This window comes from Neopelma chrysocephalum, unplaced genomic scaffold (genome assembly GCF_003984885.1).
Source record: "Neopelma chrysocephalum unplaced genomic scaffold, ASM398488v2 Primary Assembly neopelma1_26, whole genome shotgun sequence".
In the NCBI taxonomy this organism is placed as follows: Eukaryota; Metazoa; Chordata; class Aves; order Passeriformes; family Pipridae; genus Neopelma; species Neopelma chrysocephalum.
Window position 1 is genome coordinate 14,547,204 of NW_020897695.1, and position 139,808 is coordinate 14,687,011.

At 40.1% G+C, this 139,808-nt stretch overlaps 1 protein-coding gene across 2 annotated transcripts; it reads left to right on the forward strand.

The window, feature by feature from the left end:
- Positions 1 to 60,149: 60,149 nt before the first annotated feature.
- On the forward strand, positions 60,150 to 120,090 carry NPSR1 (neuropeptide S receptor 1). Of its 2 annotated transcripts, XM_027675661.1 has the most exons (9): positions 60,150 to 60,396; positions 73,095 to 73,227; positions 100,398 to 100,501; positions 100,851 to 100,944; positions 105,493 to 105,694; positions 114,628 to 114,704; positions 115,387 to 115,476; positions 117,525 to 117,705; positions 117,827 to 120,090. In XM_027675661.1, the coding sequence occupies exons 1-9, from the start codon at positions 60,250 to 60,252 to the stop codon at positions 117,918 to 117,920; spliced, it is 1,122 nt and encodes a 373-aa protein (XP_027531462.1). In that variant the 5' UTR covers positions 60,150 to 60,249; the 3' UTR covers positions 117,921 to 120,090. The 2 variants fall into 2 exon arrangements, with proteins under 2 accessions (XP_027531462.1, XP_027531463.1); XM_027675662.1 differs by lacking the exon at positions 117,525 to 117,705.
- The last annotated feature ends 19,718 nt before the right edge of the window (positions 120,091 to 139,808 follow it).

The following is a 139,808-nucleotide window of genomic DNA, read 5'->3' on the forward strand; positions in this document are numbered from 1 at the left end:
GAAAGGGTTTTGTCTGTAGCACCAGCATGTCTGACTCAAGATCACCCTTTGCGAGGACTTGCACTGAGCGCAAGTCTATTAGCACTGAGAGCATAAGAAAACACGATTGAATTGTGCTGCCCAACACTGCCCCCTGCTCATACATTTAGTTTATGAGGAATAAAGTGGCAGCAAAACCAGATTCAGTTACCTTGGAGGAGTTTGCTGACAGTACATAGGGCTAGATCAGCTTATGCCAGATGTTGAGAGTATGTATTTTGTTGTTCTGGTAGGACTGCACTGGCTCATCACAGGAGCAGAGCGAGCTCAATCCTATAAGGTTGTTAATGAGCTCAGATTAAGAGGGGATGGAAAATAAAAACTTTTGATTTGTGTAGTTTTAGATGTTAGGTGCAGAGGTATTCTGGAGGCTGTCCAGAAGACTGAGTGGCTTTCCAGGAACTTAATAGACTGCTTACAGTTAAACTAGGGTATTGCCATGTACTGATTGGAAACATAAAAATCCTGTCTGTGTTCACTAAAGTCATCCATTATTGTCATATTGCCATGATAGTGTCTTGAATAAATGAAATCACTATCAAAGGAGGGAAAAAAAAGATTACAGCACTGCATGCCCTGTTTTTTGTTAGACACATTTGAGGTGTGAAAGATGTTAACACTTTGGTAGATCAGGGGATGGTTAATTTTAACATGGACCTTTGGCAAGTAAAGGAGTGACATATCTCCTTTCATATAGAAGGTGAAGACATTCCCCAGACTTACTACCCTCTCCCCTGTGAAATTGGGGGTCCCATTAAATGTCTGTTAAATATCATGTGTCCTGCTGTATGGGAACATAGATGTTTCTTCCCTATGTAGAAAACTGGAAGGGAAGCAGAGAGCTCTGCTGGATGTGGAAGGAGAGCTTTCAATGTGAGAGCTATCTATTATTCAACAGCTTTGTAGCTCCTAACATCTGAGATTTCTATTAGGAAGGATTAATGATATTGCGATGGGGAATTTTAAAGGTGCTTACAGGTTGCATGTGCCCCCTCACCATCTGAATGATTAGCTCAACACAGCCATCAAGCCACAGGAGAACCCTTCTCCAGAGCAAGGTATCAATTTCCTATCAACTCATCTGATCCCTTATTAACAAAACAAATCTGAAAAACTGCTCTAAGGAGAGGGACTGGAACTTCATCTCTGTTACTAAATCTTACTGAAAAAAAAATGGTAAAGTCTATTTTATAAAACACTGATAAAATGCCCACAGAAGACTTTTTACCTTATATACAAAATATCATGGAAGGGAATTTTGGAGACATAAATTAACTGAAAGAGATCTGAAGTGTTAGCTGTGGTAGAGTCCATATTAGTACTTCTAAAATGGCTGGTCATCTCTTATAATGCAGAAGTTGCAGATTTATTTCATAATCTTACACTGATTACTCAGGAAAGAGGATGGTTGGCAGTGCGTAGTGCCAGGGATTAGTTTTGGGCACTGTAGATTGACTGTGGTACTGCTAAATTCTTAGGAAGGCCTTTGACAGCTATGATGGCAAGTAGAGCTCTCCTAAACAATTCCCGAGCAAGGGCCAGAAGCTAGCTTTGGCCAGGGGCCACTCTCAGCAGGCAATTTAGATGGGGCTGTCTTGCTTTGGAGGGTAAGAAAGATCAAGAGTATAAATGCAGTCTGCTTTGCATTACTTGACCTTATTGACAGAGAGTGCTCCTGTGCATATTTGGCCTAATAATATTTGAAAATCAGCTGACTTTCTTCCAGTTTTCCTTGTGAAACACCACAGGCTTCACTGAATTTTGCAGATTTTGTGGGAAGAAACAAGTGTCTCTTCTGAGAATATGTTGGAACCAAGTGGATGTTCACTTTTATCTTGGATAATATTAGTACTAACATTAACACTAATAATTACAATTAATATTATTATTATTATTGTTGTTGTTGTTATTGTTATTATGCAATATGAATAAACCATAATGTAAGTTTCCATTACATTATAATTCATCTGTTATTTCTCTTACATATAAGAAATGCTTCAAGAAATGCTGTTTCTGACCACAAACCAGTCCAAGTTCTTTTGTTCATTTCTTTGTTCTAGCATTATACCGGCACTGCAATCTTTAGGGAATTCCTTCCTCCCCTCAAGCAGCTTTTTGAAATGCTGTGTTGTGGCTTCCAAAATATTGCAGTATTTGGGTAAAACAGTAAATATTTTCAGGAAATAGTTTTGCTACCAGCGAGTTGCAGGGGCTTGTTGCCGTGTTGCCTGGCAGCTGGCTTCACAGGGTTAAAGATTAACATTTCTCTGCATGAAAAAATGTTGCATTTTTTATTTGTTGACAGAGACTGTGCACGTGATTTGAAACATAAAAATTCTGAAGTGAAGAATTTGACTGCTTTTGCCCTTTTCTCTGTGTTTTTGTTCTTGATTTTGGCATCAAGGCTGTATTCAGTGCTTCTGCAGACAAGAGATGTCAATGACAGGCCCTTCTTGTTCCTTCTGAATCATTGTAGTATACACTTTTTTTTTCCTTGTTTTCATTCACCAGGTAAAAGATTTATTGAAAAGGGAAATCTAAGTCTTTTGAAATACTGATCAGTCTAAGCATCTCTCAGTTCTCTAGCTGTTAAAAGATTCTGTGTTTTGTTAAAATTTCCCTAGCTCCACTGTCTGTAATGTACCAATTTTCATATCCGGAAATCAATTTAAGAGAGGGCACATATAAAAAATATTGTTTGGATTTCCTTCTGACTTTCGACTGAATTTTTTATTCTTCCAGAAATTATTCTTCAAGCAATTTTGGTTTTTTTTGTTTTATCTTTTCTGGTATTTGTGAGTATTAAACGGATTGTAGAATGTCTTCATGATGAAAAAAATCAAGCAGATTATTATTAATTGGCACTTAAGATGGTGGTAACTTCTAGTCTGCCTGTCTGGACTAGTATGCCTGATTGATGAAATTTGGACCAAAGTACAATGAGAAGTTTTTTTACATAATTTCTATGTCTTTTTGCTTTTGTGCAACCTGAAAGTTACCTGAGAGACAGAAAGAAATAACAACAATATCCAGGCAAAAAGAATATATGTGTCGAATGCATTTTTTAGGTGAGAAAATACCGCTCATCAACATTTTTACAACAAGAGCATTTTTACCTTATTGTGAGAACTTTCTATAAAATTCCTATTCCTGACAGTTCCTCACATCCATAATCTCAGCTAAATTCTCATGCCATCACAAAAAAATACATACATTCCTTCCTCTGCTGGTTCTGGGATGTAGAAATGAGATCTCTGTCATACCTGAAGTGCTACATGCCAAAGGTACAACACAGGATACTGAAAAGGTACCACGCCACAGGTGATGAGCAAGGTCATTTCACTGTGTGTCCACGACTGCATGAGGCCATTCAGTGTAGATGAAATAGGCAGCTGCCTCACAGCATCCCCTGCACTGGGGGAGCAGCAAGCCCAACAGCATCTGGCTTATACAGAAGCGATATCCTTCAATCAGGCTACTTGAGTGTTTCATATTACTATCTATGAAGTAGGTGATCAGCACATATAAACATATAATCTGAGAAGCAAAACTGTAAGGATAATTATTGCTTTCATAGATCTGTGATTTCTGTAATTGGATATTTAATCTGAAATATAAGAAACCCAAAACTGTAGAAAGTCTGTGTCTATTGGAGACACAGGCATTGAGAGAGGGGGAGGGATGCTGTAGCTGTTGAACTACATGTCTTTCCATTCCATTCACTGCTACCGTAGTTTGGATTTTTCTTTTAAATGTAATTTTAAATAGAAAAAAAGCATTTATATTGGGTGGATTTTTCACAACTGACAACAGAAATTTGGCAGTTGACAACATGCTGGCATTTTTAATCGATCTTCTAGCACCAGGTGCACAGCCTCCAGTTGACAAGTTTAATGGTTGCCAAGAAATACAGCTGGATGGTACCTGGTGTTGCAGTGCTGCATGTGCAAAACCAGATGGGGACATGTGCTTTCGGAAACGAGTGTCTCTGAGCCCATTCATTTACTGTTAGCCATTACAGCCAACTTCTGGGTGGCATCTTGCTGTTTCCAAGTCTGACTACTGCCAATTTCACTTTTTTATTCTCTGTGGCAGTATCTTGATTGTCTATTTCCCATCAAATGGGAGATGAGTTAAGCTAACCCTTTTTAAGACTCAGGTTCTTGTCAGAATGGGGCAGTTCTGAGAGAGGAAATGTCATCTGTCTATGCTTTGCTACTATTTGACTTTTCAGAAAGCCCCAAGGCATGTTTGCTTATCACCTGCAAAATATTAATTATAAGGCTTTTGATAGTCCGCAACTATTCTAACAGTGCACACATTCACCAAACGTTTAATTAAAACTGTTTTAGTGCAAATCCTTTGCTCATAGAAGGAATTCTAATGATCCTTGTCAAATTAAAAAGAAAAACCTATTACACAGTGCAAATATGGCAACATGATTGAAGTCCCTTCTGGAAATGCAAGAGGGAAAGCCCCTGTGTGTTTTATTATGCTATGTACATTTTAACAGATATTATTGTTTTAACATTAAATTTTTACTTGAGAAAATTTTCATAACATGCAGTTTTGCAGCATATTGATTTTTTATGCTACAAAGCTTTGAAAACAATTACACGAAGTACAAGTTTATATCTTTCCATTTCACTAATCTCAGAACACATCCAAAATCATTTTAGATTAGAGTAATGTATGCAAAAGTTGATTAACTGCTGCAGTCTACTGTGCATTTTACTGTCAATATTGCCTTACTCATATTTACAATGTTAAAGTGCCTGACATGCTAAACTGAGATTTTTGGGGAATGGCTGAAGAAACTCCTTGATCTCCATGAAACTGCTATATGGTGCTATCATTAAACAACACAAAATGATGCTATGCAGCCATTAGATAAGTAGATCTGGGTTTGTGTAAGTCAGCATTTTTTTTATTTGATCTGGGTATACTGGTTTGCTTGACCTTCTGTTCCATTTCATGTAGTTATACCATTATAATTGCCTTAATCATCCAGTACAATATTCTGGACAGAAGCTTGCATTGGATCTGTGTCTTGCATAAGTTTGACAAAGCTTGAACTTGACACAGAACCATTTTTGATCAAACATGAGCAAACTTTAATCAATCTTTTGTATTAGCTTTTTGTATTAGCTTCAACTTGGAAACCCACAGAAAAAAAGGAGGCAGCTGAAGGTGTTGATGACCAAATAGTTGATTATCCATGATTCAAATTTTTACGAAGACTCAGAATTAATTTACAAACATTACAGGTTCAGGTCAATTTGTTATAGAAATATATCTATCTGTGAAGCCTGTGTATAAGAGTGTGTACGGGTGCAGGTATTTCAGTACCTTGTCCTGATGAAAACTTTTGTATCCTACTATGGTACTGTGAACCAAGTGTATGCTTCTCCATGCCTACCTAGTGTGGGTGCTTCAGATAACATGGTGTCCCATAGGAATGTCCCACAGAGAGGATCTTCTAAAATCATAAACCCACAAAACAATGTTTAACATACCGGACAAAAAGACAGGTGGAAGCAAGGCTGATTTTCTCACCTACCTCTTATAGGGCTGTGTAATAGCCACTTCCATTTGCACTCCAGATGGGAAAAGCAGTAAAATCCATGGGCTCCTGCTTTACCTCTTGCTTACCCACCAACAGCTCTCTCCTTTGGTTAGTGTTGTTTTTCTTTGGGATTAACCACCTTCAAAACAGATACGTGTGAGGAAGGCTTGCATGGTGCACGGGGCTGAGATACCCATTTAGTTTTGAAGACAGAAAGGTCTGGTACAGGTCTAATACCTTTCTGCTGCAGTTTCCCATCCAAAAAAAAAAAAAAAAAGACTTGCCTTTGCTCTTTTATTATTTACTTGGTTTAGAGGGAATTATATGTCCTTAAGGAATTATGTGTTTGGTTTTTATTATTTGAGAAACAGATAGCTAGCTCCTGCATGAAGTAGAGTTATAAGACTCATAAGAAGTCCCTGAAGTCCCAGTTTTGCTCTTCCATGGTTGCATTACATACACCTCACTGCCTTCACTGATAGGGGACTTCCGACTGCATGAAAAATGACCCCAGAATTTCCTGTGCTTTCTATTAGGCTTCTGCAAGGCACATGGTAAGCATCCAATCTGGGATGAAAGGAAACCTGCCACATATTTTCTCCTGTGTTTTCCCAAACAGGGGCTGTGCAGTCCTGCAAGGTGCAGAGCACATTCTTTTCTTTGCGAGGCTGATGGAAGCTCTGAGCACTTGAGAGTACTGAGACATGCCTGGCAGCAAGCCAGATCAACTTCATGAAGTGTATGAGAAAGAGACCAGCCCATCACTGCCTCTGTTCACATAATATTCAGCTTTGATTGCTACAGATGCAGATCTGTTTTTTTTCATTTAATTTCACTACTTTCCAATTTCCATTGAAAATCAGTGCTTCAGGAGAAGCTCCAAGTTTCTCATGCCTTTGGCATTGATGGAAGAAATTGGCATAGGCTCTGAATCCTGTGAAGAGTCTCAGAGGAAATTCTAGACTGACAAACAAGCAGAGAACGTAGGGACTGCCAGTCTGTGGACATAATTCTTGCACAGCAAGTATCAAAATGACACTGTTCAGAAATCGGATGGGGAAGTCATTACCAGGTACTGTGACAATCATACTCCCTCTGGTAGTTTTCATCTAAGCTTTTAAACTAGTGTGAAATCAGCAGCAACCCTACTACACCGTTGGTGATGTTTAAAATACTGCCTTCATCTGCAGTCCTTGCCTGAGCCTGGTTTCTTCAGCATTTTAGTTTGCACAATGACATATGGGACTGGAATCCTGGGTTTGCAACATTTGCCAGTGAAAATCCAGCTGCCATCATTACCTGTAGTGATACCCCCTGTCAGTCGCTCCTTGCTGTTCTGTTGTCTTTGGTGTTAATTGCAGAATACTCCATCAGGTACTCACCGGCACAGAAAAGGTGTTAAAATGATCACCACTGTTTGCAGTCAGACTGGTATGTTCCATGTGCTGTACTGTTGTGAAGCTATACTGCTGTAAAGGGATAGATTTTCTGCTGAAAGGACCTGAAGAGTGACAGAGCTGAAGGTGGGGAGGAAGGGGGACGATATGGGTAGGAACAGGAAGTGATGAGCCAGAGCACAGTAATGGGGATGTTCTCTTTTGGCAGCAGGGAGTCCCTGGCTCTTCTGCCTGCTGAGCCTGGAGGGCTTGCAACAAGTGTCTGAGGCCCTGCAAGGCAGACAGGATGGCTGTGTGACCCAAGTGGTAAGGAAAGGCCCTTTGGAGCAGCAGTGAGTATCAAACGGTCTTGATTCATTCAGCTGGTGGTCTTGAACTTCCCCCAAATTCTCCCTAGGCTCAGATTGTGTCTTTATCTTAAGTGAAACAGATCTACAACAACTCTGAGCTCAACTCCAGTGAGCAGCTCTCTCTGTTTTCTGTGGCAGGAAATCTATGTCCCTGCTTCCTAATATGTGTATGTACATAGCATAGACATCTATCAACTGCATATTCATTATCTGGCTGCATCACATCTGTCAGGCAGATTCAATTAGGTGAACACGCTTCCGTTTCCAGCGAGACTTTCTGTGCATGCAAAATGCATCAATGCCAAATGCGGCTTTGGTAATCAGAAAAACGAGCAGAATGAACTAAGGGAAAAATGAGAGGTAAACAGTGTTTGTTAGTGTTTCCAGGTTTGATGCCCAAAGGGCTGTGTCTCCAGGTTTTTTGGAGTGTTTGCAAATACTGGATTGTACAATGTCATGCAAAGAGAGGATGCTGGAGACAAGTCAAACAGTTGGAAACATTTAACTATTTATTATCTGTCATTCCCTTCTTTTGTTAATTTTTTAAAAGAAAAAAGAAATACATTTTAATCTTAGAAGCTTCCTCTATTAATGACTAAGTCCTCTCTGTCTTTTTGAAGCCTGAAGTGCAGCCATGATTCTGCTTGCATGTGTATTTGATTTTTATACCTCACAGTTCAGGGTTCTTACAAATGATTGTTAATGTATGAGGTTGTGATTAACCTCCAGAAGCCTTTTCCAGATGACATGAAAGTGAAAACAGCCTTTGCTACCTCACAAGGCAATACGTTACAGGAATGAGGCCCTCTACTCTTGAGTCACCTTCAGCTGAAAACGAGGTATGAGAAACTTTAGCATCTGAGCAAGCAATAATCCACCCATGGAGTGTGATGAAGACATACCAGCAAGCGCAAGTTGCATGTGCTGAGCAGCAATGCAGAAATGGCTCTCAACACCTTCAACAGGCTCCCTGCTGCTAGGGCTGGCCAGTGGCGCTTGCCCCGATGCAAGTCGGAGCAGCTTGGGATCACCCTAGTTTGCAGCAGGTAGGTAATGTGATGCCTTGATTTCTTACTAAACTGACTTCTGCCTTGAATGCTGAAAAGAAGGAAATGCATCCCTGAATGTTTGAAGAAGCAAAAAAACTAACTCAGCTCCCGGGTGGATTTTATGTGATTTTTATGCCTACCTGTACTCAAGCATTATCTCTTTGGACCTTGAATCCTTGTCGTAAAGAAATTCAGGGTAGCAGTCCCTGATTAGGAGTGACCCAGACCTGCAGAGAATAGGAAGGCAGACTTTTTGAATTAGGAGCTTCTGGAAAGGAATTTGCATTATCAAGTCAGAGACTAATTTGACTCTGCTGAAGTCCAACGGTTTGCATAAATGCGATAACATAATGGGAAAGATCAGTCCTAAACTGCCTTGTATTCAGGCTGATTTTAAATACTTTCTCTGGCTTGGCTTCTATATGAACAAGAAAAAGGTGCCACATTTCATTAATTTTTACATTAAATTTATTTGAAAAGCAAGTTTTGTGTGCTTAACAGTCTAATTCAAATATAGATGTTTTTAAATTTTGTGAAACTAATTTTAAAATCTAAAACTGCTAGGAGTATTTTGTAGCATGTCATTATAATGCAATCTTAATGGCCTTTTTGGACTACATAACAATTCAAAGCTGGGCACAGGAACTTAATTAAACAGTTTTTCCCAGTGGATCAGTCATGAAAAGGTTGCTAATATCCAGCAAAAACATTTCTTTTGAAGAGGAAACTTCATCTAGTGCATTCTTACCAAGAAAATTCTCTACTCAGCCAGGACTGGGGACTGAAGAGCAGAGGAGTCTCCAGACACAGTAGCAGTGCTGCATTGGGAACCCCATCACTGTAGCCTATGGTGAACTGTCTTGGGTTGTCGTGGGGTACCTGTCGTGAGGTCTTGGTCCGAGGGGAAAAGAAGGACACACAAGACACACGAGGATGGCGAGACAAAGAGATGTCTGCCTGCTCAGCGCAGCAGGCAGCCTTTATTGAGTTTGCCAACTTCACACACAACACAAACATATTCCCACAACAACACCCAGGAATCCAGCACCTGCACATTATCAAACCGTCTTAACCTTGTACTCCCTGCAACCCAAGGCCGTGTCCATGGAAACCATCTAACCAGCTCCACTGCTTCCATGGAACACGGCCTAACTTTTGCACTACCTCAAACTTTAATTGTGGGGCTTCCCCCCACAAATCCCCCTTTTCTGTAGCTGTGGAGCAAAGACTGCCCGTATCGTATCCTGCAGGGCCCTTTTGCAGGAACGACACTAAACAAGGCAGCATCAGCACCACAGCCACAATCACCAATCTTCCAGAAGTACAAGGTCCCTCCTATTGGCTGTGCAAGGATTCCTGGCCAGATTCTAATTTCTACAAAGGAGTTCTAAGTTGCTATTACAAATTAACAACATATGTAAAATTAGTAATCACATTTAAAGGCTGATTAGGAAATAACTGAAAAGCAAGAGTTACAGCTCGAAGTTCCACAGATTGAGGAGAATCCTCTTGATGAACCTAACCAAAACCTCACCAGGTTCCATAAGAGTGGAATTACTTATAGTGGGAATTTGAAGAGTTCATATACCATCCAGAATAAGTACTCACTATGATTCAACAGAATCATGTTACACACTTTTTTTTTTTTTTTTTTTTTTTTTAAATCTTGACACTTACCAAAAGTATTTGTAAGTCTGCATTTCCACACAGTTTCTCTCTCTCACACAGTCTTTTTCCCAGCATACATAGGTGGCCACCTCAGTCATCCGTCACTCACACACACATTTTAAGTATTTATTAGCTGTGTACTTCTTATCAGTCTCATTACTCGTGAGGGGAATGTACGCCACATTTGGTAACATTAAATTAGAAATCTTGTACAACTTTCCATGCAAAAGACAAGTACAAAAGGAAAGGCCAGGATACCATCCTGGGAAGTTTCAAACCATTTCATAGAACAAGGACACCCTTATTTCATCACAAAAATTCCAGTTTCCACTCAGGGTATGTACGCCTTTCCAAAAAGAACCAGGATCTCTAGGCGACTTCTGCAGGGGGCAGGACTACCCCCTTTTGTCTTCCCTTCTTCACCTTTTCCCGCTCTTTGACCCCGCCCTGCATCTCCTGTGGAGAGGGAGGGAGGGAGGGGGAGGAGGGGGAATAGAGGTCGGGTTTATTCGGAGAAAAATCAAGAAGAGGAGTTAAATTGCCTTTGCTCTCCTCATGTCGCAACTTTAGCTATGTGGTTTGCAGAAAAAGAATGATACATAGGAGGAGAGGAACAGCTGCAGATGGACACGTTCTGGGGAGGGGGAGAGGGGGAGAAGGTGGTGGTGTAAAACAGGGGAGAAGACAGACAAGTACCCCCACTGCACCGCCTAACTCTGCGGCCGCCGCTGCCAGCCCACCGCCCCCCCCCGGGGTCAGCGCTGCTGCAAGCACGCTGCCTGAAGAAGGGGGAGGGATCCCCCCCTTCATACCGCTCGGGACCATGGCTGTCAGCCGCGCGGGGGAAACAGACCCCCCCGCCGTCCGCTGCGCTGGCCCTCGGGGCCGCGGCCGCGCCACCCGTATCCAGCGCCGCACAGGGCACAGCGCTGCGGCGCCGGGCACGGAGTTGTCTCTGCACACGGAGTTGCCGCCGGTGCGTGCGTGGGCGCGCCGCTCGGAGCCGGGGCTGCCGCAGCGATCCCGCCGGCCCCCGGCTCTGCAGCCCGCGGCAGTGCGCCGGCCGGGGCCACGCAGGGCACCGCAGCCGCGCACGGAGCTGCTGCCGATGTCGCCGGCCCCGTCGCCCCCCGCGCCGTGGCCGGGGTCGGGGCCGGGGCCGCTCCGCCCGGAGCCGGCCCCTGGGACCGCAGCTGGTATCAGTCCGCCGGCACCCAGGGCCACGGCCGGTGCTGCCGGAGCCGCGCGGGCACAGATGGACTCGGCAGCGCCGAGTCTGGACCTGGTGCCACTTTACAAACACTTGGAGCAGGCGGACCCAGCACAGCTGCACAGCCCGGCGCCGGGAACACAGCCGCAACCGGGCTGCACAGTCCCGTAGCACAGCTCGGACGAGAAGCAGGAAGCTTCTTAAGGTGGAAATCAGTCACAGCGTTCATAAGATCGTTTCTCGGTCCATCAGTAGCACATTCATGCCGTAGCTGTCCTCGATTATCTTGGACAAGTACTGCCGAATCGTTGGTACCGCGCCCATCCCGCTGGGGCTGCTCGGCTGCCCCCGGCCCCGCTCCGCGACCTCCGATCCTGCTTCGGCTCCCGTCGGCTCCGCTCGGCCCCTCTTCTTTAGCACTCTAATGTCCTCCCAGGTAAAGCAGCCTCTCTCCCATTCCGAAGACACAACAGTAACAAGCGACGAAACTTAGCTTGATCGCGTCTAACACCAAGATGCCGTAACAAAGCTTTTCAGGCGATAAAAACACGCCTTTCGTTTGCACTCATGGTCTGCCCCCATAGTGACTAGGAAAAAAAAAATCTCAGGAGCTCACCTGTGCCTTACCAAGTGCCAAATGCACTTGGGCTCTCCAGACAACTTATGCCTTCAAAGTGTGGCAGAAACACTTTCGCTCAGGTGTGAAAAGAACAATCGGACCCGGATCCTGCAGCGCCCCGCTGCTAAACAGCTCCTGAGCACCAAGACCTCGCTGCGCCTCGCCCCGCAGCCTGATTGCCTCCAGTCGTGATACCCCAGACGACACAAGGGCAATATTCAATATTCGACAGTCTTTTTCTGGTTCCTCACACGGGGCACCATTGTCGTGGGGTACCTGTCGTGAGGTCTTGGTCCGAGGGGAAAAGAAGGACACACAAGACACACGAGGATGGTGAGACAAAGAGATGTCTGCCTGCTCAGCGCAGCAGGCAGCCTTTATTGAGTTTGCCAACTTAACACACAACACAAACATATTCCCACAACAACACCCAGGAATCCAGCACCTGCACATTATCAAACCGTCTTAACCTTGTACTCCCTGCAACCCAAGGCCGTGTCCATGGAAACCATCTAACCAGCTCCACTGCTTCCATGGAACACGGCCTAACTTTTGCACTACCTCAAACTTTAATTGTGGGGCTTCCCCCCACATTGGGTCTCTTCTTAAAAATCTTTAGTCTTGTGGTATTGGTGTAGTATTTCTTGGTGTTATTTATAAAGTTCTACTGGCTGAATTAATGTTATTATTTGAAAATCATAATCACAGATGAAGTAAAATACCTATTTTTAAAATTACGATAAAATTTGAAGTTTGAAAATGACACCAAGACCTAAAATCACTACCCAAACTAGAGACTAACTACTGGACTCCTTTCCTAGATTTTATAGTTTTCAAATGTTTCCACTTTCCAGAGCTCTGTTAAATTTTATGAAAAAAAAAATCATGCTAAGTCTTAAAAAGAATGAGAGTTTAGCAGTTCTACCAATTTTTTATCACCCAAATCACAGTGGGCAGAGTTCTGGCTCCTGAACGTATGTAGGGTTATGTTCCCCACTCCTGCCTTTTTTGCCTTAACCTCCAAAGGAAAACAAAATTGTGGAAAAAACCTGTCCCTGGCCTAGCTGTGTCATGGATCCTGGGAACTCTTGTCCTGTTTTTGTCTCTTCCTGCCACAAGGCTCTTCTGAAAGTTCACAAGAGCTGATAAAAATAGTTCAGTGCCCTTGAGTGGTTCCATGTTCATCAGGAAATGACCCATCTTCAGCTGTGATTTTTAAGTATGCAATGTATCATTAGGTAATTTCAGAACAAACAACAGACACTTTAAAACAATTTAAGTAGCTGCAACAATTTGAGCCATATAAGGTGTTTTGACATTGCTCTCTGTTTCTTCTGTGTCTTCATGAAGTTCAAAGGCTTAAAATAAGAAAGCCAAGTGTTTGTTTGTTGTAGGAAAATGCTCGTGTTATATATACACTCAATTCTTTTATCTTTGCAGCTGCAGCCCTATGTAAATTGCTGTTTCTTGAAGTCTCCCATTTTGTTCATGGTGGTAGATTACACATTTCCTTTCTGGAAGGCTAATTAAAATCATCCAAACTCTAAACTGTTAATTTCTAGGTAATCTCGAGACAGCTGCCACATCTATAACCAAAGACACACTCTTTACTTGAATAAATGGCCCGTATGCTCTTTGGTATTTTATCAAACTGACTTGGGAAAGGCAGATGTTTAACACTCAAATACTGCTCTCGTGAATGGGGTTCATCTGGTTCCTGCTGAAATCAAAAGGATTCTGCTTAATTTGCCAAAATGTGAGATTGAAATCACAGGAGGAGGTAAGCAAGCCAGTCGATTCAATATTTATTTTTGGCAGAGCTCTTCTCTGGTGGAAGTTGTTCTTGCTGTATGCATGGGGAAAAAGGAGTGCTGTCAGAGCAGTTCAGGGATGCTGACAGCCTTTGTATCTGGGCTTAGGATTTGAATATCTCTGGTGGCTTCAAACTAGGGAAGCATACCTGTAATCAGAGACTTCAGCTAGACATCAGCTCTTTTTCTTTCTGATTTAAAACATACCTTTTGGGAGAGGTTTTCCACAGCCTGTTTCCTTTGGTAGATGATTTGCTTCAGTGGAACAGCTGCACCTTTGCAAGTGAAAGAAAGATTAACAGAAATATGTGCATGTTTAACATTTAGATTTAGTAAAGCTTTTTAAATGGGTATTTTTTATAAATCCTGCTTGCATGTTGTCTCTCTTCAGAATCCTGTCTTCATTTCAGCACTCTCTCTCTTTATTTCATTCTCTCCTTCTGACAACAGTGAAATACCTGCTCTTTCTCTGGTTTTTTTTTTCCCTATCAGTATTACCACAGAATAAACAGGAAACAGCCAAGTTGTCAAGTGGCCTTCCTTCCAGAAGATAGTTCCACTCCTGTTTTTTCAACCACTGCAGCTGAGAGTAACTAAGTAGCTAATTCCTTTCTTTACCTGTCCTGGCAGGAATGAGTTGCTGTGAGTCCAAGGAATGGACTAATCTTCCTCAGCTTAGCATTTATAAGCTAGGTGTTCAGTTTAAGTTGTCATCTCTCCTTGGCTAGGTAAAGAAAAAGCAATTTCAAAAGTGAGCCAACATAATATAGAAGAGGGGGAATAATTTTCTATAAAACTTTCTCTTTCCTGAAAACCAGCTTAATGACTGGTTTTCTTAGTCTGGAGGTTTTGTTTCCTATCAGGCTAGAATTAAGCAGGATGAATGTTTATTCTTCTCAAGAGCCTGCATCTCCTAGAAATGGAAATGTTCAGTTCCTTCAGTCCTCGAAAAAAGCCTTGTTAGGCTAGATCTGTCATAGCAGAAAGAAAAAGAGAAACAAGTGAAACTACTATGTTTACCTCAATAGTGGAAAAATAAGCCCTACATCAGAGTGATGTAATAAAGAAATATTTTAGATTTTTGGTTCAGGTTTCCCCTGAACTTGTACCACTACTTTAATCAGTGCAATAAAAGTAGAATGAACTGATGAGCAAGAGCATCACAAAAATATCTGTATCTCAGTGCTCTTCAGCCTTTCCCTCTCCTTATCTTAATGGAGATAATAGTATTCAATTATTATCATATATTTTGGCATTGATACACTTCAACAATACTTGTAGTTTCAAACCCAGACTATCAGAGATGATAAATCTGCTGGGCAAGATTTTAGTTTTTTCCAGAATTTTTCTTACTGTACGATGGAAACAATTCCAGGCGATATTGATATGTTAAAGAGCTACTTTAATGCAGTGTGAGGATAGGATTTCCTGATTGGGATACCTGCAAAAAAGGAGATAGACTGATGCTGAGAAAATATTAAACAATGATGCATAAATGACAGGCAGTTTTACAGATCTCTGGAGATAATTGCTTGTCAATATACAAGCATCTTGTCTGTGAAGGCACAAAAAGTATTTCAGTTAAATCAGAAGATCTCTACTTGATGAGGCAGGGCTATGAGATAGGAAAATGAATGGATTTAAAATAAAGAACTGATGTGTAAAGAGTGCTTATTCAGCCCTCATCTCTCTGGCAGGTAAGTGGTTCTCACTCCATGTGCATTCATGGTGGAGGTTTGGGATCAGGTCACCTCAGAGGTGAAGGTACAAATGCTGAGTTACCTTCAGACTTATTTTGTTTCTGCAGTTCACTTTTTGGACCTCAGTATTTGGTTTCAGCTCAAGCTTTTTCTCCCGGTAGAAGACACTGTAGTGACTAGTGATTGCACTGCAGTCATGAAGGTCTTAAGAAAAGGTTTTGTGAACAGGTGAAGAGAAAAAACAGGTGGAAAGGACTTTTGGGTACACAAACCCTTCTTTCATTCTCAAAGCCACATAGTTAAAGCTAAACTATTATAGGAAAAATTGCCTTAGGAATAATTTACTTGTAGCAGGAGCACTGCAGGCATACCTGGCACTGGTAAATCAAGAGTGTTAGCTGAGGAATGGGTCAAGTTTTGAGACCCATGGGGTAAACGAAGACACTGAGAGTTTTTACGTATAGATCAGCTGGAAATCTGTACAAGCAGAGGTGCAGATGTGTAATGAGTAGTAGCATACCACTCTCAGTTTCCTGATATGCTGCAGGGCTCAAGTGTGTGGCACAAGGTTACTTAATCTGTCTATATGATGGTCTCTGACTTGTGAATGGGAGATTGTTTATACATCCCTCCAAGAAGTGTGAATTTGGACTCGCTAAAGGCTGTGAGCTATGTGCACTGGAATGTCTTGGATGGATTGTTTTTAAAAGCCAAGGTAAACGTAGAAGTAGTCAAGTAAAGTGCTAAGTCTCTGAAAGGAAACATGTTCATTTTATGTATTTGGAGTTTTTTTCTGAATATAGTGAATTTATGCTTTGTTTTGAATTGCAGCTTACACTATGACATATGCTTTACTGACTACAGCAAATTAGCCTGCAAAACCTAACAGGTGAAAGATGTTCACAGCAAAGATGAGAAAACTGGAATGAAGGGATAGATACCCAGGTTAGTTTTAAATATGTCTCACTGCAAGATTAAGTTGACTGAGAAATTCAGAGAACAAATCTGAACAAATCCAAAGATTGAGATGAATTTTAAGAGTTCAGTCGCAAAGCTTTATTTAAGGTAGTAGAGCTACGCAAATATTGGAGGCACTTAATGCTTCTAGACAGGACTCAGTGGAGTGATTCTTTACCTATTAGACTATCCTCAACAATTCTTCAGTGAGAAGACTTTAATCTGGATATGTGCACTGAACCACCTCAGCAGTGTATTTTTGGTTACTGTTCTGAAGAAAGAATAGTGTGACCATTTATATCAGCTGTACTTGGATTTGCTGAGTTTTTTGAGTCATGTGGAAATGTTTGGCGCTGAACTGTTTGCTTATGAAAAGTGGTAGCGTTCTTTTGATGTCAGGGGTGAGGAAGAGAGGGATGGCTTTTTGGCAATAGCTCAGGAAGCTAAGCTGATGTTTTTCCCTGAAAAATTACAGTGCCTATAGGTCATTATGGCATAGCTGGAAGTACTGTGCAGAGGCAGTAAAGTGTGTTCTCAGAACAGTAGCTACCATGGGCAGCAAACATCTGCCAGCTGAGCTCTCAGCTCCTTCTTAAGAAAGATTAAAACTTCTCTTTCCTTTCTAAGCAGTGTGATTAACCTATTAGCATCAAACAACAAAAATTAGCATTTTTTTTTCTCATAATGAATTTTTACTCAGGGTCTTTTAAATAAGGTAATACAAGCATTGTGCACTACTTGCATATTTCTGGGTCAGCCTAGAAAGATGAGTCTCTAGAAATCAATATAGCCCTGGTGACAAGGTGTATTACCAACACTGATGTGTTACAAGCAACCCCACTGAAACTTTCTGGCAGCAAGATGTTTCTTGTTAGTTAGAAAAAAATACAATTCTGTCCACCGACAAAGATTTTCCTCTTTCTTTGTCAAGGCTGTATATGCTGATATAATTGAACAAAGGCAAATTAGAAGTAAACTATCTTTCTGAAGTCATCTGTCTGTGGTTTGATCCAAAAACCTGAAGGTATGAGTCAGTGCTGATATTTAGACACACAGGTACAATTAATAAGACTGTCAGTGGAGTACAGGCAATTTGTTCCATGTCAGACATTAGAAATAGACCACTAGCATGTTATAAAGCTCTGGACCATGGGTTAGGGTTTAGATGACACCCTGGAATATTACAGGGCTATGTCAAGCAGGGAAAGGTCTGAGATCTGTGCCTTCTTTGCTGATTGCTGCATGCCCCAAAAGCATTGGAATGGGATAAACTTTCATTAAGCAAGTTATTGGTGCTGCTCCATCCCACCTTCAAAACACTAATTTAGAACTTGCTGTATCTGGCATTTGGTCACTGAAAGGGCCAATGGGATCAACAGAAATAACATTGTTTTAATTGAATAATAAAAATGGTGCTTGGCAGGAAATGCAGATTACTTATATTCTCTTCAACCCAGAGTTTAAAGGTATTTAGATGCTTAAAGATAGAGGTAGGTACTTGGAAGATTTTTCTGAAGTAGCTATATGCTCAGCTCCAATTATTTTTAATTAGGCTTTTGTGCCTCTTTATTTCAAAGATGCCTGATAGGAACATATGTAAGGGCTAAAACACTAGAGGGCCTTTACAAATCTGCTATGATGTCCCTATTGAAAATGAGACTTCATTATTTAAGCATTACAAGACTGATTTGCCATTAAAATGATCTGCAAACTGCCTTGATGCCTTTAACATTTTTTTGGGCTTATGGCATTCAACATTGAGTAGCCAAACTGGAAAAAATAGTATTTTCTAGCTCATCAGAAGAGTAATTTTATGTTGCAGACAAGTGCTGAAATTATGCAACTGCAAAAGTGTGACAGAGGAGGAAGGGATGTGTATATCGTAAAACATGAGAGTTTGTTCTGAGACCACTGCAGAACAAACTCTTTTGTTTGTTCTTTTGTGCTACTGTCAGACAAGTGGACCTCAAGTTTGAAGAGTCTCCTTTCAGTTACCTGAAGGTAACACTGGGAAACATGTGGTCCAGCATGTGGGGCGTGGGCTTGGTACTAGGGGAAGCAGGCTTCTGCCCAATTGCAGGTACCCGATTCTACTTGGCTGGTTCAACATCACCTCTCTTGGAAGGTGTTTTGAGATCTCCCAGTGCATGAAACTTCTAGTCAAGAGTCACGTTCACATGGCAAAAATAGTAAGGGGGAATAGGCACATCGTCAACCAAAGAGGCCAGAAAGGTCTGGATGTCCCTGTAACCAGGGACTGTGAGAAGTTTGCCTGTGCCATATTCATGGTTCATTTTACACTCAGACACACACACAGAGATACGCACACATCCTTTTCTCTTCCTGAGATATCCCCTTGCATATTTACCAGTGTTAATATGAATTTCAATGATAGAAAAAAAGCTGTGATGATAATGATGCCAGTAAATACTAGGTTGCTTAAAAGCATGTTTTTTTTCAAATGATAAGCAGTGATGGGGTTGGGGAGTAAAAAGGTAGTTAAAAAGGTAGTTAATAGCAAAATGTACTGATAGAACATTAAAGCATGTGCATACACAGAAAATGGTGTGCATTGATTTGGTTTTAACTCTTTTGGAAGAAGGGAATACTGAAAGAGAAAGTACTGAAATCTGAAACTGATACAAACATTAACACGCAGCTGAATAATTACAGAAATGGTTACAAAGAGCATGTTGAGAATGGTAATTAATGTGATCATAACTGTGATGGTGATGATTTCTTTCATTACCTACTTTGTTCTGAAGTGACTCTGAAGCCCCCTGCAACGTTTTGACCTCAAAAACCTTCTTTTCCCATAAAATACAGAGTGACTGTAATATTGTATCACTGTAGTTAATTGCTTAATCACTATGTTGCCATGGGTGCAAGATGTGCTCCCAAACAGGTGGCAAGGTCTGTGGTATTAGTGTATTAGCACTGCATGTGCTGTATGTGTGTTTGGTGAAAATTTTGGGAAAAATAGCCTTTTGGTTTTAAAAGAAGTGTAAAGTGTATTTTCAGGCTAGCTGAAAGAATTTGTGCAGAAGTCAATGGATAGTTTTAGCCATAAGCAAAAAGAAAAATGAAAGCAAAAGAACTGAGGGTCTATTTAAGTAAAAGCATTGTGATACTTGTTTCAAAATTACATTTTTCAAACGTAATTCTTTCAAGTATCCTAGTGTGCACTTGAAAAATAGTGCTGAAACATTTGAATTTTATATAAAACAAATTATGAGTAATATTATTTTTTACAATTTTCTGTCTTGACCTAAGCACAAAGATTGTGGCTCTATGTGCCAGTGTGTGTGTATGCAATAACTGAATTAAACCAAGTTAATAAAAAGTAGCAGTTTTGAAAGGGAAGATAGCAAGACTAGAAGCTCATGATGGTTTAGCTGATACCTTTTGTGTTTTAATACCTTTTTGACATTTACTACCGACCAAACCTAGCAATTAGCTATTCCTGGTTTGCTCTTTTTGTCTGTTATCTCACGAGGCCTGTCAATATACCTCTTTGAAATACTACAGTGCAGAAAATAATTTTATACTTTTTCAGCCTGCTTTTTGTTTTCATATAATTGGCATTTACAAAAAGTGAAAAACATTTCCATAACAACAGTCCGGTGCCTCTCTTTAATTTCAAGCTCAAGGACAGATCTCTTTCCATTTCCATAGGAACACTGCAATAAATCATTAGTGAAAGGCTGGGGTTTTTTATATATATTCTTAAGCAGTAGTTAGTAGGTTTCCATATGGTTAAAAACAGAGAATGTGGGCATTTGAAAATAAGTAGGACATTGGAGATGAGCTAATCTTCAAACAGTATTATTTGAATGCACTGGGAGATAGTGCAGATCACTGATCTGGTAGGTACTGACATTACTGGGAGGTTGGTCTAAAATATAACAGATATGTGGTAGTTTATAAAGAAGGGCATTTGCATGTTCCCAGGATAGTAATGTCATTCCCAAAGACAGTAATCTGCTGCTTGGCAAGCTGGAGCAATAAACTGTGTAACAAGGGATGTGTATTCAAAATTGGAGCTGAGCCTATGAATATATTTATCTGTGTGCCAAAGAAGGGGGCAGGCAATGACTTTTGAGATGTGAAAAGTTCTGTCTAATGCCGCTGCTTTAAATGTCCTTAACACTCAACCAGTCGGGATACAAACCCACCACCCCTCCATTGTGAGAACAGAAAGTTCACTTTCTTGTGCATGGGGATGAATGGTCCCTCATGGCCTTTACTGACTTTGGGATTTGATGCAGTCCTTATGGAACTGGGAGGGACTTCATGGTGGTCGTCCAGCACTGCAGGCAGTGATGTCTAGCAGTTTGCTCTAGCAAATTATTGAATTTCACCTAAAATATATGTCTCTGGGGTTCTGCTGGAAACTAGTTCCACATTTCCAATTCTCTGATGATTATAAACCCCTTGTTTTTCCATACTCTGTTTACTCACTGCCATTTTGTGTTCTTTTGCTCTGGTTCCAATGTCATCTTTTACTTTAAAAGCTCTTCTTTCTGGCGGAGAATTAATTGCTCTTTTCCTCTAATATGATTACTGAAAGTAATCTTATTCCCTCCCAGCTGTGCCCCCACAGTCTTCAAATGCTTGAAATCAGGTGTGATTTTTCTATATAAAGCACAACCAATAGTCAGTGCAATAAATGACAAGAAAAAAAGTTGGACAGCTCAGTAGAAGAAAAGATATATAGTACCATTATGACCTGTTTGATTAGTTCTTCAGTTCTTGGCAGAAATATTTTCAAGTTGGCCAGAGTTCTGAGTGGATTCCTCTATTCTGGCCTCTCTCTCCTCCACCCGTCACACTGTGTATCATGGACTAAAGCTGCATTTTGGTAGCATCAATTAAGCACTGAGGGTGCACTTAGATTAATGTTTTTGTTTGGATCAGAGTGAAGGTTTTAAGTGAACCTCCTCGTTTCTCACACTTACTGCACTTAATTTTGTACCCTGGAGTGGTTTCAGAGCTCATGATTTGTGTTGTTTCAAGAGAAAATGGAGGTCAAATATGTGCTGGAATGCAGCACTTCGGCCACAGATGGACATGCTGACCAGGAGGCCAGGGTAGAAATAGCTGAAAGTAAAAACAAGCACAGCATAGTCTGGAAATCAGGTCCTCAGCACCAGAGCATTTCACTCTACAGGCCCACCCCCATGGTTCACATTACTTGCTATTCCAGACGTAGGCTTAGTCATCTGCCCCTGTTTCCTGGCTCTCTGAGGGGGTGGTATAGGTAGATCATACCTGCATGAAACTTTCCTTTGCCCTTATAATGTCTTTACATCTATCTTTATTACGTTTTATCTGCTACAGAGTGTTTGTCCTACCTTTAGACAAGCAGACAAAACTAGCAGAGGAGTGCAAACTGGCTGTTCCTCCCATGTATGAATGCAGAAGCACATCACTGGTAATCAAGATTAGGATCCAACAACGTATTCACCTCCTTGAAACAGATTCCTTTGGACGGTATCCCTTGGTAACATACTGACTCATAAATAGCAATTTGGGGATAAAGAAGACAATTGTACTAGTAAAATGTACACTGAGTTGGATTAATATTTGAAGGCTTGAGTTAACATGACAGATTTAAACCCTGCATTTGCATATATTGACTTTTCTTTCCTTGGTGCTGAAAGCATAAAGATCTGTCTTTAAGTCTTGCTTATTAGCATAAAAATGCTGCCTTTTACCGGGAAGAATAACAAACTGGTTATCTCCCTTCTAGTCAGGTACATTTGCCATAACAAGGACTAGGAACAGGTAATCCTTTTGATGGTTTTTCATCTCATTCAAGGTGAGCTGTGCTTGCAGTCCCTACATTTGGAGAGGTGCAGAACAGGACTTGTCTGACTGCAGTGCTCAGGACCTGATCCTGCATTACTGTATTTGAGGTGCTCTGACTTGAGAAAGAAGCACTACATAATGAAGGAATATTTGAAAGACAGAATACTTTAATATTAACAGATAATTAATTAATCTAACACAACCCATGGCCTGTGCCTTTAGTCCTCCAAGTTTATCAACTGCTTTTCCTCAGCCGGTTCGAAGGATTTGCTAGACAGTTTAAATGGAGATTTGAGATCTCGGTGTGTGGGCATGAGTTGGTGTTCCTGTGGCAGTAATGATGCAATTGTTCCTGGTGTTAATACAACAGTGAAGACAAGCCTGAAGCACTAACATTTTATATTTTGCTTAATATGACTTCATTATGGAATGACCGCCACTTCCAATGAAAATGAATCCTAAGTACAGTACATTGTTGGTTGACTGCAAAATTGTCTCATGCTACACCAATCCTTCTTTCCTTCAGTTTATTAAGTTTATGGGCTTGTTTATGAGAGGGGTATGAGTGCTTATGGAAAATATGAACAAGTAAGTTGTGTGCCTCCCTGTTCATGTAACTTCTGCAAGCATAATTCATCCTGGCATGCAAAGAACATAAGCTGGCTGATTGCGTGTCTTTCTATAAAATACCTTAGTTATGAATATTGCCCAAGGTAACATCCCATTTAAATTTTAGACTTTTATACAACTCTGTTCTTGAACAGAATATGTTGTGTTTAGCACACTAAATCTTTGAAGATTTCATTTCATTGTTAATAACACTTTGTATAGGAAGAGGAAATACTCTCACTCTCGCCATGTTCATTGCAAAGGCTTGTGATGAAGACTGAAATACATATTTTTAAGAGCTCCCCTCAAAATCAGTTTAAAAATAATGAATCAAACACAGAAAATCTGATTGTTAATCCCTGAAAAACTATTTCTTTTCACTACTTGATCCAAAGCTTAGATATGGAATATGTAAAATCCTGCCTTGAATGAGTGATTTCACCTTCCGTAAACCTGAATTATTTGCAAGATCTGACGTGAATGTGAACTCACTGAATGCCATAGGGACAGTGTTCTTCTTGCTCGGTTGACGTACTCCTTCACAAGTATCAATTTGCACACCTTGTGGACACTCAGAGTCCACAGGAGGGGCCCCATAGGAAGGGCAGTGCTGTCTGGCACTGTGTTTTGGGAGCCTCTCACCTCCTATAGCTCCGGAGTAAGAGAGCATCAGTACTCACTCACTTCCAAAGGAAAGGCAAGGGAAGAGGGCACTGCTGTGACCCTGTTCCCTCCTCATCCCATGGGCAGGAGGGGCCAGGCTGGTGGGGGCTGTGCAGGTCTCTGCACTCTCATGGATTGACTTTGAGGTTGGACAGGGATGAGAAGGGATGTGGGAAAAGAATCTTTGCTCCAGTCATCTTTACCTGGTCCTTATCCAGTTGGGAATGGTTTCACAGGAGCTGCAGTGAAGGGGGAAGGGTCTTGAGGGGAAGCCATTTGAGGAGGTGCTGAGGTCACTTGTTCACCCCAGAGAAGAGGAGACTGAGGGAAGACCTCATGAGGGGAAGAGCAGGAGCAGACACTGATCTCTTCTCTGTGATGACCAGTGACAGAACCTGAGGGTCAGGGGAGGTTTAGGTTAGATATTAGAAAACTCTTCACCCAGAGCACTGGAACAGGCTCCTCAGGGAAGTGGTCACACCCAGCCTGACAAAGTGTTCAAGAAGCATTTAGACAATGCTGTCAGGTACATGATGTGAGTCTTGGGGATGGTCCTGTGCAGGGCCAGAAGTTGGACTTTGATGATCCTTGTGCATCCCTTCCAACTCAGAATATTCTGTGATTCTTCACTGCATGGGGTTGTTAAAACAGTTCTGGCTTAAGCTAACTTTCTTTATTGCATGCTTTTTAGTGCAGATATTATTAATTTGGAGACAACTCTTTCATAAAATATTTCTCCTCTTTCCATTTAAAGACTCCTTTCCAGCTACTGTGATCCTGCTGGCTGGCAGTTCAAATGAGAGCTTATTTTCTTGCCTTCTGAAAAGGCTGATGCATATATCCTTTGGGGAAACTGCTAGGAACCTGAGATGAGCAGGAGAAGAGAAGTGGTTGTGGAAGAGACAGCCAAGTGGCATGTCAAAGGTGGTGTCTTCCAACAGATACTAGCTTTCCATGGGCATTTGGCTACCTCCGCACCAAGTTCGCAGACTTGGCATGGTAAAAGTCCTCTTGTTTCTTTCACTGCTGCTTTGATACTCAGCTGTTTAGAAATGTCTTCTCGTAAAGACCTACCTACAATATTTTTTTACCCGATTGCATATGCTAATTGTGTATGCAGAATTGTGAAGAACATTGGCTAAATTTTAATTTTGGAAGAGAATTAAATACAACTCCCAGTTGAGCTTAGATTCCCAAAAAATCTTCTGATGTGTTCATCTGTTTCACCACTTGCCGTACTGGACAATTTTATCCTAAGCTATATGTTTTCCTTGAGTTCATCCTACTGCAGACTTTGTAGAAAGCTTTGCTTTGTCATGAAGCTTATGTGCAGCATTCTGGCAGACATGCCTTTTATTTAAAATAAATACAAATGGACAACCTTTACTGAACCACCATTTTAGTAACCTTACTCAGTGTCTCTGCCTGTGTCTCACCAAGTCCTTGCCACTCTCATGTTATTAGTTAAAAAAAGATTAGCCATCCATAAAAAAAAAGTCACTAAATTAATGGTTCTGCCAGTCAGAGGTTAACTTTGCTTGTGTACTCTATGTGTTACTGTTCTTAAGTTCACAGATGAAAGTCAGGATTTTCACAACTGACAGGTGCTTTCTGAGTGATGTGGGTTGCATTCAGGATGACATTTTAAAAGGAATTAATTCTTAATGTTTGGCAGAGCTTCTTGGAAAGTTAGACTATTCCCAGGTAGCTCAGGCTGAACAGACAAAACAGAAGTATCCACTTGCCTACAGGTTTCTCAGACTAACATCCAAATTTTATTTGTGGAAAGCTTTCCTCTCTCCTTTGTTCTTATGCAGTGGCTTCTGAGATGTGAAAAAGACATATTTTTTTTTTCATTTTTTAGATGCTTATTGTCAGCTGGATGATATTTCAATCAACCCAAGGCCTTGACTTTTCCTTGTTATGTTTTCCTTTGCATTTTCAATGTTTTGTAAATAAATCTGTTCACTTATTCTTAGTGAAACTATTTTCAGAAGGTTCATCACATGCTGCACAAAGGGATACATGGCCCTGCTGTGCAAGTAATCTTGCAAAGATGCATTTAACAAATGCAAACAATTAACAAATGCATTTATAGCAGTGGTATTCATGAAGAACCCTGCAAGAGAGCAAAAGTCATCTATATGAACCACCTGGAGTGAGTCTCTCACTGTGAGTGACAAGTGCTGGATGCAGTAGTGGTCCCAGTGTGCTACTAGGACAGCTGCTCACTGGGACTGGGACGTCATGGGGGGTCAAGCCTGTGGTATCGGGCACCTCCATGAAGTTTGGGATGGGCTGAGCCCAGGTTAGGACATCAGCCCAGGGATGGGGGACAGGATTAGCAGGTCCTATAGCCAGGTAGGCCAGGGCTGTGGGGAGATGAAGACTGGCATTGCTATACACTGGGACATGGGATAAAATGGGGTCCTGGGCTATAGGCAGAGGTAGGGGTGTCATCGGAAGAGGTCAGGGAGGGACACAAAGGGCTATTCATACTCTCAAGGCCCTGGCAGCAGCTCTAATGTTATCAAGACTCACAAAACCATCAGTAGTTTGGGATTTATGGATGTTTGTAGATGACATACTGGCAGCAAATGAGGTTGAAATTTGCTGAAAAAGTTGGTCACTATTAATAACTTTGCTTGATCAAATTAATGCATGTCAGGATGATAGCACATAGTAATCTCTCCTTGGAGACTGTTCTTGGCAGGGGATAGATGCATGTGGCTCTAGTCTCTGTGTGTGTGACAGGACAGGATGAAATAATAGTGGTGAGATGCTTATATGTGGTTATATTTGTATTCCCTTGCTTAAATGAATAAGCCCTTCTGCTTTGAGTTTGGCATATTGGTGGTATTAAAAGTGCCTTATAGTGCTGCCTTTCTGAGTCTTTCTTGTAAGCATTATCAGGCTGCATGGCTTGCGCCCAGCTGCTGCTTTTTGCTGTACACTTCTAAGCTGCTGTACTGCTTCACCCCAGAAACTGCTTCTCATTGATCTCTGATAAAAGTGTCCTTACGATGGTGTTGCACCCACCGGAATGTACATTCATCCCTCTGAGCCTTGTGGTCAAAAAACTAACACTCCACAAGCAAATGGATGCTCAGAGATGCTCATAAGGGAATTGGCTGACTTAAATATACACAGTCTTCAGGCTGATCTTAAGCAGTTCATGGCCATATATTTTTCAGATGGTGCTAGAACATGGGCAGGCTTATACATCTCCAACTTCACTGTGTGTTATGATTTATGCTAACCAAACAGACACGTTTCAGTTGATTGAGGGATATTAGTTATTTCTAGTTTATTGATTTGTGTTTATTCCTTTTCCTCACTGGATTCCAGCCAGGTGTGGAAGAAGAATTGCTCAAACTTCAGAATAGTCTGCCTTATGTTACCTCCAGCAGAAACACCATATTTCTGGCAAGTGGATAAATACATACAATATTTTTAGACCCGTTATGCTGCCTAAAGAGGCACAGATGCACTTGAAAAAATATCCAAATATTCTGAGGCATAACTGAATTCCAGCCCCGAAATTTCTGAAAGTTCACAGCAATGAAGCTAAGTGGTAGAAGGAAGTGCCTGAGGAGCATGACATCTGGGTTGATCTGGGCTGTCTGCCTGCATCAGTAAGTGCAGTGGAGTAGTAGGAGTGGATCTGTAGAGCAAAACAGCTGACACTGAAAACCCAACATGCCAAGATACGCACATTTCGGGAGGATATACTTTAGATTAGTCTAGTCCTGTAAACTTCATGTCTTGTCAGTGACCGGAGTGCCTTATGGGTAGTCTCAGAAAGTTTCTAAGTTTTATTATGAACACATTCAGTTTGTGTTCTCCAGTACTGCTCAGCTGTGTGAACCAAAATATGGAAAGTGGGAACAATTGAGAGGTTCATTTCAGAAGGGCACTCTTGATCTAAACTAAAGGGCTCACATAGATGCACCTATAATCTTTCCCAGTCTGTCATGGATTTCTAGTAAGCAGTGTAGGAAACTGCTGCACAAATCTCAAAGCTCTAGAGATCTCACATTTATTTCTTATCACAGTGCTGACAAAGGTAATATTTTTCCAAGCCAAATGTCCAGTTATTGATCAAGTACTTTATTTAATTGGTGATAAAACCCACCCTGTGTCTTGGGGTTTTTAGAAAGGCCAATTTGCTGCAGTCTAGCAGCCCACACAGACTGTTTGCTTGAGAGCCAAATTACTGTTTTTATTCAAGTGTCATTAAGGGCACATAAAAACTGAAGGAATTTCTTAAGACACAGGAGGAAGTGAATCTGCATTTAATGAAATTTGCCAAAGGAACAAAATTCTGGTTTATGTTTTCTGTGGCAATGTTCCTGCAATGAAATTGCCAAGGGGCTTCTATGGAACTGTGATCCAGAAGCAAATAGATCAGCTTTAATTGTGTTTTCCTGTGGAGCAGAAGCACAAGCTCAAACACCTACCAGCATTTCTTGACTAAAGCTTTCATCTGTTTTATACTGTGGGCTTTTTCACCACATGAAGGTGAACAGATTTGAAGGACAGTCTTTCAAACGTAAGAGCTGAGGGAGGTGAATGGGATACAAGGACGAATTAGTATTTACGCGCTGAACTTGCTGGAGTTTCATGCATGATTACAGAAGCTTATTCTTTGTGTGTCATGGTCTGGGTGGTGGGAGGAAGCTGAAGCCTCTGATCAGAATTCAGAATGTGAAATCATTTCCCTGCTGTAAGATCAGCAGGGTTTTACTAATGACCTCTGAAAGCCAAGATCTCATGTGGAAAATTTAGATGGTTCAGCCATTCCATGGTGACTTTAAAAAGGTGAAGTTATCTGGGGGAAAAAAAAGCAACTGAGATAATTAATCTTGTTTCAGAGGCAGCTTTTCAAAAAAGACAGAGAAGGAGTTTGGATTATGGAACAAGACACTGTAAGATTTTATCTGAACAACTGTGTAAACTTGCAGTCTTTTCTCTTGAAAGACAAAGTCAGACTGAGACAGTTACAGAAGGGTCGACAAGTGGGACAGGGAGCTTGATGTCAATGTAGGAGAAATAAAAGAGCATGGTTTCTCTAGCCAGATGAAATAAAAACATGGTGGAAGGTGAGCATGTAAACACTTGAAAGTGCTAACTTCCCAGTCAGGACAAATCTAAACAAAGTGACAACAGAAGCACATGAAAAAATGGTTATTAAAAAGCCATGAATAAACCTAAGAGGCAAATTAAATTTCCAACCACCAGAAGTGGGAGGTTCTGAACCACCTTTCTGACACTAGTGAGGGCAAAAATTCCTAAGACTGAGCTGGATAATACTTTATGAAAGGAATAGTATGAGGTTGCACCTGCAAGAGGACAGGACAGGATAAAATGACCCTTCAGATGCCCCTTCAAGTTCTGTGTTCTGATATAGAGCTGTTAGAACACACTAAAGAAAACAAGGGGAAAATTCAATTCATGTAAAAGCAGATATTTTTATAAACAAATAATTTAATAAATGTGGTTCCTTAGGATCATATTGTAAATGTGAAATGCCATCAAAGTAAATGCAGTGTTGTTATCTTTACTGAATACAAGTACATTATCCAATACAGAGGTCAAATGATTATTGTATTCTTGCTTGTGCATTAGGTTTGGATATATTCTGGTTTTGCTTGCCTGCATTTTGCTACGCATGTCTGTAAACAGGAAGGCTAATTATTACAGCAATATGGATGAGGTAATGGAGTGTGACTGTCAGGAGTGCAACTGGTGAACAGGTAGGTAACAGGCTAATGACTGAGGTTTTGTAGGCTGTCAAAAAAACAAGAGTTCTGTGCAAGATGCCTGCAGTATTGTGCACTGGGGATATGAAGGCTGGAAATGGCCAAATACAGCAAGTGAAGACACATGGTTTAAGCTGAAGACATGCTTAGGCTCAACTGTGTGCTTAATGAAATGAAGCATTTTAACTAATGGGAAAGTACATGATGCAGTGTTTGAAGATTTGATTAAATATATGCAGAGAGGAGCTATGGTCTGGCTGCTCTCTTGGCTAGCTATATCGGGACCCTCCTACATGCTGTATGTTCAAACAAATATAGAGTCATAGAATCATAGAATCATAGAATTGTTTTGGTTGGAAGGAACCTTAAAGACCGACTAGTTTCAGGATTCCTGTCATGGACAGGGACACCTTCCACTAGACCAGGTTGCTCGAAGCCCCATCCAGCCTGGCCTTGAACGCTGTCAGGGATGGGGCATCCACAGCTTCTCTGGATAACCTGTTCCAGTGTGTCATCACCCTCATAGTAAAAAATTTCTTCCTAATATCTAATCTAAACATACCCTCTGTCAGTTTAAAGCCCTTGCCCCTTGTTTTGTCACTATATGCCCTTGTAAAAAGTCTCTCTCCAGCTCTCTTGTACCCTCCTTTAGGTAGTGGAAGGCTGCTGTAAGATCTCCCTGGAATCTTCTCTTCTCCAGACTGAACAATCCCAACTCTCTCAGACTGTCCTCATAGGATAGGTGCTCCAGCCCCTGGATCACCTTCATGGCCCTCCTCTGGACTCGCTCCAACAGGTCCACGTCCTTCCTGTATATGGAGCTCCAGTGCTGGCCACAGTGCTCCAGGTGGAGTCTCACTAGAACAGAGTAGAGGGGAAGGACCACCTCCCTTGACCTGTTGGTCACATGCTAGATGTTGTCCAGACAAGGTCTTACAGGTGAATATGGTCTTGAGGGAAGACTGTGGTTAAATAGGACTGAGGATGTAGGATCTTTTGTCAGTGAGAGGTAGACAGATAATTGGTCTACTAATTGTGGGTAAGCATTTGTGGGTTAGTGGGTAAGCATTTGCAGAACAACCACTGTTACGCAGCTTCTGTGTCTCCAAAGATTCCAGACTACCAAGAGAGGTTGTGGAAGAGACATATGCATTAAAAAGGAGAACTTGATGCGCATTTGGTTTAATAAGATTAGATTACTCTAAAAGATGGCTTTTGTTGTCCTTCAGGATATCTGCAGTGTCTTGCACTCTCCATGTCTTGAGGGAAGACTAATTCAAAACACATGTGGAGAGCAGAGAAGGTTGTGCAATATTAATCTATATTGAAGAGGTCTTTCTATGATCAGTACTGTGGAAAGAGTTAAGAAATAACCGTTTAAAGCAGGATAATGGCCATTAACTTTGACACTAGAGGAAATACAGACTAGCATGTTACATTGCTCACAGATTGGATTCTAATGATTGAAGCACAACACAAATCAACTCAGTAAACTTGTTAATGAAAGCACTTCTTTATTTAAAATTGCTCAGTAAAGTGGTCATGTGGAAATTTTAATGGGCAGCATGGCTTGTAAAAAGTAAACAAAAAAATGCAAAACTTTTGTCCAATATTGGTTTCAGATGAGTATAGGTATAGTGCAGTACTTCAACAGATACAAGTTTGAATGTGGCAGCATTGTCTCAGTAGGGCCAATGCAACAGTTGGACTTTGACAGTATTACTGTTATTATTATTATATTGCAGTGCTCTTGAGTATGGAGCATGTCCCCTGAAGTAGGTGAGCACAAGTTCCCTGAGGGAGGTTATTCCCAGAGGGTTGCTGGAGGAGCCAGAGACAGGATTGATCAGCTGGAGAAAAATTCGAGGGGACCTTAAAGGCCATCTAATTCCAGCACCTGTTCTATGGACCTTCCACTAGACCAAGTTGCTCAAAGCCCCATCCAGCACCATCCTATATCGCAGCACAGCTGTCAAGTGAACTGCCTGAGGAGGCTTCTGCAGGATGCCCCAACCAGAGAGGGCATGTAGGCTTACTATGGATAGGGGAACAGATGAGGGCGAGTGTTTGTGGGTTCTCATTAGGGCAAAAGTGGAGTCCTCCCTCTCTTTACATCTTTGGACTCTGTTTTGGGGTCCCATTGTGAAATTGCTGTGCTGTGAGCAGGCTGTGGAACAAGTCCAGGCTGCCCATTGAGGAAAGTGAAAACAAGGGCTGTTTAGGCAGCAGACCTGGGTATATACTACCAGTGCAGCAGGTAGGATGCTGCCTGGCTTACTAAGTGGTGAGTTTGGAGTGCTGCGGTTTAATGTGGCACTGAACCAATTGCCTGGGGGGCCCCCACGTGGCTGGGGAGGAGGCATGTGCTCACCTGAGACAGCCTCAGAAAGACTGCTGAAATCAAAGATCAACCCTTTTTCCAGAGTTCAGTGAGTCGTGGCATTTGAAGTGGTTATCAAATGCTCCTGAGCTTACTGTTCAGCAAAGAGTTAAAGTAGAAAGTCAGTGGGGATGAATGCTTTCATTTAGACCACAGCAGTTCTACCAAACCCAAACCAGAAAGTGTGTATGTGTGTGTGTGTGTGTGTGTGTGTGTGTGTGTGTGTGTAAGGAATAACCTCTCAGATGTATTAAAAAAAAACATAATCAAAACTATCTTATGTTTGAAAGCATGTTTTAGTAAGTCTTCTGTGGTTTGGGTTTGGGTTTTTTGGTCTGGGGTTGTTTTTCTTTTTTCTTTTTTTCTTTTTTTCTTTTTTCTTAGTAGCATCTAGTAAATACTGCTTTCTTGAGCTATACTTGGAGTGACAGATGGAATAGGGGTGACACAGAAAAGCAGATGCTGATCCATTTGGCATTTGTGGGGCAGTGGGGAGGTCATTTTTCACTCAATCCACTCCCTTGGCCATGTAAGGGTAGGAGAAATCTTGTGTAGAGCACTCGGTTTTGAAGTCAAAGGACCATCTATGGATCAATATCACTGTGTAGCACCTCAGACCGCTTCCTGTTATTTTTCAAAAAACACATTGCTATCCTTAATTCCATTCTGTGAACATGTAAGCAGACATCTCTCCTGCCTTTAGTTAACTCATAAAATTATGTTTGCAGTGTATGTTACTGCAGCAGTTGAGCTGGGGCCAGGGAAAGAATGGCAAAAAAAGAATGTTCTTAAAGGTATAATAGTGCTGAGGTAAAAAGGCCAATTCAGTGATTAAATGAGGGAACCAGTCTGTGAAGACTTGCTCAAATACACCATCCTGAGAAAACTGCTGCATTTGGTTTTCCTTCAAATACTAAGCAACATCTTCCTTCAACAACATATTCTCAGTTAAACCCATATTGAAGAAGGGTACTGCAACACAAGCTTTTTATTTCATGGTCACTTCTTTGTATTTCATGGTCACTACTACAAAAAGCGCAGCAAACTGCTTCCTGTGTCCTGTCCTCAATTCAGTCTCTCTAAGTGTTTACAAATCACCATCCTGCAAAATAATTGATTCAGTGATGTTAGTACTTGAAACTTTGAACAAATGCTGAAATTATGAACACTTCAGATGTATAAGAACAGTGACAATGGTCATTACCATCAACAAAAATTAAGGGAAGATGGATTTTACTGATTGAGCATTCTGTCTCAAGACTAGAAGAAATAAATGTGTTGTTGCAGGACAGAATGTTCTCTGGGCATTAAAAATGATGCATTTTAAATAAGAGGGAGGTGGTTTTCCTTTATCTTTCAAAGTTAAAGTTAGTGCAATCTGTCCTATAATTCTTAAAGCATGATATGTATGTCTCCTTAAAAAAATAGTTGTGAAATGCCATATTGTATTCACTACACTATTCTTTTATATTCCCTTCTGTCTTTGGCTGGGCAGAAGCAACCATGTGCAATAGATAGTTCATGCAGTTTGGTGGTTTGGTGTACCATACATTTTGGTGGCTTCTGTGTGTGCACGCCTGTGTATATATTTTGGGTGGCCTCTTGTTGCCCAGGAACATGGAAAACCATTCCAGAAGAAAAAAAACATTCTCCTTTGTCGGACCTCTGTAGAGACACCAGTGCTTTCTATGGCTGTTGTTCATGAAGTTGTAACATATTTATATCTTGGACACGTCCAGCACTCTGCCATATGTGGGAAGCTGCCAGTGGACTAAAAAGTTAAGAACTGGAAAGATGTACAGTGTGATTACACAGGTTTTGGTTTTTAGAATAGTAAGCTAAAACCCCTCTTAGTTTGTCCTACTGAGTAACATTAAAGTATGTTTAAGCAATATTTTGAACCCGTGGACTTCTTCCACCTTGTAAAACACCTGACTGCCACATAAAATGACCTGAAGTACATACCCTGAAAAGGAATGAGCATGGGATACCACTGAAGGAATTATAGATAGTGCTGAGGCCTGCTAAGACAAGAGCAAAGACTGTCTGATGTGAGAGTCTATGTGCTATGGGGAACCTCATGGTAATTTATTAAAAGATCAGCTATAGCCTTTGGGGATTTTCTTCTTCTGAAGCTTTATAAATGTCATTGAAGAAAAGATAAAGAGCAGACAGTCTATGAACATATGCATTTCATCGGATATGTATAGTGGTCACTTATAGTCCTCAAATTTGACCAATGGTAGCACAAAGTTTTGTCTAATATACACATAAATGAAGAGAAATATCTTTTGTTCAGAAAAAAAAAATGGCATCACAGAGTCAAACACACCTGACCTTGAAAGTACAGACAAAGAACTTGAATTTCTTTCTTCCAGTTTTAAGGTTTCATTAACTGTATACAGAGATCTGGATGGAGGAATGCTCTGAAAAAGAATCTGACCAATGCATTGCAGATGAACCAAGTCTCAACAAGCAAGAAGCTACACTAAGTCTCTGAGGCCATCACTAAAATGATGTGATTGCCTCTATCAACTAGCAAAAATTGTTCTGTGTAGTCCAGCTATTTAAGTACGAATTGCTGGCACCCAGTGTTGCCAGTCTTTTTGTGGGATAAAAAAACTGAGCAAATAAAAATTATGTTGTATCAGGTTCCTTATTTCATTTATGAATTTCTCAAGTATGCAAAAGTCTCATAGTTAGTGAAATTTGAAAATAGTCAAATAGTGAAATTTAAAAATATTTTAAAGTTTCAAGTCCTAAGAGTATTGAGTAAATTATTTTGCAGGATAATGATTTGTAAACACTGAGTAAACATTTTAAGTTCCATCTCTGTTGGTTGAATAGGACTGAACCTGAATCCATAAATATGAATTAACTAAAGCCTGAGTTAAACCCAAATAAATGATTGAACTCTTTCCTCCATGCTGAAAGGCTGAGCCTAATTTTATAACCCCAGCCTCTGGATATCCTGGCTCAAGACATCCTGGCATCTGTTGCTGTCCAATAGAAAGAGTTTGTGTCACTGACTTCAGTAGCTGTAAGATGTCCCCTGTGGCCTGCACTTACATAGTGTCACCATACAAAGCTCTCAGAGCATTTAACTAACTTTGCATAACTTTCAAAAAGGCCTTGCCCTGTCAAGGTGCATAAACATGTCTTTACATTTTCGTTGAAGTCAATGGGGCTTTGTGTATTTTGAGATTCCATACATGTAAGTTCTTTGCTTGATCATGTCCAAAGGGCATGTGTTTTGTGATTTAACCCCAACCAGCAACCAACCCCCCCTCCCAGCCGCTCCTCAGTGCCCCACTAGCAGGATCGGGGAGAGAATCCTAATGGTAAAAGCTGGAAAATTCATGGATTGAGATAAAGGCAGTTTAATAGGGAAAGCAAAAATTCTGCATGCATGCAAAGCAAAACAATGAATTCATTCATTGCTTCCCATGGTCAGCCATCTCCAGGAGAGCAGGGGCCCATCACACATAACAGTGAGTTGAGAAGACAAATGCATCACTCCATTCCACTTCCTCCTTCTTCTCCACACTTTGTATACTGAGGATGATGTCATATGGTCTGGAATATCCCTTTGGTCAATTTCGGTCACCTGTCCCGACTGTGTCTCCTCCCAGCCTTCCATGCACTCCCAACTTCCTTGCCATAATGGTAGCACAAAAAGCAGAAGAGGCCTTGGCTCTGTGTAAGCACTGCTCAGCAATAATGGGAAAATTGCTGTATTATCAACACTGTGTTCAGCAAAAATCCAAAACACAGCCCCATACTAGGCAATGTAAACAAAATTAACTCTACCCCAGCCAAAATCAGCACAGTCAGAAAGGATTTTGGGTTTCCATTTTCTTCATTATTTTTTTTTTTTAAATCTGGGCTTGCTTATGAACCTTAGGTTGAAAAGCTGCAGATCTTTGCATACTAGGAGGACATCTTGTCCTCCTGCTTCCATCTTAATTGTGCACTGGGGACTGTAGAGATGTTTTCTCTCTGACCACCTGAGACTCAAAGCTTGCACTGCCTTGGATCCTGTGAGGACAACCAGTTTGGTAGACTGTAGCAGGAGAAGGAAGGAAACTCTTTGAAGTCCAGACTCCAGGTTCAACCAGCTAATTAGGAAGCAGTATGCCAAAACATTGGACTGAGAGGAGTAACTGTTGATTTGAAATGATGACAGACCACAATTTCTTGTTAAAGAAATTATGACAAACAGCAAATATTTTTGCCATAGTATGGTGGGAAAAGAAAGAAATATAGGAAAATAGGATGGATAAAACTGTACTCCATTGCAGACAAATGATGAAAAGGTTATGTTTGCATCTTAGCAACTCATTTCAAGATTGATGGCTAGCTGGCGGGGAGCTGTTGACTTATGGCAGTATTTGACTGTTGCACTGAATTTATGTCACTTGGCAACAGTAACACATATTAAGTAAGAATGCACCACACCTCCTGGCTGGTCCAGCTTGCATCCATTCAATCATGCAGGCCAGTATGTGAGACAGAGGTCATATCTGTGGCTTCTACCAAATGTAAAATTTAGGTGCAGATTCTTCTCACAAAATTAAAGATTATTTTAACTATCTTTCTTTTCCAAAAATACTTGTCATAACACAGGGAGGACCCTTCCTTTTCTTTCAAGGACATGAAGTGCTTAGCATATCTGGGCTTATAATGTCTCTCTGCAGAGAGACACTCAAGGCACTGAGTTACACAAATTCTCTCAGGGTGGAACTGATGTTTGATGTGCTTTTGTAGCCTTACAGGAACTTGTCCTTTCTAGAGCAGGTGGGGAGGCTAATGTTTCTCTTGGTGTTAAGAGACACTTGTAGGTGTATAAAGAAAGTTACAAAACCAGAAAAAATAAAGAACACTAATTAGGAATAGCTGATCTTTACCAGTTTGTTCAAAAGGTTTGTTCAATGAATTTTCCCTTTTTTATTTCAGATTAATTTGCTTAGATTGTATATTTTTTAATTCATTGCCTAAAGAAATGAACAGCAAGCAAGCTCAAGCAAGCTAAGTTTTAAAAGACTCACCATTACCAGCGACTGCTCAGAGCAAAAAGGAGAAAAGGAGTTCCATGCATCTGCAGAGGAAAGCAGGTGAAGCAGGATCCCTTCACCAACCCTTCACTCCTCTCTCTACCTGTGGTGGGTTGACCTTGTCTGGCTGTCAGTTGCCCATCAAGCTGCCCACTTATTCCCCACCCTCAGCAGAAGGAGAAAATATGATGAAAAACTTATGGGTTGAGATAAGGACAAGGAGATCACTTACCAATCATTGTCCCAGGTAGAACAGACTCAATTTGGGGAATTGTAATTTACTTTATTGCCAATTAATAACAGAGAAGAATAATGAGAAATTAAATACAACCACCTTCCCCCCACTCCCCACCTCACTCTTCTCAATCTCAACTTCACTCCTGACTCTTCCACCACCTCCCCTGCTCCCCAGTTGTCACATGGAGATGGGGAATGGGGGTTGTGGTCTGTTGATAGCCCTTCTTTCCACTTCTTCTTCCTCCTCACACATTTCCCCTACTTCATCTAGGATTCCACCTATAGGAGACAGACCGTCATCAATGTGGGTCCTTCCCACGGGCTGCAGAGCTTCAAGAAATGCTCCATCATGGATCTTTTCCAGAGGGTCCTGTTCTTCAGGAATAAACTGCTTCAGCTTGGTGGGTCTCCCGTGGGCCACAAGTCCTGTCAGAATAGTCTCTGAGCAGACTGTTTAGAAATAGTCCCAGGAAAGACGTTGCAATGATGTGCCCTTCTGCCTCTCTGCCCTTGGTGGGAAAGGACTTCTTGAAAGGACAAGTAAGTTGCATCAGACACCTCAGATTTGTTCAGTGTGGCATTTAGGGCTGTGTTAAAAACACGTCCCCTTAAATAGAAGAGGAGATAAAATTCAGGAACTTTAAGCAGTGACAATTAGAGTAGTTGAGGGTGTCCATGACAGAAGTTCAAGATGAGTGCACAGAGAAAATAAACACCCAAAAAGCTTCCACACAAGAAAGAGAAGTGACATCTTGCCTCTCAAACAATCCCTCTTTGAAAACATTTGAAAAATATTTCATAGAATTGCAATTTGAAAGAGGAGGAGAACTGCCGTTGAAACACAGCAAGGAGTGCAGAGCATTAGCTTTTCTCTCTTGTGCCATTGCATGAGCAAACATATAAAGAAGATACATATGGACAGATTATCTTATAGCAGTGGATTTGGAGGAAATGGAAAAGGAGAGAATCATGACAAAACATTTATTTTGCATTTGCTTTGCAAAATGAGACTATGTAGCAGTTTAATAAAACATTGTTCCATTATAATTAACTAAGCTAAATTTGCATTACAATACAGTGCAACTTGAATGCTCTGCATATATCTTAAACATTTCATAAGAAGACCAACTTTTAATCAGCCAAGGTCTAGAGCTCTACAATTACACTGAGCCAAAGTTACAATGCCAAGGCTACTCAGTTGAAGCTTTCTGAATGTCATTCCTATTACTCATTCAAGAAAACTTACTGCCTTTTGTTAGAAGAAGGACTGAGCAAACCACTTAAGAAAACAGAAATCTCATGATTCAATCTGAGGGACAGAAGAATCAGAGTTTTCCAAGTTTTGCTTGCTTTACCCATAGGGAAGTTGAGTATGTCAGTTTAACTTAGAAAATCAACTCCTTTTTTTTTTTTCCTCCAAACAGAGAATGAATATTTGTTGTTAAATTCTGGGTGCTTGAGTTTATGAAGATGCTCTGTAAATAAAATAATAGGAACAAGATAATTGCTGTGAAACATTAGTTAAAAAAACCTTCCCCCCCCAAGTGAATCAGGTATACAGTGAGAAAGAGAAAAGAATGGGAAAACAAAATGCCTCCAAAACTAGTATAACAGTAAGAACCTGACAGTGAAAGGTGCTTCTTAGGTGCTTCTTGAATATGTTCTTAACCTAAGACAGCTGTTGAAACAAACCTCTGTTTGAAAATATTGAAAATATCATGTAATTAGACAGAATCCATATGGGTATTTTTTGCTTCTTTGCTGCAGAAAAGTATTGCTATATAGGTTTACCTTAAAATTGCTTTCCTGTTCTAAACTTCTAAAGAAAGAGACTGATTAGGAAAATTACTGGAAAGATGATGCTTTATGATGTTAGAATTAGATTAAATTTTAAAGTTATGACTAGATAGCTTTTGAATTATTGGGAAAAATGCCATTCTATTTTTAAAATACAGTGCCTTTTTCTGACAATACTGTTTTCACTGTGCTCTTTCTTACTCTCTGCCGGACTTCTCAGGAAGGAAAAGAGAACAAAATAGGAAAATGGAAGCTGAATAACAGTACATCTTGTTCTTTGGGAAAGGTAAGTGTGAACAGTTCTACACTAACTACAAAGATAGGCTGAGAAAAATTGTCAGGAATGTGCAAAAATCTATTGTGAAATAAAAACAACTTAAACAGTGTTATAAAAATACTCAAATGTTTTTCTTTTTCCTTTTTTTTTAATTTCTCATATATGATAGTTCGTAATTGGATGATGACTTATTATGATGGCAAGTGCACACCACCAAAAAGTTACACAATATGCTGATGATGTAAAAACAGTGTTATTCTGTTATTGTTTGTGGCAAATAAAAGATCTTTGATGAAGAGGTCTGCTGCTTGTAAAATTGATGTCAGTTCTGGAAAATGAAAATACTACCTAAGTTGTCTTTCCCTCATCAAAAAACTGTATCTGCCTACTTGTAGTGTTCTTGTGGAAAACTCTCTTTGGCCACTAGCAACTGTATAACAATGACAATATGGCAGGGCAAAGGGTTAAGAGTTAGGACTTTCTGATGTACATGCCAAGATATTTCAGTGTGGGCTGTACTCATGGCTAGGCTTCATGAATGAAGATTTGAGGAGGGATCTACCCACGTTTGTTACAAGCGCGCTGGTGGCTAAAGAAGATGTCGCTACAGGGCTTTGCAAATGTGGGTAAGGCCTTCAGGCCTGCGCAATGGATTTTTTAGGTGAGACACAGTATGCGCGGAACTGAACCCACCCTTTAATCCTAAGGTTCATCTGCCAGGGCTGAGCAAGCTTGGACGGTGGCAGCGAGGTCCTCACGCTAAGGATAATGGATGCCAATGCTCCAGCATATAAAAGTCTTTAAGGAGCTCCAGAACATATGATCACCCTTACAAAAAGGAAGTGAAGTAGCAGCTCAGTTAATAAGGATGCTTTTCACATCTGTCCAAGTACAGAAAGAAGGGATTCCCTGTATCAACAAAGAAAGTGTTATGTCAGTAATGCGCAGTAATTGTACTAGGTGGGGGTAGGAGAAGGAAGTTGTGACACACACAGTTGTTTCTGTAAACAGTACATTAACTAGTATTAAATGGTGCTTCCAAATATTTTAGTGGTGGGTTTTGTTTCGTTTATTGCATGGTAAATTAATATTTTTCTGACCAGAGTCTATTACTGGTTTAAATTCAAATAGTATGTACATGGAGACATGAAGAAGGATATACATGTCTAAATCCTACTGAAAAAAAGGTATCCATATGTGTCTAAAACCATATCCATGAGCCAGCACCAGAAAATACACTGTTTTTTTAAGAATGAAATTGTCATCTTACTGAATTTGGTGGGAAGTTTTCCATATGTTTCAGAAGGCCCTTTATTTTTTTTGTTGTTGTTAGAAGATAATTCATGTTTTTATTCTAGATCTCCTACAAGATATAGATAAAAAAGAGCAAACAGAAACATATTCAATCCCTACCCATGAAAAGACCCAGAAGACGGATGAGGCAGTTTACTTAAAAAGACCTAGATGGTGCAATGGATTAAAATATCTTGTTTTAGAAGGAGGAAAGGAAGTGGTTATGAAAATGATTTGCTGCAGCATAAAACATGTTGAAAGATGGAGGCTTTGAGAATAGAATTTACAGTTTGGATATGAACCTGGACGTTTGTTCTGTTTAGATTTTGACAATACATGAACGGAAAAACTCTAAGTTGCGTAAATTTGAAGTGAATCGCTAAAGAGGGAAGAGGGGTTAGGAAAGCGCGTCCCTTTCAGTGCAAGACAGAGAAATTCAATAAATAGGGACTAGTAGCTCGTATTTTTGCTATCAACAATATTCCCTCTGAAAATTAAATAGTTCTATGATGATCTCTAATATTTCTGTGCTGCTTCTGGATGAAAGCTGTCAAATGTGTACATAGTTGTGACATTTAAATAAAATGGCACCATATTTAAAATGTATCCTGAGATATAGCTGAGGAAAATTGTTGTAACATTTTTCTTACTGGAAAAATAGAACACTATTTTTTAAATTAAAATCCAATGCATCAGGTGTGTCCCACTTGCAGGAAGGTCAACTGCTAAGACCAGTGTCAATTCACCTAGATAATTTCAATCCAGTCAGAACTGTCAAACACAGATAATTTTTACAGCTTGGCATAAATAATAAATGGGTGGTTAAAAGCCCCAGAGGAGGATACAGCAAATCTCATTGTCTTCTCTTTGCAGTGTGTTGTTTTGTGCAGCTGTTCAGAGCATGTAAAAGCAGCTACCGTGTGGTCCTGGCTGTGTTTTACATCACTTTTGTAGCATCAGTGTAATGGACTGATCAAAGCACCAACTGGTGGAGAGGTAATGTTTGTTAGTTGAAGTGTGGACCTTTCTGCTCATTGCAAAAGCTCTTTTGAATGCTCTGTTGGATTCTTTCCAGGGTTGCAGACAAGGCTGGAGAATTTGGTGGCCAAAGTCCTACAGATTTGCACACTGAATTAAGCAAACTTTACTGAAATAATTTTAACATTGGGCTAATTGTAATTGCAGCTGGAATAAATTGACTTAAGAAGTTCCTACCATAGACCAGATGTGCAAAATTGCCCAGAATTTATCGGTCGTTAGCTAATTGTTCATAGACAAGTGAAAACATGATAAACCTGCAATTATTGGTCTTTATTCCTCGTTAATATCAGTATCAATATCACTGACATCAGCTGATATTGGAATAGCAGCCTAAAAGCCTTCTGAAATTAATTTAGTATGAAGAAATTGGAAAAGCTGCCAACAGAAACCTTATCTGGAGCCTAATTCTGCTCTGAAATACTCATGTTCTTGTATCCTTAGGTATCATGTCTTTGAGGGGAAAAGGTTGTTAATTTTAGATTACTTACGCAAAGCTGGGTGCTCTTTCCTTAATTGCAATGAATTGCAAGGTAAATGCAAACATTTTCAGGCAGGCTTGTGAAGAACATAATTTTTATTCCCTTTTAAACTTTATTGGATTCAGGGATTTCACATATGCCTGTGTTCTTCAACTTCTAAGGGATTGGTGGGAGTACTAAGCAAAGCAAAGCTATCAGCAGTGGCTTAAATTCACTGAAGACAGTACACAGCTTCACTGGAAAATTTTTATGTGGTCTTCAAACTGAAAAAGACCAGTGAAACATCAAAGACTAGAAAACATTTTCTACTTCTGGCTATTTCTCATTTAATTCATAGAGTTCTGCCTTATTTTTGTGCAAAGGAGGCTATATGCTCAGATTCATTACATAGCTGAGTTTGAAACTCATTTTATGACTCATATTTCGATGCTGACCTCTGCAGCTCTTGGGATTCTCAGTATTTAAAGAGAGAGTATGAGTCAAATGGCTTTCACTGCTAAGACGCTGTCACATTTTTATAGACTCAGGATGAAACTAATTTAATGAATGAGGATACTCTCTATATCAAAGATTGCTTCCCACAGTCAGATATATTACCTTACATCACCAAAGACCAACAGCAAGACCTAGTTTTGCTAAGCTAAAGCGTGTATTTATATGAAAATGGCAATGGAATTTAAGGTCTTTCTTGAGCAGAGAGCAAACTTCCACTAAGAGAGAGGAGGTGCATTTGCATTTATCTTAATAAATGGAAATTACCTATTGACTGCAGACATTTGTCAAGTTATCTGTGGGAAATGCCTCAGACAGTGCCAGCCCTGTGGGGTGGTTTATAGACTTCAGGGCATCTGGGCAGCTGATTCCTACCGCTGAGGTGATAAAAATGTGAGCAAATTGAAGAGCCACAACCATATAAGAACAATGTAGCATCTGTCTCTTCAGTCTGGCAAAGAGAAACTATGATTTCTCTTCTGTTCTCCTTTCTCTAATACTTTCTACTTAACTTTTATAATGGAATTAGAAAAAATCCCACAAAGAACAGATGAAAAGCATGTCAAGAGATCTGTCTACTACCCTTGTGGCAAGATAAATTTATTCCTAAAACCTTCTTCATGGGTGTTTCACTAACCAAACTAGAAAACCCCCTGGGATAGGCTTACATTACATCTCCAGGCAACCTATCCCAGGGATTTCCATTGCCTTGTAACGAGAGAACTTTTTTTGCTCCTAATGTCCACCTTAAAATCCTTGCTGCAATTTATGTCCATCATGTCTCGTCCCATCCCATGCTGATGAATTTGAAGACTGGTTCCATGTCTTTCTTCATTCATTTTCTCTGCAGATTAAACTGTTCTTTCATGTAATAGGCTGCATGCCCTAAACTTTTAATCATTTTTACTATTACAGGTTTTTATTTTAAAACAGTGAAAAAGTAATTCTTTGTATTAAATAATTGTGCTAGAAATTGTAAAGACTCTATCCCAGTGGCTTGATGAACAGAACTTTTCAAATAAAAGTGATGATTATGGAGAATTCTTTAGAAAAATGTTTAAAGTGTTATTTAAGTTAATACATATGCATGCACAAACACAAATATACACAAATTAAAGAATTCCACACATATGAAAACCACAGGCAATCTGCAAAGGTAGAGACCAAGGATATAAATTCAATGTTTCATACCTGACTGTTTTGAATTGTTGCCCTAGAAAGGTATGAAAATGACGGGTAAAGAAGAAAGGTTTATCTGTAACAGCTCTTAGATATATTTAAGTCTCCTAAAGCAGTTTTTCATGAGCAAAAGCACTTTGGTGGAAGGTGAAAAATGAATTCTTACAGGAACACCACTTATGCAATCTGAAAAGAATGCTAATAGAGTTTATTTTGTCAGTGATATTTGTTGTTATCAACTGAGATGTGCCAATGTGTTTGATGGCTTTATGAATTTCCCTGAAAACATTGTTTATCCTGTAGACTTGGATGGAAATACCATAAATGTCATCCTCCTTTAGATCCTGATTTTGCAGAGCAGTTAAGAACATATTTAATTCTGAATAAAAGCTTTGATTTCACTGCTTCACTAAGAAACAAATATGTACATTAAGCACATTTTAAAGGACTTTTGCTAAATCACAATGTTATTTTCAGATAGCTTCCTTTTCTTTAGCATTCAGTGATTCAGTGCTGCCTGATTTATTGCTTGTTACAATACATCTTTCATCTCTACCTTTTCCTCTCCTTTGTTGTTCAGATGTGCACTGCTGCTATAAATAATGCTGTTGTGTGAGGATGAAAAAAGAGTTGCCTCCAGGAAATATCATTGTATGTTGTCACTATGTTTGTGAAGGTTAAAGATTAATTCTTAAATAAGGTACTTAATAATGTTCATATTATATATCATATATCTTCTGTTCACTAGCATTATTTTTTCCTCTTTTGCTAAGGCAAGAGGTGTTATTGAATAATGATGGTTGCAATAGCTCTTTGAAAACACTGAAGAGGGCAGTTGTTTTAGAGTTGCAAATGCTTTTAAAGTAAAAAAAAAAAACAAAACACAAAACTTTGAAAGTTTGGACAGTTTACTGAAGAGATGGTGGGCTTGTCTTGCTTTGCTCCTGACTATTACATTTCTGGATGGAGAACTCATCTTACTGTATGTTAATGCTGTGATGCCTACTTACACCTAGAGGAGCAGCTGTAAATTTTAAGTTTCTTGCAGCTGAGAATACTTAATTTGTAAACAGAGCTGGGGTTTAAGCAGTGCTCTATTTCCTCTTAATTAGCTCAAGTGTTCTGTCATTCTACTTGTTGATTTTTAAGATATTTGCTCTAAGCACCTATCTCTTCTGGCACAATATATATGGAACTTACATTCCAAAATCAGCACTATCTGCTCTGCTAGCTGGGTGTCAAATAGGGTGATGGAGAATAGCAGTGCAAAGCCTACGTTCTCTTCTGAGTTCATAATCACATCAACAAAGTTGGTTTAAGACTGTACTGAGTAGGAGCTATAGATGAGCAGATGTTGGCATCAAACCCCTGATTAAGGAGACACTGCCTTTTATGGCATTGACATCTTATGGACGGTAAAAAGGATCATCACTCATGGACAGGCAGAACTTAAAACAGCTGCTGGTAAAGGAGGAGGTAGGATTCTCTTTTATCAAAAGGCACTGATTTATTTGAAGTGTTGGATATCACTCATATCAGGCTTAGTGTGTGTTTTCTGAATCCCAGGTAGTTCCTGCAGAACCATACCAGACCTTATAGTGTCTGTTTGAGTTTAGGAAATCGAAAGCTCATTAACTTTTTGCTCTGAACAGACAGCTGCTCAGTGAAGAGCCCTTCAGACCTTTGGCTTGTCAATTTGTACAAGGTTTGAAAACATGAAGTGGAAGAATAGGGACTTTGGGAGTGAAGGGAAGAAACTTTTCATGAGCTAGAAATCCTGCTTTTTATCTTCCTCCGTGTCAGGGTAGGATAATGAAATGTGCCTATGCAGCAGCTGGGAATACTTGAAGGTGTAGGTATGCCCATGAATATGAGACAGTGTAAAATTCAATGATATGGAAGAACTAGCTGTGCAGTAGTGTGACTAATACTGTGGTGAGCTTTATGTAATTTGTCACCTGTGTCCTTCCTCCAACTTTCTGCTGGAACTGTGTGGGCAAGACTTGAGAAATCCATCCTGCTGCCTTCTGCATCTGTAGGGAATTTTCTTCTAAGTTCCAATGGGCAGCACATAGGGCTCCTGGTGGAGGTGCTGGGGTCTGACTATATGAGTGCTGTTGCTGAATTTTAAACATCAGCATAGTTAGTTTTCATTTGTCTTTTTCACAGGTTCTTGAAGTAAAACTCATGGAGTACCTGCTCTTCCTGCTGTCACTGATGCTCTGTCAAGCCTCTATTAACTTTTCAAGGCAACTTATAAAAGTTTAGCTAATTTTTGTATGCTGGCTTTGTCCTCAAACTTTCACCTGAGTTTGGAAACAAGTATGATGCCTCACACAGAGGCAGCATCTGATTTCTGCCTTTTAAAGTCTGTACTGTGTGCTTTATTTTCAGAGAATAAGTGGAGTTGAAGTCGTTTTTGGAAAACTATTTGGAGGTAAAAAAAGCATCACAATGCTGCAAAATGCTAGAATCTGATCAGCTTCTTGCAAGCTGCCGTATCTAAGGTTTCTTTTACCTGATTGAGGCAATGGGCTTCTGGGAAAGTCACTGGTTTTAGTAGCATCGATGTACTTTACAATAAAGGCAGGCCACAGAACAACTGTGGCTATTGATTTTTTTTAATATAATTATGGGAGAATTGAAATTTAATCTTGTCTTTTCAAGTTGGGGATCAAACTGAGCTTTCACTGTGAGATGGGGAAAAAAATTCAAATTTGCTTTGGTTTCTAGGAGAAAGGTGGGTGTCAAGAGGTGTGATGATTTGTTTTAAAGTCACACTAGTCACGTACAGCCATTTTCCCCACTGCACAGATGTACAGGATGTACCAGGGCAAGCTTGGCAATTCACCTTCATGAGTGGATTTGGTTTGCTCGGACCCACAAGCAAGTTCCCTGTTCCCAGAGAGTCCGCCCTGCTGCAGCTGAAACTCTGCCATCAGCAATCAAAAGCAAATGTGTTCATTAATGAGGTGTCATTATGGAGTTAAGTACATCACCAGGACATGGCCACTCTGGCAGTGCAGTCACTTCATAACCTGGCTCCACTAGCAAAGTATTGCCTTAGGTGGCTTTCATGGTTCTTCATGCTGTGAAATTAACTGTTGCTCACCTCTTTCATTTTAATTGCTGGTGTTAAATTGTCGGGTTCGCTCTTCCATTTTAAAGGCAGCAGTGAAGGCACAGAAACCACTGACATCTGAAGTCGTTATTTATCCACTTTATAGCATTCAGGAGGGACATTCTGTGGCTAATGGTCTGTGCTATAAAAAAACACTTGAAAACTCAGGCACTATGTTGATGCTGCAGGTGGTGGTCAAAAACCTTAACCTGTCTGCCACTAGAACTATGTCCCTAACCTTGCATGACTGTGCTCCTGGAAAACTTGAACCTGTTAGATAACACCCAGGACTTGAGGTAAGCCCTTTTACTCTGTGAGCAAAGGAGCTGAGCAGAGGTGAGAAAGGCAGGAGGATGCTCCCCTCTATGTTATTCAGCTCTTCTTACCCATCAGCTTGGCTGATACCAGGAACAGAGGAGAGGAGGAAAAATATTCTACTTCTGACCTGAGCTGAAGGGTGCTGCTCCTAAGCAATGCCACACAGTGAAGATCTGAGTTCAACTGCAGGCAAACCACTAGGAACCAGTAAGAGGCCAATGTGGTAAAAACTTAACAGCTTTTTGCTTTCACAAGTAGCCTTCAACTTAGCAAAGAGTTGCAGCTAAAATAAATGGTCAGAGAAATTACAACTTCAGCACTTTCCTGTGGAATATTTAATTTTCTTCATTTTGCAAGTCTTGAAACAGTATAGTTTCATCTACATTTAATTAAACTAAAAAAAACACCTGAGCAACAAAGCTCAAATTTTCAATTTTCAGTTTCATTTCACTGCATGAGTGAGCTCACACCTCCTCTCCTCATAGCTCATTAACATAATTTCAAAAAGTAGCATAGGAGAAAAGGTATAGAAGGTGATACCCCATCTTAGCTAGGCTAAGCTCTGGATATGCTATGATGTGATACAAGCTCATATGAAATTTTGGAAGGTACCACAAAGATTTCACTATAACTTATTTAATGTAATTACTGACCTAAGACTGAATATCTAGAGGGTCTGGGATGAATTAATAAAACATACATTCTTTTATTTTTTTTCCAATTACAAAAATGAAATGAGAAATTGTACATATATATTATACCTATGTATAATTTACTGTTCAGTCTTTGAACTCTAATTTATTTGACAGCCTGGAACAGTGATTTTAAATTCACCTGTGCCTAATTATTTGATCTTCTCCCTTGACTATCTTAACCTTCTTCAAACAGAAGAGATTTATCTTCAGAGCATGTTGGGATTTGAATAGAACAAGTTAGATGCTGACATGACTCTTTTTAAGTATAATTAAAATGCAGGACTAAGTCACACTTCCATACCTTTAAAAAAGCATTTTATTACATTAAATATTTAATCCAGGACAGTTAATCCATATTTATCTTACAGGACCATGCAGTGACTGTAAAATTGCAGGCCATCGATCCTTTCTTGAGCTCCTTGGAAGAGATCTATAATAAACATATGGGCTAAGATTGCCTTATGAGGTTCAGGCAAAAATAGTCCTTGAAGTTGAGCCATGTTTAAATAGTAGACCAGATCATTCAATACTGTACTCTACTCCATCCAAGAGATGCTGTTCCCTGGTGTACTAAGTATTTGGTGATTACTCAAGTGTGCTCACCAGAAGGAATATCACTTGCTTCTTTTGATCATACCCATGCTGTACTGCAGGACAGAGATCTTGTCCACCTGAGCAAGGGACAGAAGTGCTCATTGAAAAGGGTAGCAGAATTTGTCAAGCCTTTAAACATCTTGCATTTTGAAACTGAAGAAATGAGACAAATATAAAGCGAAAAATCCACTTGGGGTTCCAGGCTTTAATAGGCGGAAGCTGTACATGAACGTTTGTGAAGTTCTCCAGTAGAGCCTTTGTTCTTGATTGCTTCTTTAGATCCTAATCTCAGATTGCCATTCATTGCTTCTTCCCTTCCTACCCTTCTACTTTCCTCTATCCATTCACTGTGTGTCATTTTCAGAGCGGTAAGCTCTGAAATTTGGCCTGAGCCATTTAAATTTCTACTGATTCTATATATGTATGTAAGTATGTATAAATTTATGTGTAAAACTTGCCAGATATTTCATTAGAAAAGTGGCACAGTTTAAGGATTTCTGGCGTTGAACTCCTCATAAATGGGAAGGTGTTACAAGAGTAGTAAAAAAGAATTATAATTACAAGCATAATAAAAAATTATTCTTATAACATGATCTTCACAAAAATGCTTGTTTGTTTTGAGTAAAATTACTTACTTTGGGGTCAAATAGTTTTGACAAAAAGGTTAACCATAATTTTTTTTGTGTTGATGGCTTAAAATGAACATTTTTAGTCTTTTTTAAAATTACATTTGTTCAGTGAAATATCTATTTCTTTCATATCAGTATTGGAGGGAACTCAGACATGTTGGCTGGCATTTCTATCACAAAACAAATATTGGATGATTTTTAAATTCTTTTTTTTTCTGCAACTGTCACGGATTGCCGCTTTGTAGAGAGAAAGCGAACGGAGGGGGCCAGGCACCAGCAGGTTTTCTGTGAGATGCTCTAACTTGTGTCATTCCTTAGAGAAGGTGGTGAAAGACATTTCCAGACTTTCACCCCCTGAGGCAGGGCCAGATTAGTTGGATTTAGAGTTCTCTAAAACACCAGCTGCTAAGGTCTGCAAATAAATAAAAAACAATTGCTTGTGTGGACTCTTCAGCTTTTTGATGACAATCAAATTTCACGGAAAGAATAGTAAAACTTTTCACAAGATGATCACTGAAATGAAAAATGCTATTAGGTCTACCACTAGCCAGTCGACTTCCTAACCAATTTCTGACCTAATTCACTTAAGCATGGGGAAAAAATGTAATGAAAAGACAGATTCTTAGTGATGTTTAAGCAGTATTTCCTCAGCTCCTAGCAGTAGATTATCAGTTTTCTAAAGGAGACTCCCATGATTCCTTTTTTTTTTTGACATTTGAAAGCATGTTAAAACCCCTTCAGCAACTCCTATGAATAAAAATTTAAAATTATCCCTATTTGTGAAGAGAAGTATGTGAAATGAGAAATCATCAAATACATTTTATTTCTGTAGAGAAATAAATCAAAAGTTCTATATGCATATGATATTATTCTGCTCATCACTTTCCCAAAGAAGACAGTCTTTAATTAATCCTTTCTCTGAGAAAGATATTAAATCCTCATCTAATCCCCAAGGAGCAGTACATATAGTCTCGAATTTTTTGCTTGTTCATAACCACAGAAAACATTATTTCTTCCTGAAGCAAATTGTGCTACAAAAGCTCTGAATGCTTCAAGTGTGGAGATGTTTTCCTTTTCTTTCATTTAATCTCTCACTGGCTTGATATATGTGGATGCATAACAATATTTTTTTTTCTCTTCAAATTTTCTTTCTGTTCCAAAGAGAAAATTGAAGGAACACTTCAACAATTTTGATCTTTATAAAAGTTCTGAAGACTTAGCTCTGGGCGGCAGGCACAACAAATGTCTCCCACACTGATTTCTGGCTTGTTTCTAATGACTTTAACAAATTAGTTATTGTATTTGCTGTTTCATATATTCCGCCCACACCACTGTTAGAAACACTTGAAACTTTTCGTACTCCTGCTTCCTAGATGATATTTATTATTTTATCCTTTATAGCTTTATTACAAGAACAATATTACCTGCTCCAGAAGTATGTTTGGACAAGGACTAGAAATTTCTCGCCTAACTAAAGGAGATGTTGTTTTGTCTGTATAGGCAGTAAATCACCTCTGCTTACACATATAAGCATATAATCACTAATGTGAAAAAAATTGATAGCTTACTCCCAAATGTAGTCAGCAAGCCAGCTCAACAGCCCACATGCATGGGCACAGTATTTATCTCCATGAAAATCTGGCGCTGCTGGTCCATAACTTACTGCAAATGGAGCAGTTGTCCCTGGCCAGCTCGTGAGGGTTGCCTGAGTGTAATGCAATCATGAGGGTAATTATACCCCTTCTGAAAACAACAATCTATTACACATTTCTCTGATTTGTATCATTATACTCACACTTACAATGGTGAGCAAAGAATCATTAGTGTAAGATATCCACATCGTTGTGTACACCTTATTGAAATGCTGATGATCCAAGAGACACAACAGTCCATTAAAATGTGGGGACATAAAAATACTGGACTGATTAATTGCCTAGTTGCAATTTGCTGCCTGCTTGGTCACTAGGGGATGTGAATACTCATGTCAACTGTATCCACAACCTTAAGTTGGTTGCTAAATTTTGCATTTTTCCTTGGATAGTCTTTTCTACTTTCAAGTCAGCATGTCAGTCGGTCCTATTTCACTCCTTCTTCATTGGACTGGAACAGTAATCAAATGGTTTTATTTGTACAGAAATGGAAATGATAGCAGTCCGTTTCCACATTTTTACTGAAGATACATTTCATAATGTGATCAGAAACATCAATGCACTGCTAAAGAACTCCAGATAATATCCAAAGAAGTATGCCTAAAAAATATATTAGCAAAAGACTATGGCATTTTAGAAACGAAGTTTTGAATCACACCAGACTAATTTACATCTGTATTCTAGTCTAAAAAGAGCTGGCCTGCAGAAGACTATTTTTTTGTATAAAAAATATATTTAATACATATTTTATATATATATTTTGCTCCTGGAGGATCTTCTTAAATTATTTTTCTAACACTAAAAAAAAGAAGAAAAAATATGTTTTATGGCATACCAGATGCGATTTGTTGTTTTGGCCAACATATGTTATTAAACACCCTGCTTGTGCTAATATGCAGTGGTACAGATCAGCATGAACAAAGGTATAAAAACTTTATCCTAACTTTATGTTAGGATAAACTTTATGTTATATCCTAACTTTATGTTAGCTCTCTGATGAAGCTCAGGCAGTTTCTTTAGTGAGTATTTCTTCCTTTCTCTCTGGCCCCTTTTACTTTCTGCTGCCTTGCAGTCCAGTGAATTCAAAGTGCTGACACAAAGCTGCTGGTGTTTGAATAACTCATCCCTTTTGCTGCCTGAAAAAATATATGTATGCAAAATCCTCCTTAATGGAGATGACCTGGGACACAATTGCATATTATAGCAAATGTTATCTTATTCTTCTCCCTGCACATACCAGTTCTGACCTGGGACATATTTCACGGGGGTTCTTTTCTGTCTGTACACAGGTTTTCTATGAGAGAGCAGTGTGTAATGTGTATCTTTTTCTGGAGATCCTAAAAAATGGAGCTTCAATAATTGAGGAAGTTACACTGTTCAAACTGTTCTTCAGATGCAGTAATGATAGCAGCACAGTACATTTATTTTACTCTACCTTAGGCTTTTTTAAAAGTAAATGGGGTGTAACTTGTTCCCCTTCCATACACTGACTTTTTTTATTTCTGTGTGTGTGTATCCATGTGAAGGCAGCATAAGCATGCCTGCTACTGCAAAGGACTTTTAGTCTAGCTCTGTGTAATTTCTTCAGCCTTTTTATAAGTGGAATTAAGCCTAAGAGTTGGAATTCAACTGGCTGCTTCTATATTTAATAAATAATAACCCTGCCATGAAATTGTAATTGGCAATAAAAAGTCCTGCAATTCATCTACCTGCTTTCCACCTCCATTGTAAATCTGTAATTCCACTCTGCTGCTCATCGCCACAAGACAGAGTGTATTCATTATTTCAGGTACAACTTCTTCCACAGAAAGGAGAACTGGGATGCAGGCATTTAAAATTCTTTCTTCCCACACTTTGGTTTATTCTCCTACCTTCCTGTGGACACAGAGTTCTTCTATTTCTTGGACCTACACTGTGGTTTGTGCTTTTTTTTTTGCCCAAGCTTTTTGTGTTGATGGATTAGACTAATTCATCTTATCACCATCTTCTCTCACTATAGCATCTGTAGTACTATTTCACTGGAGTTTAAAGCTGGCAATATAGTCTTAGAATATGTTCTTATTTATTGTCTTTTTGCCATGTTTTGAACTTTGATTCTTTGATTTTAAACTTTACCTAGAATTATATTTTTTTGAAACCTTCTGCCCAATGGAAATTCATAGCAAAAGTTCAGTTTGCTGTGAAACGAACAGCTCACTTATTGTGTGGCTTTACCTAGCCCTGCTTTGCAAAGGAGGCTCAGCACAGTCTTAGATCAGTGCAGATTTAATTGGTTCAGATTTAGTGTGCAAGGACCATGGTGCTGCAAGGGTGCACCTTTCTTTAAATAGAGAATTAGGTCCCTGTGTATAGAGGGTCTGTCAAAAATTACAGTTGAACACTCAGTTGGATACTCCAAGTGCTCTGTGTGCCCAGAGATAACTATGCAGACAGCAGCATCCAGGTGAATGAGGAATGACATCCAGAAGGGTCAGACTTGGAGTTTGTGTCACACTTTCAGAGGTTTCTTGGCCATGATCTGAATGGGAAAGTGCAGAGGAGCAAGGAATTTAATATCTTCCCTGAATTCCAGCCTGTGTCTTAGCCATTGGATTATTCTTTATTCACTGCAGAGGAAGATAGGTTTATCAAATTTAGGAATCCTCTTCACTCTGATGGGGGAGCAACTCATAAATCGGTAAGTCTTGAATAGAATTGACATCTTGTGTGCAAACACCAGAGGTAGCAGACAGGGAGGTAAGGAGTGGGAGGAGAGTATCTCCCAGAACAGATACATGTGATTATCCATAAAGTGTAGCTTAAGGTGAACTAAGAATTAGTATAGAATGGACCAGAATAGATTAGACTAGTTGGAAGGGACTTCCAGTTGGAAGGGACCTACAATGAACATCTAGTCCAACAGCCTGTTAAGTTGGTTTCAGTTCAACTAAACATGGGCAAAGGGAAGAAAAATGCTTTTAAGCAACAATATGAAAACTGAACTGAAAAGGATTCCCACTTATATATGTAAAAGGCATTATGTGCCAGTAGTAGCTGCTTGAAACACTGCAAGAAGTTTGGCTTGTGGGAACCTTGAAGCCAATTTGTCTCCAGTGGCCTTCCTGTACTACGTGAAACAGAGCTCTGTCACTGCTGAGGCTCTGGCTTGTAGCTCAGTAGACTGTACAACGAGCTGCTGATGCCAGCTGTAGACAAAATGGGAACTAGTATCTGTGTCTGCACAGCCTCTTTGCCCCCTCTCTCAATGTACATTAGTGTTCATTGTAGTTAACTGGGACCTTAAGCAGAGGCAAGAGCAGGACAGGACAAGCATATGGCTGGTGTTTTGTTCTCTGTAGTTTCCTTGTTAATAAGCATATGGTCTGCCGGGGGATGCAGTCAGGCAGGCTGACTGCATGCCTGCCGGGTGTGCTGGGAGCTGGCCAGGGCTTACCTGAAGCCACCTTTCCCTTTTGGCAGCTCAGCTTATTTCTGTGCTCTTTTCCCATTCCTGCTGCAGTGCTTTGAGAAGTGCAGACAGTGTCTTGGCAATCGGAAGTGAAAGATTTTGAGGGAAAAATCTTTCTGGTGGTGATGTGAGCTGTGAATTTATCCTACCTACTTACTGGTATCTCTACACATAACTACATGCCAGCACCTGATGGATGCCGTGCATTTTGGCCACCTGCTCAGCTCCTTAAAAGTTAGAGTATTCCAAGTGACTATGTTGACTGCTTCAATATTTTATTGGAATGCACATTTATCAGTCATCTGTTTCAGTTCATGGTGCTTGGTTCTTTTTTCGTGGAAGCTACTTGCAATTCCAGTCACAGAACGGGAAGCAATCTCAAGGTGTCTGGCAGTTCCACTAACACAATGTTCATATTTAATGGCACTCCTCTTCATCTCCTTGCTTCTTTTAAAAGGTAATTCCGTAAGGACTGCTTATTCTTCCTCAAAAGTTTCTTAGCAAAAACAGAGCAATGGCTGTGTATCCTTTTTGTAAAATGAACCAATCCAGATTAAGACTACAAAGAGTAATAGAGATGGGGAAAAAAATCTCCTTTTAAAATTTGTTTAAGTTCTATATAGAAGAGAAATGACATGCTCATATTTTATCATTTATTATTAAAACGTTCTGTGATTTCTACTACTCCAGTACTTCACTATGGGTAAAATCTAGACATTTACAAAAGATCTGATTCAAAGCTTAAATTAAGAGGAAAATTCTACTTGCTGTCAGTTTGGGGATCTCATTCAAAGCTAGATATATATTTGATAGGTTAGAGATCAGGCTGGAGCCCAGCAGAGAGCAGTTATCTCATTCTGTGATACTACTAATATTTCAAAATTATGTTTGTTCAGATTCTGGATGAAAATCAAATGAAATTTTCTCCATAAAAGAGAAAGGCTCTTCAGCTCTAACTGCTAGTCTCTCTAACTCTAGAACCCAGAAATTTGAGGATGCAGTGGATGCAGTGGGCTCTTGGCCCCCATGGCCCAAGGTGATCCATGCAGCACAGATAGGATGGAGTCACAACCTCAGGGTCTCTGCAGAGTGTAGCTGAAATTCACACACTCACCAAGAGCAGCCTGGGAATGGCTAAGATTGGCAGTGTTGGCATGCTGCTGTCAGACCTCCAGGCAGCATGTCTTGGTCCTGCCCTTGGGATATAGATCCTGAAATAAAATACTTGGGATTGAATTTGAAAGTCTTTGAAGATTTAGAAACTTGATGTCATCTCCACCTGGAGGAGCTAAAAAAATTGTATAAATGTGAATGCAAATGTGCTGGGAAAATAGTTACATCCTAAGTAAGGCATATATGGAGCCCTTTGCTTCACACACAGCATGACCTCCAAGAGTCCAGAAACAAGGGCTTCCCCTCTGAGCCACAGCCCAGAATCTGGGACCACATGCAGGTTTGGTTGTTGCTTTGAGGGCAACAATCCAGCCTGTTTGGGTATTGCCTACCTATGCTACACAGATCTGCACCCCTCTGGAGGCACAATGCCAAAGGAAATCAATGTACCTGCTAAGCATCTTGTAAATTTAAGGAAAATGAGCTTACATGAGACAAGACTTGTGTCATTAATGTGTCATTTCTTCTCTCCTGTGCAGTGGGAATGAGGGAACACAGCTCTACAGTCATCCTACACTGTCTGAGTCACCAGCTGAGTCCATTTGCATTATCCCATATGTTCAGCTTTTGGGGAGAAGAGCTGTGCATTGGTAAGAGCAGACTAACCTTCCTCTTCCAAAGCTGGCATATGAGGATTTGGATAAGCATGTTTTTTTACTGAAAAGTAATTAACTTGCCACTCTTCTAGAAGCAAAAGATATCTTATTCTTTTTCTTCCTGCAGTCTGATAGCATTATTTGTTCTTTGCATTTAATATGATTATGCCCAACTACTCCAGGGTGCACGAAGCTCCAAAGAGCAGCAAATTGAATATTTTTTTCAAATTACTCCCAATGTTGCCTAAATGCAGCAGAGAAATGTACTATAAAGTACCAGTAAAAAATAATATATACTTGAGCAGAACTTTTTTCTGCCCATTTCAGAGGTGCCTAATCTTTTAAACAATTAGACACATCAGAACATTTAGATTGGCTTACTTTTGGCAAGTTATCAACTTCATGCTCAACAAATACTGCCACACAATAGTTTCTGTCAGTGAAGACAAAATGTGGAAATGGATAGCATAGGAGGAACCATATATTCCTGCATCATTCTTCCTCCTCCTACTGCTGAATTTTGGAATGTAACATCCACCATTGCTGCGATGGCTCCTCTGCCTGCCATAGAGCATTCACACTGTGGTGTACTAAATGACCCATGTCCACCTATAGTGTTTCACAGCTGTTGTGAAGGAAAGACCAGACTCCCTGCATGAGGACTTTCTAGCTCGAATAATCAAAATCACTAATTTTTGTCTGATCTTTAAAAACTTTGATTCATTGTTTCTCTTTTTTTTCTTTTCTCCTCTCCAGAGTTACCTACCTTCACCTACTGCATCATGTCACAGAATCACAGAATCTTCTGAGTTGGAAGAGACTCAGAAGGATCATAAGTGCAACTCTTAAGTGAATGGCCCACACAGGTGTGTTATTAGCTCCAGGCTCTAACAAACTGAGCTAGTCTATCAATCTCCTGATTTTACCTCTTGCAGTTATACATGGTTTCTTCTTCTTGCCAGTCAGGAACACCACGCCGCTATGGGGAGATACAATATAGACATTGCAGGTTTCCCTTCATGTGTCTCCACACTGGTTTTGCTGCACACAGCAGCCATGGCAACTTCACCTTTCACTGGAACCGTTTATGCTCTTAGGTTTTCTGGTCCTTTGTTTCAAAGTTTTATTTAAGAAAATTAAATTTGAATAGCTTCTGAGACCAAGATAAAGGGAAAGACAAATGAAGAGGACTCTAAAGCAAGTTCTCTCTATTCTTCTTCCAAATAATCCATTCTTTTAGTTTTGAAATCATTTTCAATATCTTTGCTACTGTGCTGGTTTAAAAGTTAACCAGCAAGGCAAAATTAACTCAATTCAAAAGAGAGATTTATAAGTCAGAATAACAATTTATTAAAATAATGCAATAAGTACAATTATACAGACAGACAATTGGTTTTAATCCACAAAACCCAAATGTACAAACCCAGCACCCTGGGGTATGAACAAAAGTGGTGTACCTTGGCCCACCCCCCGAGTCCAAAGCAAAGGGAGAGGGAATAAACCTGCTGGTGGGAGAGAGCTGCTGCAGTCTGGTCAGAAGTGGTGATTGCAGTCCAGTCGAGGGTGGTGGTCTCAGCCTGGTTGGGAGCAGCGGTGGTCTGCTGTCTTCCTCTGGGTCCCACGAGAGAGAGCCCCAAGGCTCTGAAACTCCCAGTTATATACTCTCCAGTTCAGGCGGGAGTGCTCAGTCCCTCCCTCAGAGTAGGGAATTCCATAAAAGGGCATGTGGATGCTCAGTCCCTCTTATCAGAGCGGGGAATTCCATATAAGGATATCAGAGCGGGGAATTCCATAAAAGGGTACAGGAACATCTTCCCACCTTGCAGGCCTCTACTGACAGCAGTTTTTGGGAAATGGCATGGAGGCTATAGAATACACAGTTTTGGGTTACACCCATCCAGGGATGAATTGGTCCCAGCCGTTCTAACCAGGACAGCTACTTATGAAGCATGCTGTGGTGCAGTACGACAGTATGACTTAAAAAAAAAGCCATTCAAAATGTTAAGAAAGAAGAAGAATGTTTTATCATATATTAGATAAAAAATTGTCTTACAATAATAATATGAGAGCATTTCATATTAAAGTACAGAGAAGACTCAATTTCTTTCTCTGTAAAAAAGTCTCTTAAATCACTGAAAGTTCTCAAAAACTTTTCAAGGTCCCAACTAAGGAAAACAACAAAGTCAGTTACAGGAATCAATCAGCTATTCCTTCACCACAGAGGAATTGCTAGGATTTGATCTTGCCTTTTTTTTTTTTTTAAGCTTTTGAGATTCAATCATAGAAGTATTTTATTTCATCATTCATTTCAGAGTTTGTTTATTCTCAGCATGGGCAGTGGGGTGGGGAACTAACAATCAACACCAAATTTCAGAGAGATGGCATGACTTTGTAGAGGTTTTAAAGTGTTGTGTTCTGGAGAATTACCTTAATTCTAGATGTGGTACCACAGACAGCCCATGGCTTCAAAATCTGTGGCTAAACAGCATTTCAGCAAAACCAAATGTCAACAAACCATGGCAGTGACAGTGACTGAGAAATACTCAAGGGTAGAAAAGCTAATAGTGATGGAAAACCTGAATTAGCCCTGTGTAGACTGGAGAGTACTGGAGCAGGGCCCGGTATAGCCTTTTGCAGCACCATAAGCACTACTTAGATCAAGTAGCTGGCAAAGCCACAAGAGAAGTCACTCTTGGTTAGTCCTGAAAGCTGCACATGATCTGGCGTATGATGTAGTTACTGAAAAGCCTCTTAGTGCCAATAATACGCTTGAGCTTAAAAGCTCAAGGAATGGGAGCACAAAAAAACACCAAACCCAAAAGTTCAGTGTAAAAAATTTTAACCGTAGCAAAGAGAAATCTGTAAGTATAAGAAAGCAAGGTAAGAAGAAGGAAGAAGAGGAAAAAAAAAGGTTACTGTGTTTTCAAGAAGCTTGGACACTACCTAAATAATTCTTATCAGAGTTTCAAAATTAACCTGTACAGTCAGTCAGAAAAAACTTCAAAAAAATTTCCCCCTCTCTTTCATATAATATATAAATGAGCACTTTCACAGTGGTTTTAAGCAAAACATGGTGGTTCTACAACATTTCTTTTTATCTGATCACATTCCAACCTATGAATCATTCACTGCTGTTAAATATTGAGCAATGGTGCATATGGATCCCTTCTTATCGTGACTGGTACTGATTATCTGTATTGGTCTAGACCAATTCCCTCCTCTGAATGACTCCAACATCTTCTGGAGAGGTCTGAATATTGCTCAGACACTCAGAGGTTTCTCCAGTCCCTAGAACAGCCTGGTCCAAAGCTCCGGGTCTAGACATGTCCCAACTTGGGAGGGTTCAGATTCAAAACTTAGACCTTGGAATTTCACTGCTTGTGCCCCCGTGCCCTGCTGTTACTGGCCCTGGCAGCTGGAGGGCCCTTTTTTAGTGACCCGTCTCTTGTTGCTTATGTAGATGGGGCACAGTCCCACCTGGATCAAGAGCATGGATGCTATGTGGAGACTCCTGCTCCAGCAGCTGGAGAGAGGGTGTGCTGTGCTGGCGAGAGAGAGGAGTTTAAAGATTCCTGATCTTTGCTTACATAAGCACAGGACTGGGTTTTGCCAAGAGCAGATAAGAGGAAATTGAGCTGGTGAAGTATGGCTGTGAAATGCATCACGTTCTGCTTAGGATTGCACTGTCATTAAGGCAGAGAATCTTCACAAAGCTGAACAAATTCTGGATTTACAGGTGACTCTCATCTGCCATCTTGGTGTAAATCTGGGGTAACGTCAGTAGAGATAGGTAAAAACATCTGAATAAACAGAGGGTAGGTGAGATCAGAGCCCAGAAAATTTATGAGTAGAAAGATAATTGATTACCTTGTTCTGAAGAGTCCTTGAGCCTCTAAGTGAGCAGTCTGTAGGAGCCATGCCTTTCCAGACAGGCTCTCCATATGGTGAAGAAAGCCCTGCCTTTCCTGGGTGTGGAGCACACTCAAGCTCTTTGCAAAGGTGAGTGAGAGGCCTATTTATGAAGTCAGGAAGACATTGACATGGAAGTTGTGATAGCTTAAGCCTACAAACTTAATAGGGTTTTGCTAATACAGGAGAGTGTGTTGGTGCTTGTGTATGGATATGTTGTAATACTGCAGGTAATCAAAATCATAGTGAGCTGAGCCAGGGTAAGTAAGCAAATCTGCTGAGTGGAATACCCAGCTCCTGGGCTTAATGCAGGGAGCAGGTCCATGCTTTTACAGGTGTGCCTGACTCCAGAGCTAACAACTTGGTGTGTAAGGCAATCCAGAGTCGACAAAGCACGTGGCTGGGATCGTGTGTGCTGGCTTTTGTACTGGCTGCTGCTACTGGAAAGAGTATGTGGATAGCTGTCGTCAGAGTTGTACCAAAGGAAAGCTCAAAGGGATGATGCCAGCTTGGCTTTGTTTTTTTTCTATCACTCAGCTGCACTGAAGCCTGACGCCTCTGGTAGCCAGTAGTGGAGCAGTGAGAAGCTGGTTTTGTGCTGCGCTTTTACGGGAGAAGCCTGGCTGCATTAACTCTTACTAAAACAAGCACCTAGACAACTCGCACAAAATCCAGTGATGGAGGTCAGCTCCACAGAAGCCAGCAGCAGCTCCCAGGGAGGCACCGGCTGGCTGGATCTTACCCTTGTCACCTGTACTGAAACGGTGACTTTCACTGAAGTGGTGAGAGAAGAGGAGTGGGGATCCTTTTACTATTCCTTTAAGGTATTCTTTTAAGGCGTGCATTACTTTTCTCACATGCTTGCAGCTTTGGTGCATTTTCAGCAATTGTGTGGGGAGGCAACTAGGATTACTGAACTTTTTTTTCCCAGATATCGGTTGTTTTTTACCCTGCAAAGACAGCTGACAACATGTGTGAGGCATTTACTGAAAAGCAAAGTACTTGTAGGAATTGGAGAACATGTCTTAGCCAACTGTATCCCCTCCCAAGAGAGGACAGTACTGTTTTTTTGTAGAGGTATTGTAATTATACATGCATCTTTAATCAAAAGCTTGTATGATTTTAACACATTTTAATGTAATTTCTTATAGGCATCATCTTGACATAAGGGATTTCTTTTTGATTTTCCAGCTATAACAAACATTGCACAAAAGTGAGAGGAGGTTTTTTGCTGGTTTTGTTTGTTTGTTTGGGTTTGGTTTTTTGTTTGGTTTGGGTTTTTGTGGTTGTTTGTTTGTTTGTTTTTATCATGAGGGAAAGGTTCTAATTAGTTGGTTTGTTTGTTTTTAACTTGAGCAAGGGATGTAGTCTCTTAAAGGCTGCTGTTAAGAATGCACCAGATGAGTCATTCAGTAGTGAATGCTGCTGAGCGGCATGGGAAGTATGTTCATTCGTCTCCAAAACCAACCATCACCCTGGCAATATGTGAATGTAGGAAAAAGATTAAAGAGGTACTGAAATTTGCCTTTCCTTAAGATTTCTATGCCTATTGCTGTTGCTTAATTTCATGCTGATTGCCATGTCTCCCTTTACTGTTATGGCATGTTGTACAAGTTAAGTTCAAGTTATTAAAAAGTCTGACAAGGAGTACCCTGTTGTTCCTTCTGGAGCTCAGGACCAAAGAGATGAATTTCAACTGGAAAGACGCAGGCATTTATATCATTTCACAACATGTGAGGTAAAAGGGGATATATTCAGAAGCAATTTTTATAGCTGTGAGACTGGTAGAGCTCAGACACAATGCTGGTGGAATCAGTGGACTTACTGCAGGTTTCCACCCCTCATAAAGAAAGAGATGATCTCTGGTTCTATTCTTAATTAATGAGGGCATCTTTTAACATGCTGCTGATATATTTTTTTATTGTTAAAATAGTACTTTCCTATTTAGGATTTCAGAGTAGAGAATTCTTTTTTTTTCCTTTTTTTTTTCCCCTTCTCCATGTTAGACTCCTAAAATGCTTTTGAAAAAAATATCAGAAGTGACAAGCAAAATACTTTTAACAAATACTTTTAACAAATTTCTCTTTATCTCCTTTCTTCTTTTCATAGTTAGGGCTGTAAATCTGAGCAATGTCATGGGAGCAGTATTTTATAATGGTAAAAGTGACAATTAATTCCATGATTAGAAAGTCCCCAGGCAGAAAAATGCTTGTTAATAGGAGAGATTGAGTAAATTACAATAATTAGGAAACCATGGATAGTCATGCATGCTCACCCATTGCTAAAGGAAACTTGGTTCTGTTAGATGAGAGCTTCTCATTAGATTTGCACTACTCTGCCTGGCTCTGGCATATATAGTGTGAACTTTACAAGGAGATTCACTGATTTCACATCAATTACGAGCTGTTGATAGGCATGGAAATATTTTGACTCTGGAGACAAGTGACAGCTGGTGCAGCTGTAGGAAAGGAAGGAGAGAACACCTGCTCTGATGACTAGAGTGCAAGGAAGACAGGGCTCCCTGCCAGCAGTTTCAGTGCTCTGGAAAAGCTCATGTGTGGAAGGTATGGCTGGTACCTGTTGACTCAGTTGGCTGTCCTCCACCAGCTCTGCCCATGTTGTGGCCGTGCCCTTACCCCCTCCAGCAAGCCAAACAGCATCTCCTTCCTCTTCACAAGGGTCTGGTTAAGCAGCTAAAGCAATATAAGTTTCAGTTTGGAATAGGCTGTATGAATTTGAAAAACAGAGTTCTATGTTCAAAATGTAGCTACAAATAGCGTTTTGCCCTTTTATTGGGATTTTCAAACACACTGTAGCCTCTAGCTGATTGTAAAGGCAGCTGGATGAGCGGCCACCACACAGGTTGATCTCAGAGCTTGTGTGCCAGGGTGCAGACAGGGCAAACAAGCTATTTCTTTTCGGAAAATGCAGGTGTAATGTATCTTATCAAAGCAGTCAGAGGAAAACATGATCTAACCTAATATATGGAGACCAGGGAGTGACTCTCACCCAGTACCTGTGTTAATGACTTTTTAGCAGTTTAATCCAATGACAGCTTTGTAGGATACCTCACATGCTGCTCAAACTATGGGAGCGTGCACTGGTTTCTTCTTTTCCTCCCATGCTTCAAAAGGACAACCTTTACCCACCTAAGGTATTATCTGTATTATACTGTGATGGCAATGTGACAAAAGTAAAATAATGTGCCTTAGTGGCAGAAAGTCTTGTTATAGGCTGACCTGTGAGTGCTTCCCTTTCGGAAGCATTGGAGTTTCTGTCTATTCCTCTGCTTAACAGCTAAATCCTGCAGTGTTTCAGATTAGAGTGTGTTTTGCCAGTTCAGTCCTAATTTTTTTTTTTTTTGGCTCAAGAATGGAGCATTTCCTTCACTTGGAGGAATGCACATTTTCTTCTGGTGGTCATTACTGTAGAAGGGCCAGCTGCTCACCAAGGCTCTGCTAACAAAGTCTGTTTTGGGGCCATGTGGGCTCCCTAGGGTGGCTCTCAGCATGCAGAGTTGTAGCTTTTGGGGCAGGACTGTGTGTACCCATGCACCACTCCCCAACAAAGATGAGCTGGTGCTTCCATGGCAAAGGCACTGCCTCATCCCCACTAACATTCAGGTCTCGCTGCTGTGTTATGACAAATGGTCCCTGAAAGCCCAGATGCCTTTCCAAGAAGCATCCAGGTAGGTTAGTTTTAAACCACAAGGAGTTCTGTTGTCTGTTTCAGCACCTAATTCAGAACAGATGTGTATATTGGTATTAATTACAGCTTCAACCTTCCAGGCCAAAGGAGTGTTCATTACATCCCTTTACAATCTCCTCCACATGTGTTTAATCTATGCGTAGAAGGGCCCTAAGTGAGTGTCAACTGCCCCCTGCTAAATGAAGTAGTCTAGAAGGAACAGAGGTTATCTGAACACCTATGGCCTTTCTCCACTTAAGTCTACAAGCCTGACAAGGTACAAACCAGAAACCTGTCTGGGGAGAAGCTGAAATCTCAGAATAGGTTTGCCCCAGTTGTCTACAGAGTTGGAAGGCTTTGTCAGGACTGGAGGAAGCAGCTCCTCTTGCCAAGTACTCACCACCCCAGAACCTTCCCCAATGGTAGGAGAGGATTGAGTAGGGATCATCTCTCTTTTAAGAGGTCTGCTGAGAAATGGGATGCCCTACTTTTATGCAGTAGTGTAAAGGTTGGAGTGCTCAAAAGGAGAAAATTCACAGTTGCTATTTCTGTCTTGGTGGCACCGTGTTTCCACCATCATCTCCTGCCTCCCAGCAGAGAGGGCTGACTTCCATCAGGTAGATAATTTTCTTATTTTGTTTTCTGCTGCGTAGAGCTGAATCCTCCCCTGAGCAGCAGGACACAAAGGTTTTGTTGTTTACACCCACGGTCGCTGGGAACCCCAATGCTCTGCTTTGCCAAGTGGGAATCCCAGCCACTGGTCCACACGTTGGCACCGCCCCCCGGGCCCATGAGCCCTGGTCATGAGCCCAGCATCGCCACAGCAATGACGCTGCAGTGTTAAAGCTCTCAGGAGGAAGTATGTGCATACCAAAACCACAACAGATTATTTTAAACATATAATGTAAATTCCCAGTTTGTTTCAGGAAGGACTGTTTGATTCTCTGCCTGAAAATGTCCTCTCCCTACACTGTAGCATTCCCTGTACCTGCATGTTTAAGCCCATGTAGCTCAGATATTAAACAGGACATCACAGCCTAGACTGAGTAAGGACAAATCTAGGAGCACGTGCTGCTTATCCATGGAGTCTCTTTACAAAGGGCCTGCCATCTTCAGCAAAGAGCTGAGGAGACCAACATGATAGGTTTTGTAGGACTATCAGGTACCATGGATTTGGCCCCAGGTGTCCTCAGAGCCTGTTTAAGTCAGAATCTGGTGTCCTTATCCTTTCATTCAAATACAGGGGTTGCTTTATCTCCTGGAAAGCATTTGCTTATGCTATTGTTCATTCTGATTTTCTAGCAAATATACAGAGCATCCCATGCTTGAATACATAATAGGAAAATAATAATGGGTGCTGTCAAATTTCTGGAGTAATCTCTGCAAATGCAATCACACATTTTATAAAATAGACATATCAAATAATTCAGAGGTAACTTTGCAATCTTTCAGTGTGGGGAAAGGAGGAGAATTAAGTTTACACAAATAAGGTGTCAGGAACCCCTGAACACAGCCTCTGTAATATGCCATGATGACTGTTGTTATTCCTGAGATGCTGAGCTGAGAATGTAATAGCTGATCTCCTTGTGAAACTGCTGCTGCAGTGCTGTTGGCCAGGCTGGCTTCATCTAGCAGCTTAAATGCAACACAGAAGGGATCTGGCAGTATGACATCCCAATTGGGAGCTGCGCTGAGCCAACTGATTTGGGCAGTTTTGTACTAGCAACCCTCATACTACTGTCTCTATGGTCCATACAGCCACATGATTTGCATCTGTCTGCCTCTCCTATATAAATATGCCTGGAAAGTAATATATTTTACATTTTTTGAGATGTTTTACTTGTGCAGGTTAGGCATACTTAATAATTTTACTCTTGTTTGTGATTAGGAAAAACAGCATTTCACAGTTTTAAATATGGCTGTCAAAGTTATACAATTATGGATGGACCATTGAGTGACCTAATATTATCTCTTCATGTTGAAAAGTCCTACGAAGAAAATAGATAGGTACACCAGTAAAAATATATCTTTTCTGAAGACATTTAAATCGGGAATGTCTGTTTATCTAATTCTGTGGAAGTTTCCTAAAGTGCAATAGGTAAAAACATCCTGCAATAACTGGATGGAATTGTCCCCATCTATTAGTCATCTTGTATCAAAACACAGCAGAATGGTAAATATGAACTATCTGCTAGTAGAATTGAATTATTAACATTTGTTACTGACTGTCACAGCCACATCTATGCAGAATCTGGGGCAGGGTGGGGGCTTGTTCAGCTGTTATTTGAGTTCGGAAAGATCACAGCAATTAGCATATATTTAATGTTGTGGTCTGAAAGGACCTTGCCTCATCTGTGACAGTAAAGTCACAGCTAAGGAATAAGTTTTTTTAAAAATGGGGGTTCACAAAACAAATAGATGCATCTTTGCTAGATTTCAAAAAGAAGAGAAAGTTATCTTAACATAATTACACGTTTCCATGAGAAAGTGTCCTGATTTAGTGAACAGACTCTCTCAGCTTGTCCATTTCCATAAGTCTAAAAGGAGGAAAATATTATAGATCTTTCCTCTGTATAACACATTAACATTCACAGACTGTGAGTGCAATACCATATAGACACAATCTCATTCAAAACTGCTTCTCAAGTTCAACAGAACAGAAAAAAATCAGCTTGGGTTCCGTCCAGTTGTGCCCTTCTCCCAGCCATAAAGATCCCTTGGGAAGTGACTGTTGCCAGCACCTCTGATGTGTTGTGAAGGCTTTGTTTGGCAATGCATCCCATGATTTCCAGAATGTCCCATAACCTTGTGCTGGGAGGATAACACAGGCAGTCAGTTAGAAAGCACCTCAGTAAAGCAGCTTCTGTGCAGAAGATATGAGAACTATCAAGCATGACTGGTGACATTGAAATGGGAAAGCAGGAGTCCCAGTGTCAAACCTGAGGCTGAACTTGTTTTTATGCACTTTGAATCAGGCTCCATTCCAGGCCACACTAATTAAAAAAAATAATCAGCTCCTAGAGGCCTTGTTGCCTTCCAAATATGTTCCTCTGAAATCCAATTGCAGTAGAAGTAGTTTCAAAGACAAAATATAAAACTTAGCTTTGAACTTTCCCTTTTCCCAGTCTTTCTTATCTTCACATGAGTTTTCTCAGAGCTTTTAAGTGTCAATCAAATTGCTTTCCTAAAATTTTCAGGAACATCTTGTGTGAACTCTGTGTAGAAACTTCTTCTCAGTTTTTTCTTGCTAGCTGGAGGACATCCTTTTGAAACACGTTTGTATCACAGGGGTGGACAGTACAACTTCTGCTGCTTGTAACAATGAGGGCATAAGATTTCAGTGTCCTTCTCAGTTGTTTGAGCATGTTTCTTTCTTACTGAGACGCCTCTCAGCAAATGAATCAAAAATGATTCAGCCATTTTTTCAGCTTTTCTTGAGCAATAGAGGATGGCTTAAATTAATCATCTGAATCTTTACATTTAGGTCATAATTACTTCCTGCATGAAGCTGGCTTCTAGCCCAAGTATGCCATTTGCTGAGCCTCTTTTTGCGAGACATTTAGTGCCCCTTACTTTTTTCCTTATTGACAGTCAGAATTGCTGTCTACAAATGAAGTATACATAATGCACCTACAGCTTATCTGCAAGCATATTGCTGTTAGGTTGTGGGATTTTTTCACAACACAACTTGTGTAGAAAGTTTCGAAACAAGAAGAAATAAGGATGTTTCCATTTGGCAGTTTAATCAAGTTTGTTCTTTTTATGTACTAGAGAACCTTTATTTTGTAGGTGGTAAGAATAACAAGAGTCATGACCCCTCCAGTGGCATCAACCTTCACTTCTGAGAGCCCACTCTTTAAGCTGGTCAATACCTGGCAGAAATTCTTTTTCTTAGGCCTCCAAATAAGCATAAGAATAATACTATCTTATCCTTTAAAGTTCTTTTCCTAAGACTTCTATGTTTGTACCATTTCCATGCCAGTAGCCTTTAGACTCCTACTTTTTACTTGCAGAGCGAACTTTAATTCACATAAAGATTCACACAAAGCCATGAGTTGTTCATGTTTCTGTGATACAATAAATAACATACGACTTGCACAAAGTACTCATCTGATTACCTCTGTATAAGTACCTTCTAGTTTTAAGAATATTCCTTAAGAAAATAGGTCAGATGCGTACTTATGTGTGTGCATGATAATTCAGGTAGGGAAAGACTTCTAGAGGTCACCTGTGCCAACCACTCGAAAGAAAATTCAAAGTATGCTGGATTTCTCAGGGCAGTGCCCATTGAAGTTTTGAATATTTCCAGGGGTGGAGAGCCTGCAGCCTTTCTGGGCTTCATCCCAGTGTGTGACCACCCTCACGATGAATACTTTTTTCCTAATGTCTAACCAAGGTGTCTCATGTTACAACTCTTACTTGTGGCCTTTTGCCCCTTCACTGTGCATGTCTGAGAAGAACCTTGCTCCATCTTCTCCGCACCCTCCTGTTAGAAACTGTAGGCTGCAGTTAGACCCCAGAAGGCTCCTCCAGGGTTTCTGCTGGGGAGAAATCTGGAGGTATGGGACAGAGAGATTTTTAATTTATTTTTGCTTTGTTTATTTATTTAAAATAACTTTATTAATTATATCAGATGTTGTGCCACTACTTTAAAACTCCCTAATTAAATTGTGTTGATGAGTGTATTTCTTTGATTCCTTTCAGTGTTGCAGTCCAAAGTGCAATTTGCCTTAGAGGTAAGCTGACTATAAATTCCTGACTGAAATCAGTCAAGCTGTATGGCACCTGTCTGCCTCTGGAAAACTAATCCTCCTGGTTTGTTTGTTTGGGTTTTTTTTGGTTTTTCTTCTGGTTTGTTTGAGTTTGGGGGTTTTTTTGTGTGTGTGGTTTGGTTTTTTTTCCTGTTTGGTTTGCTTTGTTTGCTTTGGTTTTGTTGTTGAATTTTGTTTGGGTTTTTTAAGGGCTTTTATTTTTCATCCTAAATGGGGGATGTAAAAAAGCAAATCTGTCCTGAGCATTTTCAGTTTTGAACATTCAAAAATCCAGATCTTCCACAACAGGATCAAAAAAATGTGAATCTAGACTACTCCGTTTTCTTACATGGTCTGCAATTAAAGAGTGAGAAAAGATTTTTCTTTTTTTTTTCCCTCCTCCTTCAAGAAAGTGCAATGCAATCTACCAGTGGTGAAGCTGACCATGAGCATGATGTTTATTCAATTTAACAAGGGACTTTTATATATTCTTCTTATGTGTTAAGGACATTCTTACAAAATTCTTTGGCTTGCTCCACGATTACAGCTCTCTTACAATCTCAATTTCTGCAATAAGCTATGCTAAAACCATAACTTTTAAAATATACCAAAGTCAAGCAGTAAGATCAATTGCATATTCCCAGAGTTTAATCAACTGGCAGGAAGGAGCTCTTTGGGGACTTAAGCCACTACTGACCTGTGATATGAGGAATCAGTGCCTCTTCTTCACCCAAGTGACCAAGGACATAGTGTAGGAAGACACCATGGCAGCAAGGCCATGATTCACCATAAGCCGCCAGTCACTCCAGGAACGGCATACCTCTCTCTCTCTTTTTCTACTTGCTGATTTCTTACCTAGAGACTTATTTTGCCCAGGCTGTTTCCCAACCAGCCTCAGCAGCTAGAACTAAACTGTTTTATGTCGAGTCCCCATTTAAGTACAAACATGCTTTGTCCACTAATAGTTGAACGTCTTCTTGTATTAGGCAGCTCCTCTGCTATTAGGCAAAGGCTCTGCACCTCAAGACATGAGCAACAGTACCTACATTGGGATGGGCTATTAGGAACCCTGTTCCACAGACACAGCTGGTGCCCCTCAACAGAAGGGATACAAATTCTGAAAGATGACAAAGCAAGGAAGATGGTTAGGGAGAACTGGAAGGAGAGATGGCATCATGGCACCAAAATGTTACCCAATATCTCCAAAAGGATTTAACTATCGTCTTGATTAAAGCTGCTCACAGGGGTGATCTTTGTCTTAAATATAAAGCAGAATACTCCTCTTGCTAGACTTATCACAGTCTGTGGATTCAGAAATGTTATTAGAGAAACAGAATGACAAGCCTCTTCTATAGCCAAAGGAAAATGCATACAATCTTCAGCAGGTGTTCTGGCTTACATTTCACCCATGAAGAGGCTTTTTTCATTGACCAAAGCTGGTTTTAATCTTAAAACAAATTAGCAGTACATCAATATGCGCTCCAGATATCAAGCACTTCCATGCTCCAAACACAGCAGTCTTGTGGAACAGCAGCATGTGTAATGGCTCTAGTCTAGCCAAGGAAATCCTCTTGACTTTGAGTCACCAGTATCTCTAGCTTTTCTAACCTAAATAACTGGTATATGACACTAATCTCTCTCATAGCATTCTCATATGTTGTAGTTATCAACACCCATGCAAAAGAAGCCCTTGTCAAAAGCTTCTACAGAGAGATTTGGGAGATATTAGTGTCTTTCTTTTTATCAGAATGCTTCTGATGCCTGCACATGTTATTAAAGAATGCTTTTTTGTAAATTACCTTGCTGAGAATTGTTACTAAGTGAGGATTTTTGTTTGATGAATGAACAAGACATGAAATGAAACGCTTCTATGTCTAAGCAACCTGAAGGTGATGAATAAAACAAAATTAGAGAAAATGCATCTAGAGTGAAATTCAAGGATCCATCAGCTATCTCTCTTTAGCTATCTCTCTAATCTAATAACTATTTTTAAGACTTTCACAGATGGAGGTTTTACTGACTCAATCAATCTCTATATGAGTGATACATTTTAAGTCAATTTTTTAAAATTTTCATCCTGAATTCTGTGCTATAGTTTTGATTCACTGTTTTTTGTCCAGTCTGCAGTGGATCTAAAGAAGAGATTAGTTCTTTCCTTTTTTATATCTGTCTTTTTGTGTCTTCAAGGGTATGTTCATCTTTTGCTGCAGTCTGATTTTTGCTGGATTTAGCAACTTGATTCATTCAGTCTTTTTCCCTGGCTATATCCTCTAGACTGCTGTCAACTGATTTCTCTGTGTCCTTCTTGAAGCACTGTGCCTAAGAGTGGGCATAGTATGGTGGAAGGATTAGAGCAGAGGCACACAAAACTAGTGTTGATCCCATGACAGTGGCTGTTGCTGTCATGGTAGGATGATGTTACTAAATCATGTTCCATTTCTGGGGCACTTTACACATGTGTTGTGTGTGAGGAAGCATGTTTTGAAGACTGGTCCAAACCACTGTGATTACAGCCACTACACTGTAGAGTCCTATACTTTGTTGAACAGCATCTTGCTTTTTTCCTAGTGCATGTTTCCAACTCATGAATGTAATTTTGAATTCTAATCCTAGCCTCCATGAAGGCCTTTATCAAGGTGGCCATCCCATTAATAAGCACAGAAGTTTTCATTCTGCAAGTTAATGCAGACTGAGAGAGGCTGCGGTGATTTAAGTTGCCTATTGTTATAGCTCCTTTACCCTGAAGAATGAGACCTTTTTCCCTTTTGTCTGAATGGAAGCTCCAACAAATTAGTTAATAGACACCTTGGCTTTATTTCTTTGTTTATGGCCTTTCAGACTTATACTATATTCAGTGTTTGCATCTTTTAACTTATCTTTGCGGTCTGGTTTAATTGTCTGTTTCTGCAGCCTAAAATTACTTAACAGCTAATCATTGCTTTTTAACTTGGCAGGAGGGGATTTAAGCTGACCATATGTGCTGCTCTCCTGTGGTGAGGAAACACCCTTCTTAAACGGTCTCTCTTCCTCCATAGCTATTCCTTTCGTGAGAATTGTAAGAACATTTGAGTGTCAGATCCTTGTTCTGTTCCTATCCATCAGTATAATATAGAAATACAGAATTACTTTAAAGAAAATGGTCTCCTGATTTTATACCAAAGAAAATGGGAACAAGTCCTGTCCCTTAGTTTCCTTCATGTAGGAAATATCTTTTCTGAAATGGAAAAGACAAACCAAACTCTGAGGAGAAGTCATGGATTTCAAGGACAAAAATTATGTGAAATCTTACCTTTTATGATTTTATTATCTTTCAAAAAGACGTTTCCTTCCAATTCCTGTACGAAGCAAAGCATCCCCATAAAAATAGTTCCACCATGTCTGTGTCACACATTTTGAAGGGAATTTGTTTCAAGGAAGTTCAAGAGATTTGCAGATACTCCAAAAAGGTGGATTTTTTTTGTTTGTTTGTTTTGTTTGCTTGTTTGTTTGTTTGTTTGTTTGTTTGTTTTGTCTAAAAGCTAAGCATCCAGCCCACACGAGTTGTCTTATCCAGGTCACACTATAATCAGGCCATCCCATGGTAGGTGAGATGAATGGTGACTCATCTCTGACACACTGCTATTATCTAGACAACACTATGACAATTTAGAATTGTTCTCTTTGGAACTTTAAAGTTAGGTGAGATTACCCAAATGGTAGATTACACTGATGAAAGTGATCACGCTGGGAAGAGTGAAACCATCTCAACAAAGCCTTCACTGTATGGTAATCTAATCTCTGGGTTCAGGCAGAGAGTGCAACCTCAAAATGCTCATCACCTTCCCCGCACAACCATATAATCCACAGGGTAGCATGGCTCCCTACCTGGAGCAAAGCTGTGGCTCCCCAATAGAGAAGGCATCATGGCTTCTGGTCAGCTGGAGGCTAAGAGCTGAGGAGGCACTAAAGCTCAATGCGAAGCAAGAAGCTACTTGTTGCTGCTCCGTTCCTTTCATTTCACCTTCCCTCCCCATGTTCACAGCTGAGATATCTTGTTTGCAAGCAGACGGAGCTCTGGTTTCTGCTCACCCATGACAGAATCAGGGGTTAGTGGCTTCCAAATGCTTTTAATGAGTGTTCTCCCCTGGTTCTGCTCTATTATCAGCCCAGTCAGGTAGGTGTGGGTCTCACTGGCAGCCTCCTTTCCCCAGCCTGCTCAGGACAGTGCCTTGGGGTCAGTTCTGTACGGCCAGCAGCTGGCACTCCTCTTCAGCTGCAGCCTTTACTTATCTCCTCCAATTTCACCTAACTCCCACATTTTGGGTTTGGTGTCAGGAACTGGAAGATCCCAAACGACTACATTGACATAACCTGAAACTCATTCCAGTTGCTAGGATATGAAGACTGGATGTGCACTCACCAAACAAGCAAACGTGGACACATACTCCCTTGTTCTTGCAGACAGAGGATCATGATGCTTGGAGAGCACGAATAGCCTTATTTCTCACTTTCTTTTCTTTGTACACACACCACTAGGGGACGTTTTGTCATCACGTATCACTGGCTACATAGTTATACTTTTCCTTAGTGGGTAATTTTTCATTTTCAGTCTTGGTGCACATCTAGATCATGGAGCGGATGTCCGAATTTTGTAGGGCTCGTGGATGACCCAGACTTATTGGAGTTGGGAAAGAGAGAATTATTTATTTCCCCCATTTCTGCAAAGGAGCCCATCTATCAACATTCCTTATGAAGTGTGGCAGCTGGTTATTTCACAGCTTGCTGGAGCAGCACAAGAGCTGAGGGTAGCTTCTCATTTTAGCGTTAAGTGCTGAATACAGACACTGCTAGTTGTTTTGTGAAGATAGAAGTAACAGCCACTGCAAATCAAACTGGAATGAACATCACTAGCAGTGATGCATCTAAGTGTTTTCTGAAAAAAAACCCAAGAATATCTTTTAGACTAAATAGTTGGAATCAATTGGCAAAACTCACATTTCACTCCATTTTCCATTCTCATCTTATTTGTCCAAGGATAACTGACTGTCTTAACCCAAGTCACTACCCACCTATCGATGTGCTCTTTTCCCTTCTCTCCATTGCAGACAGAGCAGCTGCTGACTCTTTGGATTCTCTTTATTGTCACAATTGCTGGAAATGCCACCGTGCTCTTCTCTACCTGGAGGAGGAAGCGGAAATCTCGAATGACCTACTTTGTTACACAGCTGGCAATCACAGGTAGTGTGGGGAGGGGAAAGGGTATCTGACCTGCACAGGAATTGTTATTAAAATGACAAATAAGAAAATGCAAGTTGAGTTGTGAAGAATTCAGTTGTCACCTAATGTCCAGTTGCAGCTCGCCATAAAGCAAATGGATGGTTGCTTATCTTAGGGATCATTCTGACTCTAATTGAAAAAGATGTTGCTAGATACAGTAGTATCTGTGTCAGAATGCAGCAGCTGCAACTCACTGATGTCACTAAATCTTATCTTCCAGTCTGAGTTTGCATCCACATTTCCTAGAAGCTATATTTCCAGCTGTTGTCATGGAACTGTTTAAAGTAAACTAGTTTAAGATGAATCTCCTGTGTTTTTCTACTAAAACTGCTCTATCAATTATACTCTTGCAGGGAAGAGTGAAAATAACTTCATGTTATCTGGTTTAGTAAAGCAAGTGAAATATAAAAATATAAAGGTGAGAGGAATGGATTTAGATGTTTTTTTAAATGAAAAAAAGGATGTTGATCCAAGGACTTTGTAGTTTTTAAACAAAATGTAAAATGTACAGAAGCCTGGTTTGTAAAATGTCAGCTTCAGCAACAAGGAAAGGAAACAAGCATAAGCAGCACATTGTTTCTCTGTGGTCTTGAATGGACTAAATTTTTGGGGATTTAAGTTTCCCAAGGGAAAATATGTGCTGTTTCTATAACAGTGTCCTGCTACTAATCCCTGCTTACAAGACAGCTGTGTTGTACTGTTTGTGTATATAGGATATATTTATATGCTTTCTGTTGCTATTTTTTTCCTAAGCTATGGTAGGAATTACAGCACTTTTTCACCAAAGAGCTATTTAATATTTGACTTTCCAGCAGTATTGCATCCTCCTTTGATGTCTGTTGTACTTCTGTTTAAACTAGAAAAGCAAAGGACTATACTGCCCAATTTTAAACATGCATTCTTTGTAAATAAATGAACTCCTGTTCATGGTCTCAACCACATCTGTTCAGGAGCTTGTACAGTTTGAAGAACTACTCTCAGCTGAAACAGATAGACCAAGGTGTGCAAAGTGGTGTAAAAGGGCAGGTCTATAACTACAGGTGATGTAAGAATTATTACAAGGTGAGGAGGTGAAGGTTTGCAGCGACTTCTCTTCTGAAGTGCTGACAGCTGGTTTTCCTATTTGCCTGTGAGTCATCTGTAATAAATGATTTTACTTCTTATCTCATTTGTGACCTTTATGTCACTTCCTTCATGTGCCAGTGGTATTTTCCATCAGGTAAGTCATGTTAATACAGCCTCACCATACAGTTTGGAAGCATCAATCACAGATCAAGTGTTACATTGTTCACAGGAGTTTCAAAATAAACAGTCTCTGCTCAAAGAGTTCCCTATCCCAGATGAATATACTCAGGCAACCAAGAAGTAATACAGGCAAAGAGTAGAAGAGCAACTGAAGCCCCAGGTGGACACTGTCCATTTTCTACTTACTTCGTCAGTGAGCAGGGTACCAGGAGCAACCATCATGAGAAAGGCTTTGGAAGAGAGGAGGGTGAAAAACGACTGTATGTATCCATCTGGCACAGAGGCCACAAGGTTTGGGTTTGCTGAAAGAACAAAGATGTGTAATACTCACAACAGCGTGGTAATAGAAGATGGATTCCAATAGGAAGAGTTAAACTAAACAGCAAAGGGTCTTGAGCTAGTAAGAAAACAAATGTACTTACTGCAGCAAAGAAAGAACTGGCATAAGGACATAGGTGTCCAGGTCAAAGCAATAAAGCTAGAAGCAGACAGAAGTATCTGAATCAGGATAGCTGAGGTGTACTAGGAGGAGGCTACTGCTGTTACTGCGCTGAATAAGGGTCTGAGGGGGAGTCTTGCCATTTTGGACCTATAGGAAAGAGGACTTTTTGTATTAGAATGCAGGTGTATAGAGAGCTGTTCACTAGGGGTTCAAATACTGTCTACATGAAGAGAGGGGAAGGCATTACAAGTGCAGTTTTGAGGCAGCTGAAATAATCAGTGGCAAAGACAACAAGGCAAATATACCATTAGATGTGGGTAGCAAATAGTGCTATATAGCTAATGTTATAATTTGACTGATGCTGACTGTTCTGACCTCCCCTTCCCTAAAATTATCCTTGACTTTTAAAATTCTCTGAGTTCAACAGTCTATTCCATTTCCCATTACAGAAATCCACATAGAAAACTCACTTGACATTCACATCTGTAATGTTAAAAGAGGTAACACCAGCTTGAACAGCAGGCTCCTTTCAAGCCATGACAACTTCTTTTTTGTGATGCAGAAGTCAGAACTCTAATTTATCTTCCTGCACCAAGAGTTCTTGTCAGTATTTTGGCACAAAGAAATTACTTAATTCCTGAAATGGAGCCATTTCACTTTCTTATCTTCAAAAACATTATTAAGAACAAAGCAAGCCGGCAACAGCCATCAGCCTTTCACAACAAGTTATGAGGTAGACGCAGAAGATTATGAAAACATTGACTTGTCACATTGTTTTGACATGCCAGGCATATTTAAATCCTAATCTCCTGGCAAACAGTTCCTGCTTAGTCAATAATACTACTACTTCCATCCATTTTGAGGTTCTTAAAATATTTATAATTTCTGCCCCAGTAGCAGAAAGAGGAATAATGGATATATCTTTATGAATGCCGGCATTTCAAAACCATTTAAAAACTTTTTGTCTATTGATCTGTGGCTCGATAGTTGAATAGTGCCCTCAATTCTCATGTCTTCCCACTAATGTAGTACCAAAATGAAATTAAAACATAGCCTTCGTGTCAGAATAAACAAGGTATTCAAAGCAAATTGTACGTAATACATGAATGTGAAATGAGCGCTGTTGTTCTTCTTGACTGGTTGCCAAGCCAGATGCAGAAGAGAAGTAACTAACTGATTGAGGCCTCTTTCAACACTGCCAGAATTCAGTGGTTGAAGCCACTCATCAAATTCAGAGAAGACTCGTACTGATTCCTTACTACATCATAATCAAAACAGGGTGCTCAAAACTGCAAGAATTTGTAGGAACATGAGTAATCCCTTCAGCTTCAGAGTGCTTAAAGACGTTGTTGAAGCCTGAATTCATAATATTTTGTATTAAATATATGCCTATACAATGCCTGTGTCAGTACCATATTTAAGTCTATGTCTAACTCTCAGTACGTGCATAAATCTCTTTGAAATTATCTGGGATTAAGCACTAGGAAATCAGCTAAGAGTCAACAGCTGAGCTGACAATAGTACTAATCACTCAGCATCAGCTAATTTAACAAAGAGGAATATTGCCATGTTTGCCTTGTGTTCAGTTTACATTTGGTCATATTCCTCTTCTGTAAAAAGGTTTTTCTTAGAAACAAGTTCATCTGTGAAGACTGAGACTAAAGCTAGCTTTCCTACAGATTTCTATCTCCAAGGCAATTTAGTCTCTCAGAAAGTGCAAGTTCTGAAGATTATCCTGTGAGGAGGGTATTTCTAAACACTTTTCCCTAAATAGATTTTTTCTGAGTTTAGCATAAGTTATGCTCATGGCATAGCTATTTTCTGGCAGGAAATCTCTTATGTCTTCCCCTACCTGATGCCATTTCACATAACTTCAGAGTCTTAGTGTCTTTAAGATGTTTGCCTCTGACTGAAATCACCAAGTGGTTCAAGATCAAAGAGTGGGATGAGTTCACAGGCACCGTATAATGCTGGAAATATTGAAGAGAGGTACAGTTGTTTTAAGAAAAGGTAGTTTATCCACTCATTTATGTCCATTTAGATCAGTTTACTCAGCTCTATCAAAGTAATCTTCTTAAGTCTACTTTTAAAATATAAAAGCAGTGGACACGGGCATATATAAAACATAATTATTTGAGTAGCAGTGGATAAGGAATGTAATTTATGGGCTAAAGAGTCCATTCAATAAGAACTGTTATCATTTGACCGATTCTAAAACCAATCAAGCAATTCATTAAAAAAGGTCTACTGAAAAGAATTTTACTTCTCATTTTTCTCCATTCAACTTCAATTACTACTGATAGAGGAACGTATTTAAGTTCCTTTTAATGTCCAAAGGTGCATAGTTTGTTTAGCTCTTTCTCTCCAACATTAACATCTGGAAAGTTGGAGCTGGAAATGTCATGACCTTTAGCTCATGTGTGTTTCTCTTTCTATTCCAACATTTAGCAGAAATCAGTATTTAAGAACACTGTTACATTTTGTCCACTGTTAGGGGTAGAAATACATGTAGGCACTTTACTGCATGCCAAATTTTAAGCCATAGACTGACAGTCTTGTTTGGAAATACATGCTAATTTTCTGTGGCTGTAATGAAGAGAGAAAACAGAAAGAACATCCCCCAACTTTTATGGTAGCTTACATATAAACAGTGAAAACAAAAGATGTTTGGTAAAAATAAGTAGCTACAGTCTATATTGTGATATAAATACCAAATCCTAGGGGATTACTTGAGAATGACATTAAAAAGACAAGGAGGTAGTTTTAGAAGTGACATAAAGAGATTTATATCATTGCCACCTTCTTCAGTTTCTCCTAGAAAGCTGAACCATAGCAGGCCTTGGTCCTTATCAGCTGCCTTAATTTTGTTCAGTGTTTAGTGAAAAGCCAATACACCGAAAACTTGCAATGAGAGGGTTATGGAAGCACTTAGGTGAAACAGACCCTGCTAAAGCAAAGATTGTTTATTTTCTGTTCTGCTTCTGCCCAGAGAGAGCATGACTGTGAGACTAAAACCAACAGGGCTCAGTCACTGGCTTCTAGGATGACTTTGGTTAAGATGACTGAAGGCAGAGTCTGTCAGCTTATCTGCTAGTTAAATGCACTAAATAAGTGCATCTAACTCTACTGCTGCAACAGCTAATGTGAACAAATGCATTAGAAGCTGTCCTTCTCTTCTTCTTCTTTTTCCCTGCACCAAACCCACTAGGTTTAATGGAGTGTGCCTGTCCTTCAATATTTTTCTTCCTTGTCTATATGACTTGAAGGAATGAAGATGACTTGTTACTTCATGATTTGTAGAAAAGCTTAATATAGTAACACCATTACAAAAATTAACATGTAGAACATTATTAACAGATAATTGTCTCTGTTCCACCTTTTCATCTGGAAAATGGTACTTGTGATATTTCTACACTTCAGAGAAATCATACATACAAATTTATCAGTTTTACAAGTACCTTAGATATCACAGTGATTATGAGCATTGGAAGTGAATTGCACAGAGTCAATTAGCAGCTAAATCCTCAGGTCATCTTAATGGAGGTGGACTGTTGCCAACCAAAAAGTTCAGAGTGTTTTCAGTTATACTGGAAAGCTTACACCTTGCCAGCTGGGTCTTGGCTGGAACCTGACAATCTGATTTATATGATTGCCCATTCAAGATGCAGAAACCTAATGCAGAAAACTGAACTGAAATAATTCCCAGAAATCTATGTCTTTCTCCCCTTTCCACACTTACTGTCTGCTAATTTGTAGGAAAAGCACAAAGGCTGAGGAAAGGTGAGAGGTGTCTGCGTCCTACCTGCAGACTTGGAGGAAGTTACAATTGTACTGTAGAGTTCATTGATAAAATTGAAAGAAGGATATCTGAATTTTTTATGTTCATCATGTTTTAAACCTCTTCAAAGTGTAGTTAATCTAAAGAAACTGTCTCTGGTAATGGATCATCCATGTTCTACACTACATGTTCTCGTCACTACTGAAAACAGTTTCTCAAAATTGGAAAATAAGAGCGTAATTTGTTAATATTCCCTCAGGCACAGACACTGAAATTTTCTGGAGTACCCAGTGGCATCCAAATTCCCCACTTTTGCAAGCAGCTTGTTTGCCAAACACTTAGCTGGAAGTCTAACATCTCTGCAAATCACCTGAGTATACACACGGCTTAATAAACAGGGAAGGAAATAGATTATATTCACCTTTCCTCTGTAGGCTAGAGAAACTATAGTATTTAGTACAACTGTTCATTTTGCATTCACAGAATAAATGTGATTCAATTTACCAAGAGCAAAAATAGTCTCTGGGAGTAAACACAGCAATATTAACATTACTTATTCAGTGTATCCCATGAAACTATGTGAATAGGAAAATTTGTTACATGGCTGCATTAGTTGCCTGGAGAAGAAGCAATCATTTTCCATCCCGATTCTGCCAAGAAGACTAATTCAGTAGCAAGGAAGCACCATGGGACTTACTTTAGGTTAGGTATGTATTAGTGTGCCCCCACAAACTGAGACATAATGCAGGATAAGAAAAAATGTGGTCACTGCCTTTAATACCCCATAGTAGTACAAGACAAACCAGATTTGATATCTATTGCCATTTTTGGCAATTTAATAACACCTAGCAGGAACTCAAATTGTCTTTTGAAATTTAACTCAGATTTGAAGATGAGTCATAGTCCCCTAGTTTGTAACAAGTAGCTTGGACACTGACTGTACAATTCCAGTTTGATATTATGAATCATGCTTTACTATACTCTTAGATTTCTTATGTAAACATTCAGGAATATTTCTGTATGTCTATAGGTAATCATTTTCCTCTGCATAAATGGTTAGTCAACACATAGTTTCTATTTTCCTAAGGAAAACAGAAAATATCCAATGCATGCATCCCTCTTAAAATGTATTTTCCCCCAACCCAATTGTGAAGTAGATGGGCTAAAAAGTGGAATATCCTCAGAAGTTAAGAAAGGAAACCAGGAGTGAACTTCAGCATCAAAACTGAACAATAGAAAGCTTTATGCGAAGAAGGTGACATAGTCTGTTTAGGGGTACCAGGACCTCTATTTCACAGTGTTTGGTCATAGAGTCAAATGAAAATGCTGACAGAAAACAGAGTAGATTTCATGTTTTAGAGGTGAAATCATGAAGCAGCACTGAATTTGGGACTAGTACACAAACAATTCATCTAGTTACATTACCTCCTTATAAGCTTTAATGTAAAGAAACTGCTTTTGGTGCACAATGAACTCCCCTTGAAAAGGTAAAGATACGTTACCACAACACTGGGGCTATAAGAAAAAAGGCGGGCTTGGGGAAGTTGCAGTAATCCTGTGGTTTAAGGTGGATTGCCTTTGCCTTTAATGTAAATGCACAGAAGAACTGGAGTCAAGGAAGTATGTGAGGAAAGATAAAAAACAACAATGGAGCAGATCTTGATGCAGTAGCCAGAGAGATTCAGCCTAGAATGAGGTACCAAAAAGCAGGCTGGGTTATCCTGTAGAGATGGCACACTCCAAGAGTGTAGAAATGAGCTGCAGGTTTGCTGACAACTACTTCTGCTTTAGCATTCAATTCCAAAGGCATTCAAAGTGTTTTTAACCAGCTCAGACACAAGCTTGTTACACTGTATTTTGTTTAGTGCTCATGTATTTTTAGATATCTTCTCAAGGGCTCACTGAAAAGTGCAGGGCTGGACACAGTATTCGTGTTTGCAGTGACTCGACTCATCTTAGCTCACTGCAGTAGGAAACAGTATCACTAGTACAAAAGTAAAAGAAAAAAAGCTGAAGTGCTGTAACTGCAATAGTAGAATCATAGAATCATGCGGGCTGAAAAAGACCTCTGAGATCATCAAGTCCAACCCTTGATCCACTACTGCCGTGGTTACTAGGCCATGGCACTAAGTGCCACATCCAGTCTCATCTTAAAAACCGCCAGGGACCATGAATCCACCACCTCCCTGGGCAGCCCATTCCAATGCCTGATTACCCTCTCTGTAAAGAATTTCTTCCTAATGTCCAACCTAAACCTCCTCTGGCAGAGCTTAAGACCATGCCCTCTTGTCTTACTGATAGTTGCCTGGGAGAAGAGACCAACCCCCACCTGGCTACAATCTCCTTTCAGGGAGTTGTAGAGAGTGATGAGGTCTCCCCTGAGCCTCCTCTTCTCCAGGCTAAACAGCCCCAGCTCGCTCAGCCTCTCCTCATAGGACTTGTGCTCAAGTCCCTTCACCAGCCTCGTTGCTCTTCTCTGGACCTGCTCCAGCACCTCAATATCCTTCCTGAACTGAAGAGCCCAGAACTGGACACAGTACTTGAGGTGTGGCCTCACCAGTGCTGAGTCCAGGGGAAGAATCACTTTCCTGGTCCTGCTGCCACACTATTCCTGATAAAGGCCAGGATGTCATTGGCCTTCTTGGCCACCTGGGTACACTGCTGGCTCACGTTCACCTTCCTGTCAATCCAGACTCCCAGGTCCCTTTCTGCCTGGCCGCTCTCCAGTCACTCTGTCCCCAGCCTGTAGCGCTGCAGGGGGTTGTTGTGGCCAAAGCACAGGACCTGGAGTTGGCCTTGTTGAACTTCATCTCGTTGGAATCAGCCCAACTCTCCAGTCTGTCCAGATCCCTCTGCAGAGCCCTCCTGCCTTTCAGCTGATCGACACTCCCCCCCATCTTAGTGTCATCTGCAAATTTGCTAATGGTGGACTCAATCCCATCATCTAGATTGTCAATAAAGATATTAAACAGAACTGGTCTCGAAACTGATCCCTGGGGGACACCACTAGTGACCAGCCGCCAACTGGATGCAGCACCGTTCACCACCACTCTCTGGGCCTGGCCCTCCAGCCAGTTCTTAACCCAGAATGTAATGTCCCTCCCATTAGTGACAATATAAAGATAATGAGTTTTCCAAATTTGCTACTGGAAGCAAGAATAGTTATCCACTTAAAAACCCTGTAATGACTTTTATTTATATAGCCTACTTTAATCCTAAAAATCCAGGAACAAGATGTCCATGATTCATGATTTGTAATTAATCCAATCACAAGCTACTAGGCGGACATCCTTAAATGAATGATTTTTAGTCTGTTGTCTCTGAACAGTGGTCTTCAGATCCCCTAATGGCAGCAAAAACCATTCTGCAGCATAATCCCAAGTACAGAACTGAGGTCCACAAAGGCAAGGAGAACTCATTAAAAAGGTCTTTTCTTTCCTCAAAATACAGTGCCTAATACTGTAAGGGGACAGTTTGTGTGTTGATTATACATAGGAGCTCAGAGTGGGATTTTCAAAGTGCCTAGTGATATAAGCTGCATCTCCTCCACAACTGCAAAACAGCAGACACATTCTCCTCGCTTGCCAGTGGCTCCGCTATCAATTTCAGTGTAGTATCTGGGGGATGTATTTTTTATCACATTGCAAAGGACCATCTGGGACCCTGAGAATTTAGCAACAAAGATGAGATGCCCTCATTTCATCTGCATCTCAATCACTTTAACACTGTGAAGCCAGAGCTATCTTTTTGTAACTTGCATTTTGTGGAGCAATAACATATTTTGAATAGGGGTATGGATTCCTGTAAAAAAAAATGAGTATTTCTTTATATAACCTCTAGGGACTTAATAGGTTTTAATTCATAAATCCTCCTGCTTCTAAACATGCCTATAAATATTCAATACAGTATGCAATGATTATTCCTTTTCAGTGTATATGTATGTTTAAAATAAAAAGCAGGCATCACTTCTGTTTCTAAGTCATCCAGGAGTGTTTTTGAATGCCATCCCTAAGGCTTAGAATGGAAATAATAATAACATTAGTGAAACATCTTAGTGATAATCCTATCTCCCAAAATTCACCCTAGATCATACAATTTTAAACTAAGATGGAAGCAGTTGTTCTATTTGCTTTTCCCAGCTAATAAGTAATTTCTGAAAGGATTAAAAAATGATGAATGGACATTAGATGCCCTATCCTTATCAAAGGCATCATTTTCTCATTTTAATAGACACACACACTCAGAGCCTAAACTTGATTCCACTTAACCACCTACAGATTTCCACACAGGCGATCCACATTTACTATTTGTATTATTTCAAAAGGAGCTGTCATTCTTTCAGATCTTTGCATGTGAATACTTTTCCTGACTAGACATCTGTGTGACTAAAATGAAAGCACTTCCTTTCAGCTGTTTTTTTGTTACTAGTTTTTTACCCCCACTTTCACCTGCAATATAATTTCTCTAACCCCATGATGAGACTTGCACTGTGCAGCTAAATTACGGCACCATCACAGCTCTGCTGATACCATAGGTCTATGTGGAGATTATAAAGGTTTGTCTGGGCAACTACAGCACTTTGAGGGCTGTAAAACAAAAATGCAATGTGGTCTGGGCTCATATGCTAGAGTGACCATGTGGTATTTGAAAGAAACCATGTAAAAGGAACAATGAAATTCCTATCTTAGTAACTTTTCTAGTTAGCTGAGTAAAATGTGACTTAGGCAAGTATCTTTGGATATCTTTGTTCTCTTATAGTTCAGTGGTTGAGTACTTACGTGACAATTTACATTTGCAGGTCTTTGAGCCAAAGGGATTTTAATTTGTGACCTTCTTCACCTGAGGAAGTTACTGTTATTTGGAACATTACACCTTTTGCTTTATACAGCATCATTAATAGCAGGAAAGGTAGAGGGAAAATGCTCTGCTAATTTCTTGCCATGTGAACAGAAGTAGGTCTAAAGGAAGCATATGTCTTGAAAACAGTCCTGGGAAGCAGAATGGGACATAACTGTCACAGAGATAATTAAATTAAATTTCATGACTTCATTCTTGAACACTGGTACTCATTTTAGGGATTATTCATGTCATCTATTTTAGACTCCTCACTGTAGGATAAGATGCCCTATGCTCCATTTATAGCCAGTAGAGAAAAACACTAAGTTGCCTTTAAGTTTCACTGACTTGTACAGGAGGATTCAATTCTTAATTTTGATCTCTAAAGTTGACTATATAAATCCCTTCAGTGTTCATACGTCACCAAATATGTCGGGATTATTATTCATCTTTGACAACTAAGAACCTAATCTTTCTCCATTTCAATCAGACATCAGAAGGCTCTGATTTAAATCCCATCCACAAATACAAACTTTTGCAGTGATGTTTCTCACCACCTTTTTTATTTATTCATTTTTAAACACAGCAAGGCATAGCAACATGTTACCTGATGGAAAGTACAGGAATATTTCTATTGTGCTCAGCTCTTTTCTAAACTGCCATCTGGAATTTGTCCAAGTTTTTCTAGGCACTGCCCAAAACACGATTTATTTATAAAATCATAGAATTGTTTAGGCTGGAAAAGGTCATTGAGTCCAACCTAACACTGCCAACTCCATCATTAAATCATGTCCCGAAGTACCACATCTACACATCTTTTAAATACTTCCAGTCATGCTGACTCAACCCCTTTCCTGGCCAGCCTGTTCCAATGCTTGATCACCCTTTCTGTGAAGAAGTCTTTCCTAATATCCAAAGTAAACTTCCCTTGACACAACTTGAGTCCATTTCCACGTGTTATATTTCTTGATACTTGGGAGAACAGACTGACACCCACCTTTTTACAAGCTCCTTTCATGTAGTTGCAGAGATCTAAATGGGATCTGGAATAGAAGTGTAGCTTAAGTGACAAATTTACTCCAAACCTGTGCATTAACACTACATACAGCTGCCTGCTCAACCTTAAAGGAAAACCTTTAGGATCATAGAATCAATTAGGTTAGAAAAGACCTCCAAGATCATTGAGTTCAGTAAGTGTTGTGCCCTACTGTGTTGGTGAAAAGAGCAACCTGAAGGATCTGATGTGTTTTAGCAGTTCATCCTGTTTCTGCACAAATTTAATACATGTACACAAACATACACTCCATAGCCCAATCCTTAAAATCCAAAAGAAACTTGCAGTTAAATCACTCCTATTACATTAGCAGACAGTAGCAAGAATGAGAGAAGAGCGAAGACCTACTTAACAAGAACATGATTGGTCAAAATAGGATGGATATTACATCTGGACAAATCTCCAAACATTTCATTTACAAGTCAGCCTTTTGCTACTTCTTAAGGAGTAGCATTAACAACATTGAAAAGCAGATGCAGTTGATCATGCCAGTTTCTTAGAGGTTACTGATAATGAACAGCAAGAATTTTTTCTTGCAAGACATTTGTACTTTCATTGTAAAATAACAATAGAAAAAACATTATCCTAATATCCAGAAGCCTGCAGACTAGAGGAGGTGAATAGGGTGATTTCAGCACAAGGAAACAGTTTCCTTTGAAGTTGCGAGAACCTGGAGATACATGACAAAAAAGAGAAGCTTAACTATTTCCTGAAAAAAAAACAAAAAACCCCTTTACATTTTAAGATGGTGTTGTTCTACTGACGGATATTTTCTAGTTTTGAACAGAAGAACTGATTTCTATCCTTTTTCATTTTCAGTTCCCAAAGGCAGGGATAAAACGGGAGCTGATGCCACATGTGGAAGGGATGGACAGCCCTCTTGGAAAATCGCTTTCCCATGCTACAGAGATAGGGATTGTATATACACTGGGTTTCTACTGTGTTGTGGGTTTGCTGGAGTTACTGCTATATTACTATGAAGTCCAGAGAAACAATTTAAGGTATTAAATATGGTAATTTCACTGCTCATTAGGAAACTCTCTCCCCAGTGATATCTGATAAGTCAACTGAAATACAAGAAACATCATTTGTTGCTCAGTATTCTTTCTTTTATGAAACATGCAATATTTTTAGAAATCAAGGGGACATTGTTATTTAAAGTCTTTTCTCAAGAACCACGAGGTCACAGATGTTCATTCATGGAAGTTGGTAGCAGATCCCCTCTAAAAGGGCTGAACAGCAAAAGTGGCTTTTTCTGTCATCCTTAGCGTGGAATCCAGTGTCACCACTTCTGAGGACAGCTTTGTACATAACCCTGGAAATGTAAGGGCCTTTCAGTGTTTTGTTCGCCTCTCTAAAAGGAGGATACCGTGACACATCTTCCATCTTTCATTCACAGAATCAATTTAAATTTGGATTCCTGATTATCCCTGACAGAAGCCCATGCAGGCACACAGCAAGCCTGACACATTTTAAATACTGAACTTGTTAGATGGCACAGTCCATTTGAAGTATTCCTCACAGTACTGGTTGCATGGGACCCATGAAAACTGTACTACAGCACCAATCCACTCATTCAGTGCATGCACTTCCAACCTCTGATCATCTTCTCTGATGAGTTTTTATAGTGTTGCAGTACTCAAACATCAAGTAAGTTTCTTTGTGTCAAAGAGTTATTAGTGGCAAATCTCATTGCTCTAAGACAGAAACTCTCATGAAATTTTAATGCACAGAAGGTAGCACAGCAATAAAATTACCCACCTGAAATCTTTGCTTTGCAGAGGTGTCTAATCTAATATTAATATGTGTCAACCACATGAGTTGCACATCAACCTAGTTTCTCTGGAGTGTCCTCTCATTATGCTGTAAAATATTATCTCTCTCAAACACTGAAGCTTCTTAAATAAACAAATCAATAACGTATCCTATACCTCTGCAACCTGGCTGTAAGTGAAGACTGTCTGCAAGTCTCCCTGCACAGGGATACTAGGTTTTACTGCTTGGACAGTTCAGTGGAACACCACAATATGTTATTCACCGAGTACCTCCCAGATTCCCAGTTTGCCTTCCATGCAGTAAGTAAATCAACCCAGTTTGTTCAAAATAGGGCACCTCTTACATTCCTCAGGTATTTCTCAAAACTACTTCCTGCCTCTTCTACAGCAAACACTTGTTAAACAAGAAATTTTTGAGTAGTGTGGGCATGTAGCACCTGAGCTAACTGGAACCTGGTTGTAGAGTGGATGAGACAAAGGTGTTCAATGTTCTGACACCTTGGAGAAAATAGGTGGTTGATGGAACTCAGCATGAAAGTGTTTTGCATTGTGTCTGGGGCAGGGAAAAGTGAGTGTATATTGCCTCAAGTATGGATTTTCTGTCAGCATGTATTGCACTCCAAAGCTACCTTACTGTAAGTGCATACCATCTCCAAAGGCATGTAGCATGGAACAACTAGTGTACTTAAAACTGAATTTCAGCTCATTGGCTACTAATTTCTTTTGGTTATGGTGGAAGCATAAACTCCACCACTGAAAATAACTTCTAGGTGCTCTTTCTGGGAGGAACACACACACTCTATTTAGATCACAGTTATCAAATTATCAAATATCTACATTTAGAGCCGGAAGTGGAGGATGGTGAGGGGAGCAGTGAAGAGGAGAAAATGAAGGCAGTACAGTTTACTTATTATGAAAGGGGAAGTATATTCCACTAATACACCAAAAGGAAAACTAATTTCCCTTTTAGGGGAAATCACATGCCAATAGAGAAATTGTTATTTGGAATAAAGATTTTGAGACCAACTGAAAAAATAAATTATATGTTGACAATTTGATATTGACTAGAGTGGTGCCTGTTGTCTGTGTGAATGTCTTAGATATTCCAACATCCTTTATAACCGCAATTTGCAGGAAGACTTCTTAGGCTATAAAACCTGGGCCCTGTAGACAATATAAAGCTAATGCTTAGTTTACAGCAGAAATAGACAAGACACAAAAAAAAGATGAAGATAATTACTGAAAAATTTACAGAAAACAAAATCTACAATGAGGAAAAGAATACCCTAACCCAGGACAGCTGCTGTGATGAAAAAAGTCCCCAGTACACTACAAGGCAATACTTATTCAGCTGTTGAACTCTACAGCAAGTATTGTTTTACCCCACTTTCTGGGGAAAGCTGTAGATCACCTGCACAGTGTCTGATTTTGTGTCTGATCCTCAGATGTGCTTTCAATTCTTTAGGTAAAGGAGAAAACTCACATGTCTGAAGATCACATTCATGGATGTTGCTGAGCAAGGGATAATCTTAGGAGGTGGGAAGATGATTGTTGTTTAATGCAATCAGAAACTAAAGCACTATGACACTTCCTCAGTGAACATCAAGGATATTTTTAAAATGGTTTCATTATTATTCTACCCGGTAAAGCGCACACAGCACGTGGGCATAGGAAGTGCTCTTTCCCTCTGTGGCCTTCACAGGTCTCCCAGAACTCTCACTCTGGGGACAGATTCACAGTAGCAGGTGAGCTAGAGCACCTTTGCAGGACTGGGCATCTCCAGAACCTCCATGGTTTGGGAGGAGGACACTCAGTAGTATCAAGAAGATGCTTTAGCATGCTCTGAAAAGTTTCCTATTGTCGGAGATGAGAGATGACTCCAGAAAGAATACATGTGCTACCTGCCAGTCATTGAAATTTCCAGCAACCCACACTTTGACAACTGACCTCTTGAACTAGAAGGAGAGTCAGAGGCAAATCAAACCAATGACTGACAGGAGAGCACAAGTTTTCAGCTGGAAAGCCATGACACTAACTCCAGCAGAGCACATCTCAATATATTAAAATGCATCAGAAGTATTAAGGCTCTTCAGCTTGTGTGGTTTAGAAGTAATGAGCACAAAGGGCATTTGCCTTTTAATAATGTTTTTATGAGCTGCCTGAGTGGATTGCAAGCAGTTCAATATCCACTGCTGCATTTTCTAGAAGACTGCTTGGGAGACACAAGAAAGAAAATTACTGTGATCAAAGTGAAATTACAATACACAATTGCACTTCTGTGAATGCTCTACCCAGCTAATACAAATAGACTGAAAAAAATCAATTCAATAAGATCCATCAGAAAAACAAAGCAGTGCTTCCAAAACCATGCCCCTTCGAGGTATGCTTTTAAATAACTCTGTGCTTCACTTACATGTTCATAATGTCTATGTAAATTTGAAAGGATCTGTAAAAGGAAATGGTTTTGAGTTCTTTTATTGGACCTCTTTGTGTGCAGATAATATCACAAACAAAATATTTTGCTCCTGCTCAAGATTAATTTGATCATCCTGAAATGTCACAAATGAATGGACTACCCACTCTTGCAAGATAGCATTATACATTTTCAATTTCATTTCCAAATCCTTAAGTACCTGCTCATTAATATATCAAATACATTTCCAAATGAGTGCTTTGCTAGGTTAGCACTGTTTTCAGCAAACAATGTTTCAACAATGCATTTTTTGTGCTTTGCAGAAAATGTTCCTGAAAAGATAGGGATTACAAATTCATCAGATTGATGAATTTATACAGCCTATGGATTACATTATTTATTCCCCTATGATTTTAAAGGTAGTTTACAACCTAAATTATTCTATGATACTAAGAGGTTTCTAAAAGTAGTCACATCCCTTTTTGACCATTCATTCCTTCAGAAGTAGATAAAGACACTTTCATCTTCATGAAGCTTTTCCCACCTAGTTACATTTTCAGTGTGAATTGTAAATAAATACAAAATTTAATATTCATTCATTATTTTGGAAGATATTCCAATTTCAGAAGTACTTTGCTAGAATGCTGACTGAGAGGATGTGGAAAAGACACAAGTAAATTGATTTTAGCTTTCAAATTGGAGTTATTGTTTATACTCTTTACACTCATCAATCTCAGTGAATTACCTGCAGGGAAAATCTAAATATCTGGTTATTCATCTCAAAGATACTCATAAATTTTTGGTCAGGAAAAGAAGCCAGACATTTTGAAAAAACTAATTTCCTTTATGATTTTAGAATGCTGTGGTTTTGGTTTTGATCTGGGATTCCAGCCTTGACACAGCTGCTGGCTGGCTTAGCCCTCGAAATAACAATCACACAAAATCCAAAGACTTTTGACACTGGTGGGAGATGTTGACTCCCTTTTAGCAAAGCTCTATGTAGGTCTTTGAGAGGCTTTTTGTACCACCGTATCAATCTCAGGTTGAACTCTTTGGGACCCCAGGGAAGGAGTGTGTACATCCAGTGCTCTCAGAGAGGTCTGACTTGGCCACACTGATGAACATCTGATGCACCAGGTCCATGCAATGCCACAGCCCACAGACATGGTGCTTGGGTGGTGTAGGCACAGCCTTTATTCACATTAGTAACATACTTTGGGAAAACAGAGCAGCAGCACCTCTAAGTCTGGCTGGCAAAACATTGGTCCTATTCAATGCATCTTTTCATAAATTACTTACTTCAAAGCAACAGGTTTTTTGGACAAGGTAGAGTGCAAGAAGAACAGTTGCGTTTTTATTCTTATCACACCTATCGCATATAATGAGGCACAAGGAAACATGAAGGGCAAGAGGTGAACTAGGGGTTTTCTATAGGGTTTCAGAGAAAAAGTAGACATTAGGATGGCTGGTATTTCAATAACCTTTCCTGTGGCCTGGTGGTAGCCTTGAGTATGCTATATAGATACATTTGGCAGTCAACAGACTGAATCAGACATTTTCTACATCAGCAGCAGTCTGCTCTTGCTGTGCCAATTAATGCCAGTTTTATAGGAAGCCTTAATTCTTGTTTTGACAGCTACAGAATTGTTCTGTGGTCCTGAAGGACTGATTACGGTTTTCCTAACTTCAGCCTGTTTCAAACATTCAAATTCTAATGACAGTTGTGCTATGTTTGTTTTTATTTTTGTTTTTAATAAAAGGTGCTTGGCAGACAAATTATATAATCCTTTGGGCCCAACATTTCAGCATTAAGGGGGGAAGTGGATTTCTTTCTGAATTGCTCGAAAAATATGTTGCTTCCAAATTGTATAGATACTTGTGTGATTCCCTGATGGATATACAGGCAGGATTTTCATCTGACACAGGGGACATTTATTTTACAGTTACTCCCCATGGGAGTTTGACTTCTATTGTCAAATGTGGAGTTTTCTATCTGGCTTCTTCATATGCTGGCAGCAAACACTGAGAAACAGGACTGCATGAGCATGGTGCTGCCAACAGCATGGCCATAATGACTACACTTGGAATCATCACTTAGCATCTCATTAGCTCTCATTAAAAGCCAAGACTTTAAAATTTTGACATTAGATGTACCAATATATCATTAACATCTTTTAGTCCATCATCTGTTCTGCAGTATTTCTAATTGCAATCAAATGGAAAGTATGCTGGAAATAGCCTTTGCATGCACTAAAAAGCAGTGAAACAAAAAGTTATATTAAGAAGATAGGGGTTTTTTTCTATTCCCTTCTTGCATATTAAAGCAAGTGATATTTATTTATCATTCTGAGTTATATTGTCTTTGTGTCACCAACAATAACACACATTTCCCTTTTATCCATCTATGCAAAGGGCTGTAGGACAATACATCCAACATTTTCATGTGGTACTTTGTCCCCTGCCAATCTTTCCAACTCACATTTATGTCTTTTACAGGTTTTCTCTGGAGAATCACTTCCTTTAACTCCATTGCCTAGCTAGTTACCAAATGTTTACAAATGTTTAACAGGATTTATGGAATTCAGGTCAAAGATACACATACGGCGCTACAGACTTAGTTGTTCTAATAAGACCAAACACTTAGAAGTCCATTTTAGCCAAATTCAGCTCAATTAGAGGACTGAGATCCAGACCACATGTAATGAATTTTCAGCCTGTTCTGGCATTGCAGGATATTTAATGGAAAGCAGCTCAGTATACCTTTGCATGTTCTACCTTTTCCACATGGTGATTTTTCAAGGGAATTTGCCAATGAATCTTACCAGTATGCTTTTGTTCATGCTATCAGCAAAGACCAGGGGAGACAAAGCAGGTACAAAAATGGGAGTGAACATTGCTCTACTATTCTGCAATGGCAAGCCTAAGGTTTGACAAAAATTGAGCTGCAGCATGCAATATCACTGCTTGAGCATTGTGGGAGTCTTACAGTTTGGTGTGAGGAAGGAAAGAAGGCTTTATCCTTACCATTCCTACTTCAATTAAGGTATCTACATCAACAATATCTGAGCCAATTAAGGCAGCACTATAAGAAGTGTGGTTATTCAGTGACTATAATCACCAGAGTGCCTGAACTACAGCAACAGAAAATATTCTTACAACAGTCCACATTTTTTAGATGAGAATAATCATGCAGTTGCTGTTGTGACCAAGATATGAATGGCAAGCCCTTAAAATACTTGAGGTAAAGAGTTGCCAAAAGGATCAGTAAGGAGGATTTAGAAGAAACAGCAAAAGAATCTATGTACAAGATGTTGGGGAAGGAAAGACTTAAAATGGACTTGTTGGTACTTGGTATCTTAGAAGTATTTTTTCTTCTGGAAAATGCCAGGCACCACTTGAAATAAATAAAGAAGCCATGAAATACAAACACAGTGATTCCTATGTCTTTTGAGGAGGCATATCCTTGTTTTCCTGTGTTTAATAAGACAAACTTATCCATAGGAATGTATCTTCAGCATTTACACTGAGACTCCCCTATGAAGGGTTTTTCCCACCACTGCTTTGGTTGTTTCTACATGTTCTACTTTGCCTGAAGGAGAGGAGTTAAATAAGTGAGTTTCATGTGAAATATACTTTCCTAACAGGTAAATAATAGCAATTAAACACTTGTTCTTCCTTAAATTTGTCTTCCATATTCAGGCATGCATAAGTCACATCTTCATATGAGAAGCTTGATTCCTATTTTAAAACCTACAGCCATGGGACACTATAAAACAGGAACCTTCACTATGGTTTTTGCAGGTATTGTTACCTGTTGCATAAACAGCTGCTGAAACTCTTTGTTTACTCTTCAAACCGCAGTGTGAAAATGTATTCAGCTGATATTATACAGTCTGTTAAAAAAAAATTTTCTTTACACAGAATGTCCCACTGAGCAATTGCATACAACAAAATAATGTTTGATCTAGTAGACAATGGTCTCATCTACATGCGAGTAACACAAGATTGGAAGCAGAAACTTTGTCCTAATATTCAGAATTATCATCAACTTCATCTGCCCCCACACATTCCCCTTAATGGGAACTGCCAAACACAAACTGCAGTATCTGCAGAGGTCTGAAGAAGGGGGCATTTGAGTGGAAATCACTTGCCTTTACTGTCCTGACTGGTTCATAATACATCCTGGTTTTACAAGAAAACAATTCTCCAACCATTTCTTCACCTTTGTGGAAGGAACCAGTTTTTCTGAATGGTAAGGTGACTGCTGATGTGGTGACCAAGCTTTCCTCCTTGCCCACCCTGCACTGCATTTAACGTGTTGCTGCTGTTCCAGTCATCCTGCCCTGTTTTGGTGGGTGCTGTGCTCCCTCCTGGCAGCACTGCTTGTTCAGTCCAGCTCCTCCATCTGTATCCCCACAATTGCAATGATGCAATAGGAAGTAATGTTAAGAAGAGATATGTTAATAAAGGCAAATTAAACAGAACATTAGTGTCTTTCACAAGGGCAGGGCATGTTGAATTTTTATTCCTAGAGACCTGCTCTCCAGCTCTCTTGCAAGTGCTGTTTCTTAAGAAGTTGACATTGTGCAGTACATGCTTTTCTCAGCCCTTCATCTTTCAACCTGGATGATATGGAGTGAGACTGAAGCCTCACTGCATCTATCCTTTACAACACGTAGCCTAACAGAGCCTGCTTCATCTCTTGAGGAGGGGGTTCCCAGATCAGAAATATAAGAAATGCAAATAATAAATAAGATGCTTACACAGTTCAACAAAATTTCCTTCCTATTGCTTCCTATGAGCCAGAAAGAGAAAAAAAGCACCACTTCTGCCACTAAGAAAATCCACATAGCTTTAACAGGTGAACTGAACTGGTGTCCTCTTGACAATTATCAAGTGGGTTTTGTGTCCTCCATTACATTTTGTGTTGTGCTTCAGGCCTGGCTGCCTGAAGCTGCCTCACCAACCTGCTCCGATGCAAGCACTGCAATGGAACAAAGTGCTTGTGGGTGTCCTTGCTGATTTCCAACAAAAGTTTACTGCATACCAAATTTCGGCTCACATTTTCCATCCCTTTGCCAGAGATTCACTGGTAGAGAGCGGGGATCCTTGCACCGTGTATGAACAACCACATCTGCTTCACATCAACACTTCCAAAATAGTTAAATTCAGGGTTGGCAGGTTCTTGGCAGCCCCTGGGGGTGCCAACCATCCCTCTCATTGGCCCCATCTCCAACACGGTGCCTAGATGCTCTGCAATGCTGGAGCAAGGGGCTGCAAACCACCACACAACTCAGGTATATGCATTTGGAAGGATTGAGAAGAGGACAAATAGGTTATCAAAGGGTGAAAGCATGAGGGTGACTTACACCCACACCCACTCCACATGCAGCCCCTCACTGCACCATGACTGCATGGAGAGGCAACACACTAGGCTCTTGGGGCTCAGCGTTTAAAGAGCTAAAATATAATAATTTGAAAAGGTATCCTCTAAGTGTCTTGAAAGTATCTTGTCCTACAGTTGCCAGAGCAGGTACACAACCTATTTCACCATCAGCTGCTGAATGAGAGCAGAGGGCTTGGCATATTTTCTAGCTAAAATTATTTCTAGTGCAGTGAATACAAGCAAAGCCACATGTGACATTTTCAGTGGAAAGCACAGGCTACGGGAAGAGTGGGAGTAACAGAACAAGCCTCAAGGGTGTCTGCAGGAGGCAGGACAGCTTTTCCTGCTCTCTCTGCCCTGTGCCTATCCTCAAGCCAATCTTCAGGACCCCTAAGAATTCTTAATTTAAGTTGCTTGCACCCTTAGGTCTGTAAAAAAATCAGCTATGTGTTTTATTAACTTGAGAGGCAAGTTCACAGCATTGACTGTTATTACCTGACAGCACATCAAGCGTGATACAGAGCAGCAAGGGCAGATCAGCAATGGCTGCCTCATCAGTTCCAAAATCATAGACAGGACATTATTTTTGCCATAGAGCAGTGATGCCTCTTTTGTTTTTAAGTGTCTATCACTCCATTGCAGGCAGGGGTTAGTAAACTGCTGCTTCTGATCCTTCCAGAGGGTGTGCTCTTTGGGGAGTGGTAGGTGACAGGAACGCATATTGGGAGGTCCAGAAAGAATGAGCTGTGTGAAATGTTCAGCCCTGACGAGGAGCTTGCACCCCTTGTCTTGCATACCCTGTTGAGGTGCCTTGTGCAGCTTGGTGCCACCAACAAAGCAGAACAAAATATACCTCTGTAAGTGACATGAAAAGAGAGAGGAAATTTCAGTAAGAGGCATAGACTCACCAAGAAGTCATGGATTGCCACATCCAACTAAATAGAACTGTTTTAATCAGTGGGAAATGATGAAACTGCAGCTGAGATGACATGGAGCTTTTTAACCCACCACAGTTTACCAGCAATCTGCTCTCCACTTCTGACAGAAAAGATTTTCAGCATCTTTAAGGTAAGTGTCTTCAGGGAAGCATAGTGTCAGTACCAATAATCAAATGATAGAGATATTTTCTTGCAGAGTTGCTAGTGCAGATTTTTGTCTTAACCTCCTTAGTTGTAATGAAAGAAATATCCTGAAGTTTGCACAAGGCACATCCCTTTGGCAATGAATTTCTATGAACATATTAACTGAGACAGTTTTAACCTGTCTGTATTCCCATGCCAGATTGCTAATTACCTCCATTTGTTTTCTATAACGGATTTCTATCTCTGTGGAGGGATTTTTGACATAAAAATTTGTTTCACTCATAGCAACAGCAAGCCTGCATTCAGATTTGTCCCTGCAAGGGCAGTGTTTTCTTTTTTATATTTTTGAGCTCCTCAGTCCTACGAGGCAGCACCCACCACCCGAGCTACTGCAATCACCTCCTGAACCAAGCAGTTCCTGGGCTCATATACATAGAGGCAATGCATACGCTCAGTCTTCCCCGTAAAAAATCCAAAGAGATTTTGCTGACCATGATGGAAACTTGGGTTATGTTGTCTTTAGAGCTGAGGATTTTCACAGGTTGTTTCAGTACCTGACATATTTCCCAACAATAGATGCTGTAGCACTATATTCAGTGTCTTTCAGTCTCCTCTGGGAACATTTTCTTGGCCTTTATGATAAATGCTGTTTTAAAATGTTGCATTTTGAAATCCTGACAGGTTTGTAAAGGCAGAAACCAGTTCTGCTTTTGAGGAGTGGCTGTGGCCATGGTGGTGGCAGGGAGGAGGAAGAAGAGTTGCAAACTTGTCCAGTTGTGCAAATCCCAATAGGCTGTTTCTCCCTCCCTCTGCCCAAGCAAAGCCATTTGTCCTCCCTGCCTTCCTCTATTTTTCCTTACTATTGAAATCTCATGGAATTTTTCTTTTACATTAGTTTATATAAACTCCACTTCCCATCAAGAGCAAACTATTACCATCTCTATCACACTAGTGCCATGTCTTTTCTTCAACAAGGTATCATTTCATCTGTATCCTTCTGTGAATTTACATTTGGCTTAAAAGTCACGAATTAGCACTTGCTCTTATCTTTATTTTGTATCAAAAGAGAATGTATTTCATTAACTGATTTTCTACCAATTTTCCTGAGTAAATAAATGAGCCTATAACCACACTGTTGCCTAGCAATGATTACACAGAATCATGCTACACACGCCACTTCTTAGTAAAAACACCCAGAAGAGTATTAAGAAGCAGTTGCAATGACAAGCTTGCACACAGTTATGAGTGAAGGTTGATTAGCACAGTTTTCAGAAATGATCTTCGTGTCGTTTGGCCCACAAACAGTCATCAGTGAAAGAACGCAAATATCTAATATGCAAACCACCAGCTTAGTAAGGAGTGGTGAGGATACCTACAGTATGAGGACATCGAGGTTTAGAGCAATGTACCAGCTCTCTTAGTTTTCTGTACCTGACATTCACCACTTAGGATGTCAATGATGTCATCCAGTGACATGCATTGATCTGCTGAGAATTCATTGCTGAAACCAGGTGACTTACACACACTAACCTTTATTACAGCAATTCAAATTAGATATAATGTTCCTGTATACTGTCTGATCACCTGCACAAGGCACATTATTTACTTGGTGGCCCTATATAAAGTAATATGTGTCTGCAGGACAAATCCTCTAAAGGTGTGCAGTTGTGTCATAGTGAGAGAGTCTAGTGCTTTGGCTTTGCAGAGATAGGATAAGAAACACCCTCTGGAGCAGGCAGCAGAAGACTGGAGAAGTGAGAAAAGTTGGTCTGGTACTTTTAGGATTAAAAAGACAAGAGGGATTTCTAAAACCTGAGAAGGCATGAGGACGCTGAGTGGAAGAATATTTCTTTAATTAAAGGGCATTGAGAAATCTGGCTAAACTTGGCACACACTCACAGCTGTCTACATTGGCTTTGGCATGCACGTGTGTTTTGCGCTCAGGGCACATGCTCAGAGGAACATGCTGAGCCCTTTGCAGCAATTCTGAACCTCAGCACAAAGAACTCTTAAAAGGTACTGCTGGGGGAGAGGAGCTGAGGCTGTGAAGTTTAAAACTAGTTTAAAAACCTCTGCAGTCACCTGAAAAACCTCACTCAATGGATCTCAAGGGAAAGACAATTTAGAGTTGTCTTTAAACCTTCTGAAGTACTTAAGGCTATAGATATATTTGTAGGTAATGCTATGCAGCAGGAAGAGACCTGTAGCATGAAAAGGATGGAGCTGATATTCACTCTGTGCATTTGTGGAGAGTGGTCTGCTTCAGCTGAGTATACCCCTCTATGGTCCCTCAGCCTGAGCACTGGCTAGCAGATACATGGTGTGGGATTCTGGAGAATATCTTTGGGTTGAGCAACAGCTGAAGCGAAGGTTCATTACCCTGTGGATCTCCATCATATAAGCCAGTGAAGTGGAGGCCATCATCATGGCTAGGCTTCGCGAACGAAGATTTGGGAAGGGCTCTACCCACGTTTGTTGCAAGCATGTTGGTGGCTAAAAAGGTCAATACGAGATAGAAGTGGGGTCACTCACAGGTTAAAAACCACAGTACTGATACAAACTAAAAAGCTGATGTGGCCATAAGCTTCTGGAACTGCCCAAATTGCTTGCATGAAGGAAAGCACTAGGACGCTGTCCCATCTCCCACCACAGCTGCAGGATGTACCTCCAAAGCACTATCCTGATGCATTGGAAAGATATAGGAAAATGGTAACAAGAAGAGGGAAATGAGCAGATAGCTGAGGTACTTTCCCTTCTCCCTCCCTTTCCTCTCCAGAGCTCTCAGATTGGCAGGAAGGAGGGCAGTCCTCCCGCTCTCCCCCTCCGGAGGAAAGCTGAGTCCCCATTTAGCACCTGCTTGGCAGATGCTCAGACCATGAAAAGTCAGAGGATACCCTGAGGTGAAATTCTATTGATGTGTATTGCTTTGAGCCAATGAATATTTCACTATTGGAGAGAGAGAAAATATGAATCAATAATTCAGGAGTAAGGAAAGGGGAAGGGATGGGTTGGAACCACTGCTGGAGGATACATTTCACTTTTTGAAAAACTTACGCTCTGTGTTTTTTTTCAAAGACCACCTTAATAACCTACAGTCTTTTCAGTAAAGTCTTAAAGCCACTATACTCATCAAAGGAACAATCATTCCTTGCCCCATCACTCTAATCAATGAGCAACACTTAACATAAGGCTTCAAACCACAAACTTCCTTCTGGAGGTCATCTCTGATCCAGCCTCTCTATGGAGGCAGGGGAAGAGAGAAGAGAGAGAAGACAGGGTTGGGAAACACTGTGAGAATAAAGAGCAAACAACTATTAATTGAACAATAAAGTCATAAGGAGGGAGGTACAGTTACACTAATTTAATTTTGAACTCACCCATGAAGAAAAGACAAGATAAATGAAAGAAAAAATGAGGAGATAAAGAATTACTAATACAGAAAAAATTATCCTGGTTTTCCAGTGAAGCGAAACAGCTTGCTTTTTCTGAAGCATTAAGCTGAGATCTCAGTTTCCAGCTAGAAGTATCTGGAATTTCTGTCATTTCAAAGGGCTTAGTAGAAACCTGTTTTGAAAAACCCATGCCTGTTTGCTTGGAAGTACTGGCTCAAACTGTTTACTTCTCAAAATTTATTTTTTTAATTATTGAAATATCTTGTTTCCAAAACCATAAATTTAAAATCAAAATCTTCTGACTTGGGGGTTAGAATACCCTAATCACACTAAACTTTGGAGATGGTTTTCAAATGTAAAATGGTGATATCAAAATGAAACACTTTACCTCACCACCCTAAATTTTTTTAAATTGAAGCTATTTCTTCATATTGCTTGGTTTTGTCATGATAAATTTCACAAAATGTTTTCCTAACCTGCTCTTTCCCTTTATGGTAATCTGTGCAAGAAGAGCAATATGCTATGTTACTTGAAGTGGCAGGATACTGGATTGATGCACATTTTCTTCCGTGGACTTAGAAAATTTGGTCCTACAGAGAGAACTTGGTTTTAGAGGCAAAACTTAAAATATTGCCTATATGTACAACAGGAGCACCAGTTCTTGCAATTTGTTTGTAAAACCTGCATCTCTGTGAGCACTCACTTGTTCAATAAGCACAACAAAGGCTGGAATATCTCCTTAGATTTTCTAAAAAAAAAAAAAATAGCCTGAGGTGTATTTAATTTGGCAAAAGTAAAAGTACAGGCATAAGTAGGTTAACTTTAAGCAGACAAGACAGGGTTGGTCATTAATTAATTAGGTTTGCAAATTAAGTCCTGACAAAATTTCCTCTGATTTTAGCAACATTTGGTTATCACTCCAGGTGCTTTTGTAAGAGATACTTTTTTATTGAAATAACAGAAAAAAAGGACATTAAGCAGTTCAATATTTGGCACAGCTGGGATCAAGTTGACACATTTAGACACTAACCTACAGCTTCTCTAGTGCTATATTTTTTATCCACACCTCATGGAAAACCTGGTGACCCTTTGTGAACCTGGCATACTGCAGGATCAGGCCCATCAGGCTGTCCCTTCCATTTCTCTCACAGACAAGCCCAAAATGTTTAGGTATATGTGGGATTAACATCCATAGAGAAATTTTTATGCACCTCTACTCACAAAAAAAGGTAACTTGTTATTTGAGGAGGAATCGATCTTAGTTAATTTTAGTCATTTTGGTATAGATGTGAGTGTAGACCAGGACCTGCATCCAGCCTAGGGCTGGAGTGTTGGTCACCTCACATCTCTTTGTAAGCAATGGAGAGGAGAAGGGACTTTAGGGGCCCAGCTCATCTGACCTATTTGCAGTGACAGCCAGACTGAACTGCAACCCAGAGGGCAGAGGAAAGCTGTGCGCATGAGAAGCCAGCTATGGGCTCCCATGCTTAGAGGAATCTTGCTGTCTGCCTGAATGGATTGGTGGTAAATTAAGAAAGCAAGAAAATAAATACACAAACCTTTGGAAGCTTTTGCAGCTCCTCTAGCATTCTCAGCTGACTAGTTGTGGCTTGGCTACGCTCAGGAGTGGGGGAGCTGGTACATCCCAAGGGTCATACACACCTCTGTGGCTCACCTGCAGTCATTATTTGCTTCTTTTAATGCTTCTTCAGTTAATTTTCTTTGCAGATTCATTCACGGGACTCATAAACATAATGACTGACATAATTTGGCGCTACACTGGAGATTTTATGGCTCCTGATATCGTTTGCAGAATCGTTCGCTACTTCCAGGTATAGAAACCTCGTGCTCCCCTGTATGCCCAAGTTGCTGTGCTTTGTGTCACCACAGCAGGAAATCCCAACAAAAATGCTGTATAAAATTGTTCAAAAGTGCTGAATGATGAAAATTTTTATTTAAAGCTGAAACACTTTAATCAAAGCATATAAAATATTTTTAATTTTGTGGATGAGATAAAGGAAAAATATCTGGGTGAATACAAAAGGTGGGGGTTTTTTGCTTTTTCTCTTTTTTTTTCTTTCTATAAAAGTTTTCAAATATTCCTAGTTCAGAGTTTTTGCTGACATAATTTTCTGCAACAAATTTCTCTCAACTGCTGTCTTGTTACACCTTCTGCCCCAGGTGGTCCTTCTCTATGCCTCGACTTACGTCCTTGTGTCACTAAGCATAGACCGGTATCATGCCATAGTTTACCCAATGAAGTTCTTGCAAGGAGGTAGGAGAATTTCTGTGCTTTGTTATTGCTATGGATATTACTGGATAGTTTTTTAGTTTTCAAAATTCTTAATGTTGTTGACATGAATTATTTATTCCTGGTGTAGCTACATTTGAACTCCATTACAGTTTTTCAAATAACAAAGAAACTCTGATTTCAAGATTTATTAAACTCCACTTAGCCCTTAGCAGTGTTCAAAAGTATTGTGTTAGCAAAGAATGAAATGACATTTTAAAATATATAGTGGTTTTCATTATCTTCCAGCATTTTTAGAAGGTAATTATACGCAAAAGTTATCTCTTGTACAACTATACTGACTATAGAAGCTGCAACAGCTGTATTTTCTATTTATACACATTAAAAAATAACTTGTCTGGAGAGGATGGTAGTAAGAATTCATATAACAGTTTAATAAGAACTTCAAAAGATATAGCATATAAGTTTGGACACCTACTGTTTCTTATAATTTCTTCTATTTGTTTTGGTTTGATTTGTGGGTTTTTTTACAGCACTCAAATATCTCCTGTCCTCTTAGAAGTACAGTTTAAAGAAAACTATTTCTTTCCTACAGAGACTAAGTGGGGTATTAAGTATGTTGCAGAGTGAATAAACAGAATTAGCAGATGGGGAGGAAGAAGAACAGTTACAAGGACCACGAGGTCTGGAAAATGTGCTTTAATCAAATGCAAATATCATTCTTGTTTTGGAGTAATGATGGCTGTTGCCAGACGGCTCTATTCAGGAGATCAGATTAATGATCCTTTCTGGCCTTAAAAACCTATGAATCAATCATAGCCAAGGCAGTGGTGCAGCTTTAGCAGATGTTAAGATCTGAAAACTTCAAATACTTGTCTGAAATTTAGCTTGATATTCTCCAGCATGCAGATGAACTTTTTTAGACCGGGGAGATTGATGTCAAGGTTTTCTCAACTGGCTTTGGTACGTGTGGCATGCCCTACAGCTCCTGCTGATGTTGCATCAGGAAGGCAGGTGCTCATAAACCCACCAGCTGAGTGGGGCAAGATGATACAGACCTGCTGGTGTTTCTCCTTCATGGTATAGGAAAAGTAGCGCTTGTTAAATTGCTGCCTGGGCACAGTAAAGAATTTGATGGTTAATCTTTGAAAAACACTTTGAAATTGAAAAAGAACCCACACCAAAATCACCTCAAATCTCACCTCAAATTTTCATAAAAGTCATATTTGCTATACCTATACCATTACGTTTTTTCTTTTATTTGTAAAACTGGAGAAGAACAGGCATTGCCCTCAGTCAAGGGTACCAGAGTCATCAGCTGGGTGGAGCTCTGGGTAGAGGAAACAGCACTGACAAAACTCACCTGACTCTGGCAAGGGTTGGCTACTCACTGATGGACAAGCAAAGACCATGTTCAAAGGGAAAAAGAAGGCATCTGTAAATCCAAAAGAAGAATCTAGAGAGATATATTTATGATAGCAACTTTTTGGAATATACATAAAATAATCACTTTTTGCAACCCAGCTACTTCTTACTGAGGTGCCATGTGGGAGGCTTTTGAAATGCCCTCTTAGTTATTCTGCAGATAGAAAACAAAGTGATTTACAAAACTTTGTCATTGGTGATGACACAGAGAAACTTCATGAACAGTTCTGAGTCAACCTGTGGCAAATTTCTTTCCAAAATGAAACACTCATCCCCTCACAATCATTCAATCAATAAACAAAAGAGTTGTTTCTCCTTACTGATTTTAAAAATTATGTTTCCATGTGGCCTTGGAGTGTGATTTTAGAAAAAAATCAAGTGTTTAGCTTTGAAAATGTCAACCAAATAATTTTTTTAAAAAAAATTTGCATGGTTTTTGAGAAGACAGACTTTGACAGTTGAATATTTTATAGTTTGCAAATACATAAATGACCACAGAAAGTGAAGGATGTAAAAGAAGTATGCCTTTTACTCCAAACACTTTTACCGTGAGGCACCTCATTCTGTAAGCAAAAAGGAGCATTAATAAAAAATTGTAAAATAAAGACTGAAAGGAAAAGAAACTGAGAAGTTATAGAAGAAGACATTTCATCATGTTGAAAAGGTATATGCAAACAGAATACAAACTAAACAAGAGGTGGCAGAAGAACTGCTTAATTAAAAGATACCCAAATAGGTGTAAACTGTTCCTGGCATGGCTTTAGGCTGAAAACAATGCTAAAGTCCGTCAGATCAATGAGATTCTGGAACAGCCTGCTCTCTTTGGATTTAGAACCTTTTGCTTTTAAAGTGGCACTCACTTTATCAAAGGATTGCATAGCATTGACGTTCTTGGTGGCAGGAAGGAAAGTTCCTTTCAAGAGGTGCCTCCCGGCCACACGTTGCTGGGAGCAGAGATGTGCGCAAAACCATTGTCACAGCGCACGGATAGTGGGAGCGGAGTAAAGGGGACAGTCACATGAAAACATCCTTTACGTGAGTCAGTGCTCACAACTGAGATTCCTGCCCCGACCCTGGGAGTTACTCTTGACCATCCAGTATGAAAAACTCTCCAGTTAAAGAGCAATGTTGTTTTTTAAAGGAAAATACTGAGACTGGCTGAATATAGTATTGTATTTCAAAATCTGATTTTTTTTATTCCACTTATAACTGACATAGTTCTAGTTATATGATTTGCTGGCATTTAGAGCATATTAAAGCAACTACTAAAAGAAACCCCAACATAAAAAAAACCCCAAAACCTGCTTGTGAGGCAGCAAATCAACATTAGTCTGATAAAACAAAAGTCTGCTTCCCTGAATGCAATCACTGCTCTGTAAAGCCCTTTAGACTAGCAAGGCCATATTTTACCAAACACAAGGGACATTTTAAAACAAGAATAAATGAACATTGCTAGCAATGTTTTATAAAATACAAAGATATAAACCACTCTTGTCCAACCCAAATTGCCCACTTCAGTCCAAATTACAGTCATTGTTATACAGTGCAAATAAAATAAGGCATATTATCCAGGTATGATCTTTTTCCCTTAGAAATACACAGGTGGCCCCCACTGAGACTTGTATGAATGTAGTTTAAGTTGTTAGCTCACATTTGAAGTATCCTTTCTGTCAGGAAATATTTTGCAAAATTTATTCTTAATATTCCTTTTGCTGAGTTTATTCTGTTATGCTTTCGGAAACTTTACAGTTCTCCTTCTCCTGTGCAATATTTATAGACTTAATCTAACCCTCTCACTTAGGCAGATGTCATCAGAGTTCCCTTAAGCCCTAGATTAGCAAGACTGTATTTTGCTGAACGTGGGTAGCATTTAAAAACGAGCAGGATAACTGAGTATTTGCAACTGATGTTTTATAAAGCATAAAATTACTTTTTGAATGTTTCGCCCACATGCTTTTGTATTGCTCTTTGAGCTTCAAGGAGGAAAGACATTCTTTTTGATATGCATAATTTAAAGTGATTTTCTGTTTCACCTCAAGTATTTTTTAGGACAATAAAGTATTTGAACACTAAAGCTTCCCAGATCAAAAAAGCTGCCCCATCTGTTCCTCTCGCAATCTGACTGAGGAGGACTAACTGTCACTGAAAATCACTAGTATTCCACAGATCAGCCCTTTTTCCCCACACTTTTTGGCTAGAGCTACCTGGATTTTAGCCAGAAGATGTAGATTTGTGAAAATGAAAGCCTTGGGACTTTTTGCTCCGATACATTGATATTTGCGAAATCCCATGTGTGCCACCAGGCATCATTTGGTTGCACACTTGTTTTCCCCACTTGACAGTGGAGGAGGCCAGAATTCAAGAGGAAGCAGTAGCCCAAATCTGTTGGGTGTTCTGGGGTCCTTCAGCTCCTGTTCTTCACCATGAGGTCAAGGATCTCCTAGTCAATGTCTCTTGTAGCAGATAAAACAGGGTTGAACACTTCAGCACCATTATGTGCTATGTCTCATGGTTAGCAGTCCACTCTTGTCATGGCTTGGGCATATGCTCTTCAACAGGAGCTGGGTTTGGCCCCCACCACAATATAGAGAAGCGCAGGAGATGCCCATGCTCCTCAGGACCACATTTCTGTGGGACTGTAAAGTTGCAGCTGGAGGTAAAGGTAGCTGGGTGTGCAGTTCTGTTCTGATCCTGAACTGAGGCATTTTCTTTTTCCTGATATGAAAGGTTTTGCAATCTTTCTCACTTCAAAGTGCATCAATAGGCAGGCAGTAGGGCAGGCCTGCAGTCCTTTACATCCATTCACAAGGTTCTCTTGGTAGCATAGAGGAACCACTTACATTTCATTTTTCTGAGTTGCTGACCCTGACCAGTGCCTTTTTCATAGTGTTTCAGATTCAACAGACCCTAAGCATCCTTAAATAAAACTTGTAAAATACAAGCCCATAATGACATGATTATTTGTCATGAGAAAGAGATGAAATCCCTTTCTTCCTTCGTAGTCTTTTCAGCATCAGCCAACTGAAGCTAAAATTCCCTTTCTTCACTTGATTTCCTCCTCCTCCCTGCCTCTCTGTCAGTACTGCTGCAAGGGTTCACTTTCACCAACAACCCCATTAACACTATCTGTTTGACTCTGTTGCACAGAAAGACAGGCGAAAGTGCTTATTGGAGTGGCCTGGAGCCTCTCTTTCCTGTTTTCCATACCAACTCTGATTATTTTTGGGAAACGGCAGCTCTCCAATGGAGAAGTGCAGTGCTGGGCTCTCTGGCCTGATGACTCCTACTGGATACCCTACATGACAGTGGTGGCTTTCCTGGTGTATTTCATTCCTCTGATCATTATCAGGTAAGCCTGAACCGCAATCAGCAAGCATGTGGTGAAAGCTGTCAAGTGTGCAATCAGCATAATGCCTTAATTTCTACTCATTCATTACAATTTCATTTCTATACCTGCTGTATAGCTGCTTCAGTTTTTATCACATAATACACGGGTCGCTGTACTTGCCCTGGGTGTTCTCTATGTGGTATTAACAGCCAGAAACATTTTCTCTGAAAAAAGAAATGAATCTCTAAGTGTGTCCACTTATCTCCACAGCTTCAGGCTTGAAAGGTATCTCCATAAATCCAGTATGAATATCTATCTATTATTACAAAAGATAATTTTAATAGAAGAACAGGAAACTACATTTAACACTAATTATAGTAAAATTAAATTGAAGTGCTCTCAGGCTTCACAGTTTTAGACAAGTATTCCTTCACCAGGATTGGAAAGAAACCTCCAAGCATTTGAAGTTGCCAACCACTTTTAAAATAGGAAAAATACAATTCTTCCTGTTTTGTTATGGGAAACCTAAGCTGCAAATATTTGAGACTGATTTGCCCCAAATCACAAAGGCAATTTGCTGCAGAATCTATTTTAAACTGAGGTCAACCAATAACCCAGACTGTGCCCAGTGATCAGTGAAGTTTACTGCCTCCCTCTAGGGCACTGCCATTAGTTGACGTTAAACAAAAATTATCTAGCCATGAGGAGTTACCAATGCAAAGGAGCAGCCAAAATCTGATGTGGAAGGGGATTGAGGTTTCTTAACTTCCTCAAAAGGCTCCCAGTGGCAGTAGCTTGTTCTCTGAGCCCTTTTCTTTCTTTCCCCTTTTTTTTTTGTCTTTCAGTAGCAAGGTTACTAGGATTTCTTGGTGTCCATCTCTTCTTTTTAGCAGCAAAGAAGACTTGCTGGACTCCTTTTTCCCCACATAATTTGATGACAGGCTGTTTGGACTCTAAGAGAGGAATTACGTTTGCATGTCCCTTGGAAATATCTCTCAGTCCATCTGCTTTTCCAACAAGTGATAAGCCATGAGTCTCTGTTAGCTTCCTGCTCATTAGCACCCTGGGTGAGAGCAGGGTGGGGAGTGGAAGGAGGTGCTGACCTTTTCCGGCAGATGACGAGACTGGCTACAAAAGTTAAATGCCTTGAAATTTCTTACTGTTTTATCATGGACATTAAGTTCTGCACCTTTTAATAGAAACAAGTTTATCTTTGATGGAATCAAAAGCATGTGGTACTTGAAGTCACCTGACTTTTTGATATGGATTCAACATGGACTGGTATTGCTTCCTAGAGAGAAGGGATGATTATAACACTTTGCTCTTAACATGTCAGTTTGCTAAACCTTCTATTTTCGTGCCACATTGCACAGATATAATAAACAAAATCATGAAAATTCTCCTTAAAGAAAGGATGTGATAGCAGTAGGGAAAAATTACTCTCAAGTTGTCCAATAGCTCTTCCTTCCTAGATAGGATCATTTCTCTGTATGTTGTCCTGTCTCTTAAAGAAGCCTAGTTTTATATAAACCAAAAAAATATTCTTGGGAATATGTAAATAAAAATTTGGGTAGATCTTCAGCCCAGCACTAGCAGCAAAAAAAATAAACATACACTGAACAGGCAAAAAGCAATTTAAGAGTGGAAAGAAATGGCACTAGAAAACTTTGAGGATGGTTGTTACTATTAGAGGAATTCTTTTATGAGCTTTCTCAAGTAGCTAGCAATCAAGAAATTCTAGCCAGCATTTAAATTTTTTAGGAAAAAGACCCATAGCCTGTCCAGTTACCAGTCATTCCATAGGTGTGTGAAACATCTCTTTCCCACTCAAATACACAGATTTGCATGCTTTCTATTACAGACCAGCTACTCCTTTTTGCATGCCATATATACTTGTTTGGCAAGAAAAGACAAGTTACAGAGCAACGAATATTTCAGAGCTGTTGACATTCTACTCCCCTCCTCCCTGCCAAAGGAAGATATTCAAACCAGATCAGCTCTGTGACTTGCTTTACAGTAAATCCCCAGAAGCAAGAAGGTGATGAAGACATGAAAGGAAAGGGAAAGGCAGTGAAACTGGCATTTCATGAGATTGCCCTGACAGCTGAGACATGAATAAAACATCCTAAAATTTTTGTGCCTTTAACCTTAAGCAACTTTCACACAAGAAGTTTATGGCAGCTCAGGAACCTAAAACACTGGCCTTGGAGGCAGGGGGCAGTGCAGTGCCCGTTGCTGTCCAGACACATCCCTGGTTTCAGTGTATATTAATACAAATGCTCCTGTGTCAACAGAAGTCAGATTTTTGACATGTCCTAAGTGGTGTCTGGCACTGGGAGGAAGGAAGGGGAGTGGTACAGGGAAAGATTTTTTGGTGCCTATTTATTTCTAGTTGTCAGTGATACCATTTTCTTCAGAACACAGAGGATGGTCTAGAACTACAGAAAAAGAGGATTATCGTCAGGGCAAGGTCAGCTGAGACATTATGAAAAAATGCCATGCAATTTGGAAAGAAATGGCTATTTTTTAGAACATTTTTTGAAGTCTCAAGCAAAAAAGTGAAGGTTGCAACTTCCCAGCTGATGTATCTGTAAAACATCTGTCAATGAAGCCTGAAGGTGTGACATCTATTTTGTTAAAAATTATTGGCAGTCCAGGAGTTTAAAGCTAATCCACCTGACGTGGCTGCAGCAAATAAATACTCTGGTAAGCAGTTTGTGGCTCAAGAACAACAGGAATGGCTGTTAATATCTGTAGGGACTCACTTTCTCTGCAAATGTTTTGTTCCACCTAATACTTTCAGATGCACAATAGGTTTGATGATAAATGAGACACTATTTCATAAGGGTGAGAGAGATCACGTGCATCCTAGTTGTGTGTTACTCTGTCAAGAGATTAATTATAAAAATGAAAGGTTTTATTAAGTAAATGAAGGAAAGCATTTTGTGATTTATTTTTTTTTAATGCTCTTTAGCCAAAAATGTTACCTAACAAAGGCCACAACATAATGACGGAGAGAAGATCCATAGATGTGCAACTGAAAAGTCAAGGATCAGTATCTAAAAAGCTGTGACTACATATAAACCAGAAGCCAAGGCACACGACACACTTACTGAGGCAGCAAGGCAGGGTGCACACAGGGAAAAAATAAAATCTTTTCTGCAAAAATTCATATTGTTTGCACAGCTACTTTATTTTCTCTGCTGAAGCACTCTGATTTAGCTGCACGGCAGGTGCCTGATGCAATGTGGGACACTGGCTGGCGGAGTTAATTCTTAATTAGTTCTGCTGCCTGAATTTGCTGAAAACCTAACCTCTAGAGCAAAGCAGTTCACTGATGACAGCACTTTTTTCTGGTGCTGTTCATCTGAAGTGCATAAAAAGGATAAAATCTTACTTTTCAGGTGCAGGACTTAATTCCACACTAGATACACTGCTTTGGCCAAGCTGTTTTCACTTGTTACAGTCCAGACACCATCATTTTTTAAGATTCTCTCATCCATCCCTCAGCTCTCTCAGTAGAGCTGATTTTACATGTTCCTGACAGCCTTCAACTAACTCACAGGAGTTGTGCTATTCATAACACTGCAGCCCATGGAATGAATTATTTAGCTGATAACCTTATGCTCAGTCTGGAAAATCCTTCCACTGACAAGCTAAACCCCCAGATGTGGTGTGAGCACAGAGATTCCAAGCCAAAACATCAAACAGAAGAAAACGTTCTGTCCCCCTATTTTGTTTTGCGGTTTTTAAACATATATTTAAAAAGGTAATTTATGAAGAAAACTGCAACAGCCTGAAAGATTTAAATACTTGTGAGGTCTATTCCTACCACTTCTTCACAACTGGGAAGTCAGCAATCAGTTATCAAACAGCTTGTGGTTTTTTGGCAACTTTTTTCATCTGATTATAATACAAATGAACAAGACCTGAATAATGGAAACAGAATGAAAACCTGTTATTAGTATCTTTAACCCAAGTGTGTGGTTATCTCTGAGAGCTGAAAAAAAGGGGAGAATATTTGTTCTTTTAATGTAAATCTTTCCTTGTCCCCACTATTTCAGTGTTGTACAGGGAGAGCCACAGATCCCGCATCAGGTATTTCTATACTGTGCTTAAAAATTTGGCCTGTTCCCTCTTATTTACACTATTCTACCACTTCTGCAGTTGATATTGTCAACCTAGCAAACCTCAGAAAATTCAGAAAAAAGTAATTAGGGAACCTGCAGTAATTAATTCTCTCCTCTTTGAGGACAAGTGTCATCAACTATAACCAAAGCCTTTTCTCCTATGCTGAAATACACCAAGAAAAGCTCAAATGGTATCTGTGATAGTTGAAAACTTCTGGAGCATTGCTGAGCAGAGGTTAGATATGGGTCAAGATTGCTCTCCTGCCAGTAGTTGCATCTGGGCCCCTCAGATCCTGTGATGGGGAGACAGGACAGCTACTGGGTTTCTATTCTGTATCACTACTCTGTCAAAACATAATTATATTCTGGCACTTGAGTATTCAGAAATTCAGAGGGGTTTTAGCTGTTATTCATGATTGCTAAATATATTTTTATATTATGAATGCAATACATAGGCATTTATCTAATATAATTGCAAATTCATGTTTAAAAAAAATTGCTAAACTTCCTCTTGAAGCATAGAGGAAAAAATATCCATCTGCTGTTTAAAAATCTAAACTCCAAAGAGAACATTTGCTTTGGAGCAGCTGAAAAATAATTAGAAGAGAAAAACCAGAACTGACTAAAAGGAAATATACGTCATTAAATCCAAGGCATTGTAATGAAATAAAAAAAATAGATTAAATAAAAGGTATTTCTCTGAATTAAATCAAATAAAGGAACTAGAAATACCATTAAAAATAATACTAAAGGTCATTTTTTGAGCTTGATTCAGTGAGCACATTCATTTTTGCCTGCAATTTCCATTTCTAAATAAGAAAGCATAGATCCTGCACATATGTTCTAATATCTGCCCATCTCTTCATTTACCCATCACATATACCTGCAGTGGTTTGTTCAAATGAGATTACATATGCCTTTTTTCTTTAGATAAACAGCACTGTAAATTAGCTACCATAAAACAATGCAGTTGCATCACTTTGCACAAATAAATTATAAGGAACAATAGGCAATGCTGAATGATAAATAGAAGCATTTAGCAGGGAGCTTAAGTGCACTTTTGCCATGGTAAAGGCTCATTTTACTAGAAAATACTGAGGCTGGATGGGATACTGTCATAATGCAATTATTTACTTAAAATAAATAATCTGTGTTTAAAGAGTGGGCAGATCAATAACTCTTACGATTGATAATACCAATACACAACTTCACCAGAAGACAGTTCATTTTCCCAAAAAAGTGATCCATGAATTAAAAATAAAGATGAGGTGGGACTATTCATGTATGACTAAACGTAAGTTACGTATTTACCTGGATAAAGAATGCTGTAATTACCAATGAGGCTTATTAAACAATACCATTAACTAATAAGATGCAATTATGAAAATGGGTCTTAGTCCTTCAGAATTTGGATCAAGCTAAGTCATTTTTGGAGATGCAAAGAATTTCCTTTTTTCAGATATATCCATAATGTGAATCATATTCTTGTATTTTCCTGCCACCTCTCAAGACATGCATTTTATCAGGGCTAGAAAAATTGTCACATTTTCAGATCAACAGCATGTCCTTTTTATTCTGTGGTCTTCAAAGCCTGAGAGTTCCTTTTCAAAATGTCTTGGATGAATATTCCATTCAGGTTTGACTACTCTATGATAAATAGTACTCTTTCATTAGTTTTTCACCTAAAAATAATGGGCCACAACAACTCATATAATATTTTCATATCATAGTGTGCATTAAAATGACTAGAGCACATGTTTCTGTAGCCCCCAAGAAACCTCAGTGAGGGCTTTAAGACCAGTGCACTCAGTGTTTACAAATACAAAGAAGCATGACAACATCTGGACCTAAAGAACTGTACATCACATCTCCCAGTGCTTTCAGTGGAGACAAGAGCAAGCAGCATGCAGATGTGTTACATGGGTTGAAAAATGGGTTTGTGGCAATGTGCATCATGTGCTTTTACACTTGATAGTGAAGGCTGAGCAGCTTGACATGCAGAGGAAGGGAACAGATATTACAATATGGTCAGAATGGTGCAGACCACTGTCAAACACCCCTCTGAATACCAGTTATCATCTGTTCCCTGTTACTCTTTGCTCATCTGCCATTTCATTTTCCAAGCAGGAATTTCTTCCCACCCTTTGAGATCTGACCAACTTCCACATCCTCCTTCAGCTGCCTTTTACAGAAAGAAAGGAGCTACAAATGCATTCTGAAAAAAAAAAGGTGTTTTTCTGTTGTAAGAAAAACACAACTTCTGTTCCATAAGTGTTTTACTCTTGTGGCTTTGAAACACACATGCAGTTGCCTTCTATGATCCTAAGGTTTAGGTGACAAATTTCTGGAAACTCCAGTTTCTTAGCTCCATGCCAACATTTCTGTGGGGAAAAAAATTTGGTTAGGCACTAGTTCGAGTTAGGCACTCTTTGGAGTCCCAGAGAGATCAAATCATAAAGGCATAATTGTGGATGGCAAAACCATCACTCAGAAGAGTACCTAGCATAACAAGTGACTTGGCTTTCCTGACACCCACCCTGAGCATCCTTACACCACCTCTGGTTCACTCCTGACAAGGAAGGCTCCAATGGTTTCAGGTATAGAGATATGAAAGATGAACAGAGACAAAAACACCAGCACAAACCCACTATGTTGGCAGCACTTATAAACCTCTGGATTAAAACAGGAATTCAGCTTTCCACTGGAGTCCTAAAAATTAGGGATACAAATGAATCACATGTAATCTCATATGTGAAATGCCAATGAAGAAGACAAATGCTATAACTATCTGGCAAAAGGCATGTTCCTACCAAACTCTGCAGCCAAGAAGGAAGGCATTCTGGGGTCAAAAAGAAAGCAAGCGAGGAGCCTGACTTTATAATTCAATCCTTGTGGCACTTGGCTGGAAGTAGGAAGTCTGACTGTTTTGTCTGCAGAATTAGACCTCTTTGTCCTGATGCTTAAGCAGCACTGAACATGTCCTGCTGGACAGAGGCAAGTCTGCATCAGAGGGGACATTGTTTCAACTACAAATATAAAGGCCAGGCTAGAGATAGCAGGCTAGGGAGACAATAGAAACTGGACTGGACTTTTAAGAATTGGCTGGAAATTGTTTTGAGATTACAACAATTATCATTATAATACATTCTTATTCATTGGAACAAAGGAAAAATAATATGGGAATTTTCCACCATTGTCAGTACAAAGTAGAAAGAAACTCTCAAGTGTATGAGCTGTTAAATAAACAGCCTCTTGAAAAGCCAGGAGATAAAAGAAAAATGTTCAAGTCAGCTGGGAGCCAAGTTGGACCTTTGAGGGGATTAAGGAGAGCAAGTTGTAGTCCACAGCAACTGCACGCAAACCCCTCACTGGGCAAAGATGCTACGGCTCTACTGCACAGCCCAGACCGCACAATGAATTTACAGTTCTCACCTACTAAGTCTGGAAACCAGATGGCTCAAACTTCCACAGAAAGGAAACCTCCAAACTTCCAATAGCTTTCTGAGCACAAATATCACCTTTGCAAGCGTGTCTAGCAATTGATGGTGCTGTAGGAAAGGCTCATATATCAGTCTGAAAGGTCTAACAAGAATAATGCCTCTTCTGACAATGAAAATAAACCACATAACAGTAAGACACATTTTTGCCTCTATAAAACACCCTGAAATAATGTTCTTAGTTGCACTTTTTAACAGAGGGACCACTAAGGTTTAAGGCAATTAATGCTCAGGCTGCCCCAGATTCTCCAGAGCACTGTGTTGTATTGCAAATGGTACATGACGACTTCTGTTATGATGCTTGGTTTTTTAAATCAGGAAAACATGGCAACCTGAGTGCATTAGCTGAAATATTCTTAAATCATTTTTTGTCTTCCATAGCAAACCAAAAAGGAAAACAGCAGTCACAGGTATGCTGTTGCTTAGTGATTTTAGCTGCACGTTACGCACACTTGTAGGAGAAAAGGCAGTCAGAGCAAGGCCTCGTATCTTTTGTATATAAACTGCTGAAAGGTAACATCCTCAAGGAGGATGTGGGTTCAAACAGATCTTCAGCTTGAAGAAATTATTTTTACCTATTCCATACTAAACCAATGGAAGTTCAGATTGGTTATTGCCTTAGGGAAAGATCATAGCTATCCAAGGTCATTGTGCACTAGGGCACTTTTCACCTATTCCCATGGAAAGTGTGTATTTCTCTCCAAATATGCAAATTGTGGCGGATCTGCTTTTGAATTATCTGTCTGATACTTCTGTCCTCCTTGATTTCCACCACAGGACCTTAAGACCCAAAATTGAGCACTGCTGTATTTAACTGCATTTCTTGTGGATCTCGCCCCTACCAAATTCCCCAAGGTACCATTTTATTCATTAGCTTCACACTCACAAAGTAACACCAAAACAGAAAGGTACATACAGCAATACCAGGTCCCTCCCCCTGCTTCCCTCATGTCAGAGCTAGTGTCCTGGGGCTGGTACCCAGGCGGATTTGGCTTTGGCTAGCTCAAAATCCCCACTGAGCTCCTGCCTGTGAGATTTTGGCCAAATCACTGCCTTCCTCTGAGCCTCAGATTTGACATCTACAAAGCCAGGACAATCATAAGGACTTCCATGGTGAAAACTCTTCAGATCTGCTTCTGAAAAATACTATGTGAGAGTCATATCTTATTTACTATTGTTGCCATTTATTATTATTATTCCTATGCAGCTTCATCATCTCAATGAACTCCTTACACATAGACACGTGTATTCATAGAGCACAAATGACCCGGGATGCCTGCTAAATTTACTGTGCCTAATAATACCAATGACTCTTTCCCTTCTGTAGTGTCATATATTCAATCGTGATTCGAACCATCTGGATGAAGAGCAAAGCTCAGGCTGTCATCCTATCCAGCTGTCCTGGTGAGTCTCAGCATGCACATGACTCCAACCTCATGATTCAATTCCAGCTGGTTCTCACAAATCTGGGAATGCCTGGATGTGCACTGTTGCGTTGGGCCCCCATCACAGCAGTGGAAATGGGGTTTCTGTAAATGTTCATTCACAACTCTTTTCTACATTGTTTACTTTCTTTCCTTTGACACTAAATCCTCTTTAGAGAAACAATAGGAAAAATATGTGAGAAAATGATTAAAAAGTGAAAACTACTTATTCTAGAACTTAGAATTCCTATTCCTAGAATTTTGTCCATTTTCAGAATAAATATTTTCTAGCATATACCTAGGTAACACTTTTTCTTTGTTTTCACATGTCCTTGGCAAGTCTGGATTTTGCTCAAGATCAGAAATTCTTGGCCACAGAAAGCTAAAAAATGAGTGAGCAGTCCATCCCAAGACTATAAATGTGAAAACGCCTCAGACAGATCTACTCTGCTTACATTTACCTTTTTAATTTTGGGTGGCTCAGGTTTTAAGGGTTCGACTTGAGCAGACTTGAAAGTGCCCAAATTTCAGGAACTACTGAGCTCCTGACTGACACCAGGGAAGGATGGGGCTATGTACTCCTGTTCTGCCTGCCAAGGTACACACTGACACATCCACACACCAGCCCTATTCTCTTACTAGCTGAACTGTTCTTTTCCCAGGTGGCACAACCTCTGCTGGCTACACCAGTCGTGGGTTCATATCAAGGGCAAAAGTGAAAGCGATCAAGTACAGCATTGTAATTATCCTTGGTAAGTGAAAAGCCCCTCAGCTGATAGCTAGGGAGGATGCTGACATGAGGAAGCTGCTTCTCCCTAGCAACCTCCATCATCAGCAGACAAAGTGCAGTAGGTGGCTCAGAGAAGGAACTTAGATCCCTGACTTGCCTTCTGACCCTGTCCTTCCTCTCTCCTCTGGCTGATACAGTCCTATTTTAGGCATCTGACGTAAGCCTCAAATGGAATTATATGCACAGCCCCTCATGTGCATTATGAAAGTAAAGAAGAGACAATGTCTAAAAGGAAAAGTCCCATCCAGACTGCTGAAAGGTTTGGCAACTGAGTTGTCTTTTAGGCTTAGAGACTATGTATGGCATGTGAGCTGCTGGGCTGGTGCAAGGCAGAGGAAGGAGAGGCAAGATGTGGAGCGATTGCATTTGATGTTACAGGTGTGTTGCCTGCCAAGATGGAAAGAATGAACCCTCCTTTCCTGACTGAGCAACAGATGACTCAGTGCAGGCGTTCTCTGTCTCCCAGGGAAATGACAGTATTCTGATGCAATTAGGAGGCTGATATTCTATCTCAATAAATAAAACCAGCATCACACAGGGCTTGTGATTAACTGCAGAGAAATGCAGGAAAGCAACCAAAGCTGTTTACTCCTGAGGACTGACTATCATCCCCTGACACTGAAAAAGAGATTGCTTCTCTTTCCAATACTATGCAAAATTCAGATTGGAGGATACTGTGATAACAGCCACTACTGAGTTGCTTAGCTCACCGTGTAGAGGTAGTGTCTGCAGACGTGAGAGAGGGTGGTGTGATTCATACTTTTCATAAGCCCAAGAACAGCTTCTCTGTGTCTGAACTTTTCTGAGAAAGATTTTGTCAGATGCAACTACTATTGCAAGACCATCAGGTGTTAAGAGCTCACGTGGATGCTCAGTATTTCAGTGTACCTTGGTAATATTAGGCACAGACCCTCTCTTGATGTGCAAACAGGCAACTTAAAGTTCTGCACAGTTAGTGCTATGATCCACATGCTGGCACTGTGTACTGCTATTTTATGGATATCTGTGCATAGACAGCTCCTGTTTGGTTACTCTACAATACAGGAGGTGAGTTTACCTCTTCCTGGCACTTTCAAGGAGCACTCAGCTAAGTGCCAGCGAAGAAATACTGATTAATGCGACAAGAAACAGGCATGAGGTCACTCTTCTGTCTCATCTGGGCCAGGAAGAGACCATGTGTCTGATTTTACAGATTGTTTGCAACCCAGGTACTTATAGGTTGTTAAGCGAACTGCCTGTCCCAGCATTTCTATGGAAATCCCGAATCATAAGCCTTTGTGAGAAGAGATGATATAAAAATTTGTGAAGAACAGATTCATTCATGGTTGCAAATAAAGGTAGATCTGTGACCTTTTTTTTCCCTACCACCTCGGAAAAAAACCAGAGGCTATGAGCAATGCAGTCTTCTTTTCCCTTCCTCAAATTCATCTCTCAAATGGCAGTAAAGGAAATTAGAAAATCTTCCTGCACATTCCATGTACACAGCACCTCCAGCCAGCATGCCGAATGACATGTTGGTTTGCTGTAATGTGGTGTGAAAGAGTGTCATTCCTTGCTCCTGGGTGTCTGAGAGCCTTCTTTTAATAGGTGGCTATGACAGGCAGTGCTGTCATGGAGCAGCGCTTCGGTTGCGTGTACATTTAGATTGGCTGCTCACTCAGGGGACCATTAAAAGAGCACTTCACTACAACTGATGATGCTTTAACTGGCTACCTATTTACCCTTTATGTGTTGTGTAGTGTTCTGAAGTGTCTAAATATGTCTAAAGGGAGCATTCTAAACACTTAGAGGAGCACACATAATATATTTTATAGGCATTAAAATAAAAATAAAGACAAATAAAAGCACAATCTAATAACTATTCTCTTAAATAAGATCCTGAATAGGGAGAGGGGTTTTTGCATAAACAAATATTTATGTGTTATGACAGTCTCTCCATGAGTGTGTAATTGCCTCCCTAAATTGCTCAGCTATCCAACGTCAAGCTCTTCCTCTCTCTCTCTTCTGCAGCATTTGTTCTCTGTTGGAGCCCTTACTTTCTTTTTGATATCCTGGACAACTTCAACATACTGCCTGAGACTAAAGAGCGCTTCTACGCATCCGTGATCATTCAGAACCTGCCAGCCTTGAACAGTGCCATCAATCCCCTCATCTACTGCTTCTTCAGCAACCGCCTCTGCCCCCCTTTCGAGTATTGCTCCTTTACTGTCACTCTGATTACCCCCTAAGAAGGGAGGGAACACAAACACAGTCCGTAAACTGACTAACTATTTTTGTCCGTTTTAATTCTGATCATTCCTTATTTTTTACAGGGAAAGAAGAACTCAAAGGCTGGGAGGGACTTTCCGAGAAAGGAGCGATGGAGGGCAGGAGTTGCAGGTCCTGTCCAAACCAGAATACATCTAACACAGACGATGCTTCGCAAAGCCACGCTGGAACCCATACCGAAGAAAACAGAGGTCCCCTACAAGCCCTGTCATTGTGAAGCAGATGGACACTGGCAAGAGCCTACAATTTGCTGCTCTCGTGCACCTTACAGCATATATATTTTGGATCGGCATTGCAGCTTCAGCAATCTCACACTGCCAGTGCCAAACTCAGCGCGAGGTTTTTGTCTGCCTCTGTTTTGAGGCTTCATCTTGGCCCTCTGTTTAAAGCAAGCTGTAATCTATGCATGCTCCCAACAGCAAAAAAAAAAAAAAAAAAAAAAAAGTAAAAGGTGTCTAGTCAGAGTCTTCTCTCTTTTCCAGGAGTCGCTAAAAGCCATCTACTGTACCATCTGGCTCATATAACTTATAGAGTGTTTACAAGTAATTACAGAGCAAGGACCCCAGTTAAAATGAAAACATGGGCACTTTTCCAATGAGAACACACCCCTGCCACTCAATATAATTATATCTGTTTTCATACAGAACCACTTACAAAGTCATAGCCAGAGAAGAGGGAAATAAAGGGTTGTGTCACTGCCTCTCACATCTCCTGGCCTAGCTTCTCACCTCATGCCAGCCACACCATCCCTGTAGCTCTTCTCCCCAGCCAGCGCGATATTTCCCTACTGTGCTACCTTGGCACACCAGTGGCACCCCAGGATCCCAGAAGGGCTCCACATGACACATCCGGATAATCATTTATTTCTGGGCTACTAAGGAAGTGTTTGCCAGCCCCTCCCAGACCCCATGGTTCATCCCATGCACAGATCCTTATGTGCTTCTGTGACAAAGGCCCTGAACAGTCTTTTCAGGACCCTATGGGGAGCTGCCATACAGGGCACTTTGTCATTGCAGATTAATCTCGCCACCCACACAGCAGCATTTCCCTACCCCCTGCCCTATGTAAATCATCCCTGCCACTTTAATCATGCAAGGAACCATACACATCTTTGCACAAACTCAGAGCTGGAAAAAGACCCAAGTGAAACCATAAAACTCAAAGTACATTTAGAAAAAATTAGCTGTTGATGATCCAGTCTTCTAAACTCATTGTGAGGCTCAAAGAACACCATCCGTCAGGCAAAGCTTTGCTGCACGGCACCCAAGCAGTTGGGCATCCCCTTCCCCCAGCCCTCAGGGCATCCTCCCACCACACTGTTCTCAAGTTTAGGGAGAAATTTCTCATGCAGGTTAAGTGGGTGGGGGAATGATATTAACCCCTGTGCTCCTTTTACCACAAAGCAGCTTGAAGTGTTTGTGCGATAATACACTCTAACCAGCTGTATGGCAAGTGTATTTGTTTCCTCTCAGTAAAAAAATTATTCTTACTTAAATGGAGTCAGTTTTAAAACCTTTTTTTATTATTATGATCCTTTGCAATGAGTTTGTTCCCTGCAAAACAAGAATTGAATAAAATTTATTTATAATTACCTATATTACTAAAATACTTTTTCCTAAGAAGGAGATATAAAAATTGTGGGGCTTTATGTTCTCAGTAAAATAAATAAGGTATCTCTCTTTATTACCATGAAGTTCTGTTACTTAGATTCTATGTCTAAATTTTAATAACTGCTTAATTAAAACTATGAATCTACACCAGCCCTTACAGTAGCCACCTTGGATAGACTGTATATAAGAACTAGACAAGATTTTTTTCCCGAGGGCACGTAGTAACTTTCCCAAAAGTGGACTGCTTGGTTTAAGCTTCATACTAACATAGATTGTGGGATTTAACTTTTTCATCTGATACATATACACTGGCTACCTACTTTCAAACAATTAATAGAGTTTGTAGATTTAATACCTGTAAATCAGATAACATTTCTGAGCAGTAATTTAATTTGCAAATTTAATGTGACTCAGTCTCACTAAAATTTACACATAATTCTGTGTGGTCACCACAGGAATTATCCCATCTAAATTAAGCATATGCATGAATTAATGTAGGACTCTAGACTTACATGAAGTCATTATTCATTTACTTTCAAAAAACAGTCTTTTGTTTCATTCATTACTCTATTATGTACCATTTACATGCTGTTAATATCCTTGCTCCTCTGGACCTGATTGTGATGCCTTTCCTCATATGAGACTCTTTCAGTTTAAATGACCTCACACTGCTTTTGTCTGCATCCCTTCCAAGTGCTTAAATACAGAAATAAATAATTCATCTTATTTTCTATCCTGCGTTCTTACTGTGCAGGAGATGGCATTCTACTACCTTTTTATATTCTCCACATCTTCTGTTGTAAAGCAACCGAAAAAGCTGATTTTTTCCATTAGTCTGGAAAACACTTGCACAGCTCTCCTTTGTCTCTGGGGAGAGAGATTAAGGGAATTTCACCTGACTCCAGTAGGTTTCTTGTTCTTATTTCATGTCTGCAACTCGCTCTACATCTGTTGACTGTTTAGTTGCTTAATGGTGTCAGAGTTGCTACGACAGACCTCAAACCTATGAGGTGAGGCAGCAAAGTGTCAGTGGCAAGGTCTGATTGTCCCGAGAGGGAGTCTGAACGCAACAAGAAGAGGGCACCCAGCTGGTTTGTCCATGACAACCCAGGAGGAGCTCTGGTTTTCAACAGATTTAACACTTCAAGATGCATCTGTGAAATCCTTCTGACATTTCCACAGCGACCAGAATTATTTATATGCATGACTATTAAGACATAAAATTCCATATGATAATAAAGTCCTATATGATTATAGATTCTCAGAAAGGATGAAAAATCAGATACTCATCCCTTAGAGAGGTCACATCAAACAGCATAGGACTAGGATCCTTTTCAAACTAACACTATTTCAGGAGAATAGAAAATGTGTGCTTCTGTGTCAATGTCAAATAAAATCTAAATAAGAAAGCAATTTAACTTGCTTTTAGATATTTTTGATGTAATTTAAAGTTCAATTCTCTAAGTCCAGATTTCAATTCGTTGTTAAGAGTGTAAAGTTATATTTTGTCTTTTATCTTGGTTTTGCCTTTGAAATTTGTCTCCTCTTTTTAATTTTATTTTGAAAAAAACTAATGCAAGGCAGCAAAATTCAACATTCTATATTGCAACCATCAAAGAACAGTAAGTCAAAGTCTACTTAGAAACATGTTGCATCCTCCTGCACACTGCTGATCCAGTGCTAAGAGGTGCAGATCAGTCAAAAAAAAAACCAACAAAAAAACTACTTTGTTGTTTGCAGGTTTGGGGCTCTTTTTGAAAGATATCTTTCATGGAAAAATAATTACACCTTTTGAGATGATATAGGATGATTTGAGTTCCACAGAACAAAAATAAATAAAATTATCCTTACACATCTCTAAGACTTGCAAGGTATGAATGAATGAAGATCCATACTCTACAAGTTACCTAGACATTTAAATATGAATTGTTTTATTGGGAATCAGGCACATGCAGGTCATTACAGAAGTGGACTTACAAAATATGCTTCTTCTAGAGTATAAGCTATTGCAAGCACTAGACCCCTACTAATAGCAGTCTCTAAGGACACATAAGCAGAATAAAAGTAAATCTGGCACTTATTTTAGTCCAAACCCTGACATTTGAATACCAGAAATCTTTATGTCTATTCAGATTTCATATTTTCTTGGCACTACAAGATGCAGGAAATTGGGAAAATCCTCTCTCAGAACACAGGCCTCTGTGAAAAACACAGGAAAAATCACTCAACTAAAAACCCACAACATTTTCTAAGTGATTTTGGCAAACAATTTGTCAAGATATGAGCACTTTGGGGTAACTCTGAGCTAACTGAGAATAGTCTCTTGGCACTCTCTACAAAGGAATACACTTGCTGATAAGATGCCCCAAGTTCTGCATCCCTTCAGAAAGTCTTAATTCACCATTTGTGCAGATATGTTTCAGACAAGAACCCACAAGGCCTCACGCTACCTGCCACTTCACCTTACCCCTCACAGAGACTGAGGGGCATGTACTGTTAAGAAATACTTGACAGAAACAGAACAACTACAAAAGAAAGAAATTGCAGAAAGCACTACATATACACACACACACACACACACACACACACACATATATATATACATATGCTGTGGGCACAATTGCCTTTTGTCAGGAGACATTCCACAGACAAAAATAAACTAGTGTAGAAGCTATCTGTCTCTACCTTCCAACACAGAAACTGGTGCTTATAGGAGCTGAGATTTTAGTTTATTTATCAACCTTGAGAAACATGATTAATTTGTGGAGTAAATGCAATTTTTAGTGAAAGGTAAAATATGTTTCATTTTCTTTAGCAAACTGTAATTTATTTTACACAGTGTTTAATTTAGATAAGCCTTATAGTTGAATGGTTCATTAGATAATCTTTTGTCACATTTGATGGCATCTTATTCTGAATATGCATAAAATATGGGGGTAGAGGGTTAGGCACACAAACACATGCATGGATTTACAAATAGACATCGCTAATTCCTCAGACTGAGTTGGTTATGGTGGTACATAATTAGAAGCTTAATTTTTAGTTTCGACTCAAGCAAGGGAAATGAAAATGGGCTAAAATTCAGCAACTTTAATAAGCTCAATAAAAATGAACAGAGTTTGAGGCATCACATAGAAAGAACTGGATGAACTTCAGGACCCAAATAGCAGAAATGTGAAGAAAGGTACCACACTGTGTGCTCATAAACAGTTGCATCAATTATGAGAAATTCTGTTATGAATTGGGAGCTAATCAGCTGCAAATATCTGAAGAGAAGAAAGCCTTAAGCATGTTCATCAGCTCTTCACTGACACTACCACAGCCAGTGGGGTCAGGGGGACTAATATGATCCCAACATGTATCTGGTGAAGCATTTGTCGAAGAGCTAAGGCTGTGCTAGTGTCACTGTTGCTCTCTGTTGAGATCGCTCTGTGTAAAACAAGAGAAAGAGGAAACATAGAAAAGAACAATCTGAGATTTCGGCTTGTTGAAGCTGGTAATATGGAAAGCTGAAAAGGGGTATTTCTTCTGCCTGTTAAGTCAATAATGTTAGCGGGAAAAGGATGAAAAGGAAAAAAAATAGTTAAAATGATAAATCCGCAAAAAACCCTGCCTCTGGAATAATCTCACCATGAATAAATTTGAATAAATTCAACTGACACGATGATCAGCCTGCCCAAATCTTATTGCATGGGTTGGGAATAAGCTTTTTGGTTATAAGAGAACCCTTCTAGTTTGTGCTATGGCAAAGCAAAGAAAGACTTTCTGTGCAAGCTTTTCAGGGGGACCGGGAGCTGGTTCCTCTCATTTTGGATCCTGGTAATGGCCATGCCTTTGCAATGGTGCAGCAAGGAAATCTAATATGAAGAGTATCAGAGGGGAATTTTATTTGGAGAGAGAATATCTTCCTAAGTCATACAGAGGGAGCTGGAAAAGCCAATGAACTTTCAGGCACAAACATGCTCTCCCCATTGCTGCCCTGCCAACTCACATTCAGGTTTCAGGGAAGTACAAGGTAGCAGCTGGCCTTTCTGCTTGTGTTCAGACTTTCAGGTTGAGATAAATACTGATGATAGCAGAGTTATACAAGCATTACTCTTTGAAGTACTATACTCTCTCCTCTTTGCCCAAGACACTAACATGACAACCTCATGTCACAGCACCAGCCTACAGCTACACTGGTGGTTTGCAGACAACCTGGGTCCACTCACTGGTATCTGAGTTCCCACTCTACTACCTTCACAAGTGCTCGTGGTTTTACAAAGAGGTGACTAAAAGCCTGTAATTGGGGATACATTTATGCATGGAGTGATTGCAAAACTGCACCTTCTGGGCAGAAAAGACTAATGCCTAAAGGGAGAAGTTCTTGTAGCTGTAAATTGATAAAGTGTCCTAGACTTAAAGGATTTGGGTCCCTTAAATGCATTACACAGGAAATTAAAGAGAAGTGAGACTCCCTTGATCATGCTAAAAGGTACTTCATGTAGCTACGAGGGAGTGAAAAGAGACTTTGAAGTGATCAAGTAGCAAAATATCACCAAGTCCCATTTGGACCCTATGGCTTAATCTTCTCATTTGGGAGGGAAGGATTACTCAAGAGAGTTTTTTAAAGCATAGACATGGGAATTACTGATTTGTACATATGTAATGTAGGTGGAAGAAGCATGATCTGTTTTAATATGGCACCAAAATAACAATTTAAAGGTAACTCAGCATTGTGTTTATAAAATGGATGTAGGATAACTCATAGAGGAAAGTCAAATGTCGTTAAACACATGGCAATTCCCTGAACATCCCCCAAAGAATGGACTGTTAATGTGGGACAGGATATAGGGTCATCTGGAAGTAATTATTATCAATAAAACTCCCGCAGCAAATCATTATTATTTTTGAGAAAATTTTGATTTTGAAGTTTTTTGCATGCAGAGAAAATCTCCTGGATCAAACAGAAGAGGGAGGCACCTCAGCATCGCCATGTCCATGGTTGTGGCCACAGGGTTAAGGAATGTGCTTAAGCAAGTCTTGATTTAGCTTCCCAGATCGAACCCCCCCAGATCTGGATGTAAGGAGACACTCCCTGGCTACTACTCCCACATGGTGTCCAGCATCCACCCCGTGGTGTTGAACCCCTCAGGCTCATGTCATGACTCCCCATTCAAAAAAATGTAACATCATAATAATAATAATAATACATGGGGGTGGGGGAAGAGAAACTAAACCCAAGAAAAACAAGTGATGCACAACACAGTTCCTCATCACCTGCTGGCCAGTGTCAAACCCCATCCCTGAACCACATAACCAGTAATCCCTTCCAGGTAAGTCCCCCAGTTTGTATACTGGACATGGTGTTCTATGGTATGGAATATCCCTTTGGCAAGTTCAGGTCAGCTGCCCTAGCCGTGCTCCCTCCCAGTTTCTCATGCACCTCCTCACTGGCAGAGCATGAGACACTGAAAAGTCCTTGACCTAGGGTTAGCACTGCTCAGCAACAACCAAACCAGCAGTGTGTTATCAACATTATTCTCATACTGAATGCAAAATACAGCACTCTATCAGCTACTAAGAAGAAATGAACTTTATCCCAGCCAAAACCAGGACAAGCTGCCTTTGCTTTCGCACACCTCTGCAGCTCCTCCCCTCCTTCTCAGTCTATCTTCCTTCCCACACCAAGATTTTCATGCAGTTTGGGGTTTCTTATTGAGTCTGGAAAAATGTCTGCATTTTTAGGAAAAGAATAAAAAAGAAAGGAATTTTGTGCAAATGAGTCTAGCCTGATTCAAGAGGGGTAAGAAGGCTCTGCCTCAGTTTTCTTAAAGAGCTTTACTTGGCAAGGAAGAATCATTGCAACATACCAAGCTACATGACTACAATAAACACTCATTTCAAACCCTAAAGACGTGGGAGAGATACCTAATTAACAGCATATGGAGGCACACTGTTGGTATGGCTCATACAGGGACTCAGTAAGATATCAGAAAAGGCCTGTTGGGAACCAAGTATTACATGTTTGAACCTGTTTTATATTTGGAGCCAGATTCTCTGTGTATCTCAGCAGGTCTTTATCATCTTTTATTGAAGATATGGTGGGTTTTATTAGATCAGGCCTACATCTGTGTATTGAGGAATGCAAGTGTGAGCCATTCTAAACCATGATCAATCATCAGAAAACAGGTATAATTGTAATTTTATAATTATGAGAATAATTGCAAAAGATTAGTAGTCTACCCAGCTGGAGACTTTGCAAAAGCCTGAAGGTAATTAAGCTGCTATATTTTGAAAGTATCTATATCAATTCAATTTCTTTTCTTAGATAAAGCAGCATGATCATCAGTTTGCATTGTTGGAGGAGGCCTGTAGGGTGATGAATAAATATTTCTGGTAGATTAACACAGTCCTACCACAAGTCAGGAAGATTCTTTTTGTTGGTTTCAGTAGGAGTTGATCAGGCTCTGTTCAGGGAGAACACAAGACCTGTTTAATGTGTTTACATTTACTATTTTGGGCAGGACTGAACTGATTTAACTGCCACCTCAAAACAAACTGACATTTAAAAAACAGGTTGCAGAGACTTTTTTTCAGGTCGGCCAAACAAAATGCTAAGAGAAAAATAGTGCACACTGACATAGAATTATCTAACAAAACACCCAAGAAATGGGGTGGGACAAATCCCTGAAATGGTGACAGAGTGGTAAAACAAATAATGTTTGTTTCCTATTTCTTAAAAGACTGTCCTGATACCCTGCTGAAATTCAGTGGATTCAAATTACACTACAGACAGGAGAGACAGGAATATCATGGAATACCAACAATCTTGAAACAGCATGTATTTGATGACACTATGAAACACAAATCTCTCCAAGATCACTGCACAAACCTCAGATATGTTCTTGACATTTGTATGGGTTTGGCAGTGGTATAACATAATTCCTGGGTCCACAAGTATGCTCAGAGTCCCATCTGTAGGAACTAAAGGGATAATGCAAACCTCTTCCTACTCAAGGTCTGAACACCAATTTCACTCCTTCCCACTGCAAACTGGGATTAAGCAGCATAAAACCCATAGAACCTGTTCAAAAGTCCCAGTAGACAAAAAGTCTTAAACTCAAGAAAATTTGCTACCCTGCCCTCAGAGTGTGATGAAAAGTCATATTGACTTTCAAAAACAGGCCTGGAGTATTTCACAGGTTTGATTCTCTTAATGGAAAATTTGGGTATTCATTGTCATCTTCTCTTTGCACCTTGGGGAAATCCTGGATTCTGTGAGGTAACTTGTAACATGCTCTGGTGTCTTCAGGCTGAACCTCAGTCTGCAGACAGAAGGGATCAAACTGGAAAAAGCCCAGGGAATATTTACTCATGGTCCAATAAGCCATGACCAAGTCCATTATTTGAGTAGCCCTCTGTATGGCACTCCTGTGCACGTGTGAGGTTACAGGAAAAGAGTCAGAGACCGCAGTACCCTGTCTGACCATTCTACTTCATATTCAGAGCCAGTTTGGATACCTCTGCACACTGCTGCACCCAGCTGCATCCTTAGACACTGCCTCTGCGTATATACCCACTCTTATGTCTAGGAGACAATCACATCAAGTCTGACATCTGTCTTTTCAGTAAATTAAAGGCTTTTGGATAAAAGACTCAGCATGACTGATCGCTTTGCTGTTTGTTCAAGAGACACAAGGAAAAGGTGAACTTTGGAATAAAAGTGTTTCCCTGCCAAGACATTCGCTTTTAAGATTAGTAATATAGCAATCTGATTTTAATATGTCTATGGTGTCATAAAAGCCACCCACCACTCCATTTCTGCTTCACAAAGCTAATATGACTCAGATAATTAACTCAAAGACAAATGATTATCAAGATACAGGACATTCACCAGTGGAGTCATTAAACCCTTTAAACACAGAACCATTACTCTATTGACTGACAATCTTTATATGATTAGCTGAATTCATTTCATGATCTTTTCAGTCACCAGCACAAAACACAACTGCAGTTTCCCAGTTTTTGTCTTCTGAATTGGTACATTAGCTGCCTCTGAAGTTTGAATCACAAGGATTTGTGAAGCTTCTGCTGTTATCTATTAAAGTGATTTACGGTTCATACTATTTCAGGTGGCATACCTGCAAGCAGAGATAGAAGTGGCACTTCTGCTCTAAAGCTGCTTTTCAGTTCTTTAAAGCATTGCTGAAAAGGAGAGAAGTGGAGGGTGGAAGACTTTTCTAGTAGAGAGAGACTCTCAGGAAAGTTTGTTTACTACAACCCCCAGCTACCATCAGAACAGTAGCATGATGTTTTGGTATACTGCACCCCCACATTTAGGGCTTTCTCCTGCCACCCCATTGCAGGACCCTAAATCTCTGACACAGCATCAGAAATTCTACCACCACCATGTTGCAATGTGTTGGGATCCAATATCTTATAATAGCCTACTGATGTCAGGGATCCTCTTTCTGTCTAATCCTCCAGATCCACTTGCTATGCAGACAAGGAACGGGAGGAAATGTGGGGATTAGTGAGAGACAGGCAGGGCTGACAGCAGGTGCCTCTGCCAGGGCAGTGCAGGCAGAGAGGGCATTGAGAAATCACCTTCCACTTAAGGTCCTGTTCCCAGGACTCTTGCAATTGCTTTGCTACCAAGCGTTATGCAATCTGAACTCTGTAGGCAGACAAAAAATGTGAAGAAATATTGTATTGATCTGATTCAGTATGCTTATCACTGATTTGGAAATATAAAGGAAATCACTTCTGCTAAGGTATGCAGATGTCAAACAGATAAACATGGATGAGGGCTGAGTGTTCACAAAAGCAGGATAAGGTTTTTCAGTAAATTAGTCCTACAGAAAATGTGTAGGAGTACAGTCAAGCACCAAACAATGTATCAAGGGGAAAAAAAGTCCCCTCTATCTAGACAAAATGGCGCTGAGGCTGGAAAGCCCAAGCCTAGGAAGGAACTAGAGATGATAATAATAATTATCGTTATCATTACAAAGCATGAGCTCCCAGTGTTATCAGGTCATCAAAGGAGATCAGGGAAAAGAAATAAGGGGTCATTCAATACCCTTCCATACACAATGGGAAGGACAGATGTAAAAATCACATAATTTTCAAAAAGCTTTTACAAAACGCAGATGTTTTTAAGCAGTGGAGGGAATTATCACAAGAAATAAATACAGGATTCTTTATCTTTGATGTCTTCTTACCTAAGTTGAGGAGTTTCTCTTTTATAAGCACAGTTCAGTAGTCCTTCCTCAGTTTAAAATATTTGAAAAGCTAAGTTATATTCTGCATGGCTTTGCATCGTTTTAGCAATAGTTAGCCATAATGGGTAATGTAAGAACCAAAGGTAAAATGGTTGTCCTGTTTCCAACATGATTTTTGCATCCTTAGTTTTGGATAGAAACAAACTCTAAACACTGATTGCTTATAATGAACCAGAAGGAGTCAAGTGCCCAGGTATCTTCTAGGACGTGTTGAAGTGGGACAGTGAAACCTAATCTCAACAGAGCATGTTAACAGAAGGGGTGAATAAGACCATATCTGGGTAGCAGGAGGAAACTTGCAGGACTGTGAAGGGGATCTCCTGGTCCTATTGTCATCAACAGAAATTCTGCCTTTGAATTCAAAAGAAACACACAAACATTGTTTAGTTTACCTTGGAGAAAGTCATAAAAGCAGAATCTGGACAACATTGTGATACTATTTATGCACGGTTGGGACATTTGCCTTATAAGAACAGAAATAAGATATAAAAAACAGAGATAAAAAAGACTGGACGCTCCTCTCTATTTTGTCCCATGACCAAGGGAGAGCACTGGGTTCAATTAGAAAGGCAATTCCACTTGTAAGCAATCACTGCAAATACATTATTATAATTAGCGTATCAGTATTTGGAATTCATCATTCCTTGCTAACACTTAATCAGTTTAATTCTTTGTAATTCTTCGTAATTCTTCAATGCTTGACTGAAATGAGCAGCACCTGCAGTTACTGTAGCTCTGGGTGGATTTCAGATTAAAAATATCATTGTTATCTTTGGAGGTAAAAAAATATCACAGGTGGTATCAGAAAGAAATTCCATTCCATGAAACATATATCTATGAATGAATGCCCTGTCATATATTGCTTTTGGGTCTGTCTCCTTTTACCTTTGCAGATAAACCCAGCCAAGATCACAGTACTAGTAAAACAGGGCCTTGGGGGAGATGGTTTCTAACCCCTTTGAGGATATTGGTTCCCCCTTTTTCTCTTCTAGCAGCTCTTCTGGCTTGATGTAAATCTTTGCATGTAGTACTTTGCATATAGCATATAGGAAAAGAGTGATTTTTCATTTTGATGATGAAACACAGTGATATTACCAATTGCAAATTTAATCTGCAGTGTGGACTGCTTATAGCTCTACAGCTGAGTCACTGTGACTGCTTGGATCTGCTTTTGTAATTTTGAGAAGGATTTATTTTAAAAAAGAGAAATGCAAGGAGGGAAGAAAGGACTAAACTGGCTCCTCGTTGGTGCTTGGCAAACACCTGAGCCTTTTTCTCCTGAATGGAGGATTAGTGGGCATTAATCCTTCCTGAAGCAGTTTCCCATAGGGAGCGTGGTACACAGTGACTATTAAGAAGTTCTGACTCAGAAAAACTTGACAACTGCCCTTGTCTAAGTGCCAGGATGCCCATAGCCAAGCAGGAATGTGTCAGGCTTCCCCCTGAGAGAACCCTGGCCCCTAGAGCAGCATGGTTCCACCGACAACACTGGGGCTTCAGCGTGCTTGAGCCATCCTCAAAAGAAGCTCTCTTTGAAAGGTCGTATATATGTATCAGCATCTCACGTGTGGGAGCACAAGCACAGGACCTGCAAGCACAAGGCAGGCTCGTAAGGGTCTTCACAAGAGTGAGTTAACCTATACTAATATTCCATTCAATTTTTATTTCAGCTTTTTAAGGTCTGAAATTGCAATTACACAAACTAATGGTGAAGTTGTACTATCAACAAAAACACAGAATCAAGCCTAGTTTCATTTTTTCTACTTGGAACAGGGAGGCAATATTGTGAACATTCAGAGGGTTTTTTAATAACCTGTCTGTGTTCAACTGTAAGCAGGTTTACTTTAAATATATTGCTCCCTCTTCACCTTCAAGCTCAGATGATGGTATGTTTTGTTCAATAAGACAGATGTGAAAATAATTCATTACCTGATGAAATACTGGTAGCTGAGGAAATGCATTCATGAATGCTTGAGGGAATTTGTTTACAAGCACTCATTCATTGTCACTGTTAACCAGACTGAGTGTCTTTGACTTTCCTCTTCTTTTTTTTTTTTCCTAAACAAGACATTTGGAGACATTTTGAAGGTTCATTTAGCATTTCTCAAATGTCACCCAAACTCTGAATGATAAAGTTGATCTAATTTCTTTTTCATCCTCCGTCACAACAAACCCTTGGCAACTTACTCACTTAACAATTCTTTGGGCCATAGTCTCTGCAAACTGAAAGTATGAGCTGAACTCTTAGTTGTGCTAGAATAAATCCCATTTCCTTGTGTTTCTTTGGTTTCTTCAGCTTCATTATTTCCACAGAAGATACCATCAGGGCAGCCAATTCCGCCTACACCTCCATGCACTTAGAGACAAGGGTGCTGAGAAAGAAGGGGTCAGCATCCTGTAACAGCTTTTAGGCTGACAGCTTGTTAGGCCTTTGGGTAACAACTCTCCATGGAGTTTGAAACCAGTGGATTTTCTCACAGCTATTGAAGCCAGTCGGAATCTGAGGTACCACATCCACTGGGCTGTCAGAAAGAAAACTATTTATTCTTGTTAGGGCTGTTTCTAGACAGATCATTTCTGAGAGCCACTAGCATGCAGGGAGGTGCTTCGGACATGCTGTGGAGGACAGTGGGAGGTCAAACTGCAGCAGCCCTGACAGATCAAATCTGCACCAGGATCACTGCAAAGCTGCACACATCCATGTGCAAAATTGCCTACACACTGTCAAGCCTGATGAGACGCCTCTAACTGACACAAAACTGGAGCCATAGGTAGCAAACTCTTCACACTATACCCTCCTGCCTCCCTCCTACACTGGGTGTGTCCTGCCAAGGTCTCAATCCTGTAGACACACGAAATGAACTGAGTCATAAGTACTCCAGGTAAGACCTGTCTCTGGCTAACCTGCATGTTGACAATTTTATATTCTTTGAAAGTAGACATAAGTAGCTAGAACTGATAGGCTGCAATTTGAACTTTATCTGAACTCTGTGGCTATGTTGTGTAAGTCAAAGATGGATTATAGTGAAATCTGGAGCTAACAGTCTGAACATTAATAATAGGTAGAATAGACAAAGCTAGCAGCTTAAATATTACCTAAAAATTAATAGCTAGAGTTGATAGACCCCAGATCATGGTATATATACTGTAACAGCCATATTACAACATTGACTGCAGAATCAACTGAAACCCTCACCAAATCCTACCTAAGGAAGTATGAAGACAACATCATCACAACCATTTGGTAAGAAAACAGTGAACCAACAAAGAGTGAGAAGACCCCAGACCCTAATTCAGTTGTTTCTCCATACTGGCATGTGAGAGATAGGGACTTTAGATTGTAAGAGTTTAATTGCCCAGGAATTTCTTTGTTCATGGTCCCTCTCTTGAGGTACCTGGCTCAAGCTACCAGATACTATGATTGATCTGTGTCAATAAATCTATTTAACAGAGATGAGAGCCTAGTGACAAAATTTCTTTAACACTGTAAGACAGAGTCAGGCCCCAGTGCCATTTCACGCTTCCCCAAAGGGAGCCATCTCACTTTGCACAGTGTGCACCTGTGACCAGACCAGTGCACAAGACATCAGCTGATGGGATGTATGGCATTGACCTAACCAGAACTTCCCACCACAAATCCTGAAGAATGAAGTCACTGCTGACAAACCCCCACTGAGGACGGAGAGAGTTGGTCCAAAGATTTGTGAAACCTCTGTGCCCCCTAATTCAGCTCTTTCTATGCTTGCCATTATACACCTTTCAGTAGTCCCACAACAGCAGGGCATCACCATTACAAGAAAAGAGTCAGTCTTACCAGGTTGTACAGTGACCTTGAGCTGACTTCTTCCTCAGTCGGTATGGAGTGGGGAAAAGAATGAAATGGAGTTGCCTTTCCAACATATCAGCATCTATTCAAAGGTGCACCCAAGTCAGCTTGCCTGAAACAGATGAAGACAGCTGGTGAAACTCCAAGTTTCAGTTATTTACACATTTGCCAGAAAAATTCATTTCCCACAACTTTACCCATAGCAAACTTCCAAACAATGTTTCTTTTGCTGCTGAACATGACTTTGTTTTATTTGGAAACACCAGCCACAATGAGCAAGCTCTGAAATACCAGAGTGAAACAATAGCAGAGGGCAGGAGGAAGGAAGGGAAGGCATTCAAAGTTACCAGAAGGAAAACTGCAATTTTCCAATCAGCTCACGAATGAGGGTTCATTGACACTGTGACAACTAGCACTTCAATCAGCCTGCAAAGATTATTTAATCTAATTTGCTGATGAGATCAGGCCAAGCATTCCTGTTTGTTCAGTTCCTTGATCTAGTGCTAACCACACATCTCACCATAGCTTGTGCCATCCACTCCTGCACCCGAGGGACTATCCACCCAAATACAAGTGTATGATGCTTGCTACACTTTAGTGATAGCACAGAAAACCCCCCTTTTTTTTTAAGTCAGCGCTAGTCTAAGAAGACCAAATGTACTACCAAAAATGCAATAGTGATAAAACAGCCTTACCAGGGTACAGCTTTAGAGGAAAGGAGGTTGATATTGTCTCTGTAACTATAATTACTTAAAGGCATTACTTTCCTGCATTTAAAGCAGCAAAACCCAGCCCTCACTGTAACTGTGCCTTGGAATTGCACAAAATTGATAGAAAGAAACCACCAAGTAAAGGATCATTGTAACACGTGTAGTTTCCATGTGACATGCAGTCCATTACTATGTAAAAGACTAATAGGTCAGAGAATAAGACAAGAAAGACAGAGAAGTTGCTATGGGGAGGTTGAAACTCAGAAGATGTGGGTCTGTGCCTCAACACTCAGTCATTTCCCCCTGAGTGGAAAGCTCCAAGTTTGAGTTTGGCAACTCAAAACTCACATGAGCCTTGTTTAACCAAGTACAAATGATGGCAATGTGGTTTATCCCCTGCTCACCTTCTCTCTTCACCTGCCAGGCAAGGAGGTAGAGGAGGAAAGATCATGAGCGCATTTTCAAGAGGATAACATTGCTTCTTGCTGGCTGCATTTTTCAAGGCAAGCCAGACACTGCCCCTTCATACATTGGATCAATCTGCAGCACAGCAGAGCTCTAATTCAGAGGAGTACCTAAAAATACAACTTTATCCTACCAATTACTCTTTCTACAAAAGTTCATGCTACCATCCCTCATGCCCCACCCTCTTGCATTTCCTGGGACATTTGCTTCAGGAGGATAAGGTCTAAGAGCAGGAATGCGGGGAAACTACATTGACATGGTGGCATGCAAGTAACTGAGGTGTCGATAACATAATTGACACCAAAACCACATTAAAGTGTGCGAGTATTTGAATGGAGACAGGCTGGGCACCGAGATGTGAGTTCAGTGCATCAGTTCCAGGTACAGGGCACTGAGTTGTCTGCTTTGGGGGAGTCCCTGCTTCTTCTGTGCCCTGCCAGCCCCCAAGCCACAGCATCCTCTATCCCCTGGCAAAACATCTCCCAGAAAGTGAGGGAAGCCCTAATCTGAAGCCAGAAGCATAAAAGCAAGAACAGGGACACTTCAGGCACGTCACTAAGGTGCTCCATGCAGGGCTGAAGGAAAAGTGTGCCAACCACACATCTACAGAAAATCCTATCAGCCACCTCTGCCAGCTGCAGCAGGTATTTTTGCTTTGCCACATAGACTGTGATTTACACAAGATGCTCAGAAGTTCTCCCTCGCCTTTCCTTGGGACAGGGATGGACTTTCCTAGATGTTTGTTGGGCTCATCAAGTAGCTCACACAGTCACTTGTGTTAATGAAAATCATACAGAAAGGACCACCATCCAGATTGATGCTCCTTAACCCACAGAGCAAGAGAGTCAGTTACACCACAGCTCAGCTTCTTCAGTTGGAAGTGAGTCGCACACAATATGAGCAGAAGCATGGCTGTAAGAAACAGATTCCTTTACTGAACTTTCAAAATTAGATACCTTTCCGCAGCTATTTCTGACCTTCTAAAAATGTCATTTTTATTCATTCAAGCAATTTGCAACATGAAATTTTAAATATTATTCAGGAGAATTCTTTGTCCTTTTCAAAATGTCGTTATATTCGTCCAGACACAAGCATTTGTTATTTATATGCCTCTTTTTAATTCTATTTTACTGTAGTACTGATAGTGAAGTGCATGACCTTTAACTACACTTTGAATTCCTCTTTACTTGCATTGCTTCAAGGATTTACACCACATTGAGCTTGCTCCGAGGCTGTTTCTTCAACTTCTTTGAAATATACTTGCCTGGAGGTAGGAGCCAGGGCTGTTCTTCCCAGCCCCCCCTCACAATTCAAACAAGAACTCCATGATCCTGTAATGTCCCCAGCTGTTCTCTGGGATGCAGGAGGTGATGGCACACCTTAGCAGTGCCTGGGTGTCTCTCTGCTCTCCCTCACACTGACAGAGCAATATTATGGATGCAAATATGTCTGTGCAGAGGCACATGAGGTGGCTTTTCATCTGACTGGGCAGGATATCAAGGTGACCACAATTCAGAGGTGTATCTGCCTAAACATTCAGGGCCAGCACTGCTGCAGCTACTTTGCTTTTGTCATTTGAGCTGTTCAGATAAAAAGCTTTGCGTCTCTGCTTTTATGCCAGCTACAATCTTTAAATCCCTGACTGAAGAGTCGATATGCTCCCAGCCCTTCAATCGCCCCATCCTTATTTGTACACAGGCGGCAACATCACGTCAAAGACCATCACAGTGCTACAGGTTTCAGGCTCACCCCTTGTCCCTAGCTGTAAGCCAGCACTTGAGAAAAGAGAGGGTTTAAATAAGCCTAAATCCAAAGAAAACAAAGGCAACTATTTCCAGAATGGCAAAATTCCATTATTTTTGCATTTCCATCTAAAGTGAGAATTCTTCTCTGGGTTATATATTAGCATCTCAACTAGTTATACAGCTTACAAAGGACAATATATTGACATAGGAACTTTTACACTGAAATGAGTGATGTTTTTGCAGTTACCTGAGCAAAAAACATATAGAGAATATGAAAAGGCAAGAAAAGTAATTTTCTAGAGCTCCAACATACAGAATTTATAGAGATAATATCATATGAAACACTGAACTGAAAACAAACCCCAGCTATTTTGGACCATGACCAAGTACCCTTAGATTGAAGCTGACGATGTGCATTCAGTCAATTCAGTATTTCCAAGTTCCTTGTTGCTTTGAGCTTCATTCCCAATCAATTACCGGATACTACGCTGTGCTGCCAGACAGCGAACTGATCTTAGTTAGCATATAAATGTTCTTTCAACCAGACCACTGTAATTTGGGTCTTCTAGGTGCCAAGTGTCCTGGATGTGCAAGATTCCAGAAACTCCTTCAGGCCTCTGCATGTTCCTCCAGTGTAGCAGGGCACTGGATCTGTCCCACTCCATACGGGCTGCTACTGAGTACTGAGTCATGCTCAACACATCAGTCATTATTTTTTCAGCACTTCAATGCCTAGGACAACAACTGCTAAAAGCCTACAGTTCTGTACCGGGAAGGTTTAGATTGGATGCAAGGAAAATTCCTTCACCAACAGGGTTGTCAAGCATTGGAACAGGCTGCCTAAGGAAGTGGTGGATTCTCCATCCCTGGAGGTATTTAAAAGACATGTAGATGTGGTGCTTAGGAATGTGGTTTAGTGATGGACTTGGAAGTGCTGGATTAGTGATTGGACTCTAGGATCTTAAGGGTCTTTTTCAACCTAAAGATGATTCTATGATTCTAAAACACTTTTGCCCCCAGATAGACACAGCTGACCAGTGCCAGGGTGGACAGCCTGTATCTAGTACCTGCCCTTCTGGGTGATACCTACCTACAGCATTACAAAGCCTGCTTATTCAACACAACCATATACCAGAACCAAAAGACTTATTCTCATACTTCCTGACTCTTACCAAATCTCTGACTATTGAGCTGAGGAGGAGAACTTTGCTCCTCTCATATTTGGCACAGTTCAATCACTTTACATTTCTTCTTGGATTTTCAGACCTACATCAGTGTTAACTGCTGACAACACATGGGATGGGAAAACTTTGTTCTCCAACTTTTTAGCCATTTCTCCAGGCTGAGGCTTTTCTTCACATCTCACACAATTGTTTTCTTCTCTTTATATTTGAGGAAGAACAGGGGGGATGCTAAATAAAAGTAACAAACTTTTACCTTAGACAGGGTATCTCAGACACAGATGTAGCTTCACCCTACAATACAAGCTCATGCCCTCCACCTGTGCATGCACACTCAAAGCTGGTGACTGCCCAAGTCATGACCTATATTTGTCATGTACCTTATTTATCATGCACCTGCCCTCCCCTCTTAATTATAAAAAAAAACCTGAATATAAGCTTGAACAATTTTCATGAAACAGTTAAAATTTTATAAATAACAGGAAAAAAAGATCTGCAGCTTTAATGTGGAATTTCTCTCTTTGAACAGGAGACTCCACAAATGCTGGTGAGGGTGAGATGTGGTCAGTTCTCTACCCGGGACACATTCACAGCCTCTCACTGCTTAGCCTCAGAGATGCTCAACTTCAACATCAAAACCAGACCTCACTTTTCACAACTTCAGGCTTTAGGGTGTGACTTTGTAACATAGAGAAAGTTTCTTAGAGGGTTTAGAGGGTTTCCAGCATGCATGTTTCCCTCACATTCAGCTCTCAGCTGCACATGTCCACACCTAATTTGCACAACCACTTTAAATTAGCTTTAATTTCAGCAATACAGTATTCTCTTGACCTGTTCCTATATCCAATTCCCTGTGATGCGGCACAAATGCCTCAGCTAACCAAAGGAGAGGGTGGTGGAGGCGGAGAGCCAGCAGACCATGCTTTCTGGCAGCAACAGCAGCTTGTGGAGCTGCTGACATTGGCTTTGTACTCAGAAAGCAGGCAGCATTTCAAACTGTCAAAGCTTTCCAAAATAATCATCTGGTAAAATGTACTCCAAGGACAAAGCATTGTGAGGGTACCACGGATGAAAATTCTGAGCCAGCATTGATCCATTATTTGGATATGCACATGCTCTCTGACCACACAGCACACGTATGCATGTCCAGACACCAGAAAACCCACAATGTGTCAAAGTTAATCCCTCCGAAACTAGCACAAGCCAAAATTAAGGTTGTTTGTAATAGCTAATTTATTCATTCTTTCTACATGTGGACATAACACAATATAGAACAGAATTACTACCACAAAGTATATTTGATTTATATAGCAGATGGAATAGACTACCTTGATTAATTTTTTCATTAGTTTACCTTATTCCAAGTGTTCAGTGCATGGCCACACACCTTCTTTACTCCACGCTTTTCAGATTTGCTGCCTTAGATTGTTATTTCATACCCATCATCACACCATGAGTTTACATTAGACACATCAATGAAATTATCTCCTCAACACCCCTGTGAGGAAGTCCATCCCTCCAGCCATACAGACACAGAAGAGGAGTCTTGCACCACCTGGTCTAAATGTTTTTAAGTCAAACCTCCTAATGGCTTCATGGACAACTGCAAATGCTCAGCACTCTTTAGAGCAGTTTCTACTTGCACTGGTGAAGGGGACACCACTGGAAAACTTTGTTCACCCTTTAGTTTGGTTGACTTAGTAAACTACCAGCAGACAATAAAGGGGTTAAGATACGACTCAGCCATATCTTAGGAAATAACCCACTACGTTAGAGAAGCACACATCACTGTCTCCTCCAGAGCTGTGAGGTTCTCCAGGTCAAATGGAGACAAAAATGCACACTTCCCACCCTCGTTGTCTTGTCCCCAGTCCAGTCCCCTTAAACCTGTGCACTGCACCAGACCCACAGAAATCCCTCAGCTCCAAGGCTTGCCTTTCAAGCCTGCACTGATGCCTATGACTTGACACCTTGGGGGTAGAACCTCTGACTACAGGACCTGGGGCTGAGCCTACCTGCAGCCCCATGTGGCTTTTTGTTGTGCTTTTGGAAGCAGAACTGTAGCCCTCACAGGCCAGAGGATGATTTGCCAGAGTATCCACAGCTCTTCAAGTAACATTCAAACATTCCTCCCTGCAGTAGGTGCTAATCCCACCTGTGCTGACTCAGCGCTGCTCAGCAAGGGCTGCTCTGCAAGAGCTGCAGCTGCAGCAGACACCCCTGAGCCCTTGAGATACGGCGGGTGCCAAGAAAGTGGTAGGGAGGTGCATACACTCCTTGAGCACAGCCCATGGATGTAAGGCTGGAGAAGGGTTTTTTTGTCTGGAGTAGGAGGATGGAAATAATATCTCAAAATTAAGCTGATGCAACCAGTATGCCTTATAGATACCTTGTGGACATCTTGAGCTTTCCAGTGAAAGGTCTCTCTCTGCCTCTCATGTGCAGAGGTGTGGGAAAAAGCTCTGAAATATAAGGACTTTCCAAAGGGAAAAAACTGATATCCCTATGAATAGTGAAGCCTGTTCTCCTTCACTTTCCCTCCTTTGCCATAATAATCCCATTTTCCTATATCCTCACTACATCTGCACAGACGAGAGACAGCAGTGTTGTGATTGGGGCAGAAGTACTCATTCTACTGGTTTTGCAGTGCGGGAGGTAATGCTGATCTCTCTTGTCTACCTCCTGTGTACCAGTTACAACAAAACCTGTAAAAAATTATCTATCAGAGCTCTACCTCCCCATTAAATTTCACTGAAATTAGGTAGGAGCACAAAAGCTTTTTACTAGGGACTGACAGAGTGAAGCCCTCCTGAAGGCCCAGCATCGCAGACACTTTCAATCAGTCTAGTGTGACCCAACTGCTGCAAAAAGCTGGTGTTGACTGTCTGTATATTCCTTCATGACTCCTTTTCTCCTTGGTTGTTCCAAGGTTTCCTGTAGTTGCATGATGATTGAGACTATGTACTCAGCTGATGTAAAAAAAACCCCAATTTACTTTGCCAGGCGAGTTTTATCGGGGTTGATTCCTGATCTGGTTTATGGCACTGACGGTGTGAAATTTCATGCTGGCATGTGAGCTGGCTGGGGGAGAATGACTTCAACAGTTGCACTCCAGTTTACGCTGGTCACATATGCAGAAATACAGATTTAGCCAGACTAAATCCTTCCATCATTTCAATATGTGCTGGTTTAAAAGTTAACCAGCAAGGCAAAATGAACTCAATTC

Excerpts from the sequence above, each read along its gene's own strand:
- NPSR1 (XM_027675661.1), top strand. The coding sequence starts at position 60,250 with ATGGAGGTCAGCTCCACAGAAGCCAGCAGCAGCTCCCAGGGAGGCACC. Across the intron at positions 73,228-100,397 it reads TACACAGCTGGCAATCACAG|ATTCATTCACGGGACTCATA; the intron begins GTAGTGTGGGGA and ends TTTTCTTTGCAG. Across the intron at positions 105,695-114,627 it reads ATTCCTCTGATCATTATCAG|TGTCATATATTCAATCGTGA; the intron begins GTAAGCCTGAAC and ends TCCCTTCTGTAG.